This window comes from Dasypus novemcinctus, chromosome 24 (genome assembly GCF_030445035.2).
Source record: "Dasypus novemcinctus isolate mDasNov1 chromosome 24, mDasNov1.1.hap2, whole genome shotgun sequence".
NCBI lineage: Eukaryota > Metazoa > Chordata > Mammalia > Cingulata > Dasypodidae > Dasypus > Dasypus novemcinctus.
The window spans coordinates 4,418,223-4,561,801 of record NC_080696.1 but is presented as its reverse complement, the minus strand read 5'-3'; the positions used below and the strand labels follow the sequence as shown (position 1 = coordinate 4,561,801).

Genomic DNA, 143,579 nt, shown 5'->3' with positions numbered 1-143,579 from the left:
CATCAGCTGCCAGCCACACGTGGCTACGAACATTAAATTTAAATCAGACGAAATCAAATAGTTCAGTCTCTCAGCACGCTAGCCAATGAGGCGGATATTGAGTTGTTCCTTTAGAGCAACAAATAAGGTAAATCACATCGCCATGGAATCCAAGTGATACCATTACATGAGCAATAGTGCTATCAGGGCTAAAAATCCCAACGTGGAGTAATTCCAGGCATTAAAAGAGCTTTATTTCAGGCAAGCCAACTGTCGCCTGGTTTGCTGTGATTACTAAAGGTAGCAGGAGTTCTTGAGAGGGTGGTAAGGATTCAACTCTGTAGCTCCTGTTCCCTGGGTCCATTATTACCCGTCGGTCCCTTAGTCAACCAACAGGAGCCTATTTAGAAGTCTGGGGGCACAGCCCTTGTTCACATGGAACTTACAGCCAATGAGAAGGGGCCAAAGGAAAACGGGTGAAATAACAGTGAGCCGTTCAGGGCAGTGAAGTGTGCGTGTTTTCCTCAGCTCCTCTTGCTTGGACCATGGCTTTATTGCTTGCTCCGTGTCCTCTGGGGCAGAGCACATCCCTGGCTCAACTGCTTCCCTCCTCCCTTACTCGCGTCCCTTTCCAGGTTAATCTGTGGTTCTTCCCTCAATGGATGGGGTCTCTTTCCCCTTCCTTTCACTTTGGGTTTGTCTGTATGCTTGGCTTTGGCCAGCGAAGTATGGGAAGGAGTTGTGATGTGCCAATTCTGGGTCCAGGCCAGAGGCAGCCACGTGTGTTTCATCTTGTCCCTCTGCCATCACAGTGATAAGGACATACACCATCGTGCAGGTAAAGAGACACCTACAGAATGAGAGGAAATATTTGAACACCACATGTCCACCAAGTGCTTAATATCCAAAGTATATTAAGAAATCCTGCATCTCAACAACAAAAAGGCAAAAACCTAATTTAAAAATGGGGAAAAGATTTGAATGATATTTTTCCAGAGAAGCTATACAAATTGCCAATAAGCGCACAAAAAGATACTCAACATCATTAGCCATTAGGGAAATGCAAATCAAAAACTCAGTGAGGGGAACAGATACAGCTCAAATGGTTGAGCACCTGCTTCCCATGTATGAGATCCTGGGTTTGATCCCCAGTACCTCCTAAAAACAAAAAACAAATGAAAAAACCAACTCTCACTGGGGAGTGGGTATAGCTCAGTGGTTGAACACCTACTTCCCATGTGCAAGGTCCTGGGTTCAATCCCTGATACCTCCTAAAAACAACAACAACTACAATGAGAAACCACAATCAGATACCATTTCACAACCCTACAATGGCTTCTATTTTAAGAAAGGGAAAATAAGTTTTGGAGAGTATTTGGAGAAATAGGAAAACTCATTCACTGTTGGTAGAAATCTAAATGGTACAGTTGCTGTGAAAGGCTGTTTCTCAGAAAGTTAAGCATAGAATTACCATATGACCCAGCAATAAACAAAATGTGGTCAATACATGCAATAGAATATTATTCAACCATAAAAAGGAATGAAGTTCCTTTTTACACACAATAACCGGGATGAACCTTGGAGACATCATACTGAGTGTAATAATCCCAACACATACTGTAGGATCTCACTGATATAAATCATTAGAACAAGCAAATTCATAGCATTAGAAACTAGAATGCAAGTTACCAGGGCACGGGGTGGGGCGGGTAGTGAATGGGAGTTAATGCTTAATTGGTACAGAGTTTCTGTTTGGAATAATGGAAAGTTTGGTGATGGATGGCAGTGACAATAGCACAACATTGTGAATGTAATGAACACCACTGAATTATACCTTAGAATGTGGATAAAAAGGAAACCTTAGGTTGTATAGATGTTACTAGAATGAACTGTTTTCAAAACCTTAGGACTGCACAACACAATGAACTCTAACGTAAACTATGGATTATAGTCAATAGTAGAATTATAGTAATATTGTTTTATCAATTGTAACAAAGATACCACACTAATGTAAATTGTTAATGAAAGGAAAAATGTGTGTGTGGGCGAGGACTCTGTTTACTGCATGATTTTTCTGTAAACTTGCAACTTCTCTAATAAAAATTTTTTCTTAAAGATAACACACACAATTTAGCCTGTTGATCCCAAAAGAAGGATGAGAGTTGAATAGAGCTGAGTCAAGTCACCCCAGCTGAGCCAGCCAAGATCAGCTGACATGCAGCCAACTCTCAGACTCATGAGCAAAATAAACAACTCACGCTGTGTGCTCTGGAGATTGGTGGATGGTTTGTTACACAGTAACACACTCTATGTTGGGTACAGCTAACTCTCAATACGGATTGCTTGTATTGCTTAACTGCACTTAGTTATTTGCATCTTGTATTTCTTCTGTACTCTGACATCCCATTGGGCAGGGAATGGTTTGTTTTCATCTTTCTATCCTCATCATCTAACCTGCACGTGGCACACCAAGGTACAGTCAATATTATACTTCCTGGGCAAATGAATGGATAAAAAAAATGAGTGAATGAATAGAAATTGCTGCATGGATTTTGGTTTTAAAATTGTTTTTGAAGGTCCAAAAAATTGAGTTATTCAGGGAGAAGGGGAGGAAGTATATGAAACTGGGTTCAAATTTATAAACACTGTATAAATCATTATATAATTATGTCTATAAGTATATTAAAATAGTGTATAAAATTACTATTACTAGTGGCTATACTATTATAACAATACCTTCTGTATTACCTCTAAAATCCTACCAGCCAACAAACAACTTATCCACAAAACAAAAGAACTTTTCCAGGTATTATTGATCAAAAATATATATTTTTAAAACCACTCAGTAGGTAGGAATTCTTTATTGGAACTCACGGGGAAAGGGATTTGAGTGATCTAGAAGTTTGCTTTGCCCCAAGGAAACTGTCTTCACTCATCCAGAAAGCATGTGTCTCTTCTCCAAAGACCAGGGCCCAGCAGGGCAGGACACTAACGACTCCTCTGGGAGGTTTTCTCAAGACAGCCTGTGTCTGCTGAAGACAAAACAGCAGAGGACAAAGTCATCACGGGAGAGGTTACACAAGGTGACAAAACAATCTGCTGTCTCCCTTGGCAAATGTGTCAGAGATGTGGAAGAAATACACAGTGGACTCTTCTCTTAAGTAAAAAATAGATTTCAACATAGCACAGTCACGCTGTTATCTGCTTTAGTGGTGTAAAAGTCAATTTCAAAACATCCCTGAAATAAAAACACAGAAACTCGCGCAGGGTTTTCTAAGCAGTTTTGCAATATCTTGGCAGCTATTTGCCCTTTGTTCCCAGAGTGTTAAACTGGTTTATGTCCATTACTGAATTAAATGGAAAGTATAATGTGGATCGTTTGAAGTAAAAAAAAAAATCTGATGAAAAAGGCATGTCAAAGTATTGACATATCTGTTTCAGTTTTAGAAAAGTATCTTCCCTTTTATATTGCTCTGTATTCAATATCCATTTAATGGCAGGTTAAAAAACAAAATTATTTGAGATGGAAAAATTCACAAATTGTATTTTAATTAAGTCATATTCGCTGGTGTTGTTTGCCAGGCTGCTATCGCCAATACCAAACAATGGATTGGCTTGATCAATGGGCATTTATTGGTTTGTGGCTTTGGAGACCAGAAGTTCAATACCAAGATATCAGCAGGGCCACGTTTTCTCCCCAAAGACTGTGGCATCCTGGTGCTGGCTGCTGGCCATCCTTGGGTTCCTTGGTCTGCACCTCTGCCTCATGTACATTCCTTTCTTCTATCTCCTCTTCAGGGGTCCACTGACTTCCACCTTCTGGCTCTTGAAGGCCTCCAGTTCTCCAGATTAAGTTGGGGCACACCTTAACTAAAAGTAACATCTTCAAGAGGTCCTGTTTACAATAGGTCTGCACAAAGAAACTCAGACTAAGAACATGCTTGAAACAAGATACATAATTCAATCTACCACAGCTGGCTTGTTTGTTTGATAAAGAAATATATGGAGACGGTAAAACAAACAAATGAAAGCAAAACACTGAGAGTTTTATACTAGAAAAATTAATCTATTTCCTACCCCCAAATTACAATCCTTTGTCTCCTCCCCAAAGGCAACCAGTATTTCCAGTTTCTAGAATATCATACCCCCCAAGTGCAATGGCAAAGACCAAAAAAGAAGGATAATCCAACAATGAGCCCTTGACACTAATGACTATGCTTGTGAGCCTGTGCACCTAAAATAAGAACAAGGCCTAGAGCTGCAGGGTGCCAAAGAGTTACCTCCTGAGAGCCTCCATGTTGCTCAAATGTGGCCATCTTGAAGCCAAACTCAGCATGTAATGCATTGCCTTCCCCCCAGCATGGGACATGATTCCCAGGGATGAACCTCCCTGGCCCTAAGGGATTACTACCAAGTACTAGCTGATGATGTAACTAAAAAATGACCTTGAATAAAAGGGTCAACTCGGACCAGCAGAATATCTCAGCCTACATATAATATCAGGAGTTAAAAATGCTTTTTGACCTGAATAAAAGGGGGAAATGGAAAGGACAAATGAATTTATATAGCTGTGAGTCTCCAAAAAAGAGCGGGAGGTTATCAGAGGGGTCACCCTTATGCACACCTCAGCAGAGTCCCAGAGACAGATAAAGTAGATACAACCCCAGGTATTGGGTCTTCTGAGGGCTACAGAGACCCACAGGTTCTATGGTCATGGTAGATGGAGTTCAGTGCCATGTCAGTTGGCCCTACTTTGGAGTTTGTGTTTCTGTGTGATGGAGCTGGCTCAGATGTGATCTTTGTTCACAAGCCTCTCCTGTTACTTTTACCGGACTTGTGGTTGGCGCTGGGGTTTAGTGTATACCCAGGGGACCTGAATCTCTGAACTGACCATGTGATAGCCAGACCCTGAGCCTCAACAGACTTGCAACTCCTATCCTCTGGTTTATTGGACTTACTCCACTCAGCTAACATGGAGGTGAAGAAGGTCAACCACCACACCAGAGAGCCAAGAGTCCTTACAACTGAAAGCAGGAGAATTGCATCCAGCATCCGTGTGGAATCTAAGCCCCCTCTTGATATAGATGTGGAGTGGACACAACCATTCCAGGGTCCACAGGATGGAGGAATAGAGTATGGATTAGAGTGGACTTACTGATATTCTATTCATGAACTATTGTGCTTAGTTATCGAAGAAAATGTAGCATTGATGTGGAGAAAGTGGCCATGATAGCTGCTGAGGGTAGGGAGTGGGAGGAAGAGATGTGATGTGGGGGCATTTTCAGGACTTGGAGTTGTGCGGTCACCCCTCGGGCTGAAGTGTGGTTTGCTGGCCTGGCGGGGGAGCAGCCGCGGCAGGCCAAGCTGCTGCCCCCATAATAGGGTGGCTGGTCGGACTCCCCGCCACCCCTGAAGGGAGCTCGGCATGGGCGCAGAGTGTCCTCGGGTCTCCCCTTCTCGGCAGCCATGCTTCCGCGGCCGCCCCTCCTCCCGGATGGTGCCACACGATGCCTGTGGGGCGGCACCCTTCTTCTTTCTCCCTGCGCAGGTGCAGGGCGGAAAATTCCAGTCTGCCCTTTTCCCCTTCCCCGACAGCAGCAACAGCCAGGCGTGGGCGGAAAAATCCAGTGTGCCCTTTTCCCTCCCCCCGACAGCAGCAACAGCCAGGCGTGGGCGGGAAACTCAAGACTGCCCTCCACCCCAGCAACAGCAGCCACCAATCCCTAAACCCTGCCCCTTCCCCCAGCAACAGCAACAGCCAATCCCTAACCACCACCCCTCCCCCATCCAGTACCGCCCACTGACCTTTCTCAGGCAACCAATCAGAACAGGGCGTGGCTTCGACCAATCAGCCTTCCCCAGCCCCTATAAAACTGTTGCCTCTCCCTCAATAAAGTGGACTTGCGTGTTTACCTTGTCTCCGCGGTAGTTCTTCTGCCGTGCGCCCTCCAGTCCTGAGAGCCCCCGACAAGGGCCTGGCCTCCCTTATCCCCAGTTCGTCGCCTGCTTCTCCGGGAGACCCCCTCGTCGCCTGCTTCGCCGGGCGACCCCGTCAGCCGAACCGCGCAACCCCTGTGAGACCGACCCCTCGTCTGCTGCCGGACCGACCCCTCGTCCCAAGCGGGACCGACCCCTCGTCCCAAGTGGGACCGACCCCTCGTCCGCAGCCAGACCCCACCTCTACCGACCGAGCAAACCGTCGCAGAGTTGTCCTGGGTGGTACTGCAGGGACAGTTACCAGACATTGTTATGTCCTCCCATGGCCCACTGGATGGACTGGGGGAGAGTGTGGGCTACGGTGTGGACCATTGACCATGAGAAGCAGTGGTGCTCAGAGATGTATTTGCCAAGTGCAATGAATGTCCCATGATGATGGAGGAGGTTGTTGTTATGGGAGGAGTGGGGTGAGGGGGGATGGGGACCTCATAATTTTTGAATGTAACATTAAAAAAATAAAGACAAAAAGTAAAAAATAAAATGGATGTCTGGGGAAAAAAAAGAATATCATACTGAAAATATTCCATGCATACATAGCATTTTGTATCTTTTTAAATTAATCAAATGGAAGTTCTCCAATATCTGCTGTTTCATAAATGCCTTTTCCATGTGGGAAAAAAATCTTAGAGTTTATTCTGTAAGTGATTTGCATTTCAACAGGATTCCTTAAAAAAAAATGATGAAAACATGGGAAACCACGACCGGTTTGAGTCATTTTCTTGTGAAATGGATGAGCAAGCTTGTTTGCATGAAACCACCCCAGCCTGTGTCTGACTTGCAGTAACTGTACGTGGGGGAAACTCAAGGAGTAGGAGAAGTGAGAAACCACCTGAAGGCGTGTCCCGCAATGCCATCAGCTCTGTGAATGTTAGCAGCATTATCGGGTTGGGCTTGGTGACAACAATGGGTAGGCCAGGATTTCAAAGTCACGGTCAGAAATTATGAAGCACAGGAAGGTAAAGAGCAAGCTTTAGCAGAGAATGCACATTAAAATAGCAATGAGACGTGATTTCACAGCCATTAGATTGGCAAAAGTTTTCAAGTCTGATAATACCAAGTATGGTGAGGTCGTGGAGAGTAAGAAATGGAGACTTCGGCCCTCTGCCCCTGGGAGAGCAATAGGAATACTTATGGCAGGGAGAAATTTCACAACACCTAAAGAAGCTGATATGCTCATCATCTCAATTCAACAAGCACACTGCTGTGTCCATACCCAAGCAAATCTCCTGCACTTATGGACCAGGCTTGGGGGGTCCCGTGAGTCCCCAGCCTGGCTCCCCTCCCTAAGGGAAACTCAGCCCACTGTACGCAGCCACCTGCATCCCCAGAACACAAGTCTAAATGTCACAGACCTCCTCACAGGAGGACAATGAACAGATGGTACCGTGGACAGTAATTTTCTCCAGGCTGTAAATTCCTTCTTACAGCGACATCATCAGACCCATTTATGTGCTTCATGTGGCCCTAGCAGAAAGTGTTTCATATCCTGCCTTTTCTGTGTGGAAAGATCTTTGTTCTGAGACACTTTATATTACCCCTAATTTTCCCACCTCTTTGTGAGTGCTATTTTCATTCTCTGGACCGCCGCCACCAGAGAGAATCTCTCCTGTCCATAAGTCCCAATAAATAAAGCTCATGTCTGGGAAGCAGATGTGGCTCAAGTGATAGGGCCTCTACCTGTCATATGGGAGGACCCGGGTTTGATCCCTGGGACCTCATGATGAAAAAGAAGAAGAGAAAGCATGCCTGTGTGGTGAGCCAGTGCCCGTGTGGCAAGCTGAGGGCCATGTGGTGAGAGTGCCAGCACGGTGAGCCAGTGCCCATGCAACTGAGTCACGCAGAAAGATGATGATGCAACAGAAGAAAGACAAGGGGAGAGTCAAGGTGAAGCACATCAGAGACCAGGAACCAAGGTGACGCAGCTAACAGGGAACCTCTCTCCACATCAGAGGTCCCCAGGATTGAAACCCAGTGAATCCTAGAGGAGAAAAAATGAGAAGACGAAAAAGAGAAATAGATACAGAAGATCACACAGCAAATGGATGCAGACAGCAAAAACAGCAGGGCAGGGGGAAGGTGGAAATAAAATAAATAACTCTTTAGGGGGGAGAAAACCTCATGTCTTACACTGTACTGAGTGTATCCTTTGATCTCGCAGCTGCCCCAACCCATGCCCTCCAGGAGCTGGGTTGCAACAATTAGCAAGCCAGCCAGGAGACCAAAGAACTGCTGACAGTAGCAGGTTTGAGCTCAGGGGAAGGAGAATCTGTGGAGGAAATCCCAGATTGGCCTACGGCATCCATGTGGGGAGGGGTGGCTGCCCTCCAGGATGAGTGGGAACTGCTGAGAGAGGACAGGATGGCCCCCAAAACTTCAGCAGGTGTACTGGCAGTGTCACAGCCGGTAGCAAAGCAGCTGCATTTAAATAAGAAAAGGGAAAATGGCCAGACAGTGGCCCTGTTAGGAGGTCTGCAGGTGGCTACTGAGGCGGAACAAGTCGCAAAGGCCTCTGTGTGCCACTCAGGAGAAGAGGTAAAGTTAGAAAATGATATGCGCCTGGCACAGGCAGAGATGAAAGATTCTTTAACCAATCACCTGTGCCAAGTTAATGAACGGTTAGAAACACTGACTAGTAGTTATGCTTGGGCAAGGGGCCACAGGCTGCCTCAAGTCCAGCTCTGGAGGGTATAAACCAACACTGGCTGGAACCCTAAGCCGTGGGTCCTATGAACTCCTCCTCATGTGAGGAAAAAGAGGAAGAAGGGAAGAAGGGCTAGGTGTGACAAAATAGGGAAATGTAGGCCAGGGAATCAAGAATCATAGTTCGTCCTGTAACCCCCCAATTTAAACCTTTTTTCCTAAAGATTTATTTATTTATTTATTTCCCCTTCCTGCCGTCCCCCCCTCCAGTTGTCTGCTCTCTGTGTCCATTCACTGTGTGTTCTTCAGCCATCACTTCTATCATTATCAGCGGCACCGGGAATCTGTGCTTCTTTTTGTTGTGTCAGCTCTCTGTGTGTGCGGTGCCATTCTTGGGCAGGCTGTACTTTCTTTTGCACTGGACAGCTCTCCTTGCGGGGCGCACTCCTTGCGCGTGGGGCTCCTCTATGCGGGGGACAACCCGCACACATCAGCACTGCGCATGGGCCAGCTCCACAGGGGTCAAGGAGGCCCAGAGTTTGAACCGTGGACCTCCCATGTGGTAGACAGATGCCCTATCCATTGGGCCAAGTCCGCTTCCCAATTTAAACCTTTTAACAGCCTTAAAATGAAGGTAATTAATCAAATTCAGTAAGTAAAGAGAAAGAAACTTTTAGTCTCCTATAAAGGAAGGAAGAAAAAAGAGAAGATTTCTTGCATAAACTATAATTGTTCCAATTTTTTTTGGCTTGGGTGTAATTTCCCTAGGTATATGGGATACTAGTAAAATTAATTAGCTTATATGTATTAAATCTTCAAGATGATAAAATTTGTAATTAATAAAATTAAGTTAAAGAAGAAAATAAAGATCTGTCCTAAAGTGAAGTGACTAGCTTTCACAGAAAAGAATGAGGAATATAAGGCAAAACTTAAATGGATAAAAGCAAATTTCATTAGTTGCTAATTGTAATTCACTAAGCTTATTAACATTGTAAAAGCAGAAAGTAAAGCACTAAAATATTAGTACAAATATGTTATAAAGTACCTTGCAAGTATTTAAAAAGACAAAATTTTAAAAGGACAGACTTCAATATTGTCGACCTCTCTTGTACATTTGAACCAGGCCTCCATCCCCTGCATGATGCCTCACCATTCTAGGTCGGTCACTACAACCCCTAAAACAATGAAACTGTCTACCACAACTCTGGACATGCTCCTGAAGTGGATGGAAACTACATTGCTGTTTTGGACTCCTGTGGCAGTGGGCAATGGCTTGATATAACCAGATTTTGCCTCCAGACTGGCTCTGCTTTGTAATGCCAAAGAGTGCTTTGCACCAGCCCAGTGGAACACTGGAGCTTCCCTCCACAAGCTGACAGTGCTGCAGCAGGCTGGCTGCCTACCAAGTGGAGCAATAATCACCAGAGTTATGTGAGTAAAACTTAAACAAGCACAATTGGCATTATGGCTGCTCCCATGGAGAAATAGCATGCATGGTATTGCAAATCTGGAGTGTAGCTCTATTAACTGCCGCTGAAAGAGGAACTTGTGTATTAATTAGTATTAAGTGCTGTGCCTATATACCTGATGAATACAGCAATATCTCTTCTATTCTAGATCCTATGCAGAAGGATATTGAACATGTTAGAAGTCTTTGTAAATTTAATTCATTTTCTAAGTTTATTTCTTCCAGAATCAATGCCTTCCCAAACAAGGTATTAGTCATGCAGGGATTTCATCCAGCTCTAACCACGGTACCAGACCTGTCATCCCTCAACCTCAGTAGAATAGCAGAGCGTTTCACACTCCATCAGAGAGAAACTCCTGCCCCTAACCAGCAGGAAGCAGCTACCCAAGAATGACCATCGCCCTTCAGCTCCCCATTGAGAATAAGACCTTTTCCTCTCTCGGAGAGGAAAGCGGAGGCAGGTTAGTATAGGAAACAGGGAAGACCAAAGAGCCTAGTCGCAAGGTCCAGTTTGACAGTCCCAGGCTCAGAAAAAGTCCTGAATAACTCCAGACAAAAAGACACCCCGATTGGTTCCCTGAAAGCTGACAGGTAAAACTAAAAAGATAACCAATCAGAACAGCAAATGTGTGGTACTGGAAGCCTCCTTGTAGGACTTCCCTACGTAGCACTTTAGTGTCTACTAATAAAAACATTGCTTATATACTGTTCAACCAGCACAATCAGCCTTAAATCATAACTCTGCAAATTGGAGAGCATGGAACACCTTGCTGGCACAACAGAATCCAACCAACCAATCGACAAGTTTGGAACAAGACATTCTTATGGAATAATGTTGAATATTGTTTATAAATTCCTGCTCATTTGTGGGGAAAAAAGAGTTTAAGTTGTATTTGAACTTTGTATGAGCTGGTCCTTACTGTAGATGTTGCAGTTGTTCCTTATTTTGTAGATGTTGCAGTTGTTCCCTATTATAGATGATGTTGCAGTTTTAATAGTAAACAGCTGCTCGGTAGTTTCCACTAAATACGAAGTGGAAACTAGGGTCGAGGCTCTCTCAGTTTCAGAAGCTGTGAGTCCCCTGGTCCCATCTTTGTCTCCTCTTCTGTGTCTTTCTCTCTGTCCTTTATTTCGTAAAGTTCTGCATTGCCTTCCCTTTGAGCCAACCTGTAGCTGAGCTGGTTCGCAGCAGTCATTCCAATGTCTCACAAGTTTAAATCATATGCAAGAGCACATAGGTCATATTGTAAATTAGCTGTTAATCCCCTGTTAACTGACTTAACATATCTTTATAGGTTTATTAGCTTTTGATGGCAGACTCTTAGGATTCTGCTGTATGCTGTACTGTTGTTGTGAAATGTAAATGCAGTGTGTGTCCTATGGACAATGCGAGCTGCTCTGCAGGGGTGGATAGTGGGGGTCCTGTGAGTCCCCAGCCCTGGCTCCCCCTCCCTAAGGGAAACTCAGCCCACAGTAGCAGCCGCCTGCATGCCCCAGGACACAAGTAAAAATGTAACAAACATCCTCACACGAGAACAAAGTACAGATGGAATTTTAGACTGTAATTTTCTGCAGGCTGCACAATTCCTTCCTACAGTAATGTCACCAGAACCCATTTATGTGCTTCATGTGGCCTTAGCAGAAACTCTGTTATGAAAGGTCTTTGTTCTGAGACCCTATATTCCCTCTTATTTTCCCACCTCTTTGCAGAGCGCTATTTTCATTCTTCGGCATGCCACCACTGGAGACCCTCTCCTGTCTGTAATCCCAATAGATAAAGCTCAAGTCTGACCCTGGACTGAGTGTGTCCTTTGGTCTTACAGCCGCCTGGACCCATGCCCTCCAGGAGCTGGGTTGCAACACCAGGCCACGTGTACATAAGCCTGTTCATTGCAGCATTGCATGTGACAGCAAAAATGGGTAGCAACCTGATTGTCCATTCAGTGGGGAAATGGTAAACTAAGATTATTTATGCATGCAATGTAAGGTGGTAGAACAGTTCAAAAAGAATGTATGAATTAAATTACATTTTTCAGCATGGATAAGTATTAAAAATGGAATGGTGAATGAAAAAAAGCAAGTTGCAAAAGCACATGTGAAATATGACACCATTTGGGGTAGACAAAATAATGCACACACCACTCTCCCCCTGCCAAAGATGCCCATGGCCTAATTCCTGGAAGCTGTGAACATGCTACTTCCTATGGCAAAAGGGACTTGGCAGGGGTGACTAAATTCGAGATTAGAAAATGACCCTGGATGATCTGGGTGGATCAGATGAAATCACAGGTGTCCTTCTAAGAGGCAGGAGGAGGGTCAGAGTCAGAGAAGGGATGGGAAGATGCTGCACTGCTGACCCTGAAGATGGAGGAAAGAGACCCCGAGCCAAGAGATGCAGGAGCCTCTGGAAGGCAGACAAACCCACAAAACCACCTCCCCGAGGAGCTTCCGGAGGCACCCAGCCCTGCATCGGCTCAGGAGCTCAGCCTGCAGGACTGGGAGGTAATAAGTGTGTGTTGTGTTCAGCCACCAACTTTGTGCTCATTTGTTACAGCAGCGGTAGGAAACATTCATCATTAAAGTCAGTTTGGGGGCTTTGTTGTATCTATCGCTAAGTGGTCCCCAACTGTCAGGCCCACCCTCCAGCTTCTGCCGCGGACTCTGGCTGGGGAGGCTTTCCGGGGTTCAGCTGTGTGGTCCAGAGGGCGGCAGGAGCGAGGGCAGGAGAGGGAGGCTGGGGGTCCGCCCTGCCCACCCCCGCAAGGCCGCGCGTGTTCTCCAAAGGGCACAGGCGCCCTGTCCCACAGTCCAGGTTTCTCCGGGCTTCGAAGCCGCTACTTCCTCTCCCCACCGAGCCTCAGCCAGCTGGCAGCTCCTTCCAGCTGCTCGCTGCCAGGCGCCTCACCATCCACGTTACCTGGCCTACAGGTGTGCAACAGGACCTTCGTTAAACGAGCCTCAGGTACCCCATTTGCATATACCTGCCAAGACCCTGACTCATGCCCGTATGTATGTGGGAAAATAGAGAACGATGCTTGTTTATGATATAAACCCAGTTCAGGAGCGGGTTACCTTGGGAAAGGAAGTAGAAGGGAGGCTTGGGGTGGGGCCTTTACCTGTTTTGTAAAGTTTATTTTTTTTTAAGCATAAATAGAGGGGAGCAGACGTGGCTCAAGCAGTTGAGCACCTGCTTCCCACATGGGAGATCATGGGTTTGGTTCCTGGTGCCTCCTAAAAAACAAACACAAGCAAACAAATGAAAAAACCAACTCAGGGGAGCCGACGTGGCTCCATGGTGAGTGCTGGCTTCCCACTTAGGAGGTCCCAGGTTCAATCCCCAGCCCCGGTACCTAAAAAAAAAAAAAGAAAGCATAAATGGAGGCGATCACAACAGAAGCTACTAGACAAAAATGTTTAAGTAGCTAAACACAGGTGGCTAATACGTGGGAATCATTATTATAATTTTTCTTGAAAATTAAAAAAAAACACTTTCTTTTAATTGCGAGTTCTAGAAAGGGCTTTCTCACGCTGCCTTTCAGGGTGGCACGGGGGTCTCGAGAGGCCCTTTGGTGAGGCTCGTCTCCCCCACCTGGTTCTCGCTTCACCGGCACCTCCTCCAAAGACACAGGTAATTCTGCACACCTGGATGAGGCTTTCCACCCCCTTTGCCAGGAATCTGCAGGAAAGAACCGCAATTAGGGTAGGACCCCCGAGGGAAGCGAGGGGCACTCAGCCTCCGCAGCCCTGCAGGTGTCGTGGGGTGTCCGGTGCGTCACCAGCAGAGCGGGTCACGCCAGCCCTTTCTGCAGATCCCCTGGGCACCAAGTCCTGAACTCGGTGGTTCCCTTGTCGCTGGGAAGAGCCTGTGCAGTCAGCACAGATGCAAGACAGTCTTGAAATCGACACAGCCGTTCACGTCCTTGAGTAAAACGCTTGGAGTCTCTAAATTTCAGAAGCTGTAGACAAAGCCTGCATTGTGGTGCCCGAGTTACAGCTCTGTGTGTGCCAGCCAAATTTTAGTTTTAAGGTTTTAAATTACTTTGATGACTTTATATTGTATTTGCACAGGTTACGTTTATTGCTATTAAAAAGTAAACAGGTGCAATGAATGTGCCACGATGATGAAAGAGGTTATTGATGTGGGAGGAATGGGGTGAGGGGGGTGGGGGCTATATGGGGACCTCATAGTTTTTGAATGTAAAATTTAAAAAATCAAGACAAAAAAAGGAATTGGCTAAATAAAATAACGCTATTTTTTAAAAAAGTAAACGGGAGTGGATGTAGCTCAAGTGGTTGAGTGCCTGCTTCCCATATACAAGGTCCCAGGTTCAATCCCAGGTGCCTCCTAAAAATAGACAAACAATACTGGTGGACAGAGTTGACCAGCCCCCTTTGCTGCCTCACCCAGGTCCCTCCTTCCCACAGAAACGAACTCTGCTTTCAATGAGGCATGTTTTCTCCTAGATCATTTTCTAGGCACAAACATGTAGAAACACTATTTTTAATATTGACACTATGGTGCCACACTCGATATCCTGTGACTTGCTTTTCTTATCTAATAACACGTAATAAGAACTGGCCTTTATAACTTTCTATGAGCCAGGCACTGTTCAAGATGCTTTGCATATATCGACCCATTTAAATTCTTAAAACCCAAGGAGGCACAGGCTGTCATTTCCCCCATTTTACAGATGGGGAAACTGAGGCACAGACTCCATGGCTGATGGAGGCCAGGAAGTGGCCGTGCCGTGGCTTGAACCCCGCAGGCTTGTGCTGGAGCTCTTTGGTCTCCCCTGTGCTATGGCAGCCCCATTGCCAAGACCTTGCCTTGTTGCTACATACAGACCTTCCCAGCTCTTTTTACACACTTCCTGGTTTTCAACAGAATGATGAACCATTAAACCGTCCTCCAGCCTTCGTGTTGCTCCAGCTCTGTGATCCACGCCCCTTTGTGCACACGCATCTCCTAAAACTGGACATGCTGGACCCCAGGGTTTGCACACCTTCCAGAGCAGCTCCTGCCAATTATCAGTTCCCCCTAGGTCCTGGGTTCTGTCGGTTCTTCAATCGTTTAAAGAGTACACCGCCTCACAAATTCTGGATGCTACCAATTTTATAAATGTTTCCTAATCTGATAAGAAAAAAAAATTTCATTGCATGTTGTAACTTCTGTTTCCTATGTCTTTTTGTATGTTTATTGGACATTTTTAGTACTACTTCTGTAAATCATGTTTTGCCCAATTTTCTATTGGATTGTTTGTCTTTTTCTATACATATTGCAAATATTTCCTCTCTAACCCTTATCTTTTTAATTTGTTTTGGCAACTTTTGACTCAGTAGTGTTTAATTATTCTGGAGACAAATTCACCAGTCATCTTTGGTTTCTGTGGTTCTCCTCCACTTTTAGAATAACCATAGTTTCTTATAAAAATTTGTAAATTTGTAACACACGTTCATTCTAGAAAATATGGACACTACCAATAAGTAAAAATGAAAAGTAAAAATCAAATATAATCCAATCCCCCCCATACAAAAATGGTTAATGTTTGGGAATTTCTACCAATATTTTAAGCATAAAACTAGATACATGTTATGCACTTTTAAAAAAAAGAAAAACAGGTCACTTTCAACAAATTCCAGCAGCGCTATCTTTTGGGGATCCTGAGCCTGTTTTGGGGCCCTCGGAAGTGCAGCATATCCAGGGAAGCCCTGGGGGCTGCCCGTTGAGCTGGAGAGGTGCGCAGGGCGCTTCTCCACGCGGCTGGGTGACTCTGCCCCTTGCGCTTCAAGCTGAGGCAGGTGTTTGCTGGGGGGATGCCTCTGCCCCCCAGGACAGGCCCGACGCACAGACATCTCTGTCACCCCGTGTTGTCGCCTCATGGCCAGGGCGCCTGGCTCTCGCCCTCCCCCTCCCCACCAGCCCGCTGAGCACGTAAGGCCAGGCGTCACCTGGAACTTTGCCTGAGCCCCAAATTCTCACGGGTCTCATTTGCCTCTTGTCCCAGGCACTACAGAAGCTGAGTACAAAGTTTCCATTATTTTCGAAGGGGACTTTTCACTGACTGAACTCCTGGGGATACTACAAAAATACACGCCTGCGTCACTAGAGTTAAAGTTGGAGGACTTTTTTTTTTAAAGTAGGGAAAAAACCCCAAAGCAAGGCAATTTTAAGAGCATTGTGCGCTCTCAAGTCCAACTACTGCACAAACATCATTTTAACAATGTAGAAGGAAAGAAAAGCAATCATTCCGTGTTCCATTAGCCCTGTTTTCACATTTTTAATGGCTTCCCACAGAGGCAGGATGTTTAAAAGAAAAATCCAATTTCCTCTCTCCTCACCCCAAATCACTCAGAGGGGGTCCTCTCTGCGGGCGAATCGCTGCTGTGTGTTAAGCATTTCTGTTACATCATGTGTGTTTTCATTTCCGTCTACACAATTGTCCCCTCTTTGGATGTTAAGCCACTTAGAGTTTAATTCCTGCATGTTGTCAATTTATTGAGAAGTCTAAAAGGCAGAGGGTGTTGAATATTCTGCTTTCTCCAATCAAATTTCCAGTCATGCTGTTTTGAGTTCCCCTTATGAATCCTTAAGGATACTACAGGAAATGCTATTGTCACATTACCCTATTGGCTGAGTGGTTTCCAAGTATTTTCTCCCATTCTGTAGGCTGTCTTTTGACTTTTATGATGAAGTCGTTTGATGCATAAATTTTTTTTTCATTTTCATGAAATCTTATTTATCTATATTTTACTTTGTTGCTTGGACTTTGGGTGTGGTCTAAGAAATCTCCACCTAACTCAAGGTCCTGAAAATTCTTCCTTTCTTATGTTTTCTCCTAGTTTTATAATTACAGTTCTTATATATAGGTCCTTGATCCATTTTGAGTTACTATTTGTACATGGTAGAAGGTGGGGGTCCCCCGTCATTCTTTGTCATATGAAGACTGAGGTTTCCCAGCACCATTTGTAGAAAAGGCTGTTCTTTCCCATTGAGCGGACTTCGCACTCTTGTCAAAAATCAGCTGGCCATGGATGTAAGGGTTTATTGCTGGGCTCTCAGTTTGATCCTATTGGTCTATAAGTCCAGTCTCATGCCAGTACCATGCTGGTTTTTTGTTTTTTTTTTTGAGGCAATACCAGGAATTGAACCTGGGACCTTGTACCTGGGAAGTATGGCACCCAACCACTGAGCTACACCCACTCCCAGTACCACACTGTTTTGATAACTGTAGCTCTGGCATAAGTTTTAAAATCAGGAAGTGTGGGTCCTCCAACTTCATTCTTCTTTTTCAAGATTGTTTTTGGTCATTTAGGGTCTCTAACCCCTCCATATAAGTTTGATTATAGGCTTTTCCATTTCTACAAAGAAAGCTGCTAGAATTTTTATTGGGATTGCATTCAATCTGTATAACACTTTGGGTAGAACTGACATCTTAACACTATAACTTCCAGTCCATGAACACAGAATGTCCTTCCATTTACTTAGGTCTTCTTTGACTTCTTTTAGCAATGTTTTGTAGCTTTTCATGTATAAGCCCTTTATATCCTTGGATAAATTTTTTTCCCTAGATATTTGATTTTTAGTTGCTATTGCACATGGAATTTTAAAAATTTCCTCTTCATATTATTCATTACTAATGCATAGAAACACTACTGGTTTTTTAAGATTTATTTTATTTATTCCCCTCCCCCCCCCACCCCCATTGTTTGAGCTCTCTGTCTGCTCTCTGTGTCCATTTGTTGTGTGCTTGTCTTCTTCTGGGAACTGAACCCCGGACCTACTCTGTGGGAGAGAGGCACCCAATGGTTTGGGCCACCTCTACTCCCCACTTGTGTCTCTCATGGTGTTTCCTTTTTGCGTCTCTTCTTCGCATCATCTAGTTGCATCATCTTTTTGCATCAGCTCACCAGGCCAGCCCATCGCATCAGTTTGCTGTCTTGCTTGTCTTCTTCAGGAGGGGCCGGGAACTGAACCCAGGACCTTCCATGTGGTAGGCGGGTGCCCAACTGCTTGAACCTCATCCGCTTCCCCACTACTGATTTTTGTGTGTTAATCTTGTATGCTGCCACTTTGCTGGATTCATTTATTAGCTCTAGTAGCTTTGTTGTGGATTTTTCAGGATTTTCTACATACAGGATCATGTATATATTCATGTCTTTCATTTATCATGGGAATTTTTCTGCCATTATTTCTTTGACTATTCCATCTACCACTTTCTCTCTTTCTTCTCCTTCTGGAACTCCCATAATGTGTTTATTGGTGTGCCTGATGGTGTCCCACAGTCTCCTAGGCTCTGATCACTTCTTTTTCATTCTTTTTTCTTTCTGTTCCTCAGTCTGACTCATTTCAACTGCCTTGTCTTCAGCGTCACTGATTCTTTCCTCTTTCAGCTCCAATCTGCTGCTGAAACCCTCTAGGGAATTTTTCATTTGTTACTGTAGTCTTCAACTCCATTTTTCCATGTTGTTCCTTTTAAACATTGCTATCTCTTTATTGAGATTCCCATAGTGTTCATTTTCCTCATGTGCTTTAGTTCTTTCTCTGTTTTTTCCTTTATCTTCTAAGCATACTAAGGATTTTTAAAATAAGTCTGTGTCTGGTATGTCCAAAGTGAGGTCTTTTCATTGATGGTTTCTCGATTTTATCTTGTTCCTCTGGATGGGCCATTACCTCCTGTTTCTTTGTTTGCCTTGGAATCTTTTGTTACATATTGTACATTTTAATTTTTTAAAGTGTTAACTCTGAGATTTAGTCCTTGAGTTGTCTGCTCCTTAAGTTTGTACCTAACTAGTGATATGACAGAGATTTCCTTGAGTGCCAAGAGCTAACAACAACAAGTAAGCCAAAGCAAAAATCACCTTCCACAATCTTTGCAAATTGGCTGGTGTTTCTTCAGGGTTTAGTACTGCGTTAAATGTCCACAAGCTGCTCCTGCCTGCAGGGCGTGATCTGGGGGGCGAGCCTAAGACAGCTTCCAGTTCAGTCTTTCAGGCTGACATACAGGCACCCTGTGATGTGCATAGGGGTTACACTGCTCCCCCAGAAAAAAGCCAGGGGCCCACTATGGGAGCAGAGCTGGCTTCACACCCCTCCAGGGAGGGGGGAGTAAGGGCGCCTCGGGCTTCTCCCACCACTTTTTAACGCTGTTTTCTGGATTTGGCTCTCATCCAGTTTTCTGGGATTTGCCTGTTTTCTGGGATTCTGAGGAAGATGGCTCTTCTAGTTTTTCTATGGGCAAAGATGCTGTGGAGGGAACTGGAGCGTCTTACCCTGTCGCCTTGGTCGCCTGGACTCTCATCCTGCTTTCTTTTTTTTTTAGGATTTATTTCTTTATCCCCCCCGCCCCCTTCCCCTCCTCCTGCCCTGCTGTTTTTGCTGTCTGTGTTGTCTTCTCATTTTCTCTTCTCTAGGATTCACCAGGATTTGATCCTAGGGGCCTCTGATGTGGAGAGAGGTTCCCTATCAATTGCGCCACCTCAGTTCCTGGTTTTGGTGGCACTTCACCTTGACTCTCTCCTAGTCTCTCTTTTGATGCATCATCCTCTTGCTGCGTGACTCACCCGTGCAGGCACTGGCTCACCACACGAGCACTCTTTCTCTTCTTCTTTTTCACCAGGAGGCCCCAGGGATCGAACCCAGGTCCTCCCAGATGGTAGGCAGAAGCTCTATCACTTGAGCCACATCCACTTCCCTCATCCTGCTTTCTTAAAAGGCTTACTTACTTGTGCTTAGTGACTTTGCAAAGAAACACCTCAGGAGGCTGTTGTGTAAGAAATTGAAAGTCAACTTAAGCATCATGTCCAAATATGCAAAAACCATTTCATTTGCCAGAGCTTTGTTTTGAAAAGGTGCCTTGCCTTTGAAAGGCTGCCAGCAGAAGATAACACCATTGCATCAATACAAAGGAAAACTATCTCCTTACAAGCACCTGCCCCAAATACCTTGTGCAGTTCACCTACCTTTGGAAGTGAGCAATTATGTGTTGATACAATGAATTTTGAAATAGGGGAAGAAACCCTACAAACTTAAGCTATATTATTCTTAGCTCCTATGTACTTAGCCCCTATGATATCACGAACATCTCCTCAGTGTTCAAATTCCCTTGATTGTCTCATAAATAATTTTTAATGGTTGATTGTTTGAATCAGGACCCAAAGACCACACTCAGCAAAATAATGCTTAAATTTTTCCACTAAAGTATTATATGTAATATTTACCCACTGCTCATCTCTTACCATATTGGTTGAACTACGAAGTATTATCTATTCCCTTACATACCTCAGATCACAAATCTGGGGTGCCAACTCACCGTCCACCCTCATACCTGCAAAGCAAAGTCCTAACCACAAACGCACTAGCTCCTGGCCTTAGCCCCCTCAAAGCAAGCTCACCAGGTCGATGGAGGGTCGGCCCTGGTCCAGCACCAGTGGGGTCGTTTCCAGGACAACTTGACTTCCTTACAGGGCTCCTGAAGAGCTGGAAAGCGGGGCATGACTAGACAGAGGAAAGGGGAGCTGGGCGCTGGGCGCCTCCCGTGGGCAGCTGCCTGCCGATTGCGGGAGGTGTATAATCAGTGGAGTGAAATGCTTGCGCGGGGGAGGCACACTGCGCAGAGCTGGATCTAAGTTTAGGTGCATTCGGAGATCTTCCCCTCACAAGGTCCCTAAAAATAGCGCCTCTGTTACTTCGGGATCTGTGTTGTCCCTGAACGCAAATCTGCTTTGATTTGGTCCCGCAGAGGAGGTCTTACTGCCTGGGAGGAAAGCCGGGAGTCTGAGTGCCCGCCCCGGGAGGGGTACGGAAATGTCCGGGGCTATTTTCATTGTCTTTTAAAACGCCCGGAACCCTTCCCTCCCCGTGTCTGCCTTCTCCGCTGAAACACAGGGAAGGGCTCCACCGTGGAAAGGACACGCTGCGATGCGCCTCGGGGGATGTGGCGGGCGTGGGCAGATGCGGGCCTCTCCCAAGTCCTGCCTCCTAACACCGACCGAGTCCGCGGGAGAGGCCGGCCCGGCTGCGCTTCCACGCGGGTCCATCACACTCAGCCTCGTTCCCGAGGCCCTGCGGCGGCTGTTGTCATGGGAACCAGCACGGTTGCGCGGGGCCCTGGAGGCGGCTGCGGTGGACCGCGCTCCGGGGCCAGGCGGCCCCACGCGGGCTCCGCACCCACTGTTCGTGAAGGCCAAGGCCTCGGCGGAACCCACGACGCGGACCTTGGCTGGGTTCGGGCTCCTCTGGGGAACGATCCGCCCGCACCGCTGCCAGGAAAGGAGGCGACGCTCGTGCGCTGCCCGGGTGCGCGGGGCTCTGCGCGCGGGGCGCAGCCGCTCGGGGCCCCCAAGGCCACCCCGATCCCGCGGGTTCAGGCGGCCTGCCCCCGCTCCTCACCAGCCTCGGTGGGCCCCGGAGCGCCCGCCCGCCCCTGTCCCAGCCAGCCCTGTGAGTCCTCTGTCACTCACCGCGGCACGTGCGGCCCCGCGAGGCCCCGCACAAGCCCTCCCCAGCCCGGGGGCACTGACGGGCGGCAGCCAGGAGCCCGGAGCCACGGCTCCCCAGGCCCCGAGTTCGGATCCAGCCCCGCCTCTCAGAAGGTGGGCGACTTGGCTCCTGTCCCCCGCTGCCCGCGCTCCTGGGCGCTGCGCAGGCCTCCTGGGTGCTGGCAGGGCGCTCAGCGGGAGGCGCGCCCTGTCCGCGCGGCCTTCACCCCAGGGCCTTCACTCAGGCCCTCCTCCCGGGGCGACCCACAGGCAACGGCTGGTGGTGGGGAGCTGAGGGGCCGGCTGCACCCCTGCTCGCGCCCGCGCAGGCCACCTGGGAACCCGAGCTGCGTGTGTGCTCTGCCGAGGCCTGGCTGAGCCCGCGCCGCCTGCTCTGAGCGCCCAGGGCCGCTGCCCCCCACGTGCCCGCTGTGCCCGCCCAGGGCCCCTGCCCCCCACGTGCCCGCTATGCCCCCCAGGGCCCCTGCCCCCCCAGGGCCTCTGCCCCCCACGTGCCTGCTCTGCCCGCCCAGGGCCCCTGCCCCCCACGTGCCTGCTCTGCCCCCCCAGGGCCCCTGCCCCCCACGTGCTGGTCCCGGGTCTCGCCCTGGGGACCCTTTCTGGGCACGGCCTGCCCCAGCCCTGAACTTCCTCTGGGATGTTCCCTCCTGTTTTTTCTTTTTACGCATGGTGGCACCATCGGTGGTAACAGCATTTCCCATGTTACCCCCTTCTAGCCCACGACTCCGGGGTGTTGACCCCAGTCACCACCTCGTGCTGCCGTCACCGCCTCGCCTGTTTCTCGGGGCCTTTTTGGGTGACTTGTTCCATACGCGGCTTCAGGCTGCAGGCATCGGGAGAAGCCCCTCCGCTCCTCCCTGCACAGTGACTCCCGCGCTGGGGCGAGGGAACGAGAAGAGGTTGCCGGGGCCTCCTGCAGAAGTCCCTCGGTTTCCCAAAAGGCCTGTCGGAGGAGATGTCCTCGGTCACTGGAGTAAGGAATGAGGAGGCAGGGAGGCTCGCAGCTGCCGGCAGTGGACCTGAGGAGGTGAGGCAGGAGAGCGGAGGAGGTGAGGCAGGAGAGTGGAGGAGGGAGCCGCCGGGCTCAGGAGGTGAGAGGTGCTCACGGACAGGCCAGCTGCCCGTTCTAAGGACCCCTGACCCAGCCACAGCCGAAGCCAGGGCGCCCCCCGGGTTCTTCAACTAATGAACCAATAACTGCACGGTCGTCTACGTCCACCTCAAACTCCCCGGCCGTGAGGAGGCCTCGGTGATGCTGGACGGCCTCGGGGCGTGTTTTGGAGAATAAGTGACCAGCGCCTCAGCCCCCGAAGCAGCCACGACCTCCGTGCTCACCCGTGCTCACACCCCAGGGCCATGCGCTTCCCGCAGCGTGAGCTCCTCAGGGGAGCAAAGGTTTTTCTTGGATAGTGGAGGCCTTTCCTTCCACCTGGACTTGGAACGTGGTCCAGAGTGAGTCCTGTGCAGCAGTGTGATCAGGTTGTGAATTCCAAAAATAGATACTGGATTATGTCTGTAATCTGGTGTACTGTACTTGGGCGTGATTAAGGGTATCATTAAGGCTTTGATTGGGCCATATCATTAGGGCATTGAGTCCCTGCCCACCAGGGGTGGGTACTCACAGATAAAAGGCGGCCAAGGACAGAGCTGAGGGTTTCTGATGTTGGAAATTTTTTTTTTTTAAGATTTATTTATTTATTTATTTATTCATTTATTCATTCCCCCTCCGCCCCGGTTGTCTGTTCTCTGTGTCCATCTGCTGCGTGTTCTTTGTCCGCTTCTGTTGCTGTCACCGGCACAGGAATCTGTGTTTCTTCTTGCTGTGTCAGCTCTCTGTGTGGGCAGCGCCATTCCTGGGCAGGCTGCACTTTCTTTCGCGCTGGGCGGCTCTCCTTACGGGGCGTGCTCCTTGCGCGTGGGGCTTCCCTATGCGGGGGACACCCTTGCGTGGCACGGCACTCCTTGCACGTATCAGCACTGCACATGGGCCAGCTCCACACGGGTCAAGGGGGCCCGGGGTTTGAACCGGGGACCTCCCGTGTGGTAGGCGGACGCCCTAACCACTGGGCCAAGTCCAGTTCCTGTGATGTTGGAGTTTTGATTTTGGGGTTTGATGCAGAAGCCTTAAGCTGGAGCCCCAGGAAGTCAGCTCACAGAGGAAAGAGAAGCAAGTCCCAGGAAGGGAGGACCACTGAGCCCAGGAAGAAGCAAGCCCTGGGAAGAGAGGAACCCAGGAAGCCTAAACCTTCCCAGCCATCGGCACACATCTTGCTCCAGCACATGAGAATAGACTTTGGTGAGGGAAGTAACTGATGCTTATGGCCTCGTATCTGTAAGCTCCTACCCCAAATAAATACCCTTTATAAAAACCAACCAATCTCTGGTATTTTGCATCCGCACCCCTTTGGCTGACTAATACAGCTTGTCAAACAGTTTCTAACTGAAATCTCACGTGGAGACCATGGGTATGTGTGTACATGACAACAAAGCAAGCACGTGCAGGGCTCCGCTGTGCCCCCGGGGCCGTGGGCAGTGCTGGCTTACAGGGTGTGTGAGTTAAATAGGTGAATTCACAGAGCCCCCCGCCCAGTGTGGCGAGCCCTGCGACTGTGTGTCTTGCAGCTGGGGACCCAGTTGTGCATTCTCAAGAGCACAAACAAGCTCGCGTGGCGCTGGATGTCGATGACTCCACTTATTTACTGGGAATAAGAGCGACTTTGAATCCAGCTTTGGGTCACGGGACTCAGAAGAAGGGGGTAGGGGGACGGCTGGGGATAGAACGTATGTAGCAAAGGCAGCCTACGTAGTGACACACACCGGCATGCTCCGTTGGAGTGGCGGCTGGGCCTCGGGGCACCGAGGGCCTCTGGGGAAGCGCAGGTCAGCCACGGGCTCCTACTTATCCCTCACGGGCCCGAGGAGAAAGTGCAGGGGCAGGCAGATCACGGAAGGAACGGGTCTTACCCACAGAGCCTCTCCACGGAGAGCGGTCACTGCAAATTACAGGGTGTGCCTGGAAAACGGTCTCCTTCCTCCTTCTGGGCTTGGAGGGCGCTGCCCGGGAAACGATGTCTGTCCCTGGGCGGCGGCGTGTGGCTGTCCGTCAGTTCCCTGCTGGATGGCTGGAAAGTGAGGAATCCCAGCTGCAGGCACACGGGTGGGGAGATCCGGGGCTCAGGGCTAGGACTTGGGGGACCCAGTCCAGCCTGGGCTTCTCGGAGGGACTTGGAATGCCAGGGCCCTGCAGGCCTGACCTGACACCCGTGCCCTCCGAGGGGAAGCTTCCGGCCCAGAGGATTAGCTCCGGGGCCGTGTCCTGCTCAGGGAGGCCGCGGCAGAGACCCGAGGCCTGGGGCGGGCGAAGGGAGCGCAGAGCTGTGCGGAGAGCCAAGGGCAGGCGACGTGGGCGCAGAGTGAGAGCGGCGAGGAGCTGGACTGTCCCCAGATGTCCCTGGAGCCAGAAGAGGGTGGCAGAGCCTCGTTTAAAGACGCCCCTCGTGTGTTTCAAAGGTGGTCTCAGTCTTCCCCAGCCACTCAATGAAAGGAAACTGATACAAACGCAGACTTTGCGAGGCGTGGTGATTTGGGGAGGGCGCGGGGGCAGATGCAGCACGGTGTGGGGGCGGGCCAAGGCCGAGAGGGAGGGGCGCGCTCCCTGGGGCTCAGGGGATGGCAGGACTTGGGAAAGGATGTCAGGAAGCCCCCGTGGGGCTGAAGCGTAACGGGAAGTGCTGGTCCTCGAGTCCAGAGAAACTGACCCTTGCACTATAAGCAAAAGTGACATCCAATAAGCTTTTTTCCTGCGCAGAGAGTAAGCAAACGCCCGCCCCACACAGTTCTCTACAGACTTGAAGACATTCGCTCGCTATTTCCTGTGGCTGAAAGGTGGACTCGTGTTAGCGGCAGGAAGTCGTGGGATCCGCCTGTCTCCTAAAGAGAGAAATCCTCTGTGAGTGGGTGGGAGGTCAGCAGTCTGTTGGTGGCTGCCTTACCAAAGAACGTTTTTGGTAGGTCTAACAGGTGACAGGACATCCAGGTGGGAGGAAACGAGCATGGCGTGGGATGGATGCACGGGCTCCAGCTCTACCCGCCATCAGCCAGAAACGCCACCTGAGGCTGGTCTCCTGCAGACGCCCCGGAGCTCTGCCTTCAAGTGAGAGCTGGTGGCCACCCTTTCCCTCCTTGGCACTTCTAGAGGTCCTGCTTGGGGGTGGGGACAACAAAAGGGGACCGAGGCAGAGCCAGCCCCCCAGAATGCTGGGACGTGGTACTGATCCCACTGTCTGCCCAGGATGACTGGAGGTGGATCTTCTCTACTCGTGGAGTTGAGACGGTGCCCACGCACCTGCTACAATGTGGCGATGGCACAGGTGCAACGAATGGAAGGTGCCGCTGACCTCATTCGTGTAAATCAGACGCACCAGACAGGTATCTGTTACGTATGTTTCCTACACTCATCACACCTGCACATGTGCCAGTGCCTATGTACATGCCAGAGAAACATTTATCGAAACAGTAACAGCGTTTGGCAACTCTGGGATGGAGGACTGTGGTTGGTTGTTCCCTGTGTATTCTCTAATAAGTAGGTACAGGCACCATCGGCCCTGCCCCGCGAGACGGCAGGTTGGCCGAGGTAATCCCTGGGTGGTCCCCAGCTCTGTGTGTCTTGCCTCGCTTTTTGAAAGTGGACATGACTGAAGGGGCCAGAAGAGGGCCCAGTTAACGTGGAAGGAACTGCGCAGGTTGGCCAGCTTGGTAGAGCAGATATGCGCCCTGGCCGCGTTGGTTAGGCAATAGAAGCAGTGCCGTCGTGGGTCTCCCAGCACCTCCTAACTTCTTCCAGAAGCTCAGCACTCTGTGAGTCGAGAGGAAACTGATGCGAAGTTCTACACTGAAGTGAAGCTGGCAGCTCAGTGCAGAGCCCAGTACAAACCACTCCCTCCAGAAGCAGCCGAGAAGATGGTTTTAACAGACACAGCAGGCTTGGACTGTTTAGCACAGCCTCTCAGCCCAATCATCTGACTTGGATATTTGAAAAAAAAGAAAGCAAAACCTTTCCACCCAATATCCTTCTTAAATGTTTAATTTGGTCCTGAATAGGGACTGCATTCAAGTGGTAGGAGAAACTATAATTTACAGGTATATCGGGCCTGCAATAAGCTTCCTTCCTTAGGAAAAATGTGAGCAGGGACACATCCTTCTCCAAGTTCCCGGAGGGCTCTGTGAGCCTCAGCTCTGTGACCCTGGTAATAGCCAGTGACTCATCTCTACATGCAGAAGTAATTTTGGTCCTTGGAAGATTTGCCAATACAGCCCTTTTCCCTGAAAAACAGATTTCTTCCCAGGGAATTGTATCTATGTGTTCTATGTGTTTGGAAGCACTTGAAACATTTTTGGTTCCCTATGGGATAACAGGAATTTACTCAGCAGAATACAGGCCCCTTGGAGAACAGAATTTCAGGATCTGTAACTCAACAAGGGTGATTTACAGCTTTGACGGATGTCGGAGCTTCAGTGGGCTAAATTCCACTGAAAACTTTCTGATGGCTTAGACTCCACAGTTAGTAATTTATTAATAAAGCAGAGGAGAAGCTGTTTAAGGTGTTAGAACAGAATTCAAATTCCTGAGTAAATTTTAGCCAAGTAAATAACACCAAGTCCATAACAAGTAAGATCTGTTATCAGCTCATTGCTCATTACACAAAGTCTTGCCAAAGAACAAAAGCGGAGCCCTTGTGCTTTCAGGAGTGTATGTTCTCCATGCCGATATTTTCTATGAACACAGGAATCTGAAAGAGCCAGAAACTAATCTGGAGTTTCATTCACACGCTCACAGGAAAGAATTTAAGTTGCGTTCAAACCTTCTTTTCTTCCTCTCCCAAGACAAGGTCCATCTCATGGGACCTGGTCTTGGGGGGTGGGAGGGGGTGGGGAAATGGGGGCACAATAGACTCAAACGAGAAACAGGAAGTGAGACACAGGCTGAGAAAAGGCACCCACGTCTGCGCGTGAGGCTGACTGCAGCTGCGTCCCAGCGCCAGCCCGCAGCCCGGGACCCGCAGGCTGAACATGCGCCAGGGCCTCCGGCTGCCTTCTTCTTGGGTTCAGATGCTGGTTTGCTCGTCAGTCCTTAGATTTGGGTGTGGCTCAAGGCAGGAGAGCAGTTCAGCGTTTGTGCTGCCTTTGACTGCTTTCTAAGCTAGTAAGTTCCTTTAAAAAGTCTCCTAGTTTCTTCATTTGCAAAAAGTTTAATACTGGACTGGCTTGATGCCTGTTGGGATAACTGTGCTGATGGAAAGAACAAAGGCTCAGAAGAGAATCAGGGAAGGAAGAGGCTTATTTCAGCGGGAGGGTCAGGGAGGCCTCTCTGAGTGGACATCGGTGAAGCTAAGACTCGAGGAGGAGCAAAAGCAGGGAGAGCGTTTCCAGGAGGGGAAAGAGCACGTGCCAGGGCCCTGAGGCCGAGCGGAGCGGCCGGCCTGGCGAAGGGAGAGTGGCGAGTGGGCAGGAGCCAGCACCTGTAGGCCCGCGGGCACTGCAAGAGGCGTCTATGTAATTCTAAGTGCCCTGGGACCCGGGGAGAGGACATTAGGTGGAGTGCGGTGTGATCCAATTTTCATTTTGAGATCACTGCATTTTCTGTGTAGAGAATGTCTGGACAGGAGCCTGGGTGGTCACGGAGGCAGGCGAGTTTGAGAAGGGCTTTGGTGATTTCCCATGAGCTGGGTGTAGGGAGTGAGGAAGAGGATGAATCAAAATATACGAAAGCTTCTCATGGGACGCTAAATGGGAGGTGGTGTCATTTACAGCAAGAAGAAGGCTGAGGGCTGGAGAACAGGTCTGGAACCTGCTTGGAGGTGAGGAACGGAGAGCCCAGGGGACAAGTTACCTCTAAGGCCTGTGAACACCTCAGTAGGAATTTCAAGAAGGCAGCTGGCAAAGCAGACGTGACTCAAGCGAGCGGGCTCCCTTCTACCATATGGGAGGTCCAGGATCCGATCCCAGGGCCTCCTGGTGTGTTGAGCTGGCCCGAGGGAGTGCTGGCCTGCGCACGAGAGCGGCCCGAGCGGAGAGCTGCTCACACGGAGAGCTGGCGCAGCAGGACGAGGCAACAAAATGAGACACAGAGGACAGACGACAAGAGACACAGCAGACCAGGGAGCTGAGGTGGCGCAAGAGACTGAGCACCTCTCTCCCACTCCGGAAGGTCCCAGGATCGGTTCCTGGTGCCGCCTAAAGAGAAGACAAGCAGACACAGAAGATCACACAGCGAAGGGACATAGAGAGCAGATGAGGAGGGGAGGGAATCATAAATAAATAGATAAACCTTAAAAAAAAAAGGCAGCTGGATATGGGAGTCTCAAGTCTCAGGAAGAGGTAAATGATCAGGATTAGAGCTGTAGATGCTGACGCTGTTGGCACCTACGTGGCGTCAGAAGTCGAGCGGTGGGACAATGCCATGCAAGGAAAGAGGACGGAGAGAAGCAGCACAGGGACGGGGCTCCCAGCAGGTGGAGGCTGGCCAGGAGATGGACAAGGAGATGGCCGACAAGGAGAGAATGGCCTCCAAAAAGGCCTGGAGGAAAGGCCTGGAGGAAAGGATTTCCAGGAGTGGCGTGGGGTCACTTCTGCTAGATCAATAAATGCAAAGGCAGAAGAGTGCCCGCTGGGCTGGGCAGCGTGAAGCCGGTGTCCATCCTGATCAACGGAGCTTCCGCGAAGTGCTGAGGGCCAAGGCCAGACGGGAGGCGGGGGGCGGGGAGACGGCAGGTAGCGGGCATCCCTCCAAGCACTTTGGCCCTGATGAAAGCGGTCGTTTCCCCACGTGGTGGAAGAACAAGCTCCACGGACGCTGTTGTCTTGCAGTCTGCTTTCCCTTCCTGGTTTGTGGTTTGTTTGTTTTTTGAATCCTGAGTTCAGCTTTATCAGTTAATAGTATATTCAAATTAAGTGTTCCTAAAAAGAATTTTTTAAGAAAAAAAAATAAGTTGTTCCTAAGTTTAAAAACAGAATTTACAAATATTTAATATCCTCTGAAGAGCATTTCCGAGTCAAGAATGAAAGAAAAAAGTATATTCTATATAATCCAAGTCCAGTTAGCTTCAAATTCCAGCAGGGCTCCGTTCAACAGCATCAGTCATTTTAGGGTCTTCAGAACCTCTGTTCAACCTACAAAGTTCTTTTCTATGATGGGCGGAGGAATAGAAATCCCCATCGCTTTTAAAAATATGGAACGCTTCACCAATTTGTGCATCGCTGGGGCCGTGCTAATCTCCGTATTGTTCCTGTTTTGATCCCAGAGTTCTCTTTGCTTCAATTTTCAATTAGCACTAACTGGAAAATCACCTCCTTTCATCCCAGCATGAAACCTGGACGTTACTGTCCTGCCAAGTAGCTACCAATTATATTGACATAAATAAACTTCCTGAAAGACTGTGTCCTTGTTGAATAAAGATATCATTTGGGTGACCCTGATTTCTTGTTTGAAGCTGAAAATATCTTTCCATCTCCATAAAACCAATTAATTATTCAGGAGAAATATTCCCCTTGTAGTTCAGCCAAGGAATTGAAAATGGCCTTTCACTGGCATGGGCAAGTTGTCTCCTGTGGCTCATGCCCCACGGCCGCTCTTGGTTTTGTCTCCTGTGGCTCATGCCCCACGGCCGCTCTTGGTTTTGTCTCCTGTGGCTCATGCCCCACGGCCGCTCTTGGTTTTGTCTCCTGTGGCTCATGCCCCACGGCCGCTCTTGGTTTTGTCTCCCGTGGCTCATGCCCCATGGCCACTCTTGGTTTGTTGCCATGTTTTAACTCTTTCTTTCACCCTATCCACTACCACAAGTGATCCTAATGGGGAAGATCATTCATAGTGAGGCAGAAACTACCACTGCTAACACCAATATCCAGTTTTGGCTGGACAGTGAAATAAAACTACTGTCCTCAGTCTGCCCTACAGATGAGTGTAGCCACACAATGGAGTTCTATCCAGCAAATGAAATGAAAGTTGTGAGCAACTTCTAGGAAATGTCCTTGCAGAAAGGGACATACTCTTCTTCTCCCCTTCTTCCTACTGTCTAGATGGTGGATTTGATGGCTGGAGCTTGAGCAGTTGTCTTGGACCAAGAGTTGGCACATAAAGATGGCAGATCAGGAAGATGGTTGAAGCCTTGATCCCTGATAATAATGGAGCCACTGGATTACTTCCAGACTGCTTCTACCTGCAGGATTCATTCACAGAAGGGGGAAATAAACTGCTTCCTTGTCTAAGCTGCTGTTAGTGTGAACTTTCTGTCTCTCATGGGTGAACTTAATCTTTTTTTTTAAGCATTTAAAATTTTTTTTTCTCCCATCCCCTCATTGTTTGCACTTGCTGTGTCTGTTCATCTTCCTTGTTTCTTTAGGAGGCACTGGAACGGAAGCTGAGACCCCTGATGTGGGATGGAGGCGCCTAATTGCTTGAGCCACCTCCATTCCCTGCTTTGCTGTGTCTCTCTTTTTGTGTCTCTTGTTAGTGTCAACTTGTTGCATCAGCTTGCTGTGCCTGCCTGTTGCATCAGCTCTCTGTCTTGCTCGTCTTCTTTAGAAGGCACTGGGAACCTCTGCTCCCTGCTTTGTTGTGTCTCTCATTATGTTTCTCTTCTTGTGTCTCTCGTTGCATCATCTTGTGTCAGTCTGCTGCACCTGCCTGTCGCGCCAGCTCTATGTCTTCTTTAGGAGGCACTGGGAACCAAACCCCAGACCTCCCATGCAGTAGGCAGGAGCTCAATCGCTTGAGCCACATCCACTTCCCTGGACTTAATCTTAACTGATTATTCCCTACATTTAGTATACCCAGAATTCTTACAACAAATTATTAAAAATTTAGCGGTTTAAAAGAAGGCAAATTTATTACTCTAGATTTCCACAGGTCATAAATCTGACGTGGCCTCCAGGAGCTAAGCTCGGGGTATGAGCAGGGCTGCGGTGACCCCTGGAAGCCCTAGGGAAGGCTCTTTCTCCCAGCTCTTGGAGGTGACTGGAGGATGGAGGTCCCGGCAGTCGACTGAGGGCTGCTCCCAGCTTCCAGGGGCCGCCATGGTCCTCGGCTCGGGCCCCTTCCTCCACCTCTACAGCCAGCGGCGGTGGGTCAAGCCCCTCATCTGTGGATCTCTCTCCTCTTGCCCGTCTCATCCCCGGCATGGCTGGGAAAGGCTGTCTCCACGTAGGGACTCACGCGATGCCACCAGGTCCCCCCGGTGACCCAGCGTCCTCTCCCTATGCCAGGTCCACACTCTCCACTCCGCCTGCAGGGCCTCTCATCGTGCAAGGCGACATTCCCAGGGGACATCTTGGGGGCATCATCCTGCCACCGCTCTGCGGCTGTACCTCATCCATCACCTGCTCGACCAGCTCTGAATGAGGAAGAGGCGCTCCTGAGCGGAGGCCCTGGAGCCTGTTACAGCCTCCTCGGTCCCGCTTCCCTGCACACGTGGGCAGCAGGTGGCACTCCCGGCTGGCATAAGGCCATGAGGGCAATGTTGTTGGGGTTTCTAAAATAGATTTTCTTTCTTTCTTTCTTAGATTCCACTTGTCACCTGGGGTTTGCCTTGTCTGGAAAACTGATCTTATTCCAACTCCAAATGTACACTTCAACTTAGTTTGTTCTTGGGTTCCCACTGGGATGCCCCTGCCCCCAGGGTGCCTGCCTCGGCTAGCCCTGCTGCAAGGCCAGGCCTGAGCAGCCTCACGTCCTGCAGAACCTAGCTTCAGCCACACAGCTCCGGTGGCCCGCAGAACCCAGCTTCAGCCACACAGCTCCGGTGGCCTGCAGCGCCCACACCCACTCACCGGCTCCCTGGACAGCGGGCGCCCTGGGCCCCATTCTCTCGGCAGCTCCCGGCTCTGCTGCTCCCGTTACCCAGGCTCTCCCTGGCTCGACCCCGCCTCCTCCGGAGCTCCTGCTGCCACCTGCCTGCTGCCCTCCCTGGGGGCCCTCAGCTCCTGTCTCCTGCTGTGTCCCCTCCCTAGGGGCCCTCAGCTCCTGTCCCCTGCTGTGTCCCCTCCCTGGGGGCCCTCAGCTCCTGTTCCCTGCTGTGTCCCCTCCCTGGGGGCCCTCAGCTCCTGTCCCCTGCTGTGTCCTCTCCGGCTCTCATGGCCCCTAAGGAGGGAGATCGGGCTTCTTTTCCTCCCGAGGATCAAGGCCCCTGCTGGGTAAGGCGGCCAGAGCGCAGCCCTTGTGGCCATTGCCCTCCGATGCCTGCTGTGACTCAAGCCGCAGCCCTGGGCACCCCCCAAGGCCAGGAGCATAGGACAAAGGACCGGGAGCCCTTTCCTAGGAGGGGCTGGGGTCTCTTCCCTAGAACTGAAAGAGAAACAGAAAAGTGTGTCTATCAAGAATTTTCAGGACCTGAACCCACCCAAGTCTGTTCACGCCTCTAGCTGCCTTCCTCTCAGCCCCGCCCTCCCCTCCCCTCCTTTCCCTTCCCTCCCCTGAAGGTACCCGCTGCCCGGGCCTCTCGCGGCCCCACGTGCTCCCGGGGCTGGGACCCGCGTCCTTCCTGGACGGTGCCCGCCGTGGCTCGCGCTGCCGGGTGGCGCCGGGTGGGCCCGCCGTGCCTTCGCTGCGGGCTGCGGGGGGCGCCGGGGCCGCCCCAGTTTTCGATTCTCACCGAGATGCCGCGTCCGACCCCACGCCCGCCCTGGCCCCAGGCACAGGCCCCCACCCCCCCCCCCGTCCCCCAGTCCCCCAGTCCCCCAGACCATCCCCCGCCCTCCAGACCCCCCCCCCCGCCCCCGATCCTCGGGTCACTGGGCCCCGCGCGCCGCCCTCCCAGGGCCCCGGCGCGGGGCAGGGCCTGGGGGCGCCCCACCCTGCTCCAAGCGCTGAGAAGGCCCCGGAGCCCGCGGGGCAGGCTGCAGGCGCGGCAGCGGCGGTTCCGGGCGGCGCCCCCGGCGGTGCGGACCCGCTGGAGCCCCGGGCCGCGTGGAGCCCCGGCCGCGTGGAGCCCGTGGAGCCCCGGCCGCGTGGAGCCCCGGCCGCGTGGAGCCCGTGGAGCCCCGGCCGCGTCGCTGCGCCCGGGCCGGGGGCTGCGGGCCGCCTCCGGGGCCTGACCCGCCCCGGGGCTGAGGTTCCAACTTCTCGTGGCCCCCTCGACCCCGGCCCCGACCCCGACCCCGGGTATCCGAGCTGCCCCCCGCTTCCTTTCCAGCCCACGGGACCCCTTGCGGAGGCCCTCGGAGCGCCTCTCCGTTTGGAAGTACTGTTTTCAGTGTCCGGCTTCCTGTTTGCTCACGACGGTGAGTGTCTAAGCCCGAAGAGGAAGGAAGGGAGCAGGAGCTGAGACGCCCCGCGCCGCCTTCCCCGCGGCGCGGCCCGAGAGCCCCGAGGTCTGGCGCTGCGGCCGCCCTTCCCGAGTTCCGCCCTTGGAGAAGCACGCACTTGGTGCGCTTTTTGGAAAGGGCACATGTCCAAGCCCAACATCCCACTTAGTTTGACCTATGCCATCACATCAACACCTGAATGTGAGGTACATATATCTGTGTGTTTATTTATTTTCAGGTACCGGGGCTGGGGATAGAACCCAGGAGCTCATGTGGGAAGCCGGTGCGCGACCTCGGAGCCACAACTCCCCTAGTTGTTTTTTTTCCTTTGTTGCAAGTTGCTTTTTTGTTTTTAGGAGGTACCAGGGACCAAACCCTGGACTCAAGTGTTCGAGCCACATCCATTTGCCCTTAATGTGAATTAAAGGGTTAGTATCAGGGGAATAAAAACAGCTCTATGAGACAGAGCCGGCTTCCCTAGAGGAAGAGGCTTAGCAGACATTTGAAGGAGAGGAGCCCCCTAAGCAAAGGGGGCGTGGGAGTGCTCTAGGCACAGGAAACAGCTGTGCAAAGGCCCAGGGGCATTCCAAGGGCAAACTCATTAAAGGTGCAGGGAGAAGGCCAGTGGACACCCCCGCTGGCAAGGCAGAGGCCAGTGCAAGACCAGGTGGACAGCATCAGATCTTGCAGGATCTATGGGCCGGGAGACGGGTGGCACTGGGAAGCCACCGAGGCAGTTCAGTTAAGATAAGGGGAGAAGCAGGAAAGGTGAGGACACATTTGCATTTGGAAGGATCCTTGTGGAGGCAGTCAGAGTGGATGGGAGCCAGCCAGGTGGGAGCAGGGAGACTGATTAGGGAGAAGATCTGATAAGTGATGGGGGACTTGAATGGCGGGTGTGGGATGGGGAGTAGCAGTTGCAGAGCTAGTGAAGAGACAAAACCCCTGGGACTTGGCGATGCTTTGAACAGAGGCATGGGAGAGAAGGCCCAGAATGAGGGGTGGGCACCCGGACCCTGCACCACTGAGCAGGGGCAGAGGAAATGCGGGTGGGACAGAAGAGCCCAAATTCAGCGTTGGACACAGTCTTGGGTCCGAGGCGGCTGTGGGACATCCAAGTGGAGACAGAGTAGACACGGTCATTGTCTAATCCCGGAAGAGGGAGCCGGGAGCTTCCTGGGGGTACCATGCATGGCCTGGAGGAGAAGGAGTGAGATGAGAAGAGAGGGCCTGGGCCTGGCCTGGGAGGAGGAGGCCGACGCAGGTGACAGAGAAGCGGCAGAGTGTACGCGCGGAGGGCCACGAGAGCAGAGAGTCTTGGAAGCCAAGGAAGAGAGTGTGGGGTTTCCAGAATGACGATGTCAGCAGAGGGGAATGCTGCGGGAGGCGAGCAAGGGGAGGGCCGAGCTGCTGACGCGCATCCAGGGCGCCGAGGTGTCTGGAGGCCCCAGTTCCCGGTGTCTCGATGGGGGCAGGCCCTCGGAGGAGGGCCCGTGTGAAGGGAAGGTTTGAGGAAGCTGTGGCGGCCCGTCGAGATGACCCTGCAGGCCAAAGGCCGCGGTGGGCGCTGTGGGCGCTGAACAGATACCCCTCGAAGGCCCAGGGCCCCCTTTCACCAGCTGCTGGGAGCTTCTCCTGCTCAAGGACACATCCGTCCCCATAGACGCTGCAGCCACCGACGGGTCTGCGCAGGGGTACAGCGCTGCGGCAGTGCTCCTGCTTCTCTCACGCTTTAGGGCATGACCCCCAGAGAACTTCCCCAAAGAGCCCGCACGCCAGTTTCTCCCCTCACGGCCTGACAAGGGTGTTAGTCAGTTAGGGAAGGAGAGGGCTGGGCAGCCGCTGGAGGAGGTGGCAGCTGGAAGAACTTGGCTCCGTTTCCTTTCTTTCTAAGACGGCAAGACGAGCATGCTTGGATGGGTGTTCGGGAAGGAAGAGAGCCGAGAAGGGGCAGCTGACTGTGGCATGGCACAGAAGTCGGGCAGCGGGGAGGTGGTGTGGCTCAGGGGCTGAGTGCCGGCTTCCTGTGTCGGAGGTCCTGGGTTCAATCCTCAGCCCGGGACCTTAAAAAAGAAACAAGGAGGTCAGGAGAGGTTGGAACCTAGGCCACTCGTGTGTGTGTGTCGGGGGGCTGGGGCCCCGGCAGGAGGAACGGTCAGTTAGGAAGGGAACTGACCTACACAGCCTCGCCAGCACAGCCTCTGCCGTCGTGGGGACGCAGGAGGTGAGGCCGCAGCGGGGAGCAGGACGGGTGGGTTTGGAGGAGGGTGAAGGACTGCAGGTCTTTGCGGTGAGTAGGTATGGTCAGTGGCTTCCTGAGGGGCCGTGCCCTCGATCTGGGTCAGCCCTGCGGCTCATTTTGAGCAGCAGACTCTAGCAGAAGCCGTGCTGCCTGCTTCTGTGGCGGGCACTTAAGAAAACGTGCAGCTTCCACCGAGATTCCCTGGAATGCTCACCCTGGGGAACGCCAGCTACCAGTCAGATGCCTGACTCTCCTTAGACCGCCATGCTGTGAGAAAGCTGGAAAAGAGAGACGGCAGCGGTGTGGCTCAGGCAGTTGGCACCCACCTCCCACATGGGAGGTCCCAGGTTCAGTTCCCGGTGCCTCCTAAAGAAGAGAGGCAAACAACGAGCGGACATCAAGCAAAAAACAATGAACAGACAACAAGAAAAATCAATGAGCAGACAAGCAAAAAACAACAAGCAAACAAAAACAAAAACGATCAAGACAGCAAGCAAACAATGAGCAGACAGCAAGGAAAAAAAAGAAAAAGAGAGATGCCCAGCCAGCCCCCAGCTTTTCCAGCCATTTGAGCTGGTGCCACATACGGGAGTGAAGACGCTCCAGTGGAGACCCTGCCCAGCCACCATCTAAAGGCCCTCGGCCAACAGAGATAATAAAGGGTTGTGATAAGCCAGTTTTGGAGTGGTTTGTTCTGCAGGAAAAAAATGACCAGAACAATGAAAGAGGGAGTTGATCAGAGGAACACTGGGATTCCTTGTTAATGCTGATCATTGCTTTGTAATGGAGCCATTTGTCCGGCTGTGTGACTTTCTCCGGCTTAGAGCTCAGGTTCCAGAGCAGAGGAAATGAATAGCGGGGCTTAGGTAAGATTATCATTTTGCCATATGACCTGAGAGCTGTCAGACACCCAGAGGGTGGGAACTGGGCGTTTAATGAGATTGGGTTTTATAAGGAAGGAAAAAAGTATCCAGAAAATAGAGCCATGACTCCCAAAGACTTATTGTCTAGGGCTAGTGTTACCCAACTAAGTAGCAACAATAAATAAATAAAATGTAATGGTTGCCCAATAGCATTTCCTTTCCTGAACTTTTGACCCCCTTGTTTCATCTCTAATTTTGTGTCTTCTACTGGAATTACTTGGGCAGTTAAATTAGTCCCGCTATGAAGCAGGACCTTCCTATAGGACGGGGCCACCTTATTTTGAGCACCCCTGTAGCTCTCTGTCCTTTCCTTCACACAGGCCTTTGGTAAAAGCTTGTAGTTCTGCTCAGTATTTAATTTTTTTTCTTTTTTTTTTAAAGATGTATTTTATTTATTTATTTCCCTCCCCTTCCCCCGATTGTCTGTTCTCTGTGTCCATTTCCTGCGTCGTCTTCTTTGTCCGCTTCTGTTGTCAGCGGCACGGGAATCCGTGTCTCTTGTTTTGTTACGTCATCTTGCTGTGTCAGCTCTCCATGTGTGCGGCACCATTCCTGGGCAGGCTGCACTTTCTTTCGCGCTGGGCGGCACTCCTTATGGGGCACACTCTTTGTGCGTGGGACCCCCCACGAGGGGGGACACCCTTACATGGCACGGCACTCCTTGCGCACATCAGCACTGCGCATGGGCCAGCTCCACACGGGTCAAGGAGGCCCGGGGTTTGAACCGTGGACCTCCCATGTGGTAGACGGACGCCCTAACCACTGGGCCAAGTCCGCTTCCCAGTATTTAATTTTCAAGAAGCATCAGTGTCCTTTTCCTCACTAACCATTTTCTTGGCCGGGAGGCAGTGTGCTCCCGGTGCTTTCCACGAGCGTCCTGGGTCGCTGTGGTGAGCTTCCTCGTCAGCGGGGTCGGTCGTGGCTTTGTTGAGTCTCTAACAAACACTTCAGTCTGGATGTCAGGTTAAAACTATGTAATGATGGGAACTTTACCTTCAAGGAGGTAGGTTGAGGCAGGATGGTGTTTTCAGTGTGAGGTTTGGCTGGTGACAGGCTGGAGTGTGAAGTGTCAGAGAAGGGCTGGAGTTAAGCGGACCAGGCTCGTGAGGCAGATGGCTGTCAAGGTACAGTGAGGAACCCGGGATCTAACTTCTGAAAGCAGCATGCTGGGAAGTGGATGTGGCTCGAGTGGTTGAGTGCCTGCCTACAGCTTGGGAGGTCCCCGGTTCCATTCCCGATCCCTCTTACAGAAGAGGAGCAAGACAGCACGCTGATGTGATAAGATGATGCAACAAGGAGACACAAAGGGAAAGACAATGAGAGACACAACAAAGCCAGTGATTGAGCATCTCTCTCCCACATGGGAGGTCCCAGGTTCAGTTCCCCGTGCCTTCTAAAGAGAAGATGAGCGGACACAGAGAACACACGGCAAATGGACATAGAGAGCAGACAGCGAGTACAAAACAACGATGAGGGGGATAAATAAATAAAAATAAATCTTAAGGAAAAAAAGCAGGATGCACTATTGAGAGGATGGCTCAATAGGGTCCATGTTTATTCCAATATTTGAGGCTGTTCTTGGAGAGTAAAGCGTGCGGCTTCTTATCTCGCCTTCCAGGAGAAGCAGTTCAGCAGACCTTGATAAGGTTACAGAGGTAAACAACCCCACTCCCAAACCACAGTTCCTCACCCACCCTGCATCCTGTCTGATAAACAGCTGGGCTGTCACAAAACAAAGTGAGCAAGGTAACGAGGTAAGGCCCACGCCTTCCCCTGCTAACTTGGCAGGGGGCATGCAAACGACTGTGCAGCAGGTTTCTGTCTTAGGAAGCATGCAGAAACTCCCAAAAGATTTAGGGTAGAAATGAACAAATGTCCATACTTAAAGCCTTGAGAATTCACTGGTAGGAAACATTGACTCTAACTTCCCTAGAAAGACAAAAAACAAAGGTCAGAGGTGCCGGGGTCACCTTGAAGGACTGTAACCACGGCAGGGCTGCCCAGCAGCAGCGGGACCGTGGACGGGACACCACCCCTGCTGGGGATGCCGTCCCAAGCAGAGAGGACGCTGGGGCAGTCGGATAAGGTTATGAATTCCAAAAACATATTGGATTATGTTTGTAATATGATCTGTAGCCTGGGCGTGGTTATGATTAGGGTGCTGAGTCTGCACCTGCCGGTGGAGATAAAAGGCAGCGAAGGACAGAGCCCAGGGTTCTTAATGCGGGAGTTTTGATACTGGACTTTGATGCTGAAGTCTTAAGCTGGAGCCCTGGGGAGAGAGACAGAGCGGTTCACCTGATAGTCTACAGCTGACCTTGTGGAGAAAACAGGGGCGCTGAGCCCAAAGGAGCCCAGGAAGCCTGAACCTGCTTCCTGGAGCAAGACGTCGGCAGCCATCCTGCTCCAACACATGAAAATAGACTTTGGGGAGGGAAGTAACTTATGCTTTATGGCCTGGTATCTGTAAGCTCCTACCCAAATAAATACCCTTTATAAAAAGCAGCCAATTTCTGGTATTTTACAGCAGCACCCCTTCGACTGACGATTATAGAGAGAGACAGAGACAGAGAGAGACACACGCAAAGACAGAGAGAGAGAGCATGGAGAAAGACATTGGTTTCCCCCCTCCTCCAGGCTAATGTCAGGGCCTCCCACGGCTGAATCCAACCAGAAGCCTGACTCTGGGTAGTGTATTTTTCATGGTTCAAACCACCACGATACAGAACAGAGCAAGGGAAGAGTGGGGCGTGGTTTGGAGAGAAAATAGTAGCAGGAATGGCTTTGTCCAGACTACCCCAGCCCAGTGTTACCAAAAGGGAAGGAAGCCGAGGAAGGGGTGTCTGGCCTGGGGCGGTCCTGGCTGAGGAAGCTCCACTCTTTTTTTTTTTTTTGTCTTTATTTTTTTAATGTTACATTAAAAAAACATGAGGTCCCCATATACCCCACACCCCCCTCACCCCACTCCTCCCCCCAAAACAACAACCTCCTCCATCATCATGAGACATTCATTGTACTTGGTGAATACATCTCTGAGCACTGCTGTACCTCATGGTCAATGGTCCACACCATAGCCCACACTCTCCCTCAGTCCACCCAGTGGGCCATGGGAGGGCATACAATGTCTGGTAACTGTCCCTGCAGCACTACCCAGGACAACTCCAAGCCCCGAAAACGCCCCCACATCACATCTCTTCCTCCCACTCCCTACCCCAGCAGCCACCATGGCCACTTTCTCCACACCAATGCCACATTTTCTTCGATGACTAATCACAATAGTTCATGAATATAATATCAGTAAGTCCACTCTAATCCATACTCTATTCCTCCATCCTGTGGACCCTGGGATGGTTGTGTCCATTGCACATCTATATCAAGGGGGGCTTAGATTCCACATGGATGCTGGATGCAGTTCTCCTGCCTTCAGTTGTAGGCACTCCTGGCTCCCTGGTGTGGTGTTTGACCTTCTTCACCTCCCTGTTAGCTGAGTGGGGTGAGTCCAATAAACCAGATGTAGGAGCTGAAGTCTGTTGAGGCTCAGGGCCTGGCTATCACATGGGCAGTCCAGAGATTCAGGTCCCCTGGGTATACACTAAACCCCAGCAATTGGAACTGAACACCTACCAGGAGCTGTTCAATTGGATGGGCCAGAAACAGTAAGAATAGCCCTTATACTTACAAAACAGCCCAGCAGGAGAGCCAGGCAATAAAGGTCTGCAATAAATCACAATAAACGTTTCAATAAAGAAATGATAGGGTACACCGGGAGGGTAGAGCTGGGAGGCCTAATCTCCTGTGGCAGTCAAGGAAGGCTTCTTGGAGGAAGTAGCATTTAAGGATGAGTAGGAGTGAGAAGTGGAAGTGAAGGGTATAGAAGGAGGGATGACCCTGGTCAAGGGTCAACTTGTCTCAAAGGGAGAAGAGAGGAAATGCTGAGACGGAAGAAGCCTGGGGGGTGCGCATTGCTGGAGAAGGGGCTGCGGAGGAGGGCGGGGGCCGGGTCCCAAAGGGTTGTTTTAGGTCCTGTTGAAGAGCTTAGACCTTACCCAAAGGCAGCGGGAAATGACTGAAGGGTTTTAAACAGAGAAATGACGATCGGTTTTACGGTTGAGAGCAGCTGCTCCTGGTGGGGGCGCGCGGAGCGGAGAGAGAGCAGGAGGCGGGGTGAAAGAGGCTGCTCCCCTGGGCCAGCACAGGGCGTGGGGGTGGAGAAGGTTCCAGAGGACTCTGTACGGTTGCACTGCAGCGCTGGGTGGGTGAGTGAGAGGAGAGGATTATGTGTGGGTCCCTGGACAGCAGCAGCGCCCGCTGTCAGATGAGGCACGCAGCCGGCAGGGCAACCTGGATGGCCAAGGACGTCGGGGCGAGCCCACGCTTTCCAGAAAGCGCCAGGTGTTTTCGACTTCGCGGGCCATCTGGTCTCTGCTGCAACTCTGCAGGTGTGCCATTATTGTGTGAAAGCAGCCATAGATAATACGTAAATGAATGCACATGGCTGTGCTTCATAAAGCTTTATATAAAAGAGGCCCTTAAGATTTGGCCCAAGAAGCAGAGTTTTCCCGCCCTGGTTAAGACGACGAGTTTCCTTCCGGTCGTATTGAGTTGAAGAGGCTGGAAGACATCCAGGAGGAACTGTGGACTAGGCGGTAGGATGGGAAGGAATCCTTCAGTTGCTCTCTTTACCTTGTATCTCATCCTGCTCAGAAAAAAGTAGACATAAAAATTCAGGTCTGGATTTGTTACGAGGCGGCCATCCTCCCGCGGGACAGCCATTTGGAGGCCGAAAGAAGGCCAGAGAGGGAAAAGGTGGACCCTGACGGAAACCCAGAACCTTAGTTTTTATTTTTAAAAATTTCTGCTCTCTGTTTTTCCTTGCATTTCCGTACTAGATGTTTTAATCAGGTACATGATTTAGTGATTGTGTCGATGGTATTTCCCCTCATTAACACGAGAGCACTGTCTTCTGAGATCACAAGAAACATAGCTGTTCCTGTAGAGGTTGAGTGGGTGGTTGGGAGGTTTCTTGAAAGCTGGGGGGTGATTCACCCAGCCAGCTGGGATGCGGGTGCTGGGGCGGGGTGTGGTGGGAACCCCCTCAATGGAAACGTCATGGAGAAGGGCACGGAAGTGTGAAAACCCATGGTGGGTCCAGAGGAGAGGAGAACTGGGATCTGCTGCAACCCGGCACAGCTGGAAAGGAGGAACGTTTCTTGGGTGGAAAGGTTTCTGCAGTTGGATTTGTACTTGCTCTGTCATGAGTTAAGCAGAGTCAGGGAGGCGCTTGGCTAGGAGGATGAGAGCTTTATTCGTGGGCTGGGGACCTGGGGCGCCGTGGGGCACTCAGTCAGCCTGGGGGCTGCTGCCAGAGAGCCGGCCTACATGGGTCCCGGAGGCTGGATTGTGGCCTGGGTCTCTGGACTGTCCACTGGAAGTAAGATCGGACGAAAGGACTCTCAGAAGACTCTCAACAGGGCTCAGATGTCTGCGCTGTTTGTGAATTTCCTCTGAACCCTTTTGTAGAACCCGAAATTCCCATAGTGTGGCTTCTGTGAACTGTTCACGATTGGAGAAAATAGCTCATTGTAAAGCAAAAACACAAATAAATGGAAAAAATCAAAAAGAACAAAGGTTATTTTCCCCATTTCTTGAAAAAATAAATTTAGATGACTAAATGCCTTAAAAACCAATGCAGCAGCAGGTGAGAAAGGCCCACCTGTGTCCTGGTTGAGGGCCCTTTGGGGCTCTCTAGGGTCAAAGGAATCCTGAACTATGGCACACTCATGTATGCTTTGAGACATGCTTTAGGTGTGATTTTTGGAGGCGCTGCAAACACCCTAAAAATTAATGTACTACAAACGTTTGATACCAATGGGTCTTTTTGGTTAGAAGGTGGTAATTACAGAATTCTACAGACTCCAAGTGCTATGTACCTGTTACGTATGGATTAATAAGAGGATGTATCTTCTTCAAGATCTGGCCTCTGAGTGACTTCGAATTTCGATGTGACAGCCCCAATGGCCCCAGGTTTTCTGATGATTAACAAGCATTTATTATTTTGACTTGATTATTGTCTCCTGTTCAAGTGAGTTATTATTATTATTGTCATTGAAAGCATGTATTTACCAATAAAGAATTTGCTATCACTTAAAAAAAGACAATGCTGCCATAATTCTATAATCTCTCGTAACAAAGGAAACAAATGTGTAGGATTTTTTATGAATCTGTCATTCAACTTGGGAAAAAAAATTTTTTTCTGCCCTCTAAAGAGGAGCTAATATGCCTTTTCCATCTACTATTTACTAGTAGCTTTTAATCCTTTAGTTATTGAGAAGGTGGCACACAAATGTTCATAGCAGCATTAATCACGATTGCCAAGAGATGGAATCAACCCACGTGTTCCTCGACAGATAATGGATAAACAGCATGTGGCGTGTGCATCCAGGGGAGTAGTATTCAGCTGTGGAAAGGAATGAAGTTCTGGTACCTGTGACCACACGGAGGGACCTGGAAGACATCAGCTTGGGTGAAATGAGCCAGACACAAAAGGACAGATACTGTCCGACCTCGCTGACTTGAAATCATTAAAACAAGCAGATTCACAGAGTCAGAAGCTAGAATAAAGGTTGCGAGGGATCAGGGGAGGGGTAGGGAAGGGGAGTTCATTCTCAATTGTACAGAATTTCTATTTAGGCTGATGGGAGGATTTTGGTAAAGGATGGTGGTGATGGTAGCACAACATCGCAAATATGATCAACCACCACTGAATTACAGATCTGCATGTGGTCAAAAGGGGAAATGTTAGATGGTATTTATGTTACTTGAATTAAAAATTTTTAAATAAACAACCATAGAACTAACTGTACAACAGAAACAGTGAGCCTAGTGTAAACTATGGACCATGGTCAATAGTGAAATTATAATATATATAAAATTATAATAATGTTCTCTCATCAATTGTAAGAAAGTTACTACAGGAATGCAAAATGAGAATAATGGGGGTGGGTATGTGGAACTGTATTTTTTTTGCATGATTTTTCTGTAAACCACAAACTTCTCTAATTAAAAAAACAAGTTGTGATCTAGTTGTTCAAATAAGCTTTCAAACTCTAATTATCTTTCTATTTGTTTAATTGATGCTAAACATTTTAATACATCACATTGCAGTTGTTTAAATTCTAAAGTACAATTACACAGTATTGTTTAAATAAAAGTCACTATCCTTTTAGCAACTTAGATTCGAGATGGCAGGGCATTTCTCCCAAAAGATCAACCTGTATGGGATCTGCAAGTTCAAAAGAAAGATGCGTGGAGGGGAAAACGGGTGTGGTACAATTCAGGCCATCTAACACCTACTTGACCTGGGTCATTTGTAGCATCGATCTGTGTTCACATCCAGCTTTTACTAACCCGCTTTTTCACGACATCTCTGACAAGCTGTAAATATTATTTTCTCTGCTTACTAGCTGGAGAAATAGCTTGAGTGAAGCAGGCTAGATAGGGAATCAATAGACGGGCGTGGAACCCAGCAGAAAAACCGACGCCCTTAAGCAGGCTGCGGAAGACCCTCACGAGACCTCCCATTCAGAACGGATTTTCTCCAGAAGCTACAAGTCCTGGATATCCTCCAGGGGTCTTATCACTGGGCCCTCCCGGGGTATTGGTGGGTGGGGTAATCTAGCAAAACAGCAAACAGCTGGGACTCCTCCCCTGCCGTTAGCAAAGGGGGAATAACTAATGGTTTACAGGGCAGGCGGGAAAGCGCCTGGCTCTTGCTTTCAGCACCCTGCTCTGGCCTTCGCTTCCCCCCCGCCGTGCAAGTAAAAGCTGGGCATTCCTCTTCTCCACTGGGAACTGGCGGCTGTAAATCAGCCCCCTTTATCACTCCTGTGCCCCTTCCTCTCTGCCTGGGACCCCTGGTCTCTTCATTTTCTCCCATTTCTCTTCTGTCCATTCCTTAATAAATTTCGGTCTTAACTAATCTGGCTTGCACTCGAAATTTGTTTTTCGTGGGGACCTAGAGAAAATCTGGCTACAGGAGGGTCAGTGATTTACCAAGGTCTCCACAAGAAAAATGTGGGAGCAGGTCAATGAGATTGGAACCAAGTGTGTTGACTACAGCCTCGATGTTCAATATTTACCTTCCATGCAAATATTTGTCCCGCTTTGGGTTTGTTTTCCTGAGTCACTCTATAAAAGCGGCTGCACAATCGCCAGGCGTGGCTGGTCCACTCTGACACCTGAGCAGGACCATTTAACTCTAGGATTGCAACAGCAGGCAATCGGCTGTGACTAATGCTGGCAGGGAGAAGATGTCCCTACGATTTTAGAGAGGAGCGTAGTTTTCACTGACTTGTCTTGGCATCCTGCCTGGAAGTGAGGCTAATGGCCCACTGCCTAGAGCTCCTGCAAATGTATTACAATGTGGCCCAAGCGGCAGGTGACAGGAGGATCACAGATGCCAAAGGCCTCCAAAACGATGTATTTCTTGAGCATCACTCCACAATTCACTGTGTCTAGACCGTGGCAAGCCTCGTCCTCAAAACGATTAGAGGACGAGCAGCAGTGCATCCCCTGGGAGGGTGTTGGAAATGCAGACCCTCGGCCCCACCCAGACCTGCTCCGCCAGAGTCTGCACTTGAACAGGACCTGCAGGGCATTCGGTGCATGTTAAAGACTGAGAACTTTAATGATCCAGAGGCATCCATAATTATAGCTGATTTCAGGAAATTATCCAAATGACCCACGACACCTCCCTCTCTCTCTCTGTATATAAATTTATACATATATACACACATACAGAGCTATACATATTATTAATTTTCTGAACTATCTAAAAGTAGGTTCATCGATCATGTCCCTCATCCTTTAATACTTCAGTGCATATTTCTTAAGAACAAGGATATTCTCTTTTTTTAAAATAAAGGTTTCTTTTCTTTTTTAAGATTTTAGTTTTTATATATTTCTCTCCCCTTCCCCCCCATTGTCTGCTCTCTGTGTCCATTTGCTGTGTGTTCTTCTGTGTCCGCTTGCATTCTCCGGTGGCACTGGGAAACTGCGTCTCTTTTTTGTTGCGTCATCTTGCTGCGTCAGCTCTCTGTGTGTGCGGTGCCACTCCTGGGCGGGCTGCGCTTTTTTCACACGGGGCGGCTCTCCCTGCGGGGCGCACTCCTTGCGTGTGGGGGTTCCCTATGTGGGGGCACCCTTGTATGGCACAGCACTCCTTGTGAGTGGCAGCAGCACTGCGTGTGGACCAGCTCACCACACGGGCCAGGAGGCCCTGGGTTTGAACCCTGGACCCTTTCCATATGGTAGCTGGACGCTCTATCAGTTGAGCCACAACTGCTTCCCAAGAATATTCTCTTGTATAGTGACAGTACAGTTATCAAACTCAGGAAATTTAACATTGATAACAATACTGTTATCTAATCTACAGTTCATATTCCAGTTTCATCCCAATAATGTCCTTCACAGCATTTTTTCCCCCTAGTATGTGGAGTACTCATTGCATTTAATTACCATTTCTCTTTAGTCTCCTATAATTTGGAATATTTCCTCAGCTTGCATGTGTCTTTGAAAGACAAAGTTAAGTGGAGTGACATATTTTAAAGTGTGTTGGTCAGTCATTCTTTAGTTTAGTTTGGGATTTCTTAAGACTAGATTCAGATTATGCCTTCTTGGCTGGAATATGGCCCTTTGCTGTTGCACACTTCTGCCTGTGCTTTTAAGCAACAATTGGTGAATTTTAGAGATATGTGAGAAATGTTAGGAGACATTTGAGCCTCAGCATAAAAATTTAGACTTTCTGTCCAACATTCTTTGCCCTCTGGGTTACAGTATGTTCACACCCAGGTTGAAAGGGCCAAAAGCTCTGTGCACTAGTGCAGTTTGCACCTAGATGCCAACGTGGACTGAGAAAGCCAAACCTCGAGGCCCCGGGCTGAGCAGTGACTCGCAGCCCCGGCTGGGCGGCCGCCTCCGGGCAGGGCCTGAAGGAGTGAGCTCCGGGGAGTGCCAAGAAGGGCCCTGGGAAGAGTTCCTGTTTCTCGGGTTCAGGTACGAAAAGAGCCACTCTCCCTACCTTGTAAGAAAAAGAATATGCCAGAACGTACTAGAATGTACCAGAACGTCCCTGCTCACAGCGTGGTCCCTGAGCCAACAGCAGCAGCATCAGGTGGGAGGTTGTCAGACTCACCTGCCTTAGAATTAGCCAATCGGAGCCATCCTTCTACCAGGATCTGCAGGTGATTCGTCTGCGGGTTAGTTAAGGCCGTGCTACCGTCTCTGCCCACACTGGGGATGGAATTAATAGCACCACGTTATATAGTTGAAGGTGGCCAAAAGGGGAAATCCAGGTTGTATATATGTTACTAGAAAAAATATTTTTAAAAAGCCCAGGGAAGTGGATGTGGCTCAAGCAAGTGGGTGCCTGCCTACCACGTGGGAAGTTCCAATTTGGCTCCCGGTGCCTCCTAAAGAAGATGTACAGATAGCAAGTGCAAACAACAGGAGGGGATAAATAAATAAAAATAAATCCTAAAAAAAAAAAAAAGAGCCCATAACTATACAAGACAAATGTGAACCCTAAGGTAAGCCATGGACTATAGTTAAAAGCACAATCTGGGAAGCAGATTTGGCTCAAGCAACTGGGCTCCCGTCTACCACATGGGAGGTTGCTGGTCCAGATCTCAGTGCCTCCTAAAGAAGACAGTGAGCTGGCATGACGCGCAGGCATGGCGAGCTGACGCAACAAGAGACACAAGAAGAAAAAACATAATGAGAGACATAACAAAGTAGGGAGCAGAGGTTCCCAGTGCCTCCTAAAGAAGACAGACAGCAAGCTGGTGTGACTGGCAGGCGTGGCGAGCTGATGCAACAAGATGACGCAACAAGAAACTCAACGAGGAAAAACAAAGAGAGACACAACCAAGCAGGAGCAGGAGGTGGCTCAAGTGATTAGGCTCCACCCTCCCATATCAGAGGTCCAGCGTTCAGCTCCCGGTGCCTTCTAAAGAAGCAAGGAAGACGAACAGACACAGCCAGTGAAAAACAAGGGAGCAAGGTGAAATAAATAAATAAAATAAATTTTTTTTAAAAAGCACAATCATGATAAAATTCTTGTAACTAATGTTATCACATGAATCAAGGTGTTAACAATGGGGAGATACTGGGAACTCTGTATTTTCTGCAGGATTTTTCTGTAAACCTACAACTTCTCTAAAAAAATTTAAAAGTTGAGAAGCAACGATTTGGGCTCAAGGAGTAGTTTCAGGAAGCTGGAGCTAGAGCTGAGCAGGGTGCCTGGGGCTGGGGGCGGGGGGACCAGGGCAGCTCGGGGCTGTGCAGTAGCGGTAGGCGCTGCCGGAGCCGCAGGAGCCGCAGGGGCTTAGGCAGAGGCCCAGCCCTGCTCTCCAGGGCCGTGCCTCCTGGGAAGGGCCTGCCGGACTCCCTCCGGGGCCTTTTGCCTGCCCGAGGGGTGGACCCCCTGGCCGCAGAGCTGACGCCCCTAGCAGCGCCGGTGGAAAGTACCTCCGCCTCCTGCCCTCCACGCTGCAACGTGGGCCCCACACGGCCCCTTGGAGGGCCCCGGGAGGGCTGAGCCCCCTGGCCTCAGTGGCGACTCTCGCTGTGCGGCGTGCGGGAGCCAGCTTGTACTGCCTTGCAAGAACCGATTGTTAAATGTTCAGGAGTTTTGCAAGGCGGTTGTTAAAAACAGTCATTTTAAAAACTAAATAAATTATATTTAAAAACAAAGGTGGGGGAAGCGGCTGTGGCTCACTCAGCTGGGCTCCCGTCCACCATACGGGAGGGCCTGGGTTCGCGTCCCGGGGCCTCCTTGTGAAGGCAGGCTGGCCCACGCCCGCAGAGAGCTGACGGCCCACGCACTGTGGAGCGCTGACTCAGCAAGGTGACGCAACAAAAAGGGAGAGAAGCAAAAACGCAGAAGAATGTGCAGTGAAAGGACACAGAGAGCAGACAGCAAACAAGCTACAAGGGGAGGGAGGAATAAAAAAAAGAAAAAAAAACAAAGGTGGGAAGTGGTTGTGGTTTTCAAGCGATACAGCGCCCACCTACCTTATGGAACGTTCAAACCCCGGGCCTCCTGACACGTGAGGTGAGCTGGCCCACGCGCAGTGCTGGTGCGCACAGGGAGTGCGGTGCCAGACAGGGTTGGCCCCGCATAGGGGAGCCCCACGTGCAAGAAGTGCACCCTGTAAGGAGAGCGGCCCCACGTGAAAAAAGCACAGCCCGCCCAGGAGTGGCGCGCACACATGGAGAGCTGACGCAACAAGATGACGCAACAACAGAAAAAAGCAATAGATTCCCAGTGCCACTGACAAGAGTGCAAGTGGGCACAGAACACTGCGAATAGGCACAGAGAGCAGACGATGAGGGGGAAAAGGGGAGAGAAAGAAATAAAATAAATCTTAAAAACAAAGGTAATAAGGTGTATATGGGAATTCTATACTTTCAGTATGATTTTTCTGTAAACCTGACTGCTCTAAAAATGTTTTTTAAAAGGTGATAAACACCAGAAACCATCCCCTTCTGATTGCTCATGAGGTTACTTACGTGTATTGTATTTACCAAGCAGGACCAGCAGCTAACGGTGTGTATGTCAGGCTGCTGAGCACCTGCTGCCAGCTCTGTATTCAGTGACGTCACGCTGGGGGCTGAAAATGGCCGCGGGAGAACTTACACTGCGGAAATTGGCAAAAGCTGCAAATCAGGCTTTTTTCTTTTCCTTCCTGGGGCACCAGCTGTTCAACACTCCCTAGTACACCCTTCCCTGGCTCGCCTCCTGCCCCTGTTACTCTTTTCCAGACCTTCACAATACTTCTGAGATTAGTTTCCCAAGAAACTATCGCACTAAAAGTTTTTTCTTGGAGCCTGCTTTTGGGGAGACACAAACTGAAGCACCAGCAGAGAGGATCTGCTCGATCCAGGCTGACTCGGGGGCCCTCTACATCAGCTGGCTCTGGCGGGAGGTCGGACCTCTGGCACACAGCTGCCCGCCGAGCACCCACCCCGGGGAGGGCTGGCCACGACCGAACAACGAGCCGGCTGTGAGCCCCGCAGCCGACACAAGGGGGGCACGAAGGAGGCCTCGGTCGGGTGGAAACATGCGTGGAAGTGGGCATCGGGGAGGCAGAAGGCTGATGTGGAATCCAGGAGAGAAAAGCCCTGGAGCTCCTGCTCTGCAGAGTTTGTGGGTGCTGGGTGCCTGTGCGTGACGCTCACTGGTTTCTGAGCGCTCTCCTTCAACGATGGTGGCGCTTTTCGAAATCTTGACCCAGTAGAGTAACGCCGTAGCCAGACGTGGGATCGGCAGCTCTCGATTTTCCCAAATGGGATGTTATAAAGCAAAACAAACTTCTATCCGATGGGCAAAATTCCATTCGGATGGACAGTTTGACCTTTAAAAAGTAGGAATAAACGTCGTTTATCAGAGGATACCTATTTATGGGATAAACTTGGCTTCATGGAGAGTTCATCCCATATTCCTTTGTATTTCTCATTTTTCTTCTGGCTGGTCAAGGTGTCTTTGGGAATCATCCCCCCGTTCCACACTGACTTTTGGGGAAACCGCGCTCTGGTCAGGGTTCCAGTGGTTTGACGGTATAGAAAGAGAAAGCTACGCAGGTGAACAAAAACAAAGAAGGCGGTGGGCAGGCTCAGGGAAGGGTGCTAGGGAGACCACCTCGCGTGGCGCCGAGGCCGCGCTCTCCCTGCTTCCCGCCGCACCCCTGCCCCGCCTTCCCTCGGCCTCCTCTGCTGACTCACTCTGGACTTGGGCTGATGACGTTCAACCTCCCGGCTCAGACAGCTAGCACCTGCTGAGGCCTGCCCGATGCTCCAGCCAAGCTGCCGCGAGACGCTGATTGGCTTCTTCCCAGCCAGGGCTCCGACCCTAGTCCAATCAGAGCCCAGCCTGGGTGCCCGGACCTGGGGCAAAGCTGGCCTTGAAGCTACTTCACAAGGCGAGCTGGAGGCGAGGACCCACCGGAGAAGGGCCAGGGACGGTGACCGGTGCTTGGCCGAAGCCTGAGTTTCCAAGGGCACAATGAACCCCAACAGAAAGTTTCTCCATTTCTTCAGCCAGACGAGGAAGGCTCTACATTTTATCAGGGAGGAAAAGGGAATCTTCCCAGACCTGCAACAACCCCTGAAGTGGTGTTGACACATACTGCCATTTTTTGATAAAATTTCTTAATTTCTCTATGTCAGGCATTCCCACAAGACATAGGCCAGCGGGAGAACTACTGTTGGATTAATGAAATACTACACCACGTCACTGTAAGAAACGAAGATTAGTTTAGTTTTCACATAAAGGAAGAAAATATTGATTAATGTCACCTGGCAGCCTACTGCCTCAGTCTCCCACTCCCAGGTTAAGCAGGAACAAAGGAAACCAGCTTAAGCCAGTCCTATAGGCAGTAAAAAAGATGCCCAGGAAAGAGCTAAGTCAATACCAATTCAGCACTAAATTCCATTCCTTATTTGACAAAGCGGAGCAGGTGAAAACTAAAATGGTTGGAATGTGATGGGGGAAGCGGTTAATCACAAACATTTGGGCGGGAAAGTTATATCTTCTCGGATAGGCTGTAACTTCTGAAGTATCCAATCTATGGAGAAACAGAGGAAGGGCTTGCATGCTAGGCTGAGGGGTATAAATTGTGTCATTTTTCTTTGTTCGGGGCGCCAGCCACGTTTTCTGCTTGTGCGCCCCTTCTTGCAAGATTGAGAATAAATTATTTTCTTCTCCACAATCGGGTGAGACTTATTTTCTTTCAGAAGAAGATTTCTTTCTAACAGTGAAATACTACACCAAGTCACAAATATGCAAACAATGGGCTATTCTTGAAATTGTTTATCGGAGCCCTTTATGGCAGCAACAAGAAGCAGAGAGATTAACAAAAAGAAAAAGAAAAGCCCCTATCAACACTCAGCACGCAGGTATGTGCTGCCTGGTGTTTACCTAATCAGAATGAAACAGCCGACTGGGAAAATCTTTCCCTAGGTTTGTTTTTTCGTGTGTGCCATTCTTGGAATTCCTTAACATTGCATCTAGGAAAATAGGCTTCATGATGTGTGGAGCCAAAGGCATGATTCATTCTGCCTAAACAAATAAATAAAACCTGCCTTTGAGACCGAGTGGTGAGCCTGTATCTTCCAGTCGAGGCGAAGCAGTGGGCTGGTAAATGTTTAACGACCAGCTCTCCAAGAGGAAAGGTCCTCAGGTGTAGTGTTTGCCAGTTTCCGACTTCTGTGGAATGGATATTCCCTCCTTGGCTGACTTCAGGCCACCAAATCAGAGCACAAAGGTCTTGAACTTGACGTTGGAAGATGTTTGCAGTCAGGTGCCAGCTGCTCCTGCGCAGGCGGCTCGGGAGCTATTTTAACAGTTGTGCTTGACGTCTGCAAAGAACTTTAAAAACAGTGTACCGAACGTTTTCTCCAGGCCAGAGGGTTAAAGAAGTTCTTTACCGCCCGCATCCTTTTTCCTTCCTTACACTGGATGAAGCAGATGCTATCTCAATTTTAAGGCTGGGAAACTGAGGGCGTGACCACTAGCAGGCAGCTGAACTGAGCCAGGTAAGCTACCTAACCTCTGTGGCTTTTGTTCCTTCTTCTATAAAATGGGTTAAAAGTAGCACCTCAAGACAATTGTGAGGATTTAATAAGATTATGCATGTAAAACTCACAGCACAGGGGAGCCAGAGTAGCTCTGATGGTTGAGTGCCTGCTTCCCATGTACGAGTTCCCAGGTTCAATGCAGAACGTTAGAAAACATCAACATGCAAAAAAGGAGGAAATAAAAATTCTTCTAACGCTTTTGGTCCGGAGCTTTCTTGACGTGACTTAGGTTGGGCAGTCCCAGCATCTGAAGCACCTTTTCAAAGATGATGCTTTTCAGCAATTTTTTTTTTTAGGAGGTACTGGGGATTGAACCCAGGACCCCATATGTGGGAAGCAGGCACTCAACCAGCTATATCCACTCTCTTGAAAAATTTTTGAATGCATTTCTCTTTAGATGATAATGGAAGCTTCCTTGTATGTTGATGCATACAAATTACTTTTTTTTTTTTTTTGGTGCAAGTCTCTTATTTTTTTTAAAGATACATAGATCACACAAAACATGCAAATTACTTTCAAAGCAGGAACGCCTGCTGTGCTCTCTGGAGAGGAGTAGATGCAGCTAAGCCCTGTTTAATCCCTGTGGGTAGGACATCCATGGGGATGTGTGGTATTTTTTTTTTCTTTTCTTTTTTTTCTTATTTCTTCCCCTTTAGCCCCCACTCCGTTGTCTGCTCTCTCTGTCCATTCACCGTGTTTTCTTCTGTGTCTCTTGTATTCTCATTAGATGGCTCTGGGAATCCATTCTGGGACCTTCTGGAGTGGGAGAGAGGCGATCCTTCTCTCGCTCCACCTCAGCTCCCTAGTTCGCTGGGTCTCATACGGTCGCTTCTCTGTGTCTCTTTTTGTTGCATCATCTTGCTGCGTCAGCTCTCCGTGTGGGGGCACCACTCCTGGGCAGGCTGCACTCCTGCCCGGGGCTGCACTCTTTGCACGGGGCGGGGGGGGGGTGGGGGGGGAGAGGACCCCTGTGCGGTGTGACACTCCTTGTCCGTGTGGCACTCCACGTGGGCCGGCTCGCCACACGGGCCAGGGGGCCCCGGGTTTTGAACCCTGGTCCTCCTATATGGTAGGCGGAAGCTCTGTCAGTCGAGCCACATCCGCTTCCCCTTGTGGCATCTTTAAACACACCCACCACGAGTGCCGCAGGACCAGCAGCGCTAGAACTGAGCTGAGCGAATTCCCTGCTGGACAGGGAGCTCAGGGGGCTTCTCGACCTGCTGGCAGGTGCGCCCTGGGGCAGGCCCTAGGAAGGCACCTTGGGCCCGCTCCTCTGGCGGGTGCAGTGGGATGGAGCGGCTCAGTGTTTTGCATGCCCCATACTTGCCATTTTCGGTAGATGGCCATTCTCTACCTTATTTGACTGGGGATTTTCAGTGGAAACAAGAAGTGATACTTTTCTTTTGTTTCAGAAACTTCAAGTACTCTAGTTTAACTTTGTTTCCTTTGTTATCGTGATTCAGTACTGAGAAGATGAACGTGCAGTTTAGTTTGCTTGTGTACGAAAAAGTCTGTCTTGTGTGATTAAAACATTAATACATTCATGTAGAATATTTTAAAAAACGAGAAAAACCCAAAAAGCAACAATTTCTACTGTTTTAGTTTATTCCTTTGGCCTTTTAAAAAATGCTATACTAACATATATCTCTATAAATATATACATATAGCTATATATATATTTTTAGAAAACAGATCATATTATGCACTTTGTTTTTAAAAAATGTAACAATAGACTGTGGACATCTTTTGAAGTGCATACATAAAGAATGAATGCATTCTTTTAGTAGCTGCAGAGTATGTCTTGTGTAAGTAAATGAGCATCATTTGTGTAACAAGTACCTAATGAGGGGTGTTCATATTATATCTAGTTTTTAATTTTGTTACAAATTTTTGGCAATTTCAACCTACATGAATCTGCTACATGAATATTCTGGTTCTTTATGTCTTTATATCTTCATTTGTTTTAGTGCTTTATGTGCATTATCATTTCTAGATATGCAGTCCTAAAAGTACAATGTCTATGTTAAAAGTTGTCAGGGAGCCGATGTGGCTCAGTGGTTTGAGCTCCGGCTTCCCACATACAAGGTCCTGGGTTTAATCCCGGACCCCATTACCTAAAAAAAAAAAAAAAAAAGCTATGCTCACTTTAAATGTCTCATAGCCATGATCCAATTATTCTCCAAAAAGTTGTTCAATAGACAGCCCCAGCAGCAGTGTGCCAGATAGCTCATTTCTTCCCATCTTTCCAAACCTGGATGTTGCGAATCTTTCTTTTTATTATTTAGTAAGGTTCTGTGGTTTTCTCGTTGCAAAGGAATCTTAGACAAGAAACCCAGGAGGCAGAGGGCACAGAAGTAGGGAAACGGTGGAGCTGGTTGTTCTGCTGACGGCTGGGAGAGCCCTGAACCTGCAGTCAAAGTCTGGGCAGGAAACACTCATAGACCCTCGGCCTGTGGTGGCATCGCAGGATGGCAGACCTCTTCCTCTCCGTCCAGGGCACCATCCTAGCAGGGAGCCAGGGTGCAGGGAAGCTGTCTCTAAAGGAAGTTTGTTTCTCTGCTCTGTGCCAAATTTAAATAATCACCTGAGATTAATCTGCTATTCTGGAATCCCTTCAAGTTCCACCAAAGACTAGATGTTCCTTCAACTGGCAGAGCCTAATACAAAGGAGGATGGGTTTAGGAAGTCAGTGCTGGATTTCCTCAGGCAGCAGGATTTATTAAATCCCTTTTATGGGCATTGTTCTAGACACTGGGTCATCAAAATATAGATAAGATAAGGTCCATGCCTTTAAGGAATTTATAATCTAGGGGTGGGGGCTAAGGAGGGGAAGATTGAAAACCAGAAAAAATAAAAAAAGAGAGAGAGAGAGAGAGAGACACACACACACACACACACACAAAGCTTGAGAGGTAGATGGAAGTCCGCTAAAGAATATTTATCTAAATTTTGGAGAGCCATTGGGGTACAAAAAGAGAAGTGATGTAATGAGGGAGAAGTAGAATGTAATCCAAGAGACAGACTGGAGAATAAATCTCCTAACTATGCCTATTATTATTATTATCACCATCATCATTTTGCATTTAGGCCATAAAAGTGGAGAATTATTTGAACCGAGGGAAGAGGAAGCATTCTGAGATTACATATTCATGACCTAGTTTATGACCTGACCTTGGCATATAGGACACAGACAATATACACCAAGAGTATTTCCAAAGAGCAGCAAACTGAAGCAAGCGTTAAGGGAATCTCGGTTTGGCTGAGCCTTGGTGTACTGCTGAATTAGCACTAATTTGAAGACAAATACCTGGCTATTACAGGATTTTTAGGTCTCTAAATTTCCCAGATGGATTTTGATCTTCTACAGAAGGAATTTTGACTGTTTGCCTGGCACAAAGGGCCCCCACCTTGGCCACAATTCTACGATTTGAGTTGTGAATTGGGGACAGTCTGGGACCGGGGAACAATCACTGATTATAATATCAAGTTTCACCAACTGGCGGCAGACTTGGCCCAGTGGTTAGGGCGTCCGTCTACCACATGGGAGGTCCGCAGTTCAAACCCTGGGCCTCCTTGACCCGTGTGGAGCTGGCCCACGCGCAGTGCTGATGCGTGTAAGGAGTACCCTGCCACGCAGGGGTGTCCCCCGCGTAGGGGAGCCCCACGCGCAAGGAGTGCGCCCCGTAAGGAGAGCCGCCCAGCGCCAAAGAAAGTGCAGCCTGCCCAGGAATGACGCCACACACGGAGAGCTGACACAACAAGATGATGCAACAAAAAGAAACACAGATTCCCGTGCTGCTGACCACAACAGAAGCGGACAAAGAAGACGCAGAGAACAGACAACGGGGCGTGGGGGGGATAAATAAATAAATAAATCTTAAAAAAAAAAGTTTCACCAACTGCCCTGCCATTTTCTTACAGAACCTTCTATCACAACTTCCTACCTGGACCCTCTCCTACAATGAAACCTACCTGCAGTTGAATTTTTTAAGGCTCCTTGCCATAGTTGGTGGATAATGAAATAATTTGGGAGGCAGTTTCCATTCCTGGGGGGCTTTGGTGGATGATGCACACTAGTCTTTAGTTCTCTAACCAAGAGTCAGAGGTGTAATGTTTGTATTCAGTAAATGAAGACCATGGATCCTGACTTCAAAAGAGTGCTTAGAAGTTAGTTAAACCTTTTGTGAGAGCTATTAAAAAAAAGACAAAAAAAAAAAAAGAAGTTAGTTAAATCTGGAGGGGAAAGAACTGGCCCTAGAATTCTAACTGCTCTCACTTTCATAGTCCTTTTCCTTAGGAAAAGATTTTGATTGTTTTTTATTTTTTAGCATTTTGAGATCCATTCTCATCGATTATATAGCGAGTGGTCTGGGTGATTGCCCACCCTCCCCTTCCCACACCCCTTGGGCTGGGATTTGCACTGGCAGGAAATGCAGAAAGGAAGACAGCCCATCTTCCCGTAACCCAGCAGAACTGGGACAACGAGGAGTTTGTCCTGTTTATTCTGTCGTCATCATCCTGGATTCCAAACTTAGAGGCCTACCTGGGGCCAGGACAGGGCAGAGTGGCAGGGGCTGGAGGGGTTTGAGTTGGCCTGGGGTGTGCATTCAAAATTAGACTCAAAGGGAAGCGGATTTGGCTCAATGGATAGAGCGTCCACTTACCACATGGGAGGCCCACGGTTCAAACCCCGGGCCTCCTGACCCGTGCGGTGAGCTGGCCCATGCGCAGTGTCGATGCATGCAAGGACTGCCGTGCCATGCAGGGGTGTCCCCGCGTAGGGGAGCCCCACGTGCAAGGAGTGCGCCCCGTAAGGAGAGCCGCCCCGTGCAAAAACGCAGCCTGCCCAGGAGTGGCGCCGCACACACGGAGAGCTGATGCAGCAAGATGACGCAACAAAAAGAAACACAGATTCCCGGTGCTGCTGACAAGAATACAAGTGGACACAGAAGAACACACAGCTAGTGGACACTGAGAGCAGACAACTGGAGGGGGGAGGGAAGGGGAGAGAAATAAATTGAAAAAAAAATCTTAAAAAAAAAAATTAGATTCAAAGCCAAAGCTGCCTGCGTGAGTCAGACACGTGGCCTGACGTCACTGCTGGCACCTGAGCCGTCCTCCCCGGGCAGAGCGGTGGGGGGACGGCGACCACAGCAGCCGAACCCTGCCTTGCAGCACCTCCACGGTGTGGCTTCATCAGTGCTAGAGCGTGGGCCTCGGCAGGGCGCACGCTCCCTGAGAACGTTCTCCTGACACCTCAGGGCTGTCTCGCAGCAGGTTTGTACCTGCCCTGTGGCCGGCGACGTGGGCTGGGATTCCCAGGCCTCTGCCCTGGACGCCTGATCAGAGGAGGGAAGCGAGGTGGAGCGCGCCAAAGCCGCGCAGGGTGCGTCCCCGCTCCCGCTGGGGCAGCGGCCCAGGGAAGGGCTCGTTTTCGCCTTAGAGGTAAGATCACACCCCAGCCAGCAAGTCGGGAGAGGAGAGGGCAGAGCCCCTGCCCGGCCGCGCCCCTGCCCTCCTCACCGCAGCCCGGCTCTCCCCGCTGGCTGCCGGCCAGGACGTGGCAGCGGGGACGTTCGGCCTGGGGCCCGGCAGGTGTGGGAACGTGAGTGTCTGCTCCGAAAGCAGCGACTCACTCTTCCTCAGCGTCCTCCCTGAAATGACAGCCGGTCATTTGTTGAACAATCCGAGCAGTAGGGGACAGTCCCTTGGGGGAATCCATTTTAATGCAGACAGCACAAAACTGAGAGGCATTTGACATTTGGAAAGATTAAATTATAATGAATAATAATGCTACATGGAAAAGGCTGGAAACAAAACGACTCTGTCCAGTATTTTATGATATAACTTTTGCATTTTAATCTCACAATTTTTTGATTCCTAAAGAGTCCAGAGACCATGTAACTTCCAGAGTTGTAATTATGTTACGTATGGTCATTTTTCTTTAGCAACTGCTTCTTGGCATCCCATTTCACCAATAGGCTAGTTATAAACAATTGCTCACTACACAGGTATGTTTCTTTAGAGTGCTATAGTAACTAAATGTAAACACCCAAACTAATGTTCATCGACTTGAACTAATATTTAATAAATCTGCAAATGATTCACTTAGAAATGAAAAAGTTACTTTAGCTAAAATTTAATGGATTGTACACGTATCTGTTTTGAATGAAGAAAATATTCTGAATATAGATAGTGGTGAAGTTTATACAACATTGTCAGTGAACTTAATGTCACGGAACTGTAAACTTAAAAATGGGTAATGATTTTTATGTTACATATATTTTAACACAAAAAAATTTTAAAAATTTAAATACCCAAAATAAATTTAATGGAAGATTTTCCCAATCAGTTGTAAAGAAATGGTTATAAAATCACTGTCACTTTTTCTGGGGAAGGGCTCTTTATTTAGTAATTAACAAATCTTTCTAGATAATTCCTCCATTAATTTGAAAAAAAAAGTTTTTGAAGCTCTTTTTTATTTTTTAAAGATTTATTTATTTATTTATTTATTTATTTAATTTCACCCCTCCCTCCCCCGGTTGTCTGTTCTCTGTGTCTATTTGTTGCGTCTTGTTTCTTTGTCCGCTTCTGTTGTCGTCAGCAGCACGGGAAGTGTGGGCGGTGCCATTCCTGGGCAGGTTGCACTTTCTTTCGCGCTGGGTGGCTCTCCTTACCGGGTGCACTCCTTGCGCGTGGGGCTTCCCTACGTGGGGGACACCCCTGCGTGGCATGGCACTCCTTGCGCGCATCAGCACTGCGCATGGGCCAGCTCCACACGGGTCAGGGAGGCCCAGGGTTTGAACCGCGGACCTCCCTTGTGGTAGACGGACGCCCTAACCACTGGGCCAAGTCCGTTTCCCTGAAGCTCTCTTTTAATTATATTGATTTGAATCATGGGTAAGTAAATCTAATGGGCTTATCTATATACTATTTTACAGTTAGTGTAATTTCCCAAATTCTGTTGAGTTAGGCAGGAAGGATGTTACCTTATTTCATCCATTCTAAGGTCCCTCTTTATTTATTTTTTTTAAAGATTTATTTTTTATTTAATTCTCTCCCCTTCCCCACCTCCCCCAGTTGTCTGCTCTCTGTGTCCATTTCCTATGTGTTCTTCTGTGTCCACTTGTATTCTTGTCAGCGGCACTGGGAATCTGTGTCTCTTGCGTCATCTTTGCTGTGTCAGCTCTCCATGTAGGTGGCGCCACTCCTGGGCAGGTTGCGCTTTTGCGCGGGACGGCTCTCCTTATGGGGTGCACTCCCTGTGCGTGGGGCTCCCCTTTGCAGGGGGCAATCCTGTGTGGCACAGCACTCCTTGCGTGTGGCAGCACTGCGCATGTGCAGCTCATCACGCAGGTCAGGAGGCCTGGGGTTTGAACCTTGTACCTCCCATGTGGTAGGCAGGTGCTCTATCAGTTGAGCCACATCTGCTTCCCCAAGGTCCCTCTTTAAAACTTTTAACCACTCTGAAGTTTCTGATAGCCAGACCATCAGCAGTCTGACTCAGCTGTCTTCCCCTGGGCACATTTCAACATAGTTGTTTTTCTTGGTGCCTGACCAATGGCTGCAAACCCTGGATGTTTTCTATTTTGTGGCTGTTGTCTGTAGATCCTTGTTGTTTCTTAGCATAAGAAAAAAAAATAGCAACAGCACCACAGCACCAAAACTTTCCCAAAGGGAATCGGTGGGCTGGAGAAAATCCCAGGGTAATAGCTGAGCACTTCAAAAAAAAAAAAAAGCTGCATCACCAATGTTATTTGACACTATTCTTTGGAAAACCAAGGGCATTGCAAAGTCACTTCAAGCTTGGACTCTAAATGTAAAGAAGTTTTAGGAATACCTCAACAATTTATCTCACGTTTATCTTCCTTTTGATATATGAAAAAGAATGATATATGACAAAACTTAAATCTAAATAGATCTAAAAGAGCACTCTCAAGAAGTAAAACTGAAAATTCTAAATTGTAAGGGAGTAGCATCCCATGGTATAAAGGGCAGAATTTTTTGATGCTTTAGTATTGCCAACTTCTTAGATTTGAGGAAATAAGTAGTTCCTGGAGGTTCAGAAAAGGCCGGGGAGAGAAGCCAGGACCCAGGGGCAGCCAGCACTGTGCTCCGTACTGCAGCCTTCTCAGACTTTATCTGAAGTAACAGCAGCTTAACTCTACAGTCTAGAAAAATTGAGCAAGAAATTACTTTAGCTCAGTGGAGTTTCCTTCAGAAAATAAAATCTTTCATAAAAATCATCAGAAGCAGTAACATTTTTAAACAAAGATTTATGTTCAAAATGTCCCAGCGAGCACATTTTAGGACTTGATTCCAGGTCTGGCTTCTACGTCCAGTGCCTTTTCCGTCAGCACTATTGCTACTTCTAAAAAAATGAATGTATCAAGTCCAAACTTGAGGTGTTGATTTCAGACAAAAGATAACATTTCATTACAAATAAAAAAAGATAATGAATGTTAAATATCTTATATATTTATATTGTATACATAAAGCCCTTCTGGAAACAATGAGGTTAAGACCTAAGTTAATCTCATTAACTCTACTTCTGAAGTTATAACATTCCACAGAAGTGGCAGGAGGAAGGCACCGATTGTCTCGATTTTGTTTTTTATTTTATTTTTTGGATTGTCTCTACTGTGTATCAATTTCCCAGTCAGCACAGGGTGACTATGGTGTAGCCCACAGTTTCTAAACTGGCTGTGTAAAATGCTGTCATCTCCAGGAGCCGCTGGGAGTCCTGTGTAGAACTAGGCTTCTCTGCAACCCTTCTTTTTCCAATCATCAGTGCTATTGGCCTGTTTTATATCTTCTAGAAATTCCTCAGTTTCTAACCTATTGGTGGCACCTTTGAATACATATAATTTCCTCTATTCCAATAGGATTTAGGGAAGGAGTGCAGATTAGGCCCATTAATTTGAACTATGAACATAGGCAAATAATACCTTGTACTAAGCAGTAAGTGCAAGAATATAAAGATCTATCACAAATATTTAAAGGAAGCAATCTATTTTGAACGAAATTTATCACTCAAGTAGGACTAAAAACAAAGACCTGAAATCAACTCCAAACTATCAGGAAAGGAACAGCAGCAAACTTTAACAGACAACCGTACACAGTTAGAAGGCAATCTTAATTCTTTAAAAAAATGTTGGGATTATAACAAGTACCATAAAAAAAACAAACAACAAAAAACCCAAATGAAAAACAAACTAAAGCCATTGCCTCCTTTGCCGTACTAACTCTTTACTAACGGAGTGGATGACGCTGTCGGGAATACCCTTGGACCAAGTCCAAGCTCAGAACTCATACGTCATGCCCCCTGTGATCCGATCCGAAAGACCAGCAGCTCGGGCCACAGGACCTCACCTCGTCCAGCTGGACGTGGGCGCTCTCAGCAGGCCGTCCCCCCGCACCCGCCGCTGAGTGGCCCCTGGGAGCCCTTGAGCATCCCAGGAAAACTGGTTCTTTAAATATTCAGTTTCTCACTGGATTGAGGGGCAGTCTGTAATATTCTAGGTTAAACCGAAATCCGCGAGGCTGGGAGGGGAATAATGTAAGTCAGGCCAGCGGAAAAGGTCGCCTCATTTTTTTGGGGCCGTAAGCTTATTTTCCGGGGCGGGGGCGCAGGGCCCACCTCGTGGACACCCGCAGGTGCGTCAGGCCGCGGCCTCCAGGGGTGCTGCGCGGGCTCCGGGGCGCCCACCCCGGCCAGCTCTGACCCTTTAGCTCAGCGAGCTGGGCAGTTTCGTAACAAAAGTTTCCTAAAAAAAAGAACCAGTCCCGCTCTTTTCCCCCCGGTCCGAGTGATAAATAGCTAAGCGCTGCCCCCGCGCGGGGCCCGCCCGAGACGCCTCTGGGGACCACCGCGCCCCCGCCCGCCGGCAGGTGCACCCCAGCGCGCGGCTGGGGGCGGGGCTTGGGCGGAGCAGGGGGCGGGGCCGGGGCGGGGCCGGGGCGGGGCTGTCCGGACGCCCTTCCAGAGACGCGCTTCCAGGCCGCGCGGCCCGCCCCCCGCGCGCGGCCGCCGATTGGCCGGGGCGGTGTCGGCGAGACGTCAGCGCCCCGCCCCCGGCCCCGCCCCGCCGGGTGGCCCGGCGGTTTGGTCTGGAGCAGCTGAAACCGGTTTGAGCGGCGCCGCTTCCTGCCGCTCGGCGCCGCGGCGGCCGCCTGAGGGAGCGCTGGCGAGGCGCGCGCGGCGGGCTCCCGGCTCCCGGCCCCGGCCCCGGCCCTCGCCCCGCGGCGGCCCGCCAGGTGCGGCGGCCGGCAGGTGCGGCGGCCCGCGGGCGCGGCGGCCTCCACGTGGCGGGCCGGGCCGGCAGGCGCGCCGGCGGGACCAGCGGCCTGGACGTGCGTGCGGTGAGTCGGGGGCGCGGCTGCGGGTCCTGCTCGGCGCGGCCCCCCGAGGCCCCGGCGCGGGGCCGGGGCGCGGGCGCGGCGGGGAGCGCGCGGCGGCCCCGCGCCCTGGGCGCGCCGCCGCCCTCCGCCCCGGCGGGACCCGGCCCGCGCGCTCGGCGCGTTGACAGCGCTCCGCGCCCCGCGCTGCCCGCGCGCGCCCGGCAGGCCCCGGGACTCGGTCCCTCCAGGAAGCCCCGCGCCGGGCGCCCTGCCCCTTCCAGCGGCGGGCCTCGCTGCTCTCCCGGGCGCTGGGCCGGGTCCAGGGCCCTCCCCTCTGCCTCGAGCCCCGGGAGGACGCCTCACCTGGGGGCTGCCTCGGCCGAGGCCCCCCAGCCCGCGACCCACCTGCGGGGAGCGCAGCGGGCGCGGAAGCCCTGCGCCTGGAGGCAGCTGCTGGGGCTGGTCCGGCGCCAGCCCCGGGACCCGATGGGGAGCTTTTCTCCCCGCGCTCTTCTCCCCCTGCTTGCATTTCTCCCCAGCTATTCTAGTCCTTCCATTTCTCCATCTTGCTACAGCAAGAATAAAAACAGGCTACTTGTCTTTTTTCCAACCTTCTTGGTAACAGAATTAAGGCAAGAGAGGTACAACTGCACGGGGCCAGATCTGTTCTCGACTTAAGAATTACTGGGAGAAGCAATCTGTTAGGACTAAATTTAAATCTGCAAATTTGACCTAGGACAATTTAGACCCGTAGACATAATCAGTTCAAAAGAAATCTCACTGTGGCAGAAAGTGAAATTTTATATACATAAAACGTAGGTTGGTGCATCACATCTGTTGTGTGTAACTTAAACAGGAAAAAACTGATGCCCGTGAAAATAATAAAAACGAAATGGAAAACATTTGGAAGCAATTTTACTGCGTTGTTTGGAAAGTTGGTCAAGGATTTAAGTTAGCCTGACAAAATCTCCAGAAAAGCTTTCTTAATAAAAGTTTCCTAATGTCTACATACATTTAATAAAATATTTGCTCTAAGTGTATTCGGGTTAGAAGAGTGGGATGAACAGAAAATTAATTCCGAGAAACAGGCATTTCATATGTTCCTGTATTATAGCTAGTTACGGGCATCAAAGTTGCTGGGGTTTAGAAAAAAGGGAAGAGAACTGGAAACAGCTTTTTTCTTTGAAAAAGTTTGAAGGAAAGTGGTGTCACCGAAGGTTAAGAATTAACAATTATAATTAGTGAAACATTATATAGATGCTTTTAAATTAGCCAGAAGAGTTAATATCTGAAGTTACTGAAACTGGCTAGACTGACTTCACTTCTTGAACGTGGCATTTTGACTGAAAACCTGCCATTGCAGGCGGATCCCCTTGCGTGCGCTCACTTGTACCTGCCATTAGATTACTCCAGGTGGACCCGACCTCGGTAAAGGAACATTCTTAGGCCGAAAAGCCCCCTTGGGCTCAGCATACCTATGACTTCAGTCTAGCTCTTCACTAAATGTTCCTGTACCTTGGTTTGGTTACATTTCCCTTTTGTTCCCCAGACTGGCAAACCAGTCACATCTTGTGTTGGAAGGTTTCTTTGACAAGAAGAGTGACATACAAATTACTTTGTCAGGAAGGGTAAACTCTGAAATACTTTTAAGATGGCATATTTTTGCTAACTGCTTTGAGTCTTTAAAAGAATCTGTTTAATATTTATCTTCAGGAAGCACAAAGTGGAAGTTATATTAAAACAACAAAAACTTAGCTCAGGAGTATGGTCTAAACAGGAGGTAAGAGGTGAGTTGGTTAAGTTACCTGTATTGGCACCTCGTGTGTTCAAACGACTAGCATTTCATACCATTTCATTTTTGAATATTTGGAGGGCCTTCCCCCTCCGAGTTGAGAGTTTTTTTTGCTTGTGTGGAAGAGGGGAAGTGTTGGGAGGGTGTGGATGGATTTAGTGTTACAAAACAGAACAGGGTTTTACTTTGTCACTCCTGTTTTGTTAGTAGCTGGGTGCCAAAATTGTATGCTTCAGTCCTGCACCAGAATTTTGGCTGCTGTCCACGGTCAGGCAGGCTGCGGGAGAAGCAGCTCCCCAGGCTCTTATTTGGTACGGTATTCGCTTGGGGGAGGCGGAGGAGGCTGGGGAGGTAGAAATCAAGCTAGATTATTTGACCTTTGGTAATTTAGGTGTAAGATAACCCTTTTTTTTTTTTTTTTGAATTTTCGGAGAGGTGTTGTGGATGTTTTTGTGGCTATGTAGGTTTGTATAATAGGTTTACTGCAGATGTTTACAGCCAACTTCCTGTAGCCACTATTATTAACAACCTTAAGAAGGAAAGGTTGACTTTTAATTAGCAGCTGATTTCCTTTTTATTAAGCTAAATTTGGGTAAGTTTCTCATTTGTCTAGTAAAAATCTAAAGATGATTTTGATTTCATACATCTAGAGCTGTTGATTTAAATGCCTCCAAGTAATCAAGTCTGGTTTTCTAAAAATTGGTTGATTATTTAAAATCGACCAATGGGTATTTGAGTACCAATTGTTTGATTATGGCGATGAGACTCCTTAGTTGAGCACTGTGGTCCTTGACTCTGGGTGGAAGTACAAGCTGTATGTGCAGATTGTGGTGGGTTACTCAGTGGTTTTGCTGGATGATGGACTTTCGTATCTCATAAAATGAACTCAATAGCTTCAAAGCCAAGCTTTACTCTAGCCTTAAGGATTTTTTCCTGATAGGTTATAGAGAGATAGATATAAGATTGCAATGTTCCATGAACCATTTTCAGGGGGAAAAAATCATACTCAAATTCATTTTCAGATGCCATGTTAAAAAAGAACTATTAAGGTATTCAGGTAATTACAGATTAGTGAGAGGAGCAACAAAAATCTAGAGCTGGGGGGGGGTGGGTGTAGCTCAGTGGTTGAGCACCTGCTTCCCATGTATGATGTCCCAGGTTCAATCCCTAGGATCTCTCCTTTAAAAGAAATCTAGAGCTTTTTAAAGATTTAGATCATTCTTTTGAGAGTGCCAGAACTGGATGTATGTGCTTTTTATAGCTCATGTTTACTCTTAGATGCAGAAACTACCTTAAGGAATCTTAGAAATTATTTTGCTCATGAACATGTTTCTCTTCATTGCAGTTTTGAATTTTCTAACTGAAACGGTTTAGTTGCCAAATAAGGAATTCTCTATCCAAGTAATAAGAACCCCCTGACTGGTGGTCTTGTTTAATGTGTATATTCAACTTCCACATTTTCTAATTGATATAAATGTGGCAATACATAGTTTACAGCTAACATTGGGCTCCAGCTCTGTGCCTGCTTAATTTCTCTTCACCCTCACCATAGCCTGCTGTGAGTCAGCCATTGTAGGATGTTTAGCCACAAGGTACTAGTGCCGCCCCCCCCCACCCCCATTTGGCAGCCAAAAATGTGTCCAGACATCACCAAATAGCCCGAGTGGCAAAATTGTCTCCAGGTGAGAACCCTGGATCCTCATCACTGTGAGGCGAACTGGGCGGCTCTTCATTAAATGGCCCTTGTAGGCCTGTGCTCAGGGAGGGGGAGAATGAATAACTATGAAAGTTACTCGAGGGTGTTTAATAAAGTAATGTGTAAGTTCTCAGAGGGGAAGACAGTTTCATCTCGGACCACTAAGGACAGTACATTTGGATCCTCACGATTGTTTGCCAAGCCTTCCTGCCTGTGCTTGTTTGTGGCCTGTGATGTTCTTTCAATGAAAAGCTGACCAAGAATGTCATCTTCTAGGCAGGAGGGACATGCAGGAGGCACCTTGCGTGTTTCAGGGAAATGAAGGGCGTTCTGTGTGGTCCGTGTCCAGCACGGGGAGTGGCGGGTCTGAATCCAGAAGGCTAAGTAGGGGCCAAGTCTTAGGGAGTCGGCAGTAGCGGGGCGAGGCTCCTGCTCCACCCCAGAGGGGCTTGCCCGATGGGGAGAGGATTGCAGGGCGGGAGCGCTGGCTTCACACGGGCTTTATGCTGACCATCACATGTGGCTTTGGAAATTGTTTGATTCCCAAGCTTCCTGGGTTTCGATGAGGACTGAATGAGGAACTAAATGTGCCAAATGCCTGGAAAATGTTTAGCACGTGGTAGGGGCACAATAAATGTTGTTTATCCTGGAGGGAAGGAAGGCATGATCAGAATTCTCCTAGGAACACTGATGGACTGGGGTGGGAAAGTTTTGGCAAGGGCGTTGGAGAAGTTATGTTTAATATGATGTGTTTTTGTGTGGCGTATGTGTTCTTTCACTATGTAAGTTATATAAACTTGAGAATTGGCATTGAATTTATTTTGTCCATTTCCTGCCTGCCTTCAGGTACTTAAATTAGAGAAGGGGAGTAGGTTGGTTTGATGGAGAAAGAGAAGATAAGAAAAATTAACTAGAGAGATGTGGGCGAAGATCTCAGGGGTTAGGGTTTTGGGTTTCTGTAATTAAAAGAGTGATTGCAAGCCCGAGACGTGAGGGGACTGTTCTAACTCACAGAGTGCATTGTTGGGAAAGGTTTAGAAGCCAAAATACAGCTAGGAGACTTAGGATTTTGGATGAATTGATAACTTTAGAAAGAAAGGCATGAATATAAGATCAATTAGATAAAATCATCAAGATTTGGTAATAGATTATAGAGGTGAAAATCTGAAAAAGAGGGACTCACCAGGGATGGAGGTTGTTTTTTGATTAGTTACACTGTATCTTAAAAGATTGCCAACCTTGTTGCAGAACATAATTTGTTTCAGCGGTTGGTACTTAGGTTCTTTGATTGTTTCAACCTAGTACCTTGTTAGAGTAGAAATCCTTTCTTGAGTTGATTTGTTTTGTTTTTCTTTTTCCTCCTATCTATAGTTGTCAGTTTTTTTTCCTTCCCTATAACAGCCTGGTCAGGAGAAAAATTACATGGCAAGAGAATCTTGACTCCTTAAAAAGTATGGACATGATTTCTTTTGCAGTATTTTTGGTTCATACATACAGAATAGCTTTATAGTTGTTTTAAAAGATTAATTTTAGTTATTTTTATTCCTCCCACCCCCTGCCATTGTTTGAACTTGCTATATCTATTGTTTGTGTGCTCATCTTTTTTTAGGAGACAGCAGGAACCGAATCTAGGACCTTCCATATGGGAGGGAGGTGCCTTAATTGTTGAGCCACCTCCACTCCCTGCTTTGTTGTTTTCTCATTGTGTTTTTCCTCCATGGGTCTCTTGTGTCAGCTAGCTGTCTTGCTTGTCTTCTTTAGGAGGTACTGGAAACCAAACCCAGGACCTCCTGTGTGGTAGGCAGGAGCTCAATTGCTTGAGCCACATCTGCTTCCCCAGAATAGGTTTATAACTTCAAACCTAAAACTTGCTAGGTGCTTCTCAAGTAATTCATTCAGTTTATGTATAAGGACTTTGAAATCAGTCTTGCTCATACTTGATTTCTTTTTGTTTTTTTAGCTCGTTAGCAGATTTTTTTTTTTACAAATCAATTTTATTGATACATATTAATAAAGCATACAGTTCACTCAGTATACAATCAGTGGTACTTGGTGTAATCACATTGTTGGGCATTCATCACGTCAGTCATTATTGGAGCATTTTCATGATTTCAATAATAATAAACAGAAAAGCAAGAAAAATTTTCACCTCTCAATCTCTCAGTGCTTTCCCTGCCATACAAAGCCACTATTTCTGTTTATTCTCACACATGTATTTGTTTTTAAGCAGTTTTATTGAGATATATTCACGTGCAGTACAGTCTCTCCGAAGTGTGTAGTCCATGGCTTTTAGTAAAACCACAATGTTGTGCATTCATCACCTCAGAATATTTTAGAACCGTTTTGTTACTCCAAAAATAAAAACTCCACACTCTTTAGCAGTCACCTCTCAATCCCTCTATCCTTCCCCAGCCTTATATAGCCACTAATCTAATTTCATCTTTATAAATTGATTTATATTTACATTTTATATAAATGGAATCATGCAATGTATAGTACTTTATATCTGGTTTCTTTCACTTAGCATAATTTTTTTTGCCTGATACTAACATCTTGTAGTATTATTAGTTCAGTTTCAAAGAAAAATGGTCATATATATGCAATTTTACCCATGTTTCTATTTCACATGTGGTATTAACTATGCTATACATTCCCACGTTACATTTTTTAGCTTTCTTTTTAGTAATATACATGACCTTAGACTTTCCCTTTAAACCACTGTCATACCCATATAACAGCACTGCTAGTTACAAACATTATGTTGTGCTTTCACCTTTTCTGTTCATTTTCAAAATTAACACACATCCTCTTTACCAAGTCTACACAAGTTAATTTTCTTGTTTCTTGATAGTAGCTTATCTAGAGCTAATATTTCCTAATGCTGTAAATGACAATTTCTTTTTCTTCTTAGGACAGCATCCTAAAATAAATCCATCAGAATGACACCTTCTCAGGTTACCTTCGCGATAAGAGGAACTCTTTTACCAGGTATTGTAAAGTTTTACTTTTTAATTTAATTGAGAATTTTTTCCTATCTGGAATACCTCAGGAATGGAGTTGTTATTAGATCGGCCCTGATTTTTAAGTGGAAATGTCTTGTGGATTTCCCTGATATCAGAAATGTCCTCAGAACCTAGTAAATTAATGGAAGAAAAGACTTCCCCAGATAGTAAGCCTCTTGACTCATATGTTTTCTAAGAAAGCTGTGAAGTCATTTAGTTTTGAAGGCTGGGCTAGGTTTTTGGGTACCACGGATTGAACCCAGGACCTCGTATGTGGGAAGCTGGCACTCAACCACTGAGCCACATCGGTTTCCCTGAGTGGGCTTTCTTGTTTGTTTTGCTTGTTTTTGGTTTTTTCAGGAGGCACCGGGAACCAAACCTGGGACCTCTGTGTGGGAGGCAGGCTCTCAACTGCTTGAGCCACACCAGCTTTCTGGGAGTTTTAAGTCACCTGAGAGTAATTTTGCTCGTGCTGGCAGGAGGTGCTCTGTTGGCTGGGGTCACCTTGCTCCCTGCATGTTTGGTGTGCTCCGGCCATGTGGCCTCCAGTCCTTCCTCAGACCTACAGTCCTTCCCTCTTCCTCCTGCCAAGGCCTTGTCAGGTTCCCTCCTCTGCCGGGATCGGTGCCCTGCCTCTCCCCACTCCATCCTCCCATTTGCCGCTAGGTTTTGATCCCTGTGAAACTCAAGGCCCTGGCACTTCCTCGTAGCACCTGAGGGCTTTTATCGATTCTGGACACACCGAGCGCAGTGAGAAGAGGACCTTGCCCCTCTCGTGCTGGCGGGGCCAGGCTCAGCAGGGCTTAGTGAGTGCGTGTGCAGAGAACGAAGGGGTGACTCACCCCGAGCCACTGTCTCGCTCTAACAGTCCTCGCAGCAGCTGGCTGTGTGTGGTCCAAGCCCATTCTTAGCCACCATAACGTGGTACAGCTCCTCTGAGCAGTTTGAAGATTCTGTAGGTTGAAGGTTGCTAGTCAGCAGGTAGCTTGGCTGCCCTAGGCCAGGTGCTCATCTCCAGTCCAGGCTGTGGCCTTCCCGGGGAGGGAGACTGCAGAGCTGCATGGTGTCCTCTCGGGGCGTTCTGGTCAGCAGCTGAGGCTAGAAGGCGCCCTGCTTCTCAGGCAAGTGAACTGACTGCAGCGCTGGGCGCAGAAAGGCCAGCTTGGCGAGCGGGGACACGCTCAGAGACGAGAGAGAAGGACACGGTGGATGTGAGTGTAGATGAAGCTGTTGGTGGGAAGGAGGAGGTGTGGGGCATGGGCGGGGGACAGGCCATTGGGAAAACCTGCCCCTCACCTCCGCGTCACCTCGGGGTCCCTCCTAGAGCAGGGGCAGGGCTCTGCTGGAAGTGGCAGGGTAAGGAGGTGCCTCTTCCCCCTCGTGGAAACCACGTTCCAGGGAATCAGCAGAAAGACTGAGTGTTTTTTTTTTTTTTTTTAGATTTATTTATTTCTCTCTCCTCCCCCCCGCCCAGTTGTCTGTTCTCTGTGTCTATTTGCTGTGTCTTCTTTGTCTGCTTCTGTTGTTGTCAGCGGCACGGGAATCTGTGTTTCTCTTTGTTGCGTCATCTTGCTGTGTCACCTCTCTGTGTGTGCGGCACCATTCCTGGGCAGGCTACACTTTCTTTCACTCTGGGCGGCTCTCCTTACGGGGCGTACTCCTTGCACGTGGGGCTCCCCTACACGGGGACACCCCTGCGTGGCAGGGCACTCCTTGCGCACATCAGCACTGCGCATGGGCCAGCTCCACACGGGTCAAGGAGGCCCAGGGTTTGAACCATGGACCTCCCATGTGGTAGGCAGATGCCCTAACCACTGGGCCAAGTCTGCTTCCCAGACAGTGATTTGATGCTTAAGCTATCACATAGGAACATAGAGGATCTTGGGAATGAATATTTATATTTTGTATTTAGCTCCATTGCTTGACCTTTTTTAAATCAGGGAGGGTAGTGATAGCTAAGTTAATTATAAAAATTCTGGTTATTTTAATGGATTAGTAAATATTTTGACAGGACATTTCTATTCTTACCCACCCTGTTTCATACCTATGTATTTAAGAACCCTGAAAAATCCTGAATAACTATCACATTTAGATCTTGAAGTGAGTTTGGACAGTTCAAGCTTACAAAATGCTCCATGCAGGTGGCTAAGCCGAGTACAGTTCTCGGCTTACTACAGCATGGAAGCCAAGCTGCTCTCAGAATGTGGAGGATTTTGTCTTAAACGCTTGCATTTGGCCTACATTAATGATCTTTTTTTATTATTTATTTTATTTTTTAAATTTTTTTCTTTATGAATTTTAATTATATTATTTCAGAATGTCATTTTATAAATCAAAAGACTTCTGCATATTTATATCCAAGACGTAGATTTTGCCAAATATATAAAAATATAAAATATATAGGTGGTAGCTGTATGTAGGTTTTTAAGATCATCTGATGGAAAATGTTCAGATGAAGTGATAGTCATTATTTTAGTAAGAAAAGCTAAAATTTTCACTCAGTCACTTTGAGGTTTTTCATTGTGTTGTTACTGTCTCATTGACAATTCTTTTGATCTTTAGTTAATGGCTACTGTTTGAGTTTCTGGAAAATTCGGTTGCTCTTTCTCTAGAATACTTGCCCCTTTCTGGCTGGAAGCACCTCGAAGGCAGAGGCGGTTGGCTACCTTGTGTTCTTGGTGCCCACAAGCGCATGGTGATGGCTCCATTAATAGCCGCGTGAGTGGAGAAGAGCTGCCCCCTGTGCCTTCCCTGTCCCCTGGCCTGGCCTCCTAGAGCTGGCCTGCTGGTACCTGGGCACCCGGCCACCCTCGGCCTGTCTCCAGGGAGGCTGGTCCTTCTCTGGAAGAGGAAAACTCTGCCTGTTGTTGAGCTAAATCAATGGACTGCTCTTTTCTTGCTTCCTAAAACTAAAATTTGAAACTTTCCTACTTGTGTCACTGTAACTGGTTGTTCTCTTTCTTTAGGAGAAGTTTTTGCGATATGTGGAAGCTGCGATGCTTTGGGAAACTGGAATCCTCAAAATGCTGTGCCTCTTCTCCCAGAGAATGAGACAGGTGAAAGGTGAGCAGGGACACACCCGCTTACAGAGCTGAGGTTCCAGTGGTCTATTAGGCAGCCACAGGGGTGCTGATGCAGAGTACCAGAAACCTGTTGGGTTTTATAAAGGGTATTTAAAAGTTTACAGTCACCAGGCCATAAAGCATGAGTTACTTCCCTCACCAAAGTCTGTTGCCACGTGTTGGAGCAAGATGGCTGCCTGTCTCTGTGAGGATTCAGGCTTCCTGGGTTCCTCTGGGCTCAGCTCTTCTGTTTCCTCCACAAGGCCAGCTGTTCATGTGAACAGCTTGTTTCTCTTCCCGGGGCCTTCTCTCTTTCCTCAGGACCAAGCTCCTCTGTTTACTCCCTGGGCTCCACCTCAAGACTCCAGCATCAAAACTCCAGCCCTGTCCTTTGCCATGCCTTTTATCTGTGAGTCCCCACGCACCAAGGGGCAGGGACTCAACACCCTACTGAAGTGGCCCAGTCAAAGCCCTAATTATAACTTAATCAACACCCTACTGAAGTGGCCCAGTCAAAGCCCTGATCGTAATTTAGTCACGCCAGGTACAGACCAGTTTATAAACATAATCCAATATCTATTTTTGGAATTCATGAACCATATCAGAATGCTACAGATGGTAAACTCAGAGGTTTCTAGAAAACCTTCACAAATTTTTTTCTTTCAGTTTTAATTTTTATCAAAGTTGTTACATGTACATAGTTTAAAGAGTGAACTAGTTTTACAAAGCTAGTTGTGAAAAAACAGGTTGCAAGTCTTGGTTCATCTGATATTTACCACCATAATGCTAAATAATGGGTTTATATTGCTCTTTCGTTTTTCCCCCCAATAATTTAGATATTGTCTTTTGGCTTCTTAGCATGTATTCCTTTTTCTTTTTCTTTTTTTCAGTGCATATTCTTGATGAAAGATCTAGTTTTTGTTTCAGCCTATAAAATTATTTTCTTGAAGTATATGATATTAAAAACAGCAGAGAGTGGAACGCGTATTTTGCTATCTTAGCTAGTGTAATGGAATTAATTCACTGCTCAGTTTGGCACAGCATGTTGGTGCATTGAACGGGAGAAGGGCACCTGGGTGCCAGCGTCTGTTCTGCGGTGAACGGATCTGGGCAGATCCGATGTCTCCAGATCTCACACCTTGTCTCCCCAGCACAGGAGCTAAGGTAGAATTTGTGGATGTCAGCGAAGGTGGTGCTTAGCCTGCTTGTGGAGGCATTTGGAAATGTTATGGGTTGTCCAAGTGTGTGTGGCAGGTGGAGGGGAGGAGAACCTAACTAGCTTACAGATGCATCTAGTTACCCCTGTAGAGAAACACTAGACCGGGTGATCCTTAAAGCTTTTAGTCTCAAATTCTATTTTCCTGTAAAGTAGAGCAACTCAGAATGTCGCTTTGGACCAGTGCTAGTCCAAGAACTGTTTTGTGTATGTGTATTTAAATGATCAGTTAGAAATGTTTATAGAATTTAACATTGCTGGGGCATCCCTGCATACCATCAGTGTTCTCACCTCACTGAACTGGGCACAAAGACCAGAAGGACAGATTGGATAAAACAGACAAGCAAACAAAAACTGTTTCTTCCCAGCAGAGTTTGAAGGAAGCTGGACAAAGCAAAGGAAAAGAACTAAGGAAAGTAAAGCAATTCCACAGTGTAAACTATGGGAAAGAAAACAAACACATCTTGAACACCACCTTTATGATTTGTCATTAGCATGACTCATTTTCTCAGTCAATTCCTAGCTTAGTTTTTATAAGTGTAAAGTTTTATTGATAATTGATATTGGCATATCAACTTCCTGGACTTTCATAGAGGCATGAGATGTTTATTCCCTTTGAGTGGTTGTTTCTTTCTTGATTTTTCACATCAGCCATTCCCAGCTAAAGTGAAACCTCTGCCTTTCTGAACTCCTCCCCGTAACACCTCTCCTGAATGCTTCACGGCCACTCCCTGTCTTAAGTCAGTTTGACAGAATGAGATGACGCTGAAGTAGTTAACTTTAAGATACAGACGTTTATGTATTGCTGAAATACACTGAATTATAGTGGGTAAATGATAAACAGTGCTTGACAGGAGAAAGGACCTAGCTGATAAGAGACTTTGTTTGCCTTTGGACAACATTTTTGTTCTAGAATTGGGTTTCTTTGGGATTTCAGTGTACTCTGCGTCCAAGTTCTCAGTGTCTTTCTTTCTTGGAGTCTTTTTTGTTTTTAATTTATTTCTCTCCCCTTCCCCTGCCCCCCAGCTATCTGCTCTCCATGTCCATCTGCTGCTCGCTCCTCCAGGTCTGCCTGCACTCCTGTCAGTGGTGCCTGGAACCTGCATCTCGTTCCGTTGTGTCACCCGTTGCGCCAGCTCGACGCATGTGGCTCGCCATTCCTGGGCAGGCTGCACGCCCTTTGTGCTAGGCGGCTCCTCCACAGGGCACACCCCCGCGCACCAGCACGATGCACGGGCCAGCCCACCATGGGTCAGGAGGTCCTGGGTCAGAACCCCGGACCTCCCATGTGACAGGTGGACGCCCCATCCATTGGGCCAGATCCGCTTCCATCTTGGAGTTTTTTAAACCTCCCCTTACTGACTCTCCAGTCTGACAGCTCGTGATCCCGAGCACTGTTGGAATTTTTTTCTATTTACAGGTAAACTGAAGGTCATGGTATTGTTGCCTAGTAATGCTGAAATGTGGGTCATTTGTGACTTTATTTGGTCTCCTTACAGGTTTTATGGCCTTTTGGGGGACTCAGTCAGGCAACTGCACTAAATCTCCTCACATTGCCCTTCTTTTCTTGATTTTTCTTGAGTTTCATCAGTTTATGTTCAGTCTTGAAGTAACTGAACAATTCTGGTTCATTTTCAACTTGTGTTGTATTTGATTCAAGATACAGGGGTAAAGATATTACTTTATTTTCTTGATCACATCATCATTTAAAACAGGGGTCCTTAACCCTTTTTTTTTTTATTTTAAATCCCACGGACCCCTTTAGCAGCCAGGTGAAAACCACAGACCTCTTCTCAGAATGTAGCAGCAGGCAGGTTTATGACACTCAACACTGGAGGTCTAGAAAATAAAGATAATAGTTGATTATTTTCAATTCAAGTTCACAGACTCCTGAAGTCTTTCTGCAGACCCCGTGGGGGTCCGTGGCCCCTGGTTAGGAATCCCTGATTAGTGGGTCTCCAGGGCGCACGTTAGAATCACTTGGTGGGGGTGCGTTTAAAAAATGCATGTACCTCCATCCTTTTCCAGGGGATTGAGAGGGTGGATTGGAGAAGAGCCCCAGCCTCCTCTTCCAAGCTTGCCACAGTCGAGGGTGGTTTTGCATTTCGTGTTGCCTGTCTTGTGGGTGAAATTTGCCATCCTCTTGTGGCGGAGACGGCAGATCAGTTCCAGCTCTTGAGTTGGTAGGGTCTGCCTGGAGCCCTAGGTTAAGAAAGCTGAGCAGGGGAGAGCAGCCGGGACACAGCTGCCTTGCCTTAACCCAGCGGCTCTCAGCCAGCCTGCCTCTCAAGCTGCTGTGAATGTTTTATTGAACAAGGCCTCTTCCACCCCAGGCGGGTGAAATCAGAATCTCCCAGGGTGGAGGCCGCGTGTGTATTCTGTTAATAATAGGTTCATCTGATGGTTGAAGCTGGGAGCGTGGGTGCTGGCTGGCGGTGGGTATTTTTGGTTGAGGCTGTCCCCCAGAGTGTGTGCAGGGAAGCCAGGTTGGGAGCAGTGCTAGCCGTCGGGAGTCACGGAAGAACGTGTCTCCAGCCGCTCGCCCTGTACTCACTGAACTGCTTGTGCTGAATTAGCCTTTGGGTACTGAAGTAGGACAGTGGCTCTCCAGCTATAGTGTTCAGGGAGCAGATGTGGCTCAAGCAGTTGAGTGCCTGCCTCCCACATGGGAGGTCCTGGGTTTGCTTCCCAGTGCCTCCTGAAAAACAAAAAAAAAAAAAAACAAGCAAAACAAATGATAAAACCAACTCTGGAAAGCTGATGTGACTCAGTGGTTGAGCACCTACTTCCCACACACAAGGTCCCAGGATCATTCCCTGGCCCCAGGACCTCAAAAAAAAAAAGGCAACAAAAAAACAACAGACTATAGTGTTCATTAGAATCACACGGGCTTGTTAAAACACAGATTCCTGTGCCTAACCCCAGAGTTTCTGATTTAGCAGAATTTGCATTTCTAACTAGCTGCCAGGTAGTGTTGATGGTCCAGGGACCACACTTTGGATACTGCTGGCCTCTGACTTGAAGCTGATTTAAAAATCAGTCATGCTCCTGAGTTGTAGTGAATTCTCTCCCCTTGAGGCAGCTGATCCAGGCTGTAGCTGCTGTTAGAATAGCAGGGTCAGAGGAAGACGCAGAGCTGGTAAGACACAGAGGCTGACCGCTGGGCGGGGGAGTGGCCAGAGGCAGGCAGGACTAGCCAGGCTGGAGCAGTGGCCTGGGAGGGACATGAAGCAACTCGCCCGATGGTCGCCTCTTGCTTGTGACACAAAGGCCTTGGCCCCAGAGCCTCTTCGCTGCCATGTAACCTCCCTGACTCGACCAAGTGCAAAATAAGAGGAGCTTCTGACTTGGGCTTCCACAGGGCACTGCCTGGTGTTTCTGCTTGGAGATTCTGGCTCCTTGTATGGCCGGGCCTGCTCATTAGCTCGGTCTCGGCTCAGCCGGCTTCATCCTCAGGGAGACCTCTCTTCCCAAGCTTCCTGTCCTCCGAAAAGGTCAGATACGCCCTCCTGTGCTCAGCCGTTGTGTCTGGTTTGGTGCTGTGCTTTTCTCCCCACAGAGTTAGAAAGCTCTGGAAGGTGGGCTCTTTCAGCCCTGCTCAGTCCCAGGGCCAGAGCTGGGTATGGAGTCGGTCTGTGTAAAATGTTGTGGGTGTCTCACACCGTATGCGAGGGGTTTTCTGACGACAGTGTCTGTGCGTTTTGGTGTGATGCTGATGCTGCTTTTGACGTCTTTTCCCACAGCATGTCATGGAAAGCAGCCATTGTGCTCAGCAGAGGAGTGTCAGTTCAGTATCGCTACTTCCAAGGGTGCTTTTTAGAGCCAAAGGTATGTTTTCTTTATCTAGTTTCCAGTTTCTCTAGCACATTCACTTCTTTCAAAAACAGTGAACTTAAGAGCAAAAACTTTCAAAGTAAAATGGGTTTGTTTTAGTCATATAAGAAAGATAGAATTCTAGATTAATTACATTTTAGTACCAAAAAGCAAGGAGTAGCCACTTCAGAGGTAGATAGTGTCTGCAATGGAATTTTTAAGACTAATAGTAAGTATGTGCTGCAATATTCTTGTCATGATTTGGTTATGATTGGTTTTAATGATAAATGTTCTTTGTAAGTGTGCGTTTTCTTTTGTAATTTTTATAAACTGTTAGTAACTAGTTGCAAGGGTGTTTTTTTTTTTAAAATCCTTAATGCAGTGGACATACACTTACAGAAAAGTTTATAGCCAGCTCTGAGTAAAATGGTTTTAAATTATTTCACAATAACCATCTTTTAGTGGCTGCATTCATTGTTTTAACTCATCAAAATTGATGCCACTTAGATTTTTTTGAAGGTGATATTGATAAGCTAGGATCTTTTCTGAAAGCCTTTGGACTGTCTAGTAAATCAGCTTGCTCACAATTATTACTTTGGGATTGTTTTCATATTTAGACAAGAAAAAAAGGTTGATTATTTTCCTCTTTTTTTTAAAGATACTTGTTTGCTGAAAGGATGCTTTTCCTTTAGATTTTTACCTTTAAATATACTCACGGGACTTAGGAGGGTGTCAGGAAACAAAGCATGGGTTAGAACTTCTGAAAAAAAAATGTTTCTCTTATGAGGGGTCATTGAACACTTGTTATTTGTGAAAAATGCAGTCAGCCATTATTCATTCTTTTAGCCACCATTATTAAAAAAAGGAAAGAAAACTGACAAACCCCTTCAGCTGTCTTTTGCACCTATTACATTTTTTTATTCCAAGGATATATTGTAAATACTCAGTAACTGAACTTACGTTACACTATGGCTGCTTGTTGTGTTGGCCTGTCTTGACAGTAGTCTCACTTTAATGATTAGGCAAAGGTCGCCTGTCATGTGTCTGGCACAGGGGCTGTGTCGAGTGGCAAGTTGTTTAGAATAACCCAACAGCTGTGAGTGGAGGTACAGGGGTCCTGGCACTCAGGGTGCTGAAGGCGCCTCCGAGCATCCTGGTCTGTGAAATCCAGCTTTGTAACATGAAATCAACTCAAGTTTACTTACAAAAGGGCATTTGGACGAGAAAAAATTGTAGTGAGTCCTTTGTGTATAGCTTTCTAAAGTAAGACTGTTGTCAACACAGGTCAGACCAAGCTCTGTAGTGCTTTTCCTTGTCACTGACATGTAACCAGAAGTAGCAGAACAGTCCACAGTGCCATTTTGAAAAAATTGGCAAGAAATCTGCTTACAGTAAAAAAATAAGTTGTCCCCTTGTAATACTTCCAAAAGTTTACAGTATATGTTGGTGAGTGTGTTTCTTTAAGTAGGTACTCTGTATCGTGTACACATGTACCGTGTGATGATGCAGGGGCTGCCACGGTAAGTATGTTTTTCATGGAATAGAGTAAATAGCTACATAAAATCCCATGCATATGGTCAGAGGTTTTTTTCCCCCACATGCCAGAGTAAAGTGATACTTTTCTTTTAAAAGTTGGTGGCGCTTGAAATGGAACATAATTTTTAATAGAAATATTATGAAACTTTGTCTCAACTGTGCATTGCCAAATGATAGAAGTAATTAATGTGCAGGGACTCTTAGATCATGACACAATGCAAATTATTGGGATGCATATTTTATTAATTTAAAAAAGGTTAGAAAAGCAAAATCATTATGAAAGTATTAAACTGAAATGTGAGATGAGATTAATTTTATTGGGTTAAAAGTTTTAGGAAGTAGTTTACTCAGTTTCAGGTGAAAAGAATCTAGCAAAAATCTTGTGATCTTGGACAAGTCACTTGACTCCAGCCAGCTTCCTTGTCTATAAAATGAGGGGTTTGAACTATAGATTTCTTAGGTCCCTTTTCATTGTTAAAATAGTATTACAAATACATTTTTTATTATAAAGAAAATTTTTCTCTTCATATTTTCTTTTCATACTTTGCTTTTTTTTCTGGAATATTTCTTTTCATTTAGAATTTAGAGTTTTGAAATCCTTTTTCCCTTTTTCACAGCTACATATTTTCTTACACTTCGTAAAATTAAATTGTTACCGTTTTGGGTTTTAAAATTTTACAAGTGACAAAGCAAAATATTCTCTAGTAGAATATAAATATAGGAAGCAAGGTTAGTTTGTATTCCTGGAATCCAAACACTGAAGTGAGTGCACATAGCTCACTAATTTGACATCTTCACCAAAGATCCTTTATTAAACATGATCTAGACATTGCTGGTCTGTGTCCACCCTCTGATCCTGAATTAGGGATGTTTTGTCATATTGAAATGTTAGCTAATTTTGTGTTGTCTATGACATTTTTTTCTTGATTTCATTGGACCTGGGTCTTTATTTTTCAGCAACATATCTATGTTTCTGACTTTTATAGGTGCTGATGTTCACTTGTAATTAAACTCGTACAGATTCTTTACTTTGCTCTTACCTCCCCACCCTTTTAGAGACCTGTTAGCAAACTTCTCAGAGTGATCGTCTGTGAGAGGCATGTAATTGGATAGTCCAAGTTGTAGTTTTATACATTGGATTTTTAAGGTAGTACATTTTTCAGTTTTACCTGAGATTTGACCCTTCTCAGAGATGTCGGTCAGCCAAGCTTCCTTGGCTTAACCCGCTCGTAGGTCACTGTTTTCCTTGCTGGTCTTGGCGAGAGGCCTGGCGGCCCTCCTGCATGTGTGGGTGGGGCGGCCACACCTCGCCCCCAGCGCCGCCTCTGGCATTGGTGCGCTCCTCTCCCCTCGCTTAGCTGTACGCCTCGCTTAGCTGTACGCAGGCTTCATGTTCAGGAGGGAAGAATAAACAACACCCTTAAGACTTGTTTCATTATTTCTGCAAAGAAAAAAAAGCAAAAGGATAAGAAGGCCTGGCCACTGTGACATCACAAATGAAAAGTCCTCAGGTCACCTTTAACAATGCAGGCTTTTTCAAAATTGTGGGAAGAAAACAATGAGTAAAAGTTTAAAAGTTCACTTTTGCATTTTTCAGTATATCTGAAAGCAGTGATATTACTTGACTAGCTGATCATTCTGTCTGATGGTTTATAAGAACACCTAGTCTTATACATTGGCTAATTTTTTTCTCTCTCCATGCTTGATGTAGCTGAGTGATACCAGTAACTGTTTAAGAAGCTGTTGTTAAGATTTGCATTTTTATATTTTTGTTAATGTGCATGTTTGAAAACATTTGGCAATCTTCTGATTTAATATATACTAAATTGTGAAATAGCCACTGATACTGTTAATGGCATACTGACTTGGACTGATATTGTTACTTTTTCCCCCAAAGATCCTTCTTCCACTCGACTCCAAAATTCCTAAAACAACCTTTTACAGATCTCGACGATTGAGTTTTTTCAGCATGTTAGAAAAGAGTGCATGTTTTGAAGTCATCGCTGAGATTTTAAATTTCCTAATGTTCAGGTCTTAATTTTCTTGAAGAATTTCAGTAAAGTTGAATTTTAAGATTACCTTTTATAATTTAACACAGTAGTCATAACACATTTTAGAAACTCAATGTGTCTTAAAACTTGGTTCATTTTTTTCAATATCATGCTACTTTGTAGCAGCTAACATGGATTTGTAGTACAAACGCTGATAAGACACTATTGTAAGTTATCTGCTGGATTGGACCCTTTGGACTGCTCCATAAATATTCCTTTATAGGAGTGTGTGTTCTTTTATGCTGGGTTAGTGGGTGGTGAAAAGGCTTGCCTTTGTCACTTATAACAGATGAAACTGGGGTTGTTGAATTGCTGCTAAAGTATGTTTTTCTATCAAGTATTTAATTCACAGACTTATTCTTACAAAGTTAACTATAGGCATCACAATGAATCCTTTGTAATGTTCCCCAGTTACCTGAATCAAATCAAAACAAAACAAAACAAAACAAAAAACAAACCCTCTCCTTTCCTCCACCTACTTTTTATTCCTGTCTACATTTACTGTTATAGTCCCTTTCTTTTTCTTTTCTTTTTTTTTCAGTTTTTAAAAGATACTTAGATTACGTGAATGTTACAGAGAATATGTAGGGGATTCCCATATGCCCTGCTCCCCACACCTCCCACATTTTCCCACATTAGCAACATCTTTCATTAGTGTGGTACATTCATTGCAGTTGATAAAAACATTTTGGAGCATTGCCCTAAGCATGGATTATAGTTTACATTGCAGTTTACACTCTCGTACTCAATTCCGTAGGTTATGGCAAGATACATAATGGCCTGTATCTGTCGTTGTAATGTCATTCAGGACAATTCCCAAGTCCCGAAAAAGCCAACCCCCCCCCCTTTAAAAGCAGTTTCAAATCCCCCACCCCACCCCCCTTTTTTTTTTAGGTATCAGGGGCTGGAGAGTGATGTGTGTGGGAAGGTGGCACTTGATCATTGAGCCACTTTGGCTTCCCTAAGTTGGTTTTATTGTTTGTTTTGCGTGTTGTTTATTTTTGTTTTTTTCTTTAGGAGGCACCGGGAACCGAACCGGGACTCTCGTGTGGGAGGCAGGCGCTCAACTGCTTGAGCCACATCCATTCCCCCATAACCCACTTTTGATGAGTAATTTTTGTTAGGATAGAAGTCTAAATTATCTTTGTAGGGAAGAGGTTTTGGGGTGATGTGAATTGTTGGGCTGGGGATTAAATTAATTTCTTCATGACTGCTTAAAAATTGCTCCTATACTGAATATATATTAATAAATTTGTATCTTTTGAGGATAAGAAAATTTTATTAAAAAACAAGTCAAAAAGATGTGCCAGGAAAATAGTTGTAATAAAAAACACTTAACAGATGTACAATGAAACGTATCTCCTTTTTCAGTGTAATGGAAATGAGACTCACCATATTTTAAGACAAGCAATTTCACATTTAGATTTTTTAAATCTACCCAATCTACCATTATTTGGCTAGAGAAAATCACTTCCTTTTCATATCCCAGCACTAATGATTTGAATGACTATCTAATGGTTACTTTAGCTTTCAAACTTTAAATGTTGGCAAATTAAAAAATAAGATTTAACCTGTAGTCATTTTAAGTGGTAGAAATATATGTCTAGTTAATACTGTGCCCAATTTATTAAATATTTGTTGCCATTTGGTACATTTATTATCAAATGGCATCAATAATAAAATCCTGTAAAATGTTATAGAGGGTATTTAATGTTAGGTAAAGATGAACAGAATATTGGGGAGTGGATGTAGCTCAGTGCTTGAGCGCCTGTGTCCCATGTATGAAGTATCTCCAAAAAAAAAAAAAAAAAAGATATACAGTATATACAGAGAAACTTACATGTTCCAGGCTTATGTACTCTTAAAAAAAGCATATATATAATATATGCCTGGAAAAGGGCTCAAAGTTTATATATATATGTGTGTGTGTATATATATATATATAAAGATGTTGGCAGTGTTACCTTAAGTGGTGAATAATAATGGGTGGTTTTTCTTTTTTCTTCTGTTTCTCTGTAGTTCATTAAATTTCTACAGAGAATATGTGAAAAAAATTAAAATGCCTTATTCAGTTACAGTTTGAACATTAAAAAATGTATATTTAAGATTTTTATTTTGGTACATAATTTTATTTAGTCTTTAACTTTTTAATAGTTAAAGGAAAATTAGGAAGCATTTAATACTTCAGTCCTTTAGGAAAACTCAGCTAGTCTTTGGTAGTACATGCTTAATTCCTAAATATGTATATGTGTTACCAATAACATATAAAACTTTATGTCCTTTTTAGTTAGGGAACTTGATAACAGAAGACGATATTCGGGATTTTCAAACTATGAATTCATAAGCCCAAAGTCATTAGAGTAAAACTGGACAGTAGTTCTCCTTTTATCAAACTCTTCTTCAAATTTGTCCATCATTTGCCCTGTCTTTTAGGGTTTCCTGTGCTTGTTAGAGACACTGGTTACGATGATATGAAAAATTTTATCTTCCTATTTTCTATGTACTATTAAATAAATAAAGAACTATTATGCCCCTTAGTTCCTTGAGTAACTTTTGATATTTCATCTGGAAGTACTCATACCTACTATTCTTGAGTTGTTTAAACTTTTTTTTGAGGTACATGGGCCAGAGATTGAGCTTGGGACCTCATATGTGGGAAGCCAGCACTCAACCACTGAGCCACACTGGCTGCCTCGACTTTTTAAAAGCACTCGGAGAGTTATCTACACCGAGCAGGAAACACAAACTTTAGTAATACCTGATTAATTGCTAACATACCAAAACATAAAGGATATTTGGTATTTAATTAATGACAAAATCAGTATTAAAAATGAAAATTTCATTAACATATTAAGTATTGTAGTTGCAGATGTAAGAATGGGTTTGAGGTAGTGTTGTGTGCCTTTCTTCTTGTTTTTCTTTGCTGCCTCACTCTCGTTTTCTTCCAGCACTCATCATTGAGTTTTGTGATATGGTACATTCCTGATTTTTGTCATATAGTATTGGTAATCAACAAGACGAATCTCTTGGTTTCCTATTTAGTATAAGACTTAGGCCATAAACATCTAATGAAGTCATGGGTAGAAAATACGATTTAAGAAGTTACTGCAGACATTTAACTTTTAAATTGCAGACTCTCGGTGGTCCATGTCAAGTCATAGTTCACAAGTGGGAGACTCATCTACAGCCACGATCAATAACCCCTTTAGGTATGGGCCTTCACTGCATCTGTTTGAGGCATATGCATAAGTTACTAATATGCTGCACAGTGGCTTAGTGGGGCTTAATTCGATTTTACTCTAAAAGTTTAAAGTCAGTGCCTTATCAGTTCTACAGATTTCACTGTAGCGTTTCATGGATCTTATTTTCAAAACTAAACAGTTCTTACTTGCCTTTCTTTGTAAACTATTAGAAATGCTTGCCTAGTTAATTTTGTTTTGCTGGGTTGGATTAATTTGTTATGAAGTACTTATTTTCTTTTGGAGTGGTTACAAAGTTTATGAAATAACATTCTTCCTGAGACTGAGCATACATGACTTTGAGTATTGCTAAGGTTTAGGGAATGTTTGAAGAAAGAATTAATCCAAAACAAAGACTCTCAATTTTTTAACTTTGAATGGTCAGAGTAGGGAAGAAATTATTCTGTTTATTTTTTTTTTTTAACTAGTAAATATTTGAGTAAACCTGTAGGAATTAACTAAAATTTCTTGGTTGTAGCAGACATATTCCTCTTAATTAAGTTCCTTTCTGTCTGTGTTAGAATTGTGTTATTGAGAAAAAGGTTTGTGGTTTTTTTTTTTGTCAGTTTTCTTGTGCCTAAAAATGGCATTTCTTTTCATACAAGTATTTTTTAATCTCCTTTTCCATAATGAAATTAGAATTTAAAGTTCATTTCACATACCTTAAATTACCCACATGTATTAATCGGTAAATTGATCCAGTGCTGTGAGATGTGTCTTACAGTTTCTAGGTGAAGTTAGAATGTAAAGATAACAAATGGCTTTTATTATTAGCTTAGATTTGAAAGCAGTGTGATTTTTTTGTTTTACCTGTAGCAAGGACACATTGTTTAAACAGATACCCCATTCCATCCTCTTTATTGAATTTTCTTTTTATATATATTAATGTATTTTTACTAGTGTATTTAGAATTAGTATGATGATGTATTTTAGAATTATAGTTGTTCCATAATGAGGTTGGAAATTATTAGATACTAAACATTTAAATAATAATTTGCATTTTGAAACATCTCGAAGTTAATTTTTTTTTTTTTTGTGAGAAGTGGGATGATTTTGATTCTGGTCTTTTTAAAAGGAATTAAGGAATTATTTTATACTTTTGGGAAATAAAACTTGTAAAACTAAGAGCTGTGTGAAATCTACTGGAAAATCTTTACTGGAAACTTTCACACTTATTTAAATAAATATTTCAGACTTATGTTTAAAATATTTTTAAAAATCCTCAAAATGGACAGGGAAGATAGTATTTTTTCTAAGGGGTGGGGCTTTACTGCTTTTCTCATTTGCTTGAAATTTGTTAGAAGGGGATATGCTAGTACTTAATCTTTTTTGGCATTTCCTCACAGCTCTGTATATACAGGTAAGTTTCCATTATTTGTAAAGCTTTTAGCTGGTTATAGAGAATAGTTGGGATTTCAGGAAAATTGCATTTAGACTATGTATTACGTCAGAATAAGCATTTTAATTGTGCCAAGACCTTTGGATTGGAAAATCAGCGAGGTGTTACTGGTTCTCAGCCTCCCACGAGTCTCCTCCATCGTGGGCGCAGACGTGGGCCTCCAGAGCACTTCTCTGAGGATTTTCCTTTCTCTTCCTTATAAAATCGTGTGGAACATCAAAATGTATAAAAACTAGTGCTATTTGCTAGCCTCCTTAGTAGGGAATTCTTTATTGAGGGGTACAATGAATATGCTTATTCACTCTGGGCTGCTTTTAAAATTCAGATTTAATATTTTTAAAAATCCTTTAAGTGGATAATTTCTCAATTGTTTGTTCTGCGTACATCCTGAATTTTAACTAAGTTTCCTATTTTCCTTCGATTCTAGAAAGTGAAATTGTTATTGACGATGGACTGTTTGGAATCCACAGTAAGTGAACTGAATTTTGAAAATGTTTACTGATAATGGTTGAGATGTTACATTACATTGAATTAGCAATAGATAGCAGGGGAAGTACAACAGAGAATGATTTGACACATTGGCTAGATCCAAGAAGCAAATAAATTTTGATATGATTCGTGTGCTTTAAAATTTTATCGTGTTGATTTTCATTTGAGGGTGAGTAGGTATATGAGTTAATATAATTGATTTAAAGTTACTATACTTAGCAAATCATTGTTTGTAACACTGTTGTTTGAAATTATTGATGGTTCTAAACATTTAAAGTATAAAATGTAACTTCTAAGCTAAGTGTGTTTTGTGTCCATATATGTATTTACAGTAAAATCCAGAATGTTGTAATAATTCTATTTGAATCTTTAAAAATTGATACTTGAGCAGAAAATGCTTTTCTGAATATGTTGAAAATGTTATGCATTAGTGTACTTTTTTGCTTCAGTAGATCCTTTATCCTGAAAATTGAAGTTTTCTTCAATGACTGGAATTCTCAGTGTATCATGGTCATTGTGCTAAACTGCATTCTCACTTTAGGTACTGTACTGCTGGAGTCAAAGTGTGATGAGTGGGTGGGATGTGTACTCCCAGCTGCCTCTGCCGTAGGCAGGCTGCTGGTAGCCAGTGCCCTTCTGTATAACACAGGAGAGCACTGAACCAAATGTCTGTGCACATTAGAAAAGTACACGCCATGGCATTATTTGGATTTGTTTAGGATTTTTTTTTTTATTACATCAAAATACTGGTTTAAAATACTTTGGTAACTTTAGGGGCATGGATTTGGCTCAGTGGTTAGAGCATGTGCCTACCACATGGAAGGTCAAAGGTTCAAACCCAGGGCCTCCTGACCCATGTAGTAAGCTGGCCCGTGTGCAGTGCTGATGCGTGCAAGGAGTGCCCTGCCACGCAGGGATGTCCTCCCTGTAGGGGAGCCCCACGCCCAAGGAGTGCTCCCTGTAAGGAGAGCTGCCCAGCGTGAGAGAAAGTGCAGCCTGCCCAGGAATGGGGGCCGCATACACTGAGAGCTGACGCAGCCTGATGATGCAACAAAAAGAGACAGATTCCTGGTGCCACTGACAAGAATACAAGCAGACACAGAAGAACACACAGCAAATGGACACAGAGAACAGACAACTGGGGGGGGGGGGAATAAATAAAAAAATACTTAAGTAATTTTAGAATATACAGTGTTGTACCCTTTCTTTACAATAGTATTGTTTAAACTACATGTTTCAGAATAGTTTCTGAAAGTTTTCTTATTTCTTCAGCTATAATATATGATATATGTCCCTCTATTACATTAAATTATATTTTATGGTTATAAATGCATGGTGTTTTCCTAATTTTTTCTTTTTCTGTTCTAAAATTCAGCTTCAGATAGCTTTATTGCAAGAAAGCTTTGTCCCATTTCTATAAACAAGGTTTAAAATTAAATGGTTTCTCTTTAAAATTTTGATAATGATTAAACATTATAGTTGAAATTTCTAAATTTTTTTAAAGCCCTGTTGATGAAGGAGCTAGGGCCAAAACAGTTGGCAATTTCTTTTGTATTTATGAAATTTTTATTATCTGTGTCAGTAGGATTTACATTACTCTGTTAGTAGAGTTAAACAGTGCTAACAATGTTATCATGATAATGCGGTTTATTTATGGCAGAATATATAGCTGTGAAAATGCACAATTGACTCAGTTATACTCTTTGCCCTATCTCAAACCTCCATTGCTAGTGGCATAACTAGTTCCAGTTGAATATCTCAAGTGAAACATAGGAATATAACAGTGATTCCCAATGAAACAATTGCCAGGCAGAAAGCCATTTTGAAACGTGTTCTTTCTAAAATAGGTGTATATTACTTAAACGGTGGTTTCAGTAAGAATGTTTTAATTAATTTAAGTTGTAAACTCATGGTTAGTTCCTATTCATTTAACGTTTTCTTTCCCACTTCATATGACAGTTCTTTTTCAAGGACAGATTTAAGACTACCTGTATATTTGTTTTGATAAGAAGTACCGGTGATAATTGAAGCTCATTTTTTAAAATATAAATGTGAACTAGAATTGTCAGTGTATATTGTACTTATTAGGTTGCTTCAAAAGGCATGTATAATATTATTGTTCTTAATATTCTGCCAGATGGTGTTGAAACTCTGGATTCTGGGTGGCTGACGTGTCAGACTGAAATAAGATTACGTTTGCATTATTCTGAAAAACCTCCCGTCTCAATAACCAAGAAAAAATTTAAAAAATCTAGATTTAGGTATGACCATGTGTACTATTTGTTACCCGAATCATTTGTATTCTGTGGTTTTCAGACCCATTTAGTTTTCAGTACTTTGCAGAAATACATGTAAATGAAAACATCAGTATTTTATAAAACATACCCAGTGCCTTAACCTATAGTAGGTTTAGATTTTGTATAATATATTATTTTTGTTATTGGAAGATTTAGCATACTTGGGTAGTACTTTGAATTTCAGCATTAAGGCAACATTGCATGACTTTTACTCTAGTCCCACTTCTTGCATTTCAAGACTTTTTCCTGTCATGTAGGGTCAAGCTGACATTAGAGGGTCTGGAGGAAGATGACGATGATAGGGTATCCCCCACTGTTCTTCACAAAATGTCGAACAGCCTGGAGATAGCCTTGATAAGCGACAGTGAGTTCAAGTGCCGGCATTCCCAGCCTGAGTGTGGGTACGGCCTGCAGCCTGACCGCTGGACGGAGTACAGCATCCAGACAGTGGAGCCCGATAACCTGGAACTCATCTTTGACTTTTTTGAGGTGAGTGCCTATTTCATTGAGGGGGTTGAGAAAGAATGCAGGCAAGACCTTCTTACTACATGTTTTTGATTTTCATTTTAATCTTCTAATCTGTGTGAAGTCATGATCCATATGAGAAGTTTCAGCTGTTTATTCCTCTGTAAATTTTAGCAGGTTTATAAAACTTGGAGTTGACAGACTTGAGTATTAAGAATATAATTAAGAGATTCTCAGCATTGTTGATGCTTTAAATCAAGACCAGATATCCCAAAGTCTGTATCTCTTAAGCAATCCAAATGTAAATAAATCGTATCCAGAGTTAAGTAGAGGGAAGAGAAGGCTGCGCAACTCGTGGCGAGTAACCTGGTGAGCCCTTTTCCTGATGGAAGTCTGTGGCCGACATGTGGATTTAACGGTGGACTCCACTTTTGCCACTATACTTGATTGTACAAATAGGTAGTAAAAATATTCGTTAGTAAAATAGTGCCAGTCGTTTAGAATCTGTGCTGCCTGCTTTGCAGAGCTCCTTGTGATACCCGCGCTGCAGGTCGTTAGCTCCTGGCTGGTCAGCACCCGCACGCCCCTCGTGTCCTCGCTGTGCCTGGCACAGCAGCCCCTGTGTCCTGGGTGCCTTCTCCAGCTCTCCTGCCGCTTTCACGCCTGTGCCCACAGGTGAGGTTAGGGAATACACCTTCCCTGGCGATAGCGTCTCGCCACAGTCCTTTGGAAAATAGCAGAATTCAGAGCAGATTTTAGTCTCTTGATTGAAACTTGTTACTCATAATTAGAACTATTAAAACTGCTGAATTGTTTAATTTGGTAAATTTGGTGATGTCTTTGAGAGTGACTTTATGGCTACCTTACATTATAAGGAACTTAAAGGATTTCTTCTAAGATTTTTTTTTCTTGTCATTTTGTCTAAGTGATAAAGTCTTGGGGACTTTATTATAAAAATATTGACTAGTCTATAGTTTACACTACAGTTCACTGTGTTGTACAGCTCTCTGATTTGGGTTTTAAAAAAAAATTATTCTAGACACATAATATATCCTAAAAGTTCCCCCTTTTTAACCCTTTTGCATTTTTGAAAGATAGTCTCATCAGATATAAAATTCTTGGTTGACTCTTATTTTCTTTCAGCACTTTAAATATTTCATCCCACTGACTTTTTTTTTTTAATTTAATTTAATTTATTTACAACTCCTCCCCCCCATTGTCTGCTCTCTGTGTCCATTTGCTGCATGTTCTTCTGTGTCCACTTGCATTCTTGTCAGCAGTACCAGGAATCTGTGTCTCTTTTTTTGTTGCATCATCTTGCTGCATCAGCTCTCCATGTGTGCAGTGCCACTCCTGGGCACGCTGTGCTTTTTTTGCACAGGGCAGCTCTCCTTGTGGGGCTCCCCTACACAGGTGATACCCCTGCATGGCATGGCACTCGTTGCATGCATCAGCACTGCGCGTGGGCCAGCTCACCACACAGGTCAGGAGGCCCTGGGTTTGAACCCTGGACCTCCCATATAGTAGGCGGACGCTCTATCCGTAGAGCCAAATCCACTTCCCCCACTGACTTCTTACCATGGTTTTTAAAGAGAAATCAGCACGAAATCTTATTGAAGCTGCCTCGTACATACATGTGGCTTTTCTCTTGCAGCTTTCAGAACTGTCCTTGACCTTAGTATTCAGTGGTTTGAATGCTGTGTCTTGGTGTGTGGTTTTCTTCAATTTTATCCTGTTTAGGGTTTCTTTGGGCTTCTTGAATGTATATAGTCATGTCTGTCACTGAATTTGGGAAGTTGTATGCCATTATTTACTTGAGGCCTCATTCTTTCTTGTCCTTCTGGTACCCCCATTGTGTGTATATAAGTGTGCTTGATGGGGCCCACGGTCTCAGGTTTTGTTCACTTTTTCATTCTTCTCCTGTTGCTCAGCCTGAATCATTTCACTTGCTTTGTGCTTGAGTTCACTGATTATTTCTCCTACGAGTTCCAATTTGCTTTTGAAAACCATTCTTGTGTCTTCAACACAAGCATTTTACTTGGTTTCTTTTAAAATTTTGCCTCTTTATTGAGATTATCATATTGTTCATTCATCTCTTTTCCTGGTATCCTTTTGTTCTTCATGTTCCCTTTATCTCCTTGAACATACTGAAGGTCTTTTTGGTCTGGTGTGTCTGAAGTCTGGTCTTCTTCGCTGAAGGTTTCTGGATTTTCATCCTGTTCCTTTGAATGACCCGTCACTTCCTGTGTTTTTTTCTTGGAATCTTTTGTTGCCTGCTGTCCATGTGTTAACTCAGTGCTCCTGCCAAGGTCCGCGCGAGCCCAGTGTGCAGTGGACGGTCTTCGCTGGCTTGCGCTGGGCTTGAGCTGGTGGCCCGAGGAGTTCCCCTGTTGACAGGAATCCGAATGTCCCCTCTGCTCCCTGTGAAAAAGATGCCCCTCTCCCCCAGTAGCTCTGTTTTCGATGTCTTGAAGTGGGTAATTCTTTCCCTAGCCTGCTTCGACTTCGTGGTTTCTGATACTGCTCTAACTGACCACAAGCTGCTTCTGCCTGCAGGGCAAGTTCCAGCAGGGTGACCCAGAGAGGAATTTCCCAGTTCATCCTTTCAGGCTCTGCCCAGTAGACTGGCACCGCCATGCAGGCACCTGCTGTGTATGTCGGGAGCGCAGGCTGCTTCTACAGCGTGTGTGGGAGGCTGGGAAGGTGTCCCGAGCATCGGCCGCCCTCTAAAGCTGCATTTCTAGATTCAGCACTCGCCCAGCACTGCAACCCATTAACTGTTTCCTGAGTCTAGAGGAAGATGGCACTGCCAATCTTTAAACAATTCTGTGGTGTAGTGTCTTATATGTCCATCTTGTTCAACTGGAAGTCATTTTCCTGCATTTCTAAAGCTGGTTTCCCTTGATTCCGGCACTTTTAGTTACTGCAACACTTTTAACTGTTTTCCAGAGTTTCGATGGAATTGGGTCTGCCAATTTTTGCTAGTTGTTCAAAGGTTCTGTGGGGAAATGGAATCCTGGAGCACCTGCTGCTGCTGTCTTGGCTGACTACTATCAGGAGTTATCTTTTAATAATGTCTTGAATGGCCTAACTTTCCCCTTTCATATGCTTGCATTTTTGGAAATACTGTTTTATTCATACTCTGGGCTTATAAAGTATTTAGTATAGTCTTAAATTGAGTATTCAATTTCCTAGAGAGTTATTTTCCCTATATGCCACTGGTGTTGATGCACTTTTTAAAATTCACTAAAAGGAAGTGGATGTGGCTCAAGTGATCAAGCTTCTACATACCATATAGGAGAACCCGGGTTCGATCCCTGGGGCCTCCTAATGAAAAAGAAGAGAAAAACATGCCCGTGCCATGTGTGCAAGTGCCCATGAGTTGAGCCAGTGCCTGCACAAGTGAGTCGCGCAGCAAGATGATGACACATTGAAAGAGAGACAAGGGGAGAGTCAAGGTGAAGTGCAGCAGAGACCAGGAACTGAGATGTTGCCGTTGACAGGGAACCTCTCTCCACATCAGGTGTCTCCAGGATTGATCCTGGAGAAAATGAGGAGAGAAGACAACACAGACAGCAAAAACAACAGGGTAGGAGGAGGGGAATGGGGGAAAATAAGTATTTTTTAAAAATTCACTAAAAATATATCTTAGTCTTTGAATATAAAGGTTCTTTTGAACTTTTCAGTCAGTACTATAAATTCACTTAAATGCATGCTAGAAGATTAGAAGTGCAGGTAGAACTAGAAAGTTCTAAGTCTTGAACTATTTTTAAAAGAAAATGGATCTTATTTATTATAAAGAAGCCATCTAAATTACCTGAATATAAATTAGATTACATATTTTTTTCATCAACCCTTGATAAATATATATAGACTCTGAGTTGACTTCAAGGAATTTTTTTTTTATTAGATTGTGGGTTTATAAAGCAGTCATACATAAAATACAGGATTCCCATAACCTTCCCTCCTACCAACACCTTGCCTTGGTGTGGAACATTTGTTACAACTGATGACAGCACTTCTTTATAGTTGTACTTTTTGCTTATTCTTTTAAAAATCTTTTTAAAAAACTTTAAGCTTTAGGTTACATAAATGTTACATTTAAAATATAGGGGGGGAAATGAAAAAAAAAAGGGGAGGACTCCCATATACCTTACCCCCGCCCACATACCTCTTTCTTTAGTTTGGTGCACTTGCTACAATTAATGAATACATAATGAAGCCTTGCTACTAACCATCGTCTGTAGTTTAAAGGGAACTTTTTAATCACTGTCTGGCTGTGTTCTGGTAAAGTTCGATTGGCAAGGTTGTGAATAACTACAAAAATGTGGGATCCCAGTGACCCTCAGGAAGAGGCCCTCCTCAAGAGCAAGCAGGAGGGGATGTGGCTGAAGCAGTTGAGCACCTGCCTCCCACACGGGAGGTCCTGGATTTGGTTCCTGGTGCCTCCCGAAAAAACAAGAACAAACAACAAGCAAAACAAATGAGAAAACTAACTCGGGAGAGCTGCTGTGGCCAGTGGCTGAGCACCACCGCCCCATATATGAGTCCTGGGTTCAGTCCTCAGTCCCGGTACCTCCAAAAAAAAATAAAAGCCAACAGTAATGAGGGCGTAGACCCCCACCGAATTAGAATCAACGGGAAAGTTTAAACAGAAGGGCCAAGAGAACATAGCTGCACTGTTTCCGTCTCACCCTCGCCTGCTGTTGTCTGTGCCACCTGGTGAATGGCCTGGCGGCCTCGTGGGCTCAGAACAGCTGCTCACGTGCCATACCAGGCAGGAGGTGCGGATTGGAGGATCTTACCTTCAGGCCAGCTGTGACCAGCTCGTCCTCAGGCCATGGTCAGCCTATGTTGCATGCTTCCCTTCTCATTCTCTGGCTGTGTTTTTGTAATTCTTCTGAAGATGGCTATAGCGTATCTGCTCGTAACAGTGGCCATTCAGTGGCAGCTATCTCTTCTTTTCCTTGCAATTTCCATTTGCCTCTTTAGATTCTCCTGCAGGACAATTAACACTCTGGCCCGTGTTTTTGGCAAATCTCCATACTCATGCACTGGACCAAACTGTTCTGAAAAATGGGCTGCTTCCCCCCACAAACTGAAATTGGCTACCCCATGATTGCCCCCATTACCTGGCATTGTGCCCGCGGGTTCCTGTTTCCCTCAGCTTGTTTCCTTACCAGTCTCCTGATGGGCTCGGCAGTCGCTGTGGAGTGAACCCACAGAATCGGTCAAAGTTCAGTAGGCACTTAACAAAACACGAAGCATGCTCCTCTATATAGCAAAATAGTAATGCTTTGTTAGGGAACTTACAGGGGGTATGTCAGGTAAGAACAAGGAAGGCACGAAGCCGAGTTGGGATTTGCAAGGTCGTAAGTATGTCCCTTTGAAGTTCCTGTGCAGAGCAGAAGTGGTTCCAGTGTAGATAGCTACGTACCTAGGAATGCGCGTGTGTGTTTTAACGTGCACCTGGGGTGGGGTGCTGCCCTCCTTAGGAATTTATGGCTTTTCTGGTTTATGGCCTCATAATCATTTAGGTTGGAAATATCAGAGTATAAGATTTCAGTTTATTCTCAATATTTTTCCCAGGAAGACCTCAGTGAACCTGTGGTTCAGGGCGACACTCTTCCTGGACATGTGGGGACAGCGTGTCTCTTGTCGTCCACTATTGCCGAGAGTGGGAAGAGTGCTGGAATTCTTACTCTTCCCATCATGAGCAGGAATTCCAGGAAAACAATAGGCAAAGTGAGAGGTAAGTTGGGAGAAGCCTGGTGATAGTCCACAGACTTTTACAAATAAGCTCAAGTTAAGTTGGGGTTTTAGTTAGTTTCAAACCTGTTTTTGGGGGAGGGTGGTAAGGATTAAATAAATTATTAATTTATTTAATTTATTTATTAGTTAGAATGTTAACTAATACAGTTACAGGCCCCCCAAGTTGGCTCCCTTGTGTTTGCTCGTTGTCTGTCTGCTGTAGGAGAGACCAGGAACTGAACCTGGGACCTCCAGTGTGGGAGGCAGGTGCTCTATTGCTTGAGCCATACCTGCTCCCTTAATATTTAAGTTTTTTGTTTTGAAATTAAAAAAATATATATTTCTCCCTACCCCTTCATTGTTTGCATTTGTGCCTGTTCGTTGTGTGCTTGTCATCTTTTTAGGAGGTATTAGGAACCGAACCCAGGGCCTCCAATGTGGGAGAGGTGCCTGATCACTTGAGCCACCTCCGCTCCCTGCTTTGTTGTGTTTCTCATTATATTTTCCTTGTGTCTCCTGTTGCGCTGTCTTGTTGCATCACCTCGCCATGCCTGCCCATTGTGTCAGCTTGCTGTCTTGCTGTCTTCTTTAAAAGGCACTGGGAACTGAACCTGGGGCCACCCTTGTGGTAGGCGGGAGCGCAATGGTGTGAGCCACATCTGCTTCCCAGGTTTTTGTTTTTTTAAAGATTTATTTACTCCCCCCATCCTCATTATTTGCACTCACTGTCTGCTCTCTGTGTCTGTTGTGTGCTGTCTTCTTTTTAGGAGGTAGTAGGAACCGAACCCAGGACCTCCCATGTGGGAGGGAAGTGCCCAATTGCTTGAGCCCCCTCTGCTCCCCACAATTACAGTTGTAAGGAACATATCACATTTTCTTGACCCTTTACTTTTTGAACCAATTTTGACTTGTTGGTTTTTTTTGTATTCAATAGAGATTGCTAAAGAGGGTTTAAGTGGTATTTACGTATAATTGAGCTCATGATGGATTTTTAAATTGTCTTTATTCCCCCCTCCCCTTTTTTTATTTAAATGAAAGTGGACTATATAGTTATTAAGCCGTTGCCGGGATACCATTGTGACATGAAATCTTCGTTTTCCAAGTATTGGAAGCCAAGAATACCATTGGATGTTGGACATCGAGGTGCAGGGAACTCTACAACAACTGCCCAGTAGGTTGAGTATTTGAGTAGGATTAGTATTTGGTAGTTCATCTGTTCAATAAGGTTCTTTGGTTTGTCCCTGTATTAGCCAACCAAAAGGGATGTAAAGTACTTACTTAGGGTAAAAATTACAAAGATCTAAAGAGTCCTGCTCAAGTTACTAAGAGGTCCTTTCAGTTGCCATGTGTTGAAGCAAGATGGCGGGTGGTCTCTGCGAGGGTTCAGCCTTCCTTTCTCTCAGCTGCAGGCTGGCATAGGGCTTGGCTCTCTTCCCAGAGCCACAGGGTCAAAGTTCTCTCCTCCTCCGTGTCATGACAGAGTTCTCTCCTGCCATCTGTGGAGCTCTTTCTTTTCGCATTATCTTCTTTGTGTCTTCTTTTTTTTTTTTTTTTTAAGATTTATTTTTTATTTATTTCTCCCCCTCCCCCCCATTGTCTGCTCTCTCTGTCCATTCGCTCTGTGTTCTTCTGTGACCACTTCCATCCTTATCATCGGCAGTGGGAATCTGTGTCTCTTTTTGCTGCATCATCTTGTGTCAGCTCTCCGTGTGTGCAGCACCATTCCTGGGCAGGCTGCACTTTTTTTCGCGCTGGGCAGCTCTCCTTACGGGGTGCACTCCTTGCACGTGGGGCTCCCCTATGTGGGGGACCCCCCTGTGTGGCAGGGCACTCCTTGCGTGCATCAGCACTGTGCATGGACCAGTTCCTCATGGGTCAAGGAGGCCCGGGGTTTGAACCACAGACCTCCCATGTGGTAGGCAGACGCCCTATCCATTGGGGCAAGTCCGCTTCCCTACTGTGTCTTGAGTGAGTGCCCATTTATATCAGCCCACCAAGGGGACAGGGACTGACTTAACCTGAGTTATACCCTAGTGACGTCGAATCACAGCCCTAATCTTAATAATTTAATCAAAGATATCTCAGCTGAATCTAATGCAATCAAAGGGTATCACATGAAGGGGAACAGACCAGTTTACAAACTTAATCCTTATCTTTTTTGGGGTTCATAAATAATCTCAAACTGCCACAGTCCCCTACTATAATCATGAATTGTACAAGTATATCCCCTGGGAATTAAATGCACATTGGTAGTTGGGGTTCCCAGTTCAATTTAGAGACCAACTCTCTAAGTCCTAAGACTTTGGTCAGTCTTGTTAACATTCCACGGCATGGATGAAGACAGAGACAGTAAACTGGAAAGCTGGGGGAGGAAGCTTGTTGCAGGCAGTCTGTTCTTGGTGGCCTGGTCCTGGCTTGGCGCTTGCCACCTCTCTCGGTCTGTTTCCTCGTCAGCCACCCTGTTGGTGCGTTAATCTTTTCCCATCCTCCCACCAGACTCCGCCAGTACTAACTCTTCCGGAGGCTTCATTGCAAGGAGAAGGATTCTGTGTCTCTACATCTTGTTGCCAGTTCTGAGGATTGTGTTCCTTATTTGGTCCGTGTGCCACAAGTCACTTGTCTCTAAGGAAAAATGTCGGATTATGAGTGCAGGAGAAGTAGGTGCTGCTTGTTGTGGTGTCGGTATGCCTACTTCAGCCTGTGGTGCTCTAGCCGTTAGCACTTCCACCTGCTGATGGCTACGGCCTTATTTTGGCCCTGGGAAAATTAGCCTCCCAGTAGGGAACAAGTTCTGTTTTTATTGTTGAAAATATAGTCGGCCTTTTCAGTACATTTGTGTTTTTAGTCTTTTCTGTATTAATTGGTATTTCTTTGTTTCAGACTTGCTAAAGTTCAAGAAAATACTATTGCTTCTTTAAGAAATGCTGCTAGTCATGTAAGTGAACCTCTTTTTTTTTTTTTTAAAGGTTTATTTATTTCTCTACCCTTTCCCCCCCGTTGATTGCTCTCTCTGTCCATTCGCTGTGTGTTCTTCTGTGTCCGCTTTAATTCTTGTCATGTGGCACTGGGAAACTGTTGCTTTTTTGGTTGTGTCATCTTGCTGCGTCAGCTCTCCATGAGTGCGGTGCCACTCCTGGGCAGGCTGCGCTTTTTTTCCACGGGTGGCTCTCCTTGCAGGGTGCACTCCTTGCGTGTGGGGCTCCTGTATGCGGAGGACACCCCTGCGTGGCGCGGCACTCCTTATGCGCGGCAGCACTGCACGTGGGCTAGCTCACCACATGGGCCAGGAGGCCCTGGGCATCAAACCCTGGAGCTCTTTTATGGTAGGCGGGTGCTCTGTCATTTGAGCCACAACCGCTTCCCTGAACCTCTTTCTATAAACGACTTTGTTCTATTGGGATTAAAGAATGTGGCTGTGGGAAGTCTCCTCCAGTTTGAGTTAAAAGTCAGAAAAGGAGGCTATTTAGGCTGCTTCTGAACACATTTCTAAATGAAGGTGAAACATTTCGAAGAGTAGAATGAAAACTGTAAAAGCAATCACAAGCATCCTGTCTTTGAGATAATGTATTTTTGAGTGATTGGGACAAGAAAAAAGTTCCCTATAAAATTGGTTTTCAGTATCTGAATAATGTGCTTATTCAGATATTCACTGTGGAATTAATGCTTATTGAAGGTTTGATGATTACTTTATGTAACACTTAGGAAAGGTTTTCCATTTCCACCTTGCATACTGATTTGATTATGTTAAATTTCTTTACTTTCTTTTATCCATTGAAGGAACGGTTAGAGGCTGTGCTTTGGCTTTTAAGTTTTTTCAGCTCACCTGCAGCTTGAAAAGAACCTGGCTTTTTTCCTCTCCTCCTCTGCACGTGACTGGAACAATTTTCATTGTTTCTTTAAGCGGTTTTATTGAGATAAATTCGCATGCCATACAGTCTATTCAAAGTGTATCATCAGTGGCTTTTAGTATAATCACAGTGTTGTGCATTCATTACCACAAAAAGTTTTAGAACAATTCCATTACTCCAAAAAGAAAAACTCTACATCCCTTAGCAGTCACCTCTCAATGTATTTGTTTTGAGGGTTAGAAACTGCTTAAAGTGTAGCATTAAATAAATTTTGAGGAAGTTTTAGGTCTTTTGGTGAAAAGGTCTGTAATTTTATAGTGAACAATAAACTTCTTATCTCCTTGTAGTTTTAGTTTTAGGTGTGGGTCAGATAATATTTTTCACGTATTTACTTTATTTCCTTCAGGGTGCAGCATTTGTAGAATTTGATGTACATCTTTCAAAAGATTTTGTACCCGTGGTATATCATGATCTTACCTGTTGTTTGACTATGAAAAAGGTATGTTGAAATCCCTTCATTTTAAACTCTTATTGTTAGGTAAAGGGGTTAAAACCTGGGAAGTCTGATGTATTTTAAGTTATTTGTGAAGTAGAGTTGGCCATTTCTCTGTGGAAGTGTTTCCACAGGTCAATTCTACCCCCATCCTTGCCTCCCTCAAGGTCCTACAACATCAGGAACGTGAGGGGGTGGGAATGTTAATTTCCTAGAGTCAGGGCTCCATTTTGCTGAATTTGAATCTGCCTCTTTATTTTATACAACACAGGAAAATGCCGGCTGCCTCCCTGGGTGGGCCGGGCCCTGTCCCGAGGCAGGGGGCGCCACAGGTCAGCGTGCCTTGGAGGCTGTCCCCGGTCGCCCTTGCTCAGGTTGGGGCACCATGTGGCTCGGCCAAGTGGGAGGAGCCCCAGCCCAGTCCCAGGGAGAGCCCCCAGTGCCGCTGGTAGGGGTCTAGGCGCAGGAGCAGGGACACGGGGCAGTGTTGGTTTGCTGACCTGTGGAACGCTGTACCAGAGCGCTGCCGGTGGTCGCGTATGAAGGAAGGCGACAGGGCACAAGACAGTGCTTCCTCGTGGATTTTAATCCGGGCCATGCAAGGTTGGGTCGCTGTGATGTGTAGAAAAGACGCTTCCATTTCTGTGAGATGGTATCAAGAGAGAAAGAAGAGAGGTGCGTCTGTTGAGGTGACAAAAAGAGAGCAACTGAACAGACACGGAACAGGTTTTTGCCGAGATGAAATAAGAAGGAATGGGGTGGAAAAGGATCTGATTAGCCAAGATGAGGCCACGCCTCTCGGTGTACTTTATGGCTAAAAATCTCTGAGATGAATTAAAGAGGATTATGGACCCCAGTGTTCCCCTGATTCTGACGTGCTACGACCGTGAACCTGGATGAGTGATGTGATGAGTGAAATAAGGTGTAAAGAGTTCTAAGTTGCGTTTATCATTAGTATATGAACATACATAACAGTAAGTGTATAGAAAAAGTTGTGAACTTACAAAGCAATAGGTTGAGTTTTAATTAAGCTAGTATTTTTCTTAGAAAAGCAATTCATGTTCATAAAAAAGGGGGCAAAGAGTTGAGAAGCATGGCATAAAAAATGCCTTTGTTTCCCTTCTCCCCTTAATCTCACTCCCTTGCTCGTCAGTTTTTCTTAGCAGGTTGTTTTTGTTTTTTGTTTTTTTTGAGAAGTTGTGGGTTTACAGAAAAAATGCATAAAACACAGGATTCCCCTTTACTACCTTATCGTTAACATCTTGCATTGGTGTGGTACATTCGCTGCAATTGATAAAAACAGATTTTTATAATTGTGCTATTAACTCTAGTCCATGGTTTAACTTAAGGTTCCCTGTTTGTGTTGTGTGGTTCCATGGATTTTTTTTTCTAGTACTGTATATACAACCTAACATTTCCCCTTTTAATCACAGGTCAGTGTTGTAGTGCTTTCGATTACACTGACAACGTTGTGCTACCATCAGTACCATCCATTACCAGAACCAGAACATTTCCATTGTTCCAATAGGAACTCTGTGTATCTTTCCAGAAAATTTTCATGCATACACAGGCTCACACCATATGTAATGTGAATGTAATATGTATTTGTTCATATAAGTATATACTTATTTACATAATGGATTTTAGTGTATTTATTGATGACACATTAACTCAATTTCATTAAGATACATCTCAAATAGTCTGGCATTTGGTACAGCATTAAAACTTCATAGTATAGACTTGTTTGTGGGGGAAGAAGTCATGATCTGAATTCTGTTTAAGAATTATTGCTTATGGCCGTTTTACATTTTAATTTATCAAATGATTTTTTTCATGACATTTGCTTTCTGTTGCTGTTTTAACCGAATTTAAGTTTTAACAGGTTTAGAAAAGTTTTGAAACTTCCTGACAGAAATCATTCCTTGCATATTAAATGCATACTGCTTCCATAGTCATGTTCCACAAGTATGTGTCAAATAAGCATGTGTACATGTGGCAGTAAATAGGGGACACAGCTGATCCCAGTGGTACTCTCGCCGTTCTCCCAGCTGTGCTTTGCTTCCAGGCCCTCCCACCTGTGTTAAAAACAAAAGCCGAGTGGAAAGAGGTGGGCAGTGGTGCTGAGTGAGAAGGGCTCCCAGCAGGCTTGCTCTGGCACCTGCCAGTTATTCTGTCGTTTGGTAAACTGAGGTGTCGAGGCCTGTCTAGTAAGTGAATTTTAAGAATACTTTGAGTACAATTTTTCTCTTTCTTTTCATTATAGAAATTTGATGCTGATCCAGTTGAATTATTTGAAATTCCGGTAAAGGAATTAACATTTGACCAACTCCAGTTGTTAAAGGTAAGACTGATAGTATGCAAGGTGAACTGCCTTTAGCTTTAGGACACCTTAGACCTGCCTGTCCAGGGTAGTGCTCTCTTTTTACGTGCAAATGACTATCTGTTCAGCAGCTGTATCGCATACACTATGGTTTTCTGTTCCACTAGGAAGAGGGGCTTGTGCCGAAGCATCTGCCTTCTCTAACGGTTTCCCTAGACCCCAGTGGTTTTTGCATTTGTGAGTTAGGCTCTAAATATTTGAATGCCATGGGGGCTAAGCCCTTCTCATCATCTTAGGTCAGCCTCTAGTCAGTTTTTTGGCAATAGATGGTTTTTATACATATGTTAATTTCTAAGATCTTTGTATATTTTTTGTATCCCACAGTTTTACATGGTTAATTAAGTATAAACAGATTCCTAACTTATGAATTTCTAGCTGCTTCTTCCCTACTTGAATATTTGATCATGATCTTTATGTTTGTATACCTTGTACACAAAATACAGTGGTTAGTGTTTGTTCTTACTAAGCTGATACTTTAATATCTTGTAGTCTTCTCTAACTCTCTAGCTTTTTAAGTTTTACAGTTCTACATATCTCCACAAACTTAGGCTTTTTCTTTGTCTGATTCCATTTTGTGTGTGTTTTTTCTAGCTTGCTCATGTGACCGCATTAAAATCTAAAGATCGGAAAGGTATGTGCTGAATCAAAACATTGCTTTCATTTTGTAGTTAGCATTAATGTGGTATCTCCTTATGCATTTTAACATTCTCTTGGCCCTTTTAATGAATATAGTATTGGGATATCTAAATGTAGTTTTGCAGCATTGAAAGCCCTACGTGTATTTATTTCTAAACAAATATATTTCATCATCAAACTAGTAAAATTTATGGACTTTAGTTCCTTACCTTTGCCAGAATAGTTGGATACAGAGTTCAGATAACCAGACTCCCCTAATGTATATGTGAAAGTGCTTAGAATATTGTCATGTGTCTAGTAACCATTCATGATTTTTTACTTTTATGACTTTTCTTAGCTTGATGATCAAAGTTGTTTATAATTTCATGCCTGTCAATTGTTCCAAACATCCTTAACCTTTAAAGCAGGGAGTATATCAAATACAGAATCTTGCTCCAGAGCCAGACAGTCAGCCTGGAGTTTGGATCCATCTCTACAATTTACCTGCTGTGAGTTTAGACAGATAAATTTACTCAACCACTCTGATTCATTTTCCTCAAATTTTGCCCTGCCTACCACATCCTTTGGTAATTTTGCTTTACTTTCTCTTCCTGTAGAACTTAATAGCCTATACCATTAATTTCACCCTTAACTATATCTTGGTTTTTCTTTTTCTTGTCTCAACTAGAACATAAACCTCACGAGAGTAGAGAAAATGATTTTATATTCCCAGAGACTTTTTACAGTGCTATACATCTAGTAGGTACTCAGCAGATGTTTGTCCGCAGTTGTGATAACAGTAGTTTGGATGCCTTTCTGAAGAAATTGTGACTTGCTAAAGGCTCAGAAGATTTATCCCTGGGGAGCAGATGTGGCTCAAACAGTTGAGCGCCTGCTTCCCACCCGGGAGGTCCCAGGTTCGGCTCTAGTGCCTCCTAAACACCAAACGACAAGCAAATGGAGATATTAAGTCAGGGGAGCGGACGTGGCTCAGCGTTTGAGCGCCCGCTTCCCACATGCAGGGTCCCAGGTTCAGCCCTCAGCTCCGGTACCTCAGAAAAAAAAAAAAGATTTATCCCCAGAGCATAAACATGTCCTACTTGAACAAGGCAGGGTTATAGGTATTCCATAATTTAATAATCATCATCAGCATCTAAACGGATTTTAACTTTAATTTATTCAAGTGGAAATTTTAGATAGTAGTCTTTGAAAAAACTTGGTATTTTAATTTTTTGCTCTTATATATCTTGTACAAATATCTATTTTGTATTTATGTAAATGCTATTGGTAACAAATGTACAGTAGTAGCTATAAATTTTCTTAAGTTCTAATTTCTGAGCTGATTTTGATATAGCAAATAGAAATCTTAACAAGATAATGCAGCTTTTAATTCCATTGAGAAATTATAATCACTGCTTGTGACTGCTTTTCTAAAAAGTAGTAGTAAAGTTTTGGGGAGACTCTTGGGGCCACAAACTAAGGCATTTATATCAAATGTAAGTATTCTTCATAAATTATGCTTAATGGAGTTTTGAATGACAAAAAATAATATAGGAGCCTTAAAAATACTACATTTTAATGAAAGGTGTTCATAATTCAGCATCTATTTTGTGCTAGGAATTTAGGAAATATCTTATTGATAAAATACCATTATGTACTGAGTTTCTGTGATTTAAAATTTCAGAATCTGTGATTGAGGAGGAAAATTCCTTCTCTGAAAATCAGCCATTTCCTTCTCTTAAGATGGTAAGCTCCTTGCGGAAAATTAGGGGAAGTATATCTCATTAATTCAGTTATGTCTAAAAAATTTATTTTGGGCCCTAAATGGGCACCAGAAAGACTGTCAAAGACAACAGTGCAATAAATTTGTCATCGTTGGTGCTTTTTAGAGAAGATAAATTTTTGTGTGGTAATACCTGTGCTAATTTTTTTTAAAGAGTCACTTAGCTGTTCCCTTGAATACAAGTTCCCATTTGAACAGTTAGTTCGGCAGGAAGAGCAGATTCACATGTTACTATGTATAAGCAGATAGGCGAGGGTATGGAGAAGGGGATGGAGGGAGATGTGAAGGTGAGAAAAGGGGTTCTACAATTGTCAAAACGGTTCCTTAGCTTTTGGAAAGAAATGAGGTTCAAAAAACTAGCCCCAAACCAAACCAAACCAAACCAAGTACCTTTGTTCTTCAAAACGGAGACATAGGTTTCAAGAATTCACTCGGAAAAAGTGTCAGTAAAGAGAGCGTGAAGATGTAGCGTCTCGGCCCCATGACGCACAGACCCCGTAGGCCGCCTCAGGCTGCCCACGTGGACCCTCCCCACTGCAGGCAGTGCCCACTGCCTCCGCTCCACAGCTCCGTTTCTAGCTGCTGTGATGCCACGGCAGTAGTGCTTAGCCAGGACTAGTGAGCCTTGCAGTATCTGGAGAAGGAGTGGATAAAATCCTCTGAATCATTAAAGAAAATCTGATGTGCTGAAAAGTGTAAAGGATTGATGATTCGTTCGGCAGGAAGGATGCCACAAGAAAGCTCCAGTACTGCCATAGTGCGTTTAAAATAGGATTTGTATAATTTTTCAGGGTACATATTAAACCCAGTTATGCAAGATTCATTCCTTGCATTTCAAAATTATGAAATCATTTGGTTCTTAGAAATATGATTTCCAGACTTTGCTTTCATAGAAAAGAAAAAAAAATCTGTAAAAGTTTTAGTAACTTTTACTTTACTAAGTAGGTTGAACACACACATATACTCTGCTTCAGTCATGCACTTTATCGTCACCATCATTTAATCACAGAAATCTTAACACTAAAGAAAAATCGGGGGAGCAGAGGTGGATTAACGGGTTGAGCACCTGCTTCCCACATGGGAGGTCCCTGGTACCTCCTATAAAAACAACAGCAGCAAAACAAATGACAATAACAAAAAAACAGACAAACCCCAGAAAACTCAGGGGAGCTGGTGTGGCTCAGTGGCTGAGCACCAGCTTCCCACATAGGAAGTCCCAATCCCTGGTCCTGGGACCATCAAAAAAAAAGTTAGGCCAAATATAAGCTCAGTAAAAAGACAGTCTTTCTGCAAATTCTGTATTTAGCAATCTTAGCACTAATACACAGTTACCCTTATTATTTTGTGTTAGGTTAGTGAAAACATGACAGCTACATTAAATAAATAGCAGAAAGCCAAAAGTTCCAAACAAATCTGAGTACAGCTGTTCCAGGTGCTGAGCTTTTCAGGAGGAGGTAGACTCAATCCAGACTCCTAGGTGTGTTCTTACAACAGTGTTAGTCTGTTAGTTTGCTTTATTTGCTGCTTTAAATACCATATATGACACATACTAAATGGTTTTTAAAACTTACCAAGTAAATTGAAGCTAAGATACCATCTATACCAAATTTAATATTTGCCTGACCTTCATGTTTGTTATAAAACTAAGTACATCAACTCTTTTTAGCTTATTAATCAAGCTTATTTCCAATCTGATTTTGTAGTTATGATTGCCAAAATAGCCAGATAGTAAAGTTCCTAGATAATTTTATTTAGATAAATTGACCACATTTTACTTTTTATAGATAGAGCCATATTTATTTATTTATGAGCCTTAGCATTTGAGGATAACTCCTTTTCAGAAGAGATCAGCAAGGTAAAAATCATGGCTTTTCATAGAACTACCTTACTCAGGTCCACTGACGTGTCTGAATGCAGTGCAGAGAACATGAGAAATGTCTTGTAGGTCATGAGATCACTGGTTTCATTACACTGCACTTCGCAGGTTCAGTGTTAGTGATTTAAATGATTTTAGATGAACAGAGCCACCTTTGCAGTTATCACAAATGAAGGCTGAGGCTACTGCCTTCACTGTTTAATTCCTCTTGCCTTTCTTATTCGATAAGGTAATCAACAGCCAGGTTGTCATTTTGGTTATGTGAAAGAATAGTGGTTTGTGCTTTAGACACAAACGTTTTATCCTTACTAATGATATTTTTGCTTATTGAATGCTTTTTGTAATAATTCTGTTTTCCTGTTTTCTCCTTTATTCACTGCTCATTTCACACACACACATGATCCACCATCACCAAACAAAACTCTAGGTTCTAGAATCTTTGCCAGAAGCTGTAGGCTTTAATATAGAAATAAAGTGGATTTGCCAACAAAGGGTAAGTGATTCTGTATGTGACACATTGTTTCATCCCTCCCTGTTGTTTGTTTGTTTTAATTCTTTCATTTCTGTCACTTTCTCTTTAATGAAATAAGTGAGATTGAAATCTTATTGTGGCTTCTTCCAGCAGACACAGTACTTATTGGATCTTTTAAATAAAACATGTTATGCTTATACTAATATGTAAGTACTTTCTACTTAAAGATGAGTCTAGTACTATGAAAATTTCAGCATAAACGTGTTTCATGTGCCCATTAATATCATGAATGGCTTCTGGGCATACTTGTCAAGACAGCAGTCAGCACTCCTTGTTTTGGTTTTTATTTTCTTCTCCCCTTTCAAACCATGTGTTTTAAATAATTTCCTAAGCAATTTTCTGTTGCACGCCAGTAGCTACTAATAGTTACCCAGGAAAAGAGGTTTTTGCAGATGTTTTAAGTCACTTCCAGATTGAGTCATTCTTAGTTAAACAAATATTTACTGTGAAGCTGCTATAAGCCAGGTTCTTTTCTGGGTGCTGGGACAAATAGTGAACAGAACAACCCATGGCCCTGCTTTCCTGGAAATTCTGTTGCAGTGCAGGGACAAGGGCAGAAAAAGGCGATCAGTTACTTGAATATGTCTGATGGTGATAAATGAAAATGGAGAAGGCAGTATGGGAGAGGGTTGGTTTGGGTGGGAGGGTCGTGGTAGCAGTACTTAATTTCATTCAGGTATCATGATTGGGCAATTGGAACAATATGTGGGTTTTTTTGTGTTTTTTTTTGGTCAGAATAATCTATAACTGCCCTCAAGCCACATTTCCTAAATAGCTATTTGTGGGAGATGGACTTGGCCTAGTGGTTGGGGCGTCCGTCTACCACATGGGAGGTCCGCAGTTCAAACCCTGGGCCTCCTTGACCCGTGTGGAGCTGGCCCACGTGCAGTGCTGATGCGCGCAAGGAGTGCCCTGCCACGCAGGGGTGTCCTCCGCGTAGGGGAGCCCCGCTAAGGAGAGTGGCCCAGTGCGAAAGAAGGTGCAGCCTGCCCAGGGATGGTGCTGCACGCACAGAGAGCTGACGCAGCAAGATAACACAACAGAAGGGGACACAGATTCCGGTGCTGCTGACAACAACAGAAGCGGACAAAGAAGAGGGTGCAGTGAATAGACACAGAGAACAGATAGCCGGGGCAGGGAAGGGGCAAGAAATAATCTTAAAAACAAACAAACAAACAAACAAAACAGCTGTTTGTGGCAAGATAGTCCTGTTAGTTGGTTCTCAACTTATTTCCTAATAAGTGGATTTTAGTTTTCTGAGCTGCTAGTGTTATTTTACTCATATTTGGATTTCAGCAGGACTTTTACATTTAATTTATTAAATTATTTTAATTATTTGTTGAAAGTATTTTATATACATAACACCCAAAGAAGGAGATTTTTGAACTTTTACGAGGTACCAGGGATTGAACCCATGACCTTGTACCTGGGAAGCAGGTACTTGACCTCTGAGCTACGCTCGTTCCCCTCAAGTGACTTATTTTAATATGGTTTTGCTGTAATGGATTATCAAAAATGAAGTCGAGTCCTTTAGTATGAAATTTATATCAAAATATTTTTAGTCTCAGTGGACTTCAAATTTCTAGAGTTTCAAGTTTTATTTTGTTATGCTTCTTAAAGTCACATCTGTCAGTGCTCTAGCTAATCACTTGGTGGACGAGTCTCCAGCCCTGAGTTATGATCCCTGCTCTATCAGTAACTAGCTGTGTGATGTTGGGCAGGTCACAGTCTTTCCAGGTTTCGGTTTCCTCCTCTGTAAATTAAAATGGTTGTACTAGTTTTGTTGTTGTTTTTCTTCTCTCCCTGATTCTAGGGTATGTAATGGCTTTTTTATATTCCTTTTATTTCTTCCACATAGGATGGCATGTGGGATGGCAACTTGTCAACATACTTTGACATGAACCTGTTTTTGGATATAATTTTAAAAACTGTTTTAGAAAATTCTGGAAAGAGGAGAATAATCTTTTCTTCATTTGATGCAGATATTTGCACAATGTGAGTAATATAATTTTTTCCTGTGCTCTAGAATGTAGCCAGGCCTTAGGGTCCAGCGATGCTGGTGGGAGGTGGGAAGTTGCGTAGGCTCCACTGCCAAGGTTTGTCCTCTGATGGGCTGTGCTCTGGTCCCCTTCTGACGGCACCGGGCGCCCTCCACACCCAGGGGTCCTGACCGCCCGCCCCGTGCTTCATGTCACAGGCACATCATGTCCTCCTTACCAGAGTGGAGGCCCTCAATGGCTTTCTTGCGGCCCATTTCTGAGAATGTCTTAGCTCTTGTATAGACGCATGAAAAAATTTTTTATCGAAAGGAAACATACTAATGGTGGTTATATTTGAATACTGTATTTCACTTTTTTGTTGTTGGTTGGTTGGTTTTCTTAATATTTTTACTATTTTCTAAAATTTTAATCCGAATATATTACAGATAACCCTGCAGTGAAAGGTATTTTTAAAATTGTCTTTTTTAGGGTTCGGCAAAAGCAGAACAAATATCCCATATTATTTTTGACTCAAGGAAAATCTGATATATATCCTGAACTCATGGACCTCAGGTCACGGACAACTCCCATTGCAATGAGCTTCGCACAGTTTGAAAATCTCCTGGTAAGTTATATTTGAATTGCTACATATATATCCACACAAAGAGCATAGTGGTGGGTGAGGTTCTCCTGTTTCTTACACCTACTTATGCAACAAGTAGTTGTACTTAAAATGAAGATACTAGATCTCAGAATGAAAAGTGGTCCAATGAGCAAAGATAAACAGGTCTTTCAGACCTAGCTCAGGCTTTGTTTTCTGAGTGGGTTTTTAGAAATCATTTAAAATGGCTAGACTGCAAACTTGTTTGACCAAGTACTCCATTGGTAAAAACTTTCTGACCCCACACTTCCAATATCTGCATGCTTATAAAATATATATACATATATTACAAATACTTTATATTGTATATATGAAATATCCTTAAAAAGGACTTTTAAAGAGTGAATTAAAATAAGTGGGAGCGAAAATTCTGAATGTTTCCTTTTCCTGCCTGCTCTGCGGTGGCGAGGGCTGGGCTCGAGCATGAGCACTGGGCACGTGCAGCGTTGGTGCTGTTTGATGAGCACCGTTTTTCTGCTTTGAGGGCATAAGTGCGCACACTGAAGACCTGCTCAGAAACCCCGCCTACGTCCAGGAGGCCAAAGCGAAGGGGCTGGTCCTGTTCTGCTGGGGCGACGACACCAACGACCCTGAGAACCGGAGGAAGCTGAAGGAGCTGGGAGTCAGCGGTCTAATTTATGACAGGTATTCGTTTTCTCATGAAAAATTTTCATGAAATATTAGAAAAAAGTAGTTGATGCTTTATGAAACGATAAATAAAATTAAGATTTTGTAGCGTTTAGCCCGAGGTCTATCTTGACACTTGTTTGTCAGTATTTGGTTTGGTTTTTTGGTTTTTTTTTGGAGTATGTCAGAATCACTTGGGAAGCTTGTTAAAACATTCAGGTGATGGGGAGCAGATGTAACTCAGAGGCTGAGCACCAGCTTCCCATGTATGAGGTCCTGGGTTCAATCTCCAGTACCTCCTAAAAAAAAATTCAAATGACCCTGTCCTCACTCAGATGAACTGTCATCTGGGGATGGGTCCGGCTATTCGCCCCAACCTCTGTCTACATTTCTCTTTCTTGGTGATTTCATCCAATTCTGTGACTTTTACTACATCTTTTTATCCTGAAAATTTACCAATTTATGTATCTCCAGCTTGGACTTTTCCTGTGCTGACCCCTGTTCCTTCTGTAGCCTCCTGATGTCAGGGTAAATGACAGCATCACCTTCCAGTTTCTCAGGCCGCATCTTCAGTGCCTTCCCCGACTCTGCTCTTCATGTCACCCAGAGTCAGTCGGGCAGAACGTCCTGCTGCCTGCCTCCATCTGCCCAGCATGTTTGCCCTTGTCCCCTCAGCTCAGCCTGCTCACTGGTGGCACTGCGTCCTCCCTTGCCTCGGCTTCTCTGTGTCAGCACAGCAGCTAGGGGATCTTTTTAAAACCCAGGTCAGATCCTGGTACTGTCCTGTGTCACCGAGTGGCCTGTGAGGCCCTGCGCCATCTGACCCCTTTCCCCATGCACTCCACACTGGCTACCCACGAAGACTCCGTGATGGCTCCGGCACCGTCTTTCTGGGGCGGGGGCGCTGAGCACGCAGCCTCGACTGACAGTGCGCGTCCTTGCTTGCCTGCACACGCTGATCACATCTGCCAGCCACACGGCACGTCATTTTCACTTAACCTGCTCATCTCACTGCTCCCCTCTTTTTTTCATAAGCTCCCCGGGTGATTCGTGATGTAAGTTTGAGAACCACATATCTGGGAGAATAAAAGGGTTCCTTAGAATAAAATTTTGGGGTTAGGAGAAATATTGACTCTGCTGAGGGATTACAGGACTTGCAAAAATATTTGAGCACAATCATTCAAGAAGTGTGCTGACCTGAATTGTCATATTTATTAGAGTAAAATCCTTGGCAGGTAAGGTTAAAAAACACTTTCCTTGGGTTTGGTTCTTAATACTGTTTATCCTATGAAGTCATTTTCATAATAAAACTTTTTTCAATATTTTGTCTGGTTCAATGTGGGTTTAAAATTACAGCCTCCTGGTCTTCTTTCCCTCTCTCCCTCCTCCTCCTGCCTTTTATTCTCTATTTGGTTAATTTTTCCTTAAACAGCATGATTTATGGCTCTTTTAGACATTTCCAGCTGATAAAATGAAATTTTAAAGTAATAACTTGAAGGAAATGCTGCTTTAAGTAAGGAATGATGTTAAGCACCTTCAGTCATAAAGAATATGATGAGACTGTGCCAGGTGATTACCTGGGCTTGTGGAGTGTGCAGAATTTCAGACAGGCCCTTCACCTCAAGGGAGCTGCTTGGTTGGAGCCAGATACTACCGTGGGATGGAGGGAAGGAAGATGCTGTGTGTCAGCGTGCTCACGTGCGCTCTTGCGGCCCGCAGTGGACGTGAAGCTGGCGTGGGCGGGCGGGGTGGGCCTGCTCTGCCTGCTTGGCCCCGAGGCAGAGGCAGGGCAGTGCTGAAGGCTGGGGCTCCTGCTGGGCCTGCTGAGAGGCAGGGGCTGTGTCAGCCTTGGCTTCCACCCCTTCTGGGTTCTTCCTCTTCACTTTAAGTAAAGAGCTTCCTACCTGCAGCTTAAACACCTGAGCACTCCTACCAGGCTCGCGCTGAGAAACAGGCGTCCCGCTGCCTCCCGTCGCTTCTGGCTGAGTGCTTGCCCCACATTTTTTTAATCATTTCTTCAGGTGTTATTTCCATATTTTTAAACATACTACTAGCTTTTCATTATCAAATCTGTTTCAATTACTGATTTGGAACCTTTGAGGCATTTTGGATTGTGGAAAAGTGTAGTGAAATTGGGTGTTTTAGACTTTCAAAAACTATTTTATTTTCCCCTGTGAAGGCTTTAAGTCATAATAGGTTTTATACTTAAGTCATGTTTTTGTGATATATTAGCTTTCATAAACCATTGAGGGCTTTTTTTTTAATTAAGAGAAGTATGTTTATAGAACCATGCATAGAATACAGAGTTCCCATGTACTGCTCTATTATTAACACTTTAAACCATTAGGTTTTATTTGCTAATATTCTGTTGAGTTTTTGCATTTATGACAGTAAGATCAGCCTTTAATTTACCTTTCTCGGATGGTCTAATTTTGGAATCAGGGAGAGTGCCGGCCTCATAGAATAAATCGGGTTATGCCCTTTTTCTTAAAAAAAAAAGGTGGGCGCCAGTTTAACAAATGCCATGTGAAAAAGTGTTAGTCCCGAAGTGCCCTGCGCCCCCAAGTCCCATCCTCCTATTTCCTTCCTTAGAATTACCTGCTTATTAAATTCTTTATTATTTTTTCGTTTAAGTTTTAATTCTGTCCCGAAACAATATACCATTTATTTTATGTGTTTGAGATCTTTATTGGTACTTTTTTTTAAATTGACTTATGATCCTGAGATTAATCAGATTGGTGTATGTAGCTATAATTTATTCATTTTCATGGCTTTATAATACCCCATTGTATATTTGAACCACAATTCTGTGGTCATCTGGGTTGTTGCCAGTGTTCTGATATTACGTCGGGTAAGACAGGTGGAAAAAAAAAACTGACAACAATCTTGTGCAGAGAGGCCAACATAAGCCTCTAACCTGTACCCAGATGCACCAGCTTTTACCATTTTGCCACATTTCTATCTGTCCATCTGTGTATCTATTTTCTAAACATTTGAGAGCAATCTGTATGCATCATGCTCTTTGAGCGCTTACTCCTTCCATGTTTATTTCCTAAGAACAAAGATACTTACAGAAGCATCTTAAGCACAGTTTTCAAGTTCAGGAAATTTAACATTGGTGTAAAGCCAGTTTATATTCTGGTTTTTTCATAGGTCTCAGTGTCCTTCTGGGCCTTTTCTCCTCCATTATTAGATCCAGTCCAGCGTCCTGTATTGTTTTTCATTGGTATTGTCTCCTTAGTTTGTCTTTTTTAAATTGTGGAAACATATCTGCAACATAAACTTTCCCATCTCCACCCCTGCCCAGCAAGCAGTTCCGTGGAATTAGTCATATTGACACTGTTAATGCCACCTGCACCGCCATCCATGGAGCTTTTCTGCCACCGCAGATACCCGGTGCCCATTGTGCATTAACTTCCCATCCCCCCCACTTCCCCAAGGAACTTGCACTCTTTTTCTTCTCTCTGAATTTGTGTGTTTAAGTAGAGTCACACAGTACCCATGGCCTTGTGCCTGTGTGTGTATCTCTCAGTGCTCATTGTCTGACATTCTGCCATCTAGGCGGTCTCCTGCTCAGCAGAGTCGGGCATCACCGTTCAGCAGGGCTCCGGTAACCTGGAGCAGACTGTTGCGTGCTTCCTGGTTCTCAGCTCCCTGTAGCTTTCCTCCATTCTCAAGGCGTGAACCAGAGTGTAGTAATCCTTCCAGGAAGAGCCTCACCCCATCAGCCCTCGGTGACGAGAAGCTGCATGTGACCACGACTTGGTTTCAGGCTCCCGCGGGCCCTGGGCCCTGCGTCCTGAGATCACTGTCTGTAGAGTGGCAGTGCCTCCCGGGGGCGAGGGCCCTCCGCACACCTTCCTTTTCCCTCGGCCTGCTTCTGGACAGACCGACTGAGCTCTGCGCACATCTGTTGTCCTGTGAGATGACTGCTTTCTGCCCTATCCTCTGTTAAATTTCTAGTTTCCTAAATCCCGTATCCTTTTTCCTTTTGATTTACTATCGTTTTTAGGATAGGAACATCCCTCCACCATTTTTTTTTAAGAAAGAGGGGCATATAAAAAGTAAGTGTTTTTGAGGCATATCTTGTCTTAAAATGTCTTGGCTGAGCAGTGAGTTCTATGTTGGAAATAATTTTTCATTAGAATTGTCAAAGTATTTCTCTGTTGCCTTCACAGCCCCAGTGGTGATGCTGTTAAGAATCTGAAAGTCATTTTGCTTCCTGTTCTCTCACCTGTTTCTTTGGAAGCTTGGATGTCTTCTCTTTGGGAACAGTGTTCTGAAATTCCAGGGGTGGGTTCTGAAATTTGTTGAGGGTTCAGTTGCACCCATTGTGCTAGGACTTGGCATCCTTTTTAAACTGGAAATACATGTCCTTGAACTGGGAAAATTTCTTGATTTATCAGAAGTCATTAAGGGTTTTTTGTTGTTGTTTTGGAGTTTTCTTCTGTTTTCCTATGTTCCATGTTAGAAGCTTTCTTCTGTTGTTTGGAAATCCTTGGCTTCCTTTTATGGATGGGCTCTGGAGCAATCTGGGTGGGCTCTTTGGTGAACCTCTGATGTCAGTAGATGTAGAACTTTACTTTCTGGCTGATCAGATTCCTTGTAGAACAATCCATACATTCTAGCTAGAGGAGCCAGGTCTGACTCTCAGGGTTCTTAGAGCCAAACGAGGGAGCGAGCTATGGGCAAGGCGCCTCTCTGTTGAGCGTTTGTATGCACATGCTCTCTGATTGCCTGATGTGTGTGACTGGAGTTTTTGTCAAATGCCCCCCATTCCAGCAGACGGCTGTTGAATTCTGGTCCAGAAATCAACCTTCAGCCCCTTGGGGTGGACAGGGCCAGCCCTAGCTGCAGGAAGCAGAGGAGGGAAAACGCTTGCTGCTGCCTTTCCCTCCCATTTCAGGAGGACTTTGGCACTGATTTACTCGCCTTTGGGGAATTTTGCTAGAGTAGGATGTTTTTCCCACGACTGGCTTGCAATTTGGACTTTCCAGTTCTGCTAACTGAAAAACTTTGATATTTTTCCATCTGTTTTCTGGCTTTCAAAATTGTGTTGCTGTGTCTCTACTGTTTTTGTCATACTCACAGGTTTGTTTATAATTTCTTTCTTTCTTTATATTGGAATATAGGGAAAGTGAAGTTAGATGCTCTTCATTCTCTTATAGATGTCTTTAACAGAAAGTTTTTAATTTTGTCAAATACTTAATAGAGGCAGTAATTTTTAAAAAATCTTTCTAAGAAATTCTGCCCTCCTGTGGTGCTGTAGGTTCGCTTGCAGTGCTTGGTGAGGGGTCTGGCTTCACGCTTGAGGAGGAAGGACCTTCCCTTCACACCTGCCCCTGCGCAGCTGTGGGCGGTCCTCTGAGGGAAGACCTTCCTCATGGAGGGGGTGAATTCCAGCTCTGCTTCTCGGTAGCTTGATGGCTTGGGGCAATATACTTAGCCTGTCGGTTTCCCGTCTGTCAACTAAGGTGTAGTAGTCAGCCAAAGGGGTGCTGATGCAAAGTACCAGAGCTCTCTCGGGCTTTGTAGAGGGTATTTATTCGGGGTAGAATCTTAAAGTTATGAGGCCCTCAAGAGTCCAACTCAGGGTATCTTAAGAGGTACTTACTCGCCCTGAGTGTTGCCGCGGGTGACGTCTAAGGAGGGTTCAGCCTTCCTCTTTCCTTTTAAGGCTCTATGGGCCCAGCTTCTTCTGATTTCAGCTGTAGGCTGGCAGAAGACTGCTCTCTCCCCCACGGATGGTTTCTTTCTGGGCTCAGCTGCTCTGTTCTCTCCACAGGATCAGCTGTTGACTGTCAGGCTCGTCTCTTGTCCTGGGGCCTCTGCCTGCTAACAGAGCCGTTTCTGTTGGCTGTGTTCTGAGTGCCTGTCCACCAGACAGGGTGGGCATGCACTCTAGTGACGTGATTGAATCAAAGCCCTGATCTTAAAATAATTTAATCAGGTATCTCTGCTGAATCTAATATAATCAGAGTTATCATGCCCACAGGAACAGACCAGTTTGCAAACATAATCTCTCTTTTTGGAATTCATAATCTCAAAATGGCACCTTCTACCCTGTGAATTCCAAAAAGACAGTACGGTATTCAATCAGTTAGCAATGCTAAGTACAAACGCAAATCACAGTCAGTTTAAAGAGATAACAGTTTGTCTTAGGGCAAAGTCCAGTCTGGCTGTAGAACTCTAAAACTTACTGGAACCATTTATCTGCTTCTAATATACAAAGGGATAGACAAAGGATAAACATTAGCATTACCTTAAGGGAATTTGGGAGGGAAACAGGGAAATGTGGGTCCCCTACAGTTCCATAAACCTTCAGGGCCTCCTTCATTAGATTTCAAAGTCTGAGAGTCGGTTCTTCTTGGTTCCACCCTCATCAAGCATCTGGGTGGTGACATCTCCAGTCCTCACCATCCAAGAAAGTTGGAGAGATGGCCACTCTTTACTCAATCTTTGGGGTACTCTCAGCCCCCTTAGTACAGTGAGGGGAGGCAGCATTCTCCCTAAACTCAGGCTAACCCTCTCAGAGCAGCGGGTTGGCCACGTGGCCTTCCCAGTCTACGGGGGCAGGCGCACCCCTCTGAGACCTGTGGGGTGCTGACCTCACTCTCCCCACACCTCTCTGTGCCCTGGGGCAGCAAAACTCCCTGAGCGGTGGGCTGGAACATCCAGCCTCTTCAACCACCAGGGCATGCTCACCCTCTCTGGACACAAGGGTGAGGTCCCTCTCGGCCCAAGGCGATGTCTTACTTCTAGACCTCAGCTTCCATGGTTTTCCCCATAAAGCCATTTTCCCTTCCATCTCTCCCCTACATGTTCCTTTTAGTCCAGGCTGACATTGGTTTTGTTCATACAGCTCTCTCAAAAAGCATGTTGGTTTAGCATGCAGGAAGCGGGGGTCCAAGCCATCAGACAGTAAGACTTTCTACAGGTCTTTCCTGGATAATTGCATTTTCAATTCGGACTTATAAGTTCCAAGTTTAGTTAATTTCTCAAATGGGGCACTATCATCTGGGGGCTTGATTTCCAGAGGCTTGGAATTTCCATAATCAGTTACTGGTTTCTTTGTGCCCAACAATTTAGTTCTCAGCTTCTCTCTCTTACCTAGCGTTTTACTAAAGCTGCAAGGAGAAGCCAAGCCACATTCTCCAGGTTTACTTTAGAAAGTTCCTCAGCGAAATGTCTGGGCTCGCCATTTTCAAATTCTGTCTTCCATACAACATCAGGAGTCAATCTTGCTAAGTTCTCTTCAGCTTTAAAACACGGCTCGCCTTCCCTCCAGTTTCCAAAAATAGTTTCATCATTTACTTCTAAGACCTCATAAAAAGTCTCTTTAGCATCCATATTCCTACCAACAGTGTCTTCAAAGCAATCTAGGCGTTTTCTATGAAGAATCTTCAGAATTCCTCCCCAAAATACCCCTTACCCATTTATAAAACTATTCTAGCATTTTGGTAATTGCAAAAGCACACTGTACTCTTCAGTACCAAATTCTGTATTAGTCAGCTAAAGGGGTGCTGATGCAAAATACCAGAAATCTGTGGCTTTTATAAAGGGTGTATTTATAGAGGAACAGACCAGTTTACAAACATAATCTCTCTTTTTGGAATTCATAAATAATCTCACTGCCATGTAAGGCATTGGCAGTTTTGGCTGTCAGCCCCGGTCGCCGCCTGGGCCGGGGCCTTCAGCTGGTCTCTGGCTCCGGGAGGACCGAGGCAGAGCCATTGCTCTGGGCTGTTGGAGAGACGGGAGGAGAGGGGTGTAATATGGAACAGTGCTTGCGTCTTCTTGAAAAAGACTTTCTAATATAGATGTTCCAAGGATTCTGTAAATGAATTCTCCTGAAAAGTCAGGTCTGAAGCAAACCATGAAATTATACTGTTTTATGTGTTTTATGTCTGTCTGACCATAGGATATATGATTGGATGCCCGAACAGCCAAATATATTCCAAGTGGAGCAGTTGGAGCGCCTGAAGCAGGAGCTGCCAGAGCTTAAGAACTGCCTGTGTCCCGCTGTGAGCCGCTTTGGTCCCTCACCCCTGTGTGGGGAGCCCGGTCTCCATGTGGACGCCAACAGCGTGGATAACGTGGAAAAGGCGTAGCCTGCACCGCCGAGGCCGTTCCTGCACCGGCGCCGCTGAGCGCTGCTCCTCTCTGCCTTTCAGGTGTCTCGTCCAATGAAGCAATAATGACACGTTTTACTCTTTCACTACAGCTTGCTAGAATTCCAAGTATGCTACTTAAATCACTTGGCCAGGTATAATTACCAGTCAGTCTCTTTACAATGAAAAGATTTATTGCTTGGTAAATATTTTAAACAAAATATGTAAATCTATAATGTTAAACAGATGTACATTAAAAACATTGAACTTTGAAATTAAACTATTATATAAATTTCTCATATTTATACTTGTTGCAGCTTTTCATTTGATCAGGTCTGAAATCTTTAGCACTTGAGGAAATGACTATGCATAATTATACCTGACCATGGAAAACATAAGTACCTCAAATGCATGCATTTGCACTGGTGATTCCAACTGCACAAATCCTTGTGCCATCTGTGTGTATCTGTATTTTTACATGGATCGACATGCACATGTCCCACTTTCATTCAGTATCCACCTTGAGGCTGCTGCCGTTTTGCCACTTGACAAACCAACGCCTGTGTAAGCAGCCTGGAGGTGCAGCTTGGCAACGTGTTTCATAAGTCTTTCAAAAGTTGTTTTGCATAAATGTTAAAATTTCAAAATGCTGCAGGGTATTTAATGTATAAAATATCAGTAATAGGATGTATGTTTGCATACTTATGTAAAGTAGATCACAATGTATAAATTCTACTCAGTGCATGCTTTAGGTTTTAAGCATGAAATTGGACGTGTTTACTCTTAAGTCCTTGCATCTGTGGTGCTAGGTGAGTGAGAAGGTGTCAAGGACTGAAAATATTTTGTTGCCTAAAAAAAAGCCTGTTTGTAGGTATTTTAAATTTGCTTATTTTAAGTGTCTCTCACTACCTATTACACACCATTGCTTTGAGAGTTTATATTGTGTGTGTGTGTGTGTTGTATAGTACTCTCCATGCAGAAAAAAAGAAAAGTCCTGAATTCTCATATTGGTATTCCTTATTGGTTAATGTATATCATGCTGTAATTTATTCAGAAATGTAGAAGCTCTTACTAAGTGTATGTGCATGTTTTTAGAATTATACTGCTGAGCTTTCTTTCATTAGAAGCAGATTGTTTTGACATAATTGTAACTTAAGGATGAATGTTAAATAAAATAACAAATTTATTTTCTTCATTATAAAATGAAGTTCCAAGAAGTTGTTACTTTTATAGAATCAGTTTTACTTACAATATTATTATGAAACGTTGAATTCGAGTGTCTACCCTAAAGGAACAGCTTGTTTGCATCTTTGCCATCTACCTTTTCTTGCATGGTCTTTACTAGCCACTTTTTACATGTGTAACATATTTTGGTAGTAACTGAAAGCCTAAGATATTACAGGTTGTATCTTCTTTTGTTTAAGCTAAGCAATGCAATTTTGAACAGATCTTACTTGTGTGAAGATAGACTTTGAAATCCAGTGGTATTTATAACACTCATATTTAATGGAAAATAGGGTAGGAAATAGAGTGTTCTGCAAGGGTTCTGTTTGCTTTTCCTCACATTGAGATTTTCCAAAATTGTGGTGTGAATTAGGCACTTTTAAAAAACTCTCGAAGGCGTCCTCATCTTCAGAGCTTTGTACAGTACAGTTACTGCTGCCTTGTAATTTGCCTGGCCATATGTGTGCATCTCATCCTGTTCTCTGATCCTCCCTCTGCCTTTCTAGGGAAAAAAGAAGATAGAGAGGAGGAGGAAAGGACGTGGCAGGGGCAGGGCTTCTCCTGGAGGTTTCTCTTTGCCGAGAAAAGCTTTCTGTAACTGCTGGCGATTCTGCAGGGCCTCGCTGCTCTCTCCCTGTCTTCTCCTGACCCAGTGTCAGGAGACGATGAAAACACAAGCAGGGGGGTGGGTGGAGCTCAGTGGCAAGCACCTGCTTTGCATGTAAGAGGTCCCAGCGTCAATCCCCAGTACCACCTCAAAACAGCACAGCACAGCCAGCAGGGCCTTCCCCTTGCCATAGGACACACCCAGGCCCCTTGTCACTAGTCATTGCCCTGAACCTCTGCAGCAGCCACACTGCACCTGCTGACGGGGCCACACGCCACATTCCTGCACTCCTCCTGCAGACAAGCTCCTTCAGCCAGCACTCTTCCCGGGCCCTTGCCAGGTCCCTTCAGCGGGGGGGGGGGAGGCCTTTTCCTTCACGGCATTAGGATCCCCCCTGCATCGTGCTTGGTCATGGGCTCTGGAAGGACGTGTGTGATGTTTGTCTCCTCTGCCGGGCTGTGGGCTCCACAAGGCCAGGGACCTTGTCTCGTTTTTATTCCACAGTACCCGGAACAAGTAGAAGGTAAATGCTGGAATGATTGGGATAATACAATTTGTATCAAATGTCCTTTAAATTAAGAGTTATGTTTACTAAGAATGTAAACTTTGCATCAGCTTACATTTTGACAATTGGGGCAGTTTATTGATGTCAATTTTGAAATGTAGAGGTATAATGTTAAATTATTTTATATTTTTGGTAATTGAGCAAAATGTTTGCTAAGGTGTTGCCATTGTTCTTCCCCTCGTTTCTGGAGCTGTATGCTGTGCTGGGTGTGGGCGAGCACAGTTGCCCTGCCCCGGGGCCTGGGGCCGCCCGTTTACCTCACTCCTTCCTCGCGACACTTGTCTTTCTCGCTCCATACCCCACGCTCGGGCTACCTCAGGACTGCGTCGCTTGGCTGCAATGCCTTCCTCTGCCTGCCTCAGTGTCCAGCTCAGGTACCACCTCCTTCACAAAACTTCCCTCAGCTTTTGCTCGGAATCATGACGCTGTAGGCTGGGAGCCTGCAGACGCCCCCCTCAGGCTCCCTGTTCACTCGGCATCTGGGTGGGAGGCCCAGGGAGGGTCCGTGACTTCAGGGGGGCTAGAGTCGGGGTGTCGCGACTCCCAGCCCAGTGTGCTGGGACTGTGCTGCCTCTGGAGTCGCTGGCATTTGTTCGCATGTGCTTTCTTAGAGTCCACCTTCCTATGTGCCTGTTATATTTCCCTCCCAAGATTGTAAGCCCCTTAAGGGCAGGGACTTTGCTTTTCTAGCACTATTATAGTGTCTATACAAGTTATGAATTAGATAAATAAAAGGTGGTGGCAACAATCCCAGTTTCCTAACTCAGATTGTTTCATGGTCTGTGTACAGTTTCGTGTGGCATGCTTGACCACAGTGCCTGTGTGTGTGCGTGTGCGCCTGTGCGTGTGCCTGCCCTGCGTGTGCTGTGTGTGAGTGCGTGGCTGCACTCAGATCCCACTCGTCCTGGGTGTTGGGGGACATATTTGATGGGTTACCCCAGCCTGTTTTTTGCTCTTTCTCACTGAGAATTATGGAATAGTGATGATGATTCCATTGACTCAGGTGGAGGCTGGTTGCCCCTTCTGGGCCAGTGGCCTACAGCCCGCGCTGGCGGCTCGGTGGTAGGAAGGGGCCGCCTGGGCAGGACGTGGGCCGCGGCAGAGGCGGCCTTGCTGGTGCTGCAGTGCCCTCCGCCCCGGCTCTTCACAGCTGATGGGATTCCGTCGTTACGCCTGTCCTGGTGTAGTGCAGTAGGCTGAATAATGGAGTCCTTAGGTCACTGGTTTACTCTTGGCATTTTAGATTTGGGCCACCTGCTTTTTGTGTAGAAAGCAAGATATGCATATCACTTAGAAATATTGCATTGTTTTGGTGTTCACAGTTAGAAATTCATTCAAGTATTCCCTTTTAGTGGGCTTATGTACTTTGAGAAATAGATTAAAAAATGTTTAATAATGCCAAAGAATATGGCTAAGACCATACAAGTTATGTGTTGTGGGAGTTAAGGAGAGAGGGTGGAAAAAAAGGCTTGGACTTTGAAGCCCTCATGAATAGGGTGGCGTTGGGGCACAACCTGTGTGAAAGGTGTGAAGTGCAGGCCTGGGTGGAGCGTGGTGTGTGCGTTGGGAATCACGGCACCATCTTGATTGGAGAGCACCATGGAGTTGAGTATTAACAAGTGCCAGATGGACGCTGTGCAGGCTTGCAGGAGATTAAGGGTTATTAGAGATTGTAAAGAAGGGATCTGACATGGAAGACATTTAAAAGTAAGGAAGAGGAAAATATTGGTACAGGAATAATAAAAGTGCTAGAACTGATCTATCCTCATTTATATGCAATTCTCCCCTTTCTCCCCCACCAAACCTTCCATCTCACCTCCAGTAAGCGGCACCTAGTTTTCCATGACTTTTAACTCAAACTATTGGATTACTTTAGCTTTATATTATATCTGATAAGGCAGCTGACCAAATTTTTTCAAAACCTTTTATTCACAATTTTTTGTTTAATAAGTTACCTCCTTATCAAGTGCCAGAATGAGTCTTCTTGAGATTTTGAGTGGTGGTGGATTATTGTGTAAGAAGGATTCACATTTTAAAAATAAGTTTCTCTCCAGAACTCAATGTGTCTATTTCAGAATTTTTTGGTCACAATATAATTATAGTAATCAGTTTTTACTGCCTGTCTTAAACCTGTTTTGTAAAAACTGGAGCAGGTGGTGACGAGCCCAGGGCCTGGGACAGTCTGGAGCGCTGCCCTGACTGGCATTGGGGCAGCGGTATGTAGCGCACGCAGGCTCTCGGGCCATCAGTGCGAATGCCGACAGTGAAGCTGCGAGCTCTGTTTCAGGGTGAGTAGTTGGGGCTTTGCGGACTCCTCAGTCTTGGGGACCCCCATGTTGACCACACTTTGAGGACCACTCACCTAGGTATTCCAAAGTTGAAAAAAAATGTGCTTGAGGGTATGTCTTTTAAAATTTGGCCTGTTTTGTACTTGGTACCGTAGAGAACTAATATCTTCATCTCCGGAAGGTTACTTCAGCGACTTTTTTTTTTTATAAGTTCTTTTTCGACTACTTTTAACAATACTCTCTCTTCCTTTCCAATTTGTTTTTATTTTGTTTTCTCTTTCTCTCCTTTTGGAGCTTTTGTTAAATGGTTGTGGGAATTTCTGGATTCATCCTCCACATGGCTCAGTTTTCCTTCCATCTCTCCTGCGTTGCGTCTGAGCATGTCTTCTTCTAGAACTCCAGCTGACAGTGTGTTCAACTATCAGTGTGCCGTCACACAGCCCATCTGGTTTCCTTTACAGTCATTTTTAATTTCAAAGACTTCTCTATTTGGTTCATTCCACAGCCTATTCTGGTATGGACAGCCCCGGTGTTTCCCCCTGAGAAACAGATTTTAAGTCTCCTCTTTGATCAGTTGTTACATCTTCTGCTTACTGTATTTCATGCTTTTCTGTCATGGTAACAGTTACTTTTTTAAGACTTTACTTTTATTTATCTCTTCCTCACCCCCCTTGTTTGCACTTGCTGTGTCTGTTTGTCTTCCTTGTTTCTTTTTAGGAGGCACTGGATGCTGAACCCAGGACTTCCAATGTGGGAGTGAGGTGCCTAATTGCTTGACCTACCCCTGCTCCCTGCTTTGTTGTGTCTCTCATTGTTTTTCCTCCCCGTGTCTCTTGTTGCATCACCTTGTTCCATCATCTTGTTGCATCAGTTTGCCACACCTGTTCATCATGTCAACCCACTGTCATCTTAAGAAGGCGCTGGGAACCGCTGCTTCCTGCTTTGTTGTGCCTCTCATTATGTTTTTTCTTCTTGTGTCTCTTGTGCCAGCCCCACGGTCTTTAGGAGGCACTGGGATCCAAACCAGCAACCTCCTATGTGGTAGGTGGAATCCCAGTCACCTGAGCCACATCTGCTTCCCGATAATGGTTATTCTTAATACATGGGTACCTTTCTATTTGCATTATCTGTATGTACAAAAGTTGGATGCTGTTTCTGGTTACCCTCCGTGTGCCTGCCGTGCTTCTGGGCAAGTGGTAGGACAGACAGGCTGGCGGGGGGATGCCGATCGTTGGTCTTTTTGCTTTGGGTTCCTTTCTTCCTTGCATGCAGGTTCTGCTTGTTACTGAGCACGGACTAGAGGAACCAGTCCAGCCTGGTGTGTGAGTGCAGCCCTCACAGCGGTCTGCCCGGTGGCTGCCCCAAGGTCCCTACTCCTTTCCAGGACCACCGAGCCTGACTCTTCACTGTATCCATCTTGGTTCATTGCATTTAAAATATTAATAACCGTATTTTTATTTCCTGGATTTTTGATTGATTCTTTTTCATATCCACCTGATTTTTTTTTCTCATAGGCTTTTTTTTTTTAAAGATCAGTTTTATTGAGATATGTTCTCATACCATACAATCTATCAAGGTGTACATTCAGTGGCTCTTAATATAACCAGAGTTGTGCATTCATCACCACAATCAATTTTAGAACATTTTCATTACTCCAAAAAGAAGAATCCATACTCCTCAGCATTCGCCTCTCGAGCCTCTGTCCTTCCCCAGCACTGTGTGCCTCTAATTCTGACTACAGACTCACTTATTTTTTAAAGAATATTAAAACATACTGTTAAAACTATAGTCCACAGTTTGCATTAGGTGTGATTTTCCCATAGACCCCCTAGATGAGCCTTTGTGGTAGTGGCGCACATTGTTAGAGCTGGTTCTTACACGCCCAGTAGTCACCGCTGACCTCGCCCACCTCGGCTCCTCCTCGTGGCACTCGTGACGCAGAACTTCCCCGTCAGCCTCGCTCACGCACAGCATTACACCCCCAGTAACGTGCTGCCGTTGCCGCTGTTCATTAACAAACATCATCAGCTGAGAAATGCCGCATGCATCAACCGTCAGCTCCCCATTCTCCTCCCCCATTCTGTCTTCTGGTAACTTACGTTCTAAACCTAACTCGGTGAGTTTGCCTGTTACCGTTAGTTCACAGCAGTGCGATCATACGGTATCCGTCCTTTTTTGTCTGGCTTATTTCACTCAACCTGACGTCCTCAAGGTGCATCCACATTACTGCATGTGTCAGTACTTCATTCTTATTGCCAACTAATATTCCATCCTATGGACATACCGCATTTTGCTTATTGATTCATCAGTTGCTGGACACTTGGGTTGCTTTCATGTTTTGGCAATTGCAAATAATACTGCTGTGAACAGTGGTGTGCAAATCTCTGTTCATGTCCCTCTTTTCAGTTCTGGGTAGATACCTAGCAGTGGGATTGCCAGATCACATGGCAGTTCTATAGTCAGCTCCCTGAGAAACCACCAAATTGTCTTCCACAGTGGCTGTAGCATTTTACATTTTCACCAGCTATGAATGACTGTTCTCCTTTGTCCACATTCTCTCCAACACTTGTAGTTTTCATTCTATTAGGTGTGAAATGATATCATTGTTGTTTTGATTTGCATTTCCCTAAAAGCTAGTGATGTTGAGCATATTTTCATGTGTGTGGGTTTTTTTTAAGATTTATTTTATTCCTTCTGCGTTGTTTGCACTTGCTGTCTGTTCCCTGTGTCCATCTGCCACATGCTCTGTGTCTGCTCGTCTTCTCTTTTAGAAGGCACTGGAACTGAAGCTGGGGCCTCCCATGTGGGAGAGGCACGCAATCAACTTGAGCGACCTCCACACCCTGCTTTGTCGTGTCTCTCTTTGTGTTTACTCTTTTGTGTCTCCTTGTCACGTCATCTTGTTGCATCAGCTCACCACGCCAGCCTGTTGCACCAGCTCACTGTCTTCCTCATCTTCTCCAGGAGGCACTGGGAACCGAACCCAAAGACTGCCCATGTGTTAGGCGGGAGCCCAGTCACCTGAGCGACATCTACTTCCCTTCATGTGCTTTCTGACATTTGTATTTCCTCTTTAGAAAAAAGATCTACTCAAGTCTTTTGCCCATTTAAAAAATTGTGTTGCTTGTCTTTTTTTGTTGTTGAGTTGTAGGATTTTTATATATATATTTGGATATTAAATTCTTACTGGATATTAAATCCTTATTGGATATGTGGTTTCCAAATATTTCTCATATTGCATAGGCTGCGTTTTTCACATTTTTAAAAGCAATTTTATTGAGATATATTCACCCACTGTATTAGTCAGCCAAAGGGGTGCTGATGCAAGATACCAGAAATTATTTGTTTTTTTTATAAAGGGTATTTATTTGGGGTAGGAGCTTACAGATACCAGGCCATAAAGCATAAGTTACTTCCCTCACCAAAGTCTGTTTCCACGTGTTGGAGCAAGATGGCTGCCGCCAGCTGTGAGGGTTCAGGCTTCCCGGGTTCCTCTCTTCCTAAGGTCTTGCTTCTCTCTGGGTTCAGGTTCTTCTTTTCCCAGGGTTTGCTTCTTCCTGGGGCTCCAGCATCAAACTCCAACCTCAAAAGCCCTCAGCTCTGTCCTTTGCCATGCCTTTTATCTGCCCTAATGACATGGCCCAATCAAAGCCCTGATCATAACAATCATGCCCAGGTATAGACCAGATCACAAACATAATCTCATGTCTATTTTTGGAATTCATAACCATATCAAACTGCTACACCCACCATACCTTTTCACTTTCTTGACAAAGTCTGCTGAAGCACAGAAATTTTTAATTTTGAGGAGGTCCCATTTATCTTTTTTTTTTTTTTCCCTTTGTTGCTTGTGCTTTTGGTATAAAGTCTTAAACCATTGCCTGCCACAAGATCTTGATGCTCCCTTATGTTTCCTTCTAGGAAACAGTCCTTGCTCTCATATTTTAGGTCTTTAACATTTTGAGTTAATTTTTATATAATATGTGAGGTGGATGTCCACTTTCATTTTTTTGGATATGGATATCCAGTTCTCCCAGCAAAATTTGTTAAAAAGACTATTCTGTCTCAAGTGGGTGGACTTGGCAGCCTTGTCACTTGTCAAAGATTGGTTGTCATAGATGTGAGGGTCTGTTTCTGAACTCTCTATTCCATTGGTCAGTATCTTTATTCAGTACCATGCTGTTTTGACTACTGTAGCCTTATAATGTGCTTTAAAGTCAGCAAGTGTGAGTCCTCCAACCTTGTTCTTTTTCAGGACGCTTTTGGCTATTTGGGACCCCTACCCTTCCAAATAAATTTGTTAATTAGTTTGTCCAATTCTGCAAAGTAGGCTGTTGGAAATTTTTTTTAACTTCTTTTTGTGATTTATTCTCTAATACATACTAAATGCATAAAAATAATTTAATTTCTAGCTCCTAATTAAAGATCAAGACTTTTTAAAAAAATATCTAAGCATTTTCTTTTGTTCGTCTGTTTCATATTGATGTTATTTACACTTTATAATGACCCGTTTTTTCCACCAACCATAAGAGAAAAACGAAACATAAGTCGACAGCCACTTTACATGTGCTTTTTTACTATGTTGTTTGCTGTAAGTCTGTATGTCATTTTGATTTTAATCACCCTTCCTTATTCCTGCTAGAAAATAAACTCTAGAGTGATAACAATCAGCGGTCCTTGGAATGTTGACCTTTAATTCTACTTGTAGGCAAACATCATTAATGATTGTTAATATAATATGACTTCTTTTACCACCTGGAACATTATTTATTTTGATCTTAGTCATAGTTGTTGAAGTTTCACAATTTTTGTATCTTAGATTTTCAGAATTACAAGAGATAAAGTATTTATGTCAGTGTTACAGATTACTCAGTTAACACAAGATAACTACAGTAACAATAAATCCCCTTTAGTCAGCAATTATACTCTCCCCTTATTTTTGCTCATTCCTTAATCTTGAGGGATATGGGGTGATTTCTACTGACTGCTTCAGGCTGAGAAGGAACATAGCTCTTATGGGGCAGAGGAATGGACTTGTTTTGCTTACAGTTGAAGATACTCTTTGCTTTCAGGATGGGGCTGGTCCATTCTGACTATTTTGTTCTATCAGCCAAAGGGGCGCTGACGCAAGGACCCCGAATGTCGTGGGCTTTTACAAAGGGTGTGTACTTGGGGTTGAAGCTTGCAGTAACAAGGCCCTCAAGAGTCCAGCTCGGTACCAGGGCTCAGCCAGCACACGAACTATCCAAAGGCTTTAAGTCACTGAGGAATATACTTAAGCAAATTGAAAATTATAAGTTCAAATAAAATAAGTAAAAGAATCATAATTGGGATTAACACCTAAGTATAGCTATGTTATATTGGGGAAATAGCTTTTCATATCTTCCCAAATAGAACCAGCTGAGGGTGTGTATTAGGGTTCTCTAGAGAAACATGATCAACAAGAGATATCTGTCAATAGTATGAGATTCTATGAGTCTCTCATGCAGCCGTGGGGATGCACAAGTCCAGGTTCCGCAGGCAGGCTGCAACCAGGGGCTGCAATCAAAGTCCAATGAAGGTTCTTGACAAGTTCTGGGAGATGTTGGCTGTTCAAAGACCAGCTGGAAAATTCTCATTCAATGCTGGAATCACTTCCCCTTGTAAGGCGTTCAACTGATTGGGTTAAGCGTCACTCATTGCTGATGGCAATCTCCCTGACTGATGTAATTATAACCAGCTATCTATGATTTACCACTGCAGTAAAGTCAATGGTGACTAAAGTCCACAAATACCCTTGTATTATGGTTGGCCCAGTGCTTTCTTGACCAAATAGCTGGGCACAGTTACCTGGCGGAATTGACACAATAGCCTAACCATCACAGTCCACCCCTTGTCAACTCAGCAACCATAAACATTACCTTAAACCATACTTAGTCTCTAAGTAAAAACAAAAACAGACATGGATATATATATATATATATTTCCGCCTAACAATGATCAACTCTTCTGTGTACAACCAGAAACACATTACTTCCATACAGAATAGGGTGCAAGTTCTTGGGTAATATTCACTCTCAAACTTGACATCCTCAAATATTATGACATAAAACAGATACAACTTGTTATATAACAGGAAAGTTTGAGGAAGAAGACAAAGATTAGTTTTCTGTACATGTACAATCATAATGAAACAAGAAAGGTTCATGACCATTATAGTCCTCGTTTCTGGAACTGGTCACATGGCCGAAGTTCATATTTATCACTACCTTTTTCCCCTGCCCATTCCATGTTTCCATTACCCTCAGCAAGCACTTTGGCTGGTCATGGTTCTTTGCCTGATGGGGTGACCCAAACCTTCATTCTTGAAGATTGTTGGCCATTGTTAGTCCTGCTTGGATTGGGTTGTTGCAATTTTCCATTGACTTTAATCTAGGACATGGCAGTACTAGGAAATGCCCTAGAGGATCTGTATTCCAAGCAAACTCTTCTTTACCCTCATTATGTAGATACAGTCCTATTTCCCCTTGATAGTCAGGATCAATCACCCCAGCCAGTACAGTAATTCCCTTCTTTGACAGTTGATTCAGAGGTAAGAGGGGCCCAAAGTGGCCAGATGGCAGTTTTACTTCCAGTTCAGTGGAATCACTTGTGTTCCCTGGTGACAGCACTCCTTTTGGGACTAAAACCTGTAGACCAGCAGAGTTTGAGGTTGAAGGGACAGGAAGCAAACATTTTCCTAGTGGGTCACTAGGGGTAATAGTGAGTGGTGCCACTCCCATTTCCACTCCTTGATTCCTGGACCCATGGATCCTGATTATGGGAGAAACAGCACCATAGAGTGGATGCTGATTTAGAGCATACACAGCCTCCTGGAATACATTGCCCCAGCCCTGCAAGGTATTGCCACCTAGTTGGTACTGTAATTGAGTCTTCAAAAGCCCATTCCACTCTTCTATTAATTCACCTGTTTCAGGGTGATGGGGAACATGGTAAGACCAGTGAATTCTATGGGCATGTGCCCATTCCCAAACATCATTTGCTACGAAATGGGTCCTTTGATCAGAAGCAATGCTGTGTGGAATGCATGGTGATGGATGAGATATTCAGTAAGTCCATGGATGGTAGTTTCGGAAGAAGCGTTGCATGCAGGAAATGCAAGCCCATATTCAGAGTATGTGTCTATTCCAGTTAAATTGCTCCCCCTTCCATGGTGGAAGTGGTCCAATGTAGTCATTAACCTGCCACCAGGTAGCAGGCTGGTCACCTCGAGGAATGGTGCCATATCGGGGGCTGAGTGTGGGTCTCTGCTGCTGACAGATTGGGCACTCAGCAGTGGCTTAGCCAAGTCAGCCTAGGTAAGGAGAAGTCTGTGTTGCTGAGCCCATGCATAACCTCCATTCTTACCTCCATGGCCACTTTGTTCATGAGCCCACTGGGCAATGACAGGAGTGGCTGGGGAAAGAGGCTGAGCATTAGCCACAGACTGAGTCAACTTATCCACTTGATTATTAAATCTTCCTCTGCTGAAGTTACCCTCTGGTGAGCATTCATGTGGGACACAAAATTTTCATGTTTTGTTTTTGCCCACTCAGAAAGGTCGATCCACATACCTCTTCCCCAGACCTCTTTGTCACCAATTTTCCAATCATGTTCCTTCCAAGTCCCTGACTATCCAGCCAAACCATTGGCAACAGCCCATGAATCAGTGTACAAATGCACCTCTGGCCCTTGCTTCTTCCAAGTAAAATGAACAACCAGGTCACTGCTCTAAGTTCTGCCCACTGGGAGGATTTGCCCTTACCACTGTCCTTCAGGGATGTCCCAGAAAGGGGCTGCAGTGCTATAGCTGTCCACTTTTGGGTGGTACCTGCATATCATGCAGAACCATCTGTAAACCAAGCCCAAGTTTTCTCTTCCTCAGTCAACTGATTGTAAGAGACTCCCCAAGAGCCAAACCTGTGGGCTGGGAAAGAGAAGGCAACATGGCAGGGGTGGTGACCATGGGCATTTGGGCTAGTTCCTCATGTAACTTACTTGTGCCTTCAGGACCTGCTCAAGCCCTATCTCATATATGCCACTTCCACTTTATTATGGAGTGCAGCTGTGCATGCCCAACTTTATGGTTTGGTGGTTCAGACAATACCCAGCTCATGACAGGCAACTCAGCTCTCATGGTAACTTGATGGCCCATGTTTAAGCATTCAGTCTCTACTAAGGCCCAGTAGCAGACCAAAAGCTGTTTCTCAAAAGAGGAGAAGTTATCTACAGAGGATGGCATGGCTTTTCTCCAAATCCTAAGGGTCTGCATTGCGATTCTCCTGGGCCTGCCAAAGGCTCCAGGCAGCATCTCTATTTGTCACTGAAATGTCCAGCACCATTGGATCTGCTGGATCATATGGCCCAAGTGGTAGCACAGCTTGCACAGCAGCCTGGACCTGATGCAGAGCCTCTTCTTGTTCCCGTCCCCAATCAAAACTAGCAGCTTTTCTGGTCACCCAGTAAATGGGCCAGAGTAGCACACCCAAATGAGGAATATGTTGTCTCTAAAATCCAAAGAGACCAACTATGTGCCGTGCCTCTTTTTTGGCCATAGGAGGAGCCAGATGCAACAGTTTATCCTTCACTTAGAAGGGCTATCTCGACATTCCCCACACCGCTGGACACGCAGAAAGTTCACTGAGGTGGAAGGACCTTGTATTTTAGTTGGATTTATCTCCCATCCTGTCTCATGCAAATGCCTTACTAATAAGTCTAGAGTCTTTGCTACTTCTTGCTCACTATGTCCTATCAACATGATGTCATCAATATAATGGACCAGTGTGATGTCTTGTGGGAGGGAGAGGTGATCAAGTTCCCTGCAGACAATAGTATAACATAGGGCTGGAGAGTTGATACACCCTGAGGCAGGACTGTGAAGGTTTACCGCTGAAGCAAACTATTTCTGGTAGTCCTACTAACAGCAATTGAGAAAAAAGCATTCACCAAATCAACAGCTGCATACCAGGTAGCAGGGGAGGTATTGATTTGTTCAAACAAAGATACCACATCTGGGACAGCAGCTGCAATTGAAGTCACCACCTGGTTAAGTCTACAATAATCTACTGTCATCCTCCAAAATCCATCTGTTTTCTGTACAGACCAAATAGGAGAGTTGAATGGGGATGTGGTGGGCATCACCACCCCTGCATCTTTCAAATCCTTGATGGTGGCACTAATTTCTGCTGTCCCTCCAGCAATGTGGTATTGCTTTTGGCTTACTATTTTGCTAGGTTAGGGACAGTTCTAGTGGCTTCCACTTGGCCTTTCCAACCATAATAGCCCTCACTCCACAAGTCAGGGATCCAGTGTGGGGATTCTGCCAGTTACTGAGTATGTCTATTCCAATTATGCATTCTGGAACTGGGGAAATAACCACAGAATGGGTCCAGGGATGCACCGGTCCAACTGTGAGATGGACCTGAGCTAAAACTCCATTAACCACCTGACCTCCATAAGGCCCTACTCTGACCGGTGGACCACAGTGATGTTTTGGGTCTCCTGGAATTCATGTCACTTCTGAGCCAGTGTTTAATAATTCCCCAAATGTCTGATCATTTCCTTTTCCCCAGTGCACAGTTACTCTGGCAAAAGGCCATAGATCTCCTTGGGGAAAGGTGGGAGGAAGATTAATAGTATGAATTTTGGGCTGTTTAACAGGATCCTTCCCCAAGGAGACCTGGCCTCCTCATTCAAGAGGCTCTGGGTCTGTAAACTGTCTCAAGTCTGGGAATTGATTAAGAGGCTGTGATTCTCTGCATCTGTAATTTGAGTTAGGATTTCATTTACTCAACTCAGTACTCTTCTGTTTATATAGATCCAGAAGAAATTTAGTAGGCTGCCAGTCTATTTCACCTTTAGGTACCCCATGATGTATTAGCCAATGCTATAACTCTACGTGACTCAGACTATTTTGGGTGCTTTTTTGAATCTGCCTTTCATTGTAGTAGCCACACCCACCTTGACTTTGGTAATTAACTGCCTATACTTGACTTTTACCAGACCAACAGCCGATCATCCCCATAATGTTTAAGGATTTTAATTCCATCACAGCCCTCCCTACAGTAATATCTGGACTACAGAGAAGAGCAAACACAGAGCTCTTCAGGGAAGATGGAGTTAGTCTTACAAATTTACTCCTCACAGTCCTGGTTAAAGGTGTGTCCTCTGGACATTCCTGGGGTGGGTGGGCAGCTCTCAGATGGTAAATCCATTCTAGCATCCCAATCTCCCTAAGCCTTTGAATTCCCTCTTCTACTGTGTACGAGGGCAAATCGGGCATCTCAGCCTCAGACATGCTGGGCCATCTTTTGGTCCTTGTTTCAGTCGGCCACCCAAACAAACTGTTAGATCCCTCAAGCTACAGTGTTGAATCCAGAGTTTCTGCTTGCTGGCCCATATCAATAAATTCAGCCTTTATAGTCCTTTCACCATTATCCCATACCCTTAGTATCCATTCCCACACATATTCCCCTGATTTCTGTTTATATAAGTTGGAAAATTCCTGCAGTTTTTTCTGAGTATGCCTTACTTCCTCATGCATCACACTTTGAATTTCACCTTTGGGGGCTTGTTGTCATTTTAGTCTAGTAATAGGTCTTGAAGACAATAGAGGTGGTGGCGTGGGGAAGGAGAAGGATTAGAAATGCCTTGCAAGCTACTGACCTCAGGGCATTCCTTTGCATTTTCTTCTGGTGAGACAGGATTAATCTCTTCAGGCAGGAGTTAGAAGGCAGTTTCCTCAGGGCAGACTGGAGACTGGGCAGTGCATGCGGGAGTTTGGCTGGTATGTGCCTCAGGGCTGGGAGAGGTCCAGACTCCCTGGGGCAGGCCAGAGGCTGGACACCGCAGGCTTCAGTTTGGCTGGTCCCCACCTCAGGGCTGGAAGTTGTTTCAGACTCATGGGGCAGGCTGGAGCTGGAGGACACAAGGCTGACAAGGTGTGGCCTGGACAGGGCAGGCCATGGCAGGCTTATCTGGTAAAGTCTCAGCAGAATTCAGGGTTCCAGTGTCTCCATCAGTATCATCATCATCCCACATGTCTCCACCCCAAATCTCTGGATTCCACTTTTTTCCAAAATCAATGCCTTCACTTTAACTGCAGAAACCCTGTTGGATTGAGATTTTAGTTTCCTTTCTAACTCTGCTACTCATACAATATCTGAGTTTGGTCTTCAGATATTTCAAGTCTGCGGCTAGAGGAGACCAGATTTTCTTTCAGAGCACACATAGAAACTTTTGCATCATCCATTTGGTGCTTAAGTTTCAAATTTGAGGCCTTTAACTCACCTTTTTCTTTTGTAACAGTATCCAGAGTATCTAGGAGGAGCCAGCCAACATCATTATACCGTTTGACTCCACAGAACTCTGTTAAGGTGTTAAAAACTCTCACCCAGATCCTTGCTTCTTATAAGCATGAAGATAGGGGGATCTGGTGATGCTATTTTGTGTATCTTCATTGCCAACTCGTGCCATGGACTGTTAGCAATCTTTTGTTATTGCAAGGAGTCGTCAGTACCCTTGAGTCCAATTAAGGTAGAGAGCCAGTTGCAAAACTCCCAGAACCACCTCAGACACCCCATATTTAACACTCTGTTCCTCAAGAACCACTCCTGGTACTGAGCTCTATTAGTCAGGTTTCTCTACAGAAACAGAATCAACAAGAGATATCTGTCAATAGTATGCAGTTCTATAAGTGTCTCTCACACAGCTGTGGGGATGCACAAGTCCAGGTTCCTCAGACTCCTGCAACCAGGGGTTGCCATCACAGTCCAATGAGGAAAGTGGATTTGGCTTACCTGATAGAGTGTCCGCCTACCACATGGGAGGTCCAGGGTTCAAACCCAGGGCCTTCTGACCCTTGTGATGAGCTGGCCCATGAGCAGTGCTGATGTGCGCAAGGAGTGCCATGCCATGCAGGGGTGTCCCCACATAGGGGAGCCCCACAAGCAAGGAGTGCGCCCCATAAGGAGAGCTGCCCAGCACAAAAAAAGTGCAGCCTGCCCAGGAGTGGCACCACACACATGGAGAACTGACGCAGCAAGATGACACAACAAAAAGAGACACAGATTCCCAGTGCTGCTGACAAGAATATAAATGGACACAGAAGAACATACAGTGAATGGACACAAAGAGCAGACAACTGGTGGGGGCAAGGGCAGGGAAGGGGAGAGAAATAAGCAAAAAATAAATCTTTTTTTTAAAAAAAAGAAAGTCCAATGAAGGTTCTTGATGAGTTCTGGGAGATGCTGGCTGTTCAAAGACCAGCTGGGAAATTCTCTCTCAATGCTGGAATCACTTCCCCTTTTAAGGCATTCAACTGATTGGGTTAAGTGTCACTCACTGCTGATGGCAATCTCCCTGATTGATGTAATTATAACCAGCTATCTAGGATTTACCACTGCAGTAAAGTCAATGGTGACTAAAGTCCACAAATGCCCTTGTATTACAGTTAGCCCAGTGCTTCCTTGACCAAACTACTGGGCACAGTTACCTGGCTGAGTTGACACAATAGCCTAACCATCACAAGGGGTATTGATTCCTTGTAGCCAAGTGGCTTGCTTATGGTGCCCAAACATTCCTAGGGCCCTCTGGAGCACTTTGATTTGTGGCTTTATTTACTGTGGCATTTAATGAAGTCTGGCTGAGACCTTCATAGCATCACCTCCAGAATGACTTCCCAACTCACTTGGACATTGCTTAGCCATAAATACTCTATTTTATTTAATATTTCTCCCTTTTGATCAGGGTCTTTCTCCAAACATATTGCTGATTAATACTTGGGTAATAATCCCTTGGTGCCAGGGAGGCTTATCTCTGGGAGTCATGTCCCATGTTGGGGGGAAGGTAGTGAGTTTATTTGAATTTGACTTAAAGAGGGGCCACATTTGAGTAACAAGTTGGTTTTCAGGAGGTAACTCTTAGACATTACTTATAAGTAGGCTTAGTTTCATTATTACAGGAATAAGGTTCATAGGTGCAGGCTTCAAGGTAAAGGCTTGGCTTACTAACTTATTTTCTTTTAGTAGGCAAGGCTTATATATTCCAGAGCTTTTGGCAATCTTACTCAAGAAAGTAGCAGGACTTCCCCAGGTGGAAAGTTTAATTTTATTTTTAAGCTACTGTGAGGGCAGTGACCAGAAAAAGCCTCTAAGTACTCAGGAAACATCTCTATGGCAAGAAGGACACATATATATCCCATAGAAATATGTAGTTACATAAAATTCAATATGTCCAAAAGATCCTATCCATGGAGACATCTGACCTTGTCCTACCCCTACCTTCTTACCAGGTTTATGTTAATTGACAGGCAGAGCATGATTTATACACTTGTTTTGCTTCTTGTGTAAAGCAGTTCTCCTCCTCTTCCTTTTTTTTTTCCTGAAGATAAAGCTTTGACCCACAGCTGACCACATGCGCTTGCAGAGATGCCTCAGAGTAAAAGTGTAACTGACAAGAAAATTTGGTTGTTTCTGTCAGCTATAACATTTTCTAAGAATAGAAAATACAACATTTTCATACCTGCCCTATTGTTGACACTTAACATGGATATGGTACCTTTGTTACAACTGATATGAGAATGTTAAAATATTACTGTAACTACAGTTTGTATTTTGCTGTAGGTGTATTTTTTCCATATACCACCCCATCACCAATACCTTGTATTATTAGTGACATAATTTTGCTATACATCCTGAAAGAACATTCTTATATTTGTACTATTAGTCACAATCTGCATCCACAACAGGGTTCACTGTGTTATAGAATCCCATGTTTCATCCTCTAGCTTTCCTTCTAGTAACATATGTGACCCAAAACTCCCCCTTTCAACCATGCCCAAACACATAATTCAGTGCTGTTAATGACACAACAATGTGCTCTAACCCAAAGATTGGGTAAGATGTGGCAATCACCCCAACACTTTTGGAGGGTGAGGTCTAGAGCTTGGTCGACAGCCAGATACTTGATGAGGGTGGAACCAAGAAAATGGCCATTAAGCATGCATGTGGAAAGGGTGGGGTCCCATAAGGCCCCAAGGAGAATAAACCATCATCTTAAGAATGACTCTCAGACTGAAATAGAATGGAGGATGCCTTGCAGGTTTACTGAACTACAGAGAACCCTGTGACTCATGTTTCCCTCCCAATTTCTCCTTATTGTAATGAAAATGTTCATCCTTTGTCGGTCCATTTGTGTATTGGAAACAGATAAATTGTTTTGTAAGTTTCAAAGGTCTATAGCAGACAGGACTTTGCCCCAGGACAAACTATTTCTTTAAATTGATTGTGATATGATTTAATAATTGCATTGTTACTAATTTAAGTTTTTTTTTTCCTGAATATTGTAATGTCTTTTTGGAATCAGAGGGTGGTGTGTAGCAGTTTGATATAGTTATGAATTCCAAAAATAGATATTGGATTATGTTTGTAATCTGGTTTGTTATGATTGGGGCTTTGATTGTGTCACATCATTAGGGTGTTGAGTCCCCACGCCTTGGTGAATGGGGACTCACAGATAAAAGACATGACAAAGGACAGAGTTGAGGGGTTTTGGTGTTGGAGTTTTGATGTTGGAGTTTGATGCTGAAGCCTTAAGCTGGAGCCCTGGAAAGTAAGCACACAAAGAAAAGAGAAGCAAGCCCCAGGAAGAGAGGAACCCTGAGCCCAGGAAGAAGCAAGCCCTGGGAAAAGAGGAACTCTGAACTCAGAGAGAAGCAAGCAAGACCCTGGAAGAGAGGAATCCAGGAAGCCTGAACCCTTGCAGATGTCAGCAACACATGAAAAAAGACTTTGGTGCGGGCAGCAACTTATGTTTATGGCCTGGTATCTGTAAGCTCCTCCCCTGAATAAATACCCTTTATGAAAACCAACCAATTCCTGGTATTTTGCATCAGCACCCCTTTGGCTATCTAATACACTAGTGTATAACAACATTACTGATTTTTGTGTGTAGATCTTGTATCCTGCCACTTTGCTGGACTCATTTATTAGCTCAAGTAATTTTGTTGTAGACATTTCAGAGTTCTCTAAATGTAGGATCATGTCATCTGCAAATATTGCAGTTTTATTTCTCTTTTCCTATATTGGATGTCTTAAATTTTTTTTTTCTTGTCTAATTGCTCTAGCTAGAACATCAAGTAAAATGTTGAATAACAGTGGTGACAGTGGGCATCCTTGTCTTGTTCCCAATTCTGGAGGGAAAACTTTCAACCTTTCCCCACTGAGTACAATGATGGCTGTGGGTTTTTCATATAAGTCCTTTATCAGATTGAGGAATTTTCCTTCTATTCCTATCTTTTGAAGAAAGGATCCTTGAGAAAGGATGCTGGTTTTTTTTCTAATGCCTTTTCTGCATCTGGAGGCCCCTTTGCTGTAGCCACTGGGCCAGAGGCCTGAGAATTCTTTAGTGTGGAGGAGGGTATTATATTTTCCTTCATTTCTTTGAATTGATTTAAGAGAATTGTTTGAACATCTTTGATTTACTTATTCCAAATCTGTGTCCACTCTGACTTTTTAATTTTTTCCCTTGAGTGGGTCATGTCTTCCTCTTTCTTAGCTTGTCTTGTAATTTTTTGCTTATGTCTAAACATCTGATTTTCTTGATGAGTCTACTCATGGTCAGTTTCCCTCTCTTACAAGGGTATTAGCATTGATTAGTTTTGTGTTAAATCTCTTCTTTGACACTTGGTTAAACTTACTCTAGATCTTCAGAGTTGCTCATTTTTTTTTTTTTTTGTCGCTGTTAGTTTTGTTTTGTTTTGTTTTGTTTTGTTTTGTTTTTTAGGAGGTACCAGGGAATGCAGCTGGGACCTCATACATGTGAAGCACGTGCTCAACCACTGAGTTACACCCACTCCACATAGAATTTCTCATGTTTAACTGATCAAAATGGGGCCAGGCACCCATGAAGAGGACACAGACCAGTTTCAAAGGACTCTGGGGCAAGGGTCATGAAAGACACCAAAAAACCTTTTTGTTGGTTTCCCAAAGCTGCACATTCTTGGCCTGCCCAGTTGATGCCACACTTTGGCAAGCTATTCCCTGCAGCACCAAGGAGGGAGCAGGTTTTTTCAACCTCCACAGGCTCCACCCCTGGCAGGGGCAGTGTTGAAATTATGTCCACAGGGAGCCCTGTCAGGCAGGCTAGAACTGTGATTCAGAGCCACAACCCAGTATCCCACACTTGTCAATCAGAATCCATGCTCGGCCCTCTCCTGTGCCCCCTCCCTTATCCAGGGGGAGAATGTCTTCATGTTTCTCTTTATCCAGGCACAGAGGGTATCCAAGGCTGCTTGCCTCGAGGGTGGGGGATGAACTCTGGCCACTGCTGGGAACCAACCACTCATGCTTGCTGTAGCCTCAGTCACCCTGACCTGCTCTTTCCTGGATGCCGTACTGCTCCCCTGGCCTCCGGAGCCCTGGAACCATGGTTTCAGGTGGTTTCTGCCTGCCCACTAGCTGTTTTTGGAGAAGTGTGTCCTGTAGTTCCTTACTTCTACCTTCCATGTCCATTTGATTTTATTTCATTCCTTTCCATTTAATTAAATAATCTATGGTTCTTTGTTCATGGAAGTTACACTTTCATTTATCTCATTGAATATTCTCAATCTCCTTTATTTTTAAAATCCATTTCAGGCTTCACTGGATTGAGGTACTCTGCAGACGGTTGATTTACTGGTTCTCTTTCTTAGTATTCTCCTTACCCATGTGCTTTGGAGTTTTAGTATGCAGGGTCACACTTCCATTCCCCTCCTTCCCTCCTGCTGTCCTCGCCCCTCCTCTCTGGTTGTCCAGTGCTTGCCTCCCTGGAGGACTCTGGGAGCCCACTCTGAAGCCAGGTATGTGGTCAGTACTTTAGTATTTAATGCCCTTAAGGATGCCGGGGACCCTGCACCCCACCCCAGAGACACCAGGCGGCTCAATTCAATTTCTGGTCCAAGGAGATTTTTATATTCTATTGTAATCACCTTTGTATTCTTTTTGTAGTTTGTTTTTCCTGTTTGTTTGGAGCAAATATATTGGGGTGAACTAACTGAATTATTGTACAGTATTAAAAATCGCACCATTAAAACAACAAAAAGAAAACCAAAAAGAAAAAGAAAAAAAACCTCACAATTGTTGATGAGGATCTGGAGAAATTAGAACCATTGTGCCTTGCTAGTGGGAAGGTAAAAAGCACAGCTGCTGTGGAAAACAGTTTGGCATTTCCTCAAAAAGTTAATCATAGAACTACCATAGAATTCAGCAATTCCACTCCTAGGTATACATCCAAAGGAACTGAAAACAGGGGCTCAAAGAGATAATGTACAGCAATGTTCAGCACAATATTACAATAGTCAAAAGATGAAAGCAGGGAAACGGACTTTGGCCCAGTGGTTAGGGCGTCCGTCTACCACATGGGAGGTCTGCGGTTCAAATCCCGGGCCTCCTTGACCCGTGTGGAGCTGGCCATGCGCAGTGCTGATGCGCGCAAGGAGTGCCGTGCCACGCAAGGGTGTCCCCTGCGTGGGGGAGCCCCACGCGCAAGGAGTGCGCCCGTGAGGAGAGCTGCCCAGCGTGAAAAGAAAGTGCAGCCTGCCCAGGAATGGCGCCGCCCACACTTCCCGTGCCGCTGACGACAACAGAAGTGGACAAAGAAACAAGACGCAGCAAATGGACACCAAGAAGAGACAACCAGGGGAGGGGGGGGGGGAATTAAATAAATAAATAAATCTTTAAAAAAAAAAAAAGATGAAAGCAGCTCACATGTCTATAGGTAGATGAATGGATAAATAAAATGTGACCTAGGGACAATGGAATAGTATTCAGCCATAAAAAGGAATAAAGTTCTAATACATTCCACAGCATGAAAGAACTTTCAAAACACCATGCTAAGTGAAATAAGGAAGGACAAATATTGTGTGATTCCACTGATATGAAATATCTATACAAAGCAAATCCATTGAGGCAGTAAGTGGACTAAAGGTTACCAGGTATGACTGGTGGACTAAAGGGGAGGTATGAGTTATTACTTAGTAGGTATACAGTTTCTGTATAAAAAATTTAGTAGTGGACAGTGGTGATGATAGCACAGCATTGTGAATGCAATTAATACTTCTGAATTGTACACTTAAAAATGGTTAAACTATATAAGTGAATTACTGTGATCTAAAACTTTTGTGAAGACAAAAAATTAGGAAAAAAAAAAAAGAGAAAGGATGTAGACACTGAGGAAGAAATGAAAGAAATTGCCTTGCCACTGTACAATAGGGCAACACCTATTGCAGTGATGAGAGGCAAAACGTCAAAAACAAAGCTTTATAATATTTTTCCTTTTATAATACCCCAATTTATTTTTACTTTATTTTAGTTTTTCTAAATTAGTAGGTATTCTATTTCTAATCTTTAAACCTATCACTATATTTCATTTTTCTTTGAATTTGGCAATATATTATGCTTCATTTTTTAAGAAGTTTTGGACCACAGAGAGGTTCAACTATGGCTGGGGAGGAACACTAGTGTTGGATGTTATTAATGGGGGACACCTGGTTGGGAGGGAGTTCTCCAGGGCATGTATACAGGGTACATAAAAATGTTCAGATATATGTTGGGAATTTTCATAGTAGTTACAATTACAAATGACAACTGAGGGAGTGCTGAGTTCCTACCCATGGGAGCTCTGTCACATTCCCCAGGGGAACAGCAACAATCCCCCAAGTGCAATGCCAAAGACTAATGAAGACAGAGTGTCCAAAGATGAGCCCTTGATATTGATGACAATGCTTATAAGCCTGTGTGCCTGAAATCTGAACTAGGCCTAGAGCTGCAGGGTGCTTAAGACTTACCTCCTGAGAGCCTCCTTTTTGCTCAAATGTGGCCACTTTCTAAGCCAAACTCAACATGTAAATTCATTACCTTTCTTCCAGTGTGGGACATGACTCCCAGGGATGAGCCTCTCTGGCACCGAGGGATTACTATCAATCACTAACTGATGATGCAACTAGAAAGAGATCTTGAATAAAAGGGTCAATTCAGACGAGAGAAATATCAGCCTACATGTAGGATCAAGTGTTAAAAAACTGATTTTTGACTTTGAATAAAAGGGGGAAATGGCAAAGACAAATGAGTTTATATGCTAAGAGTCTTCAAAAAAGAGTCGGGTGGTCATCAGAGGGGTCATACTTAGGCACACCTCAGCAGGACCCCAGAGATAGCCCAAGTAGATACAACCCCAGGTAGTGGTTCTCCTGAGGGCTATGGAGACCCACAGGTTCTATGGGCATGGCAGATGGCTCTGGAGTTCAATGCCCTGCTTTAGAATTTGTGTTCCTGAGTGTGATGGAGTTGGACTGAGATGTGACCTTTCTACACATGCCTCTTCTGTCACTTTTACTGAACCTGTGGTTGGTGCTAGTGTTGGTGTATACTCAGGAGACGTGAATCTCTGGACTGTCCATGTGCCAGCTGGGCCCTGAGCCTCAGCAGAGTTGCAACTCGTACCCTCTGGTTTGTTGGACTTACCCAGGTCAGCTAATAGGGAGGTGAAGATGGTCAACCACCACACAAGGGAACCGAGAGTGCCTTCAACTGCAGGCAGGAGAATTGCATCCATCATCCATGTGGAATCTAAGCTCCATCTTGATATAGAGGTGGAGTGGATATAACTATCCCAGGGTCCACAGGATGGAGGAATAAAATATGTATTAGAGTGGATTTACTGGTATTCTATTATAGAACAATTGTGACTAGTAATGGAAGAAACTATAGCATTGATGTGGAGAAAGTGGCCATGGTAGTAGCTGAGGGCAGGGAGAGGGAAGAAGAGATGTGATGTGGGGGCATTTTCGGGACTTGGAGTTGTCCTAAATGATATTGCAGGGACTGATGCTGGACGTTATATATCCTGCCATAACCCACTGACAGTACTGGGGGAGAGTGTAAACTACAATGTAAACTATTATTCATGCGGTGCTCCAAAATGTGTTCACCAAATGCAATGAATGTGCCACAATGATGGAAAAGAAAAAAGATTTAACTGGCAATTATTATTTATTTATTTTTTAAGATTTACTTTATCTCTCTCTGCCCCCTCATGTTTGCACTTGTATCTGTTCATCTTTGTTTCTTTAGGAGGCACTGGAAACCGAACCTGGGACCTCCAATGTGGGGGGGGAGGTGACTAATTGCTTGAGCCACCTCCATTCCCTGCTTTGTTGTGTCTCTTGCTTTGTTTTTCCTTTGTGTCTCTTGTTATGTCATCTTGTTGCATCAGCTTGCTGCACCTACCCATCACACCAGCTTGCCATCCTGCTCATACTCTTTAGGAGGCACTGGGAACCTCTGCTCCCTGCTTTGTTGCATCTCTCATTACGTTTTTCTTCTTGTGTCTCATTGCATCGTTCTTGTTGTGTCAACTTGCCTTGTGTCAGCTCACTGTCTTCTTTAGGAGGCACTTGGAACCGTACCATGGACCTCCCATGTGGCAGGGAGGAGCCCAGTCACTTGAGCCATATCTGCTTCCCTGTATTTATTACCACAACAAAATTCAGCAACAACAACAAAATCCCCAACATCCCAGAAGAGAATGATGGGGCGCATCCTCCCAGAAGGGCCTGCGAGTTAAGCACACGGTGTGTGCACTGCAGGTTTGCTGCTCCCAGCTGCCCAGCGACCACCCTTGGGGGCTCAGCACCTCCGCTCTCCACTGTTGGGTGCAGTCAAACAAAGCGCTGTCCCTTCCCCCGGCCAAGGACTGGGCGCATGAGCAAAGCCAGGCCAACGGGACTCTCTCCTGGATCACCCCATCTTTGTCGCAGGAGCCGGAAGGAAAAGGGTGCATACCATTTCCCGTCCAGGGGCAGTGTGAGCGGTTCCTGCCGGGAAGCCCTTCAGACCTGCCTGTTCTGGTCTTCAAAAAAAAATTTTTTTTTAATTTTAAAAGAAGCTCTGGATTACATGAAAGTCACATTCCATATATCTCACCCCTTCCCTTCCCACACTTTCCCCCATTAGCAACATCATTAGTGTGTACATTTGTTACAATTGATGAACACATTTGGAGCATTGCTGCTAACCACGACTGTAGTTTACCTTCTAGTTTACACTTTGAACTGCACAATTATTTAGGTTTTGACAAAATATATAATGACCTGTATCTGTCATTG

The 143,579-nt window shown here is 45.5% G+C and overlaps 1 protein-coding gene across 13 annotated transcripts; it reads left to right on the top strand.

The window, feature by feature from the left end:
- Positions 1-52,196: 52,196 nt before the first annotated feature.
- Positions 52,197-120,879, top strand: GPCPD1 (glycerophosphocholine phosphodiesterase 1). 13 transcript variants are annotated; one of them, XM_012522567.4, is made up of 20 exons: positions 52,197-52,639; positions 69,422-69,498; positions 72,479-72,575; positions 77,534-77,618; positions 84,324-84,399; positions 86,256-86,297; positions 88,455-88,578; positions 88,872-89,103; positions 94,669-94,831; positions 95,869-96,001; positions 97,711-97,765; positions 99,085-99,177; positions 101,435-101,512; positions 102,143-102,182; positions 103,851-103,912; positions 106,253-106,318; positions 108,216-108,352; positions 108,826-108,961; positions 109,482-109,642; positions 117,546-120,879. In XM_012522567.4, the coding sequence occupies exons 2-20, from the start codon at positions 69,450-69,452 to the stop codon at positions 117,733-117,735; spliced, it is 2,019 nt and encodes a 672-aa protein (XP_012378021.1). In that variant the 5' UTR covers positions 52,197-52,639; positions 69,422-69,449; the 3' UTR covers positions 117,736-120,879. The 13 variants fall into 13 exon arrangements, with proteins under 13 accessions (XP_012378021.1, XP_071067627.1, XP_071067624.1 ...); XM_004451511.5 differs by lacking the exon at positions 52,197-52,639 and adding an exon at positions 62,803-63,043; XM_012522568.4 differs by lacking the exon at positions 52,197-52,639 and adding an exon at positions 62,992-63,043 and having other exon boundaries at positions 69,427-69,498.
- Positions 120,880-143,579: the final 22,700 nt, after the last annotated feature.

Coding starts and splice junctions, on each gene's coding strand:
- GPCPD1 (XM_012522567.4), top strand. CDS start 69,450: ATGACACCTTCTCAGGTTACCTTCGCGATAAGAGGAACTCTTTTACCA. Junction 86,298..88,454: donor TGGACTGTTTGGAATCCACA/GTAAGTGAACTG, acceptor ATATTCTGCCAG/ATGGTGTTGAAACTCTGGAT. Junction 89,104..94,668: donor TCATCTTTGACTTTTTTGAG/GTGAGTGCCTAT, acceptor TATTTTTCCCAG/GAAGACCTCAGTGAACCTGT.